We start from the raw sequence: 144,179 nt of genomic DNA, 5'->3' as shown, positions 1-144,179 counted from the left end.
GTCAGCGTAGTGAGGTCTGCCGTCTGGGTCCCTGCCCTCCCCTAAAGGAAAGTAACTTTTCAAATACCAACCAGCTCTTCTGCCTGGCATCACTTCCTTGTTCGTGCCCCCTCTGCCCCTCACAACTCTCACTGTGTACAGCCCCTCAGAGCTCCCTTCTCTCGGCTAGATTCAATGCTGCTCAATTAGAATCAAGTTTTGCCCAAATAAACTCTCGAAATGTTGTAATATGCCTCAGTTTACCTTTAACCATTGTGGGAGCAGGAGAGGGAACTGAAGGAGACCCGAGAGGCTCCCAGACCTGATGGAGGTAACCTCTCACTCAGCACCCCTTCTGCCTCTGGAGGGGGTGGGTAAGTCCGTGGGGGAGAGGAGACGAGTCCTGAGCTAGAAGTCTTTGTTCCAGCAGCTCTCCTCTATATCCCCCCCACCCAGTACCAGAGTCAAACTGGATCCTGCTTAGAAACTGGACTAGGCTCGACTTAGAAACCGGACTGGGTCTGGAACGGACTGGTCCGATTTGAACACTGGACTGGATCCAACTTAGAGATAGGACTGGGTCTCAGAATGGGCTGGATTGGACTTCGAAACCAGACTGGGTTTGGGGTCCAGCTGAGTCCAACTTAAGCTGGTTGGGGTCCAGTGCGAGGCCTCAGGAAAATACAGCAGGTAAACCTTACCAAAGATAATCTGGAATTTCAGTGCCCACCGTGGAGAACTTTTAAGCTAGATAAGCTTATTCATTTATGAGGCAGTCTAGAGATAAAGGGGTCTCAGCCAAGCACTCACCGTTAGGGGAAGGGGGGAAATTTCTTTTTCTCAACTACAGTTTCTGCGGACCAGGCTGAGACCTGCCGGGACACTGTGCTCATGGCAGAGTCTACAAGAGGGATCCTGGGAAACGCTCAGAGGGGGAGGACTCTTACCAAACTTGGCTCTCCCAGGTCTCTATCTGCAGTGCAGGTGAGAGGGGAAGGTAAAATTTCCGTGTCCTTTACTTTCCAAATTCAGATCAGCAGGCAGAAAGCATGTGTAAGAATTCAGTCTTTGGATTGTGACTTGTGAATTTACTTTCAGGTACCTCTGATCGTTGATCTTTCTCTTTTCAGGGGAAGCTCTTGCTTTCTTGAGGTCTCCTCTCGTGTTCTGAGAATTTGGCTTGGCAACTCTCAGGTCGGGAGCCCCAAGGATAGGACAGACAGAAATGTGGGTTGTATTTTGTGTGCAACCGTGTCCTACCCCCAGCTTCCAGCTCGGACAATTCCGAGTCTTCCTTGTGGTTATTTTTGGGAGAGGCTCTGCATCTTGGGAGGGTAGTATCTTTTGTCCTCTCTTCCCGTGCCCCACAGCATCTGCTCTGCAGAGCAAAATCCAAATTCCTTCGTTTAGAGCATAAGTCTTAGCTTACTGATTCCACTCCGTTTCTCCAATTTCTCTCCTGCCTCTCTTCCCCATACACGTACCTGTTCCCCATAATGAATATTGTATGAATCTACCTTTCCCTGCCATGACGACAGGCCTCTACACATGCTGTTCATGTTCTGGAATGTTCTTCCTCTTTTCCCACCTGAACAGCTTCTACTCATACCTCAGGTAGCCAACTGACATGTCACATTCTCATGAGAAAAATACACTTGAACTTAAACTAAGTTTCATGTCATTGGAATTTTATCAACTTTGTTGTCATTGTGATAATACCTGTCATCTCTGATGGTCCGTAAAACATCCCAGGGATGTGAAATCACACAGTGAAGTGCTCTGGGACATTCTCTTTACCCCAAATGTCTATGAACTGGCATTTCTCTACCCTGAGAGTATAATTACAATGGGTAGCAATGTTCTAAGACACAAAATTGATTCATCAATTAATTATAAATAGAGTCACGTTGTGTGAGAAAAAAAAGAGAAGGAGAGAGAGCTGCTTTTCTGACCAGATAGCTAGTTGTAACTAATTACTAACTGGGCACATGGCTGCCTAGCTAAGGACTAGAATTCCCAGCCTTCCTTGCACCTCAGGGAGGCCCCAGGACTGGGCGCATGCCCTAGAATGTAAATCGAAGGACAGGTGCGCCTTCTCTGTTTCTTGCTTGAAAGGAAATTGCTTGCTCTGCACTTTTTCTCTTCCTCTTTCCCAGGCTGAAGCATGGATGTGGTGGTGACCCAGCTTTGATGACCGAGCGACCAAGGACAATATCCTATGGATGATGATGTAACAGATGGGAGGAAGCCAGGTCCCCAGCTGACCCGAGAGAACTGAGCAGCCCCAGCCGTCTGGGCTAGTCACCTCTAACAATGGTCTTTTATGTGAAAAATAAAATGAATCTTCTTTAAGCTGCTGTGTGTCTGTGTGTGTGTGTGTGTGTGTGTGTGTGTGTGTGCGCGCGCGCGCGCGTAGATGTCCCTTTGCTTTCACACAGCAGCTTAGCCTTTTCCTAGGCAGACAAGGCTATGAGCTTCTCCAGAGCACCGTTCTTCCTCTAGCACCTCTAAAAATTTTTTAATCTTTTTTTTTAAGATTTTATTTATATATTTGACAGACAGAGATCACAAGTAGGCAGAGAGGCAGGCAGAGAGAGAGGGGGAAGCAGGCTCCCTGCTGAGCAGAGAGCCCGATGTGGGGCTTGATCCCAGGACCCCGGGACCATGACCCGAGCCGAAGGCAGAGGCTTTAACCCACTGAGCCACCCAGGCGCCCCTAAAATTTTTTTAATCTTAAAAAAAATTAACATTCAATAAACCTCAAGGATTAAGTGGGCGCTTGCACTGGTAAGAACTAAGGTCATAGAAAAGTGAGTTAGAGACGATTTGAAGGGCCTGGGATGTCCTGGCGAGGACCTTACGCTGTCCACATTTTGATTCTGTGGAGAGTTGCGGAGGAGGGAAGAAGAGCTCTGTGTGTCCGGCTTCTCTGCAGGGTGATGGGGACAGCGCCTGTGGGCAAATTGCAACACTGAGACTGAACGCGACCGAGAGCTCCTCGGACGTGCAAAGAGATCACAGAAGCAGAGACAAAATACTGCGAGTCACAAAGAGGAGGTGCTCGCCACACGGGGTACAGGACAACAGTCTGGGGCTGCTCTGGGCCAGTCACTGTGATGGGCGCTGTGCTGCGGGTCCCGCCCAGTTCAGACAAGGTTCCTGGTTCCCGGTGTTGGAGTTGTAGGGTTTGTGGTTTTTGAGGCTCTGTTTCTGTCCTTTGATCTTGATAAGCTGGAAATGGCGCCTCCCTCCCTTCCCCTCTTCCTGCAATTCTTTCTTGTTCATTTACATGACTTATGGTTCTCTCTTTGGACGGAGGAGAGTTAGTTACCATGGCAATGGGAAGTTATCTGAGCCAACTTGTGACTTTGAGTTAAACACACACACACACACACACACACACACACACAAACCCCATGGGTTTGGGAGGTAAACCACAACCATACAAAAACTAAACGAAACCAAACTAAACCAAACCCAGACTGTCAGAAGAAATCGGCAGGCTCCCCAGATGAGATGGTGAGTGGGATTCCCACTGGGGGGATTTTTCTCGGTTCTCGGTTTTGAGAGAAGACGTTCTATTCCTAAAACCCAGACTGATCACACCCAAGGGCTCTATATGGCCCCGGCAATGATTACTTGCCCTGGAGCTTTGGCTTGCAGGAGACAGAATTCTGGTCCCTTCAGCGACTGCATAAGACTGTCCTTCTCTCTGCGCCAGTACCATATCTGAGTTATTCATCTTTATTTCATGCATTCGTAAGCCACCTCAAATCTCTAATGCAACACACGAGCAACCATTAGGATGAATGACCCAAGTAAAATCACAGAAATCGGACCTCTAAGTGGGCGTGGGCCCTTAGAGAAGGATCTGTGCGTGCGGTCTGTCCCCCTTTCCTTAGAACTCTTGCCTGGGTCTGGAAATAAGGACACCTTATAAGGACACCAGGTGTCTCGAAGGAAACCTGGTGGCCTCTCCTGGTAGCTAGCCACCCCCCACCCTACCTCGGTCTAACAGGGCACCAGCTCTCCTCCTGAACACATCACACCAGCAGGAAACCCAGCCGTGTGAATGTCTAAAATAAAGACACCAGGCCCCCTGGAAACAAGACGGTGGCCTTCACCGAATGGACTGTGCAGAGATTTTGAGGAGGGGGAGGGGGAGCTCCCGCAGTGCACTGAGTTAGGAACAGGAGGCAGGTGTAGCAGGAAGGGCTGGAGTTTTCTGCCAAAATGTTGAGGTCTGTTTTGATAGTACACATCTCCGTGCACTGAAAAGCTACTTTCCCTATTTCCTGCTTCCAGCCGCTGGCCTGGGAGGCAGAAGGAGCTGCTGCCACTTGACCACGAGGCCGGACTAGGACACATGGCATAAGGCTAGAACGAAGTCTTCCGAGCGAGCGTCCCGTTCCTTCCGCAGAGCTGCAGACTGTTCTGGGCAGGCCAGCAGGTGCGCGGGGCTCACAGACGCCCTTCGGGAGGGAGGCAGCTCTAGGAGATGGACCAGGACTCCAGCCCACCGCTGGCTTTGGGGCCTCGGGATGGGGCAGGGGGTGCTCCAGGCGTGGGCCTGTCCCTCACCTCCCTCTCAGCTGCAGCAAGCAGCTCAGCAGCACGTGGGCAATGCCCTGGCGCAGGGGACCGCGGCAGACCCCGATGTAAACATTTGGAATGACCAACGATGAGAATCATCGATCACTGTCTGGAGCAAGGTGTCTATTTCTGCCGTGAGGCCAAGGGAGCAATGAGGTTGGGAGAGACAGCCAGGGCTTTGGGGCTGAGTAGGAGGCCCCGATAGTTTGCCAAGGCTCAGGGCCATGCTGCAGAGCTGGAGGACTGTGACTGTGCAGGTCAGTATGGCACTGACCTTGAGGGGGGCTCTGTAGCTCCTGCCTCACTCTGATGGAGACTCAGAAGGTTGTGCTGGTGGTGGGGAGAATCAGACCCAAGGGTGAGGCTGCGGGTGTAGTGTGTGTGTGGGTGTGGGTGTGGTGTTAGAAAGACCTGTTTACTCTTAGCCCAGGGAAACTTTCCCGTGCCTTGTTGTTGGGGTAGAGTACTGAGAAGAGGGAGATTTATTTAAGTAGTTAGACCGACCATAAAAAAAGGAGGAAGGGGGATTATTTCCCAGTGTCTTTGCTACCTTGAGGAATGGACAGGAACTCTTTCCTGTCCCTTACAGAGGCCGATCCCTGGGGAGGGGTGCATGTGAGCATGTGGGGCGCACTATGGAGGGGTTGACAACCACAGAGAGGGAAGAGAGGTTCCTATAAATAGGGCTGAAGTAAAGAGTCCAGGAAAGCCGGCTACTACCCAAGCCGGGGCCCAGTGCTCACTGGATGGCCATAGAGAAGTGAGTGGGAGAAAGAGGAAGGCTCAAGGTCAGGACAGCCGACCTCTATTCCCAGATCTCACCATGTGTCCTAAGACGTGGGTCTGCTCTCCTCTAAGCAGAATGAGAGAAACTGAATATGGACTGCATATTGGATAATATTACTTTATCAATGTCAAATGTCTTGACCATGACAATGGTATGGTAATTATGTAGGAGAAAGTCTTTGTTCTTAGGAGTACATGCTGAAGTATTTAGCAATGACATTTTCCAGTATCTGCAACTTTCAAGGGGGTTCAGTAAGAAGAAAGGAAGAGAAATGGGAAGTATTAAAGCAAATATGGCAAAACATTAACAATTAGTAGATCTAGGTCAAGGGTATATAGGGGTTCATTGTATTATCTTTCAGTTCTTCTGTGGACTTGAAATTTTAAAAAATAATGTCAGGGGAGATAAATTCCTGGTGCATGACAACATGAATGAATCAATAGGCAGACTAAAGACAAAGCTAGACACAAAAGAGTACATACTATATAATTCTATTTATTTGGAATTCTAGAACATGTAAAACTCTGCCGTGGAAAGATATCGGAACAGTGCTTGCCTGAGTATGTGTGTGTGTGTGTGTGTATGTCTGTGTCTGTGTGTGTGGTGGTGTGTGTGTGTGTGGTGGTGGGTGCATTGACCTGGAAGGATCATGAAGGATCCTTATATTTCTGTAAGGACTTGGGTTATGAATCACTCACGACTGGGCAAATGTACACCTAAGATCTGTGCATCTACTGGTATGTAAAATTCATATGAAAAAAGGAAAAGATGGTTAAAAATGGTTTAAATTATTTTAAAATGGAAAAATGGTTTAAAAGGAGTTGGGGAAATGTTGAGTAAGGGTAGAGTGAGGTTTGTCTTGGATTTCTGACCTTTTGGGGACAATCCTCGGCATCTTTCCCAGGTTCCCAATATGGCTGGGGATATTTTGAATACTTCACTTTGAGGATTCAGACAGAAGATATCATTGTTCAGGTTTTGGAAGTTCCCAGCCTCAGAGCTGGTCTCCAGACACTCAGTCAGCCGTGCCTCCAATGACGCAGCTACCCTGGTGACTTAGCTCTGTGTAGCGAGGCAGCCAGTCTCCAAGATGGCGCCCAGTGGTTCTCACCTGCCGATTTTGTAGTTCTCTCTCACATTGAATAGGGCCAACCATGTATTCAATAGGATATTATGATACAGTTTGTGATTTCCGAGACTAAGTCATAGAAGACACTGCAGCACCTACCATGCTCTCGGATCACTTGCTCTGGGAGTGGCGGGACACAACCCTATGTTGTCTGGCAAGGAACCGAGCCCTCTTGCTAACAGCTAGGACCAGGCCCCCAGCTGTATGAGTAAGCTTCCTGGGAAGCGGATCCTCCAGTCCCAGTCAGTCCTGTGACTGCAGCCCCAGCAGTCATCCGGACTGCAACCTCAGGAGAGATTCCCAAGCCAGAATTATCATGAAAATTCACTTCCAAATACCTCACTCACAGAAACTTTGAGGTAGTAAATGTTTATCATTGCGTTAAGCCACTAAGTTTTGAGGTTATGCACCAACAGATAACAGACAGTGACGCTGGGACCTTCAGAGGACACGAAGGGGCCTCTAAGCAGGTGTGGCCTGCCTTCCTGTGGTGAACCATGGGGGCTTTCCCTTCTGCCCACAAACCTCACCCTTCCTCCTGTTTTCACTCACAGCAGCCCAGGGGGAGACTGAGAAGTATTTTCTCTTGCCATTCTAACCCCACAGTGGCACTAAAAGTCATTAAACTTCTTCAAGACTCTGCTCTCTAGCACCATCTCCGCCCCCCCATCCCCACAAGAGGAATTCATCCCTCACCACACACTCCCCTCAGGACTTCATGGTACCTCACAGTACCACCGAGAAGATTACCCCCTTGCCCCGAGAGGTCCCCAGGTCTCATACATTGAAAAATCATTGCCAACATCCCACCACCTTTTCCTCACCAACCTTGAGCCTCTCATCTGAAGAGAATCTCTGCATCCACAGCCAAGTTTTTGTGGCAGATGCAACATCCCCTTTTAAAGGAAGCTTTTTATTAAAACGTTTTCTTCTCAGGGCGCCTGGTTGGTTCAGATGGTTGGGTGTCTGCCTTCAGCTCAGGTCATGATCTCCAGGTTCTGGGATCAAGCTCCGCATCTGGCTTTCTTTTTTTTTTCTTAAAGATTTTATTTATTTATTTGACAGACAGAGATCACAAGTAGGCAGAGAGGCAGGCAGAGAGAGAGAGGAGGAAGCAGGCTCCCTGCGGAGCAGAGAGCCCGATGCGGGGCTCGATCCCAGGACCCTGAGATCATGACCTGAGCCGAAGGCAGCGGCTTAATCCACTGAGCCACTCAGGCACCCCCGCATCTGGCTTTCTACTCAGTGCGGGGGTTGCTTCTCTCTCTCCCTCTACTGCTCCCTCTACTTTTGCTTTCTCTCTCTTTCTCAGATGAATAAAATCCTTTAAAAAACAAAATAAAATGTTTTCTTCATAAAAGTTATATATGATCATTTGAAAAGTATTGTAAAATACATACAGCAGGCGCCTGGGTGCTTCAGTGGGCTAAGCGTCTGCCTTCGGCTCAGGGCATGGTCCCAGGGTCCTAGGATTGAGTCCCGTGTCAGGATCCCTGCTCAGTGGGAGCCGCTTCTCCCTCTCCCTGCGCCCGCCACTCCCCATGCTTATGCTTTCTCTCTCTGTTAAATAAATAAATAAACTCTTTGAAAAAAATACATACAGCAATCACTGTTAAGAGGTGTGGGTGTGTGTTCTCAAAGAAAATTCACAATAAAAAATTTAAAAGAAATGAGGTGCTAAAGAAATCTATTTTGTCATAGCCAAAGCTTTGAAATTAACATTGCTGGACCCGGAGGCTTTGTGTATTAAAAGCATATTCTAGCAAACAACAACTTGAACCTTCCGGAAATACTAGGGACCCAGATAAAAAGGGAGAAAGTGATCCTTGTGGTCTTCTTTCTAACTTGTCTGTCTGATTGGGCTTTTGCTCTCTGCCTCATTCATGCGATCTTGGTGGACACCCCTGGATACCTCATTGTCCCTCACAGTGAGAACTCTCGCCCCTTTCCTCACAAGTGCCAGAACTCTGCTCAGACCCAAGTCCTCTGAGGCCACAGCCCACTGTATGGAATTTACAAGGGCTGCCATAACAAAATACCACAAACTGGGTCACTTACAACAACAGCAACTTATTCTCTCGTAGTTCTGGAGAGCAGAAGTCCCAAATCAAGGTGTTGACAGGACTGGTTCCTTCTTTGGGGGCTCTGATGGAGAGTCCGTTCCACGCCTCTCTCCTCGCGTCTGGTGGCTGCCGCTAAACCTTGATGTTCCTTGGTCTGTAGCTGCATTCCTCCGATTTCTGTGTGTGCCTTCTCATGGCATTCTCTCTGTGTCTCCGTGTCTTCTCATGGTCTTCTTGTAAGGAAACCAGTCAGTGGATTTGGGGGCTGCCCTCATCTGGTATGACCTCATTTTCCTCAATTACATCTGCAAAGAACCTGCTGGGAAATAAGGTCTCATTCTGAGGCTCTGGGCGGATATGAATTTGTGGGGACGTGATGCAACCCCGTGCATGAAGGTTCAAGCATCACACATTTTAGCCACCAGCAGCGACAGCACTCGGGTTGTCGTCACCAATGGATTATAAATCCCTACATCAGGAGACATAAAGGCAAAAAAAGATCACAAAAAGAAAGGCTTTACATTCAATGTCTGCTGAAACACTGAACAAGTTTTATGGAGGTCCCAGGATTGCATGGGTGGAGACGTTGCTGTCTTGCAGCCTGGAGAAATCAGAGGATCAGTTCTTTGCAGAAGGGAACATTCAAAGACATGTGGAATGAAAGCAAATCTCCTGGAAACATAAGGGCTAGATCACAGCTAATTTAGGCAAGAAAACAGTGCAATGAATATTACACAACCTATAAAATTGTCTTTAGGAAGAGATCTTCAGGACACGGGGAAAGGCTTCTGCTGTAAGGCTAACGAAAAAAGCCAGCATTCAAAATTGCATTGGCAGCATGAGCTCAGCTGTGCAATAAAGAGGAGACATTTCCAGAGAATAAGGCTGGTGCCAGTTGTGAGGTGGGGGTGGGGACATGGAGGGCAAATGTCTTTTATTTCACAAAATTCTGTACTGTCTGAATTCTTTTCCCCCACGATCATGGACTTTTTTTTTTTTTTTTTTTTTAAAGGAGACTTTAAATCCAAAAACAGAGTTCCATGTATCCTGTTTCGGCTTCCTCTGTTTGCTAATATCCTATCCTTGTCACAAATAAGGAACCAATACTGACACATGATTATTAACTTGTCCATTCTTTAATGGGATTTTAAAAGTTGTTTTGTAATGTCCCCTTTTCTGTTCCAGGATCCCATCTAGGAGACTGGATTACATTTAGTGATCGCGTCTTCTTAGGCTTCCCTAGACTGTAACATTCTGCCAGACTCGTTTTTTGATGACCTTGATCGTTTTGAGGAGTTCCATTCAGTTATTTTATCCAGCATCCCTCAGTTTGGGGTTGTCTGGTGTTTTTTTTTTGTTTTTTTTTTTCATAGACTGGGGTTTCAAGTCTTTAGGACCAAGACACACCGAAGTTAAGTGCCATCTTCATTGTATCGCATCAAAAGATGAATCGCTTTTTTAATGAAACATGCAATAAAATATATTTTCCATGAGGATGACGCTAGAAAAAGAACAGTGCTTGACTCTGAGTGTTTTCTTAATATTTTTCTTTGTAGCCTTCTATAAGAGGTACAAGATACATTTTAGAATTAGAAAAAGAATTAACAAAAAGTCGGACTGTCAATAGCCAGGAAGGTCCACCATGGTGGTGATGGGGACAGGGGAGGGAGGGGTCCGGGCTTCGTCTGGCACCGCAACAGAGAGTGTCAGCGTGATGGGGAACACACCAGGGCCTGGCTGCCTGCTGGGAGCAGTCAAGATTACTAATGGCAGGACAGAAAGTAACAGCAACAAAAGGAAAGCGAGGGCCAGGGCTGGGAAGACAGCGCTAATGAGAACACTGAGATGCATTCCAGGCGAAAGGGTAACCCAAAAATGTAAGCAAGCCTGGAGCTGAGATTAGTTCTATCCAAATAAGTCATGCAGGATTCAGAGGGTGCAGGCGGCCAGGGGTGGGGGGATGGGGGTGGGGAGCCCGAACACCTCTGCCGCTCCAAATCCGAATCCGGCAACGTCATGCTTTGTATAAATACTGACTTTTTAGGGAAGACAGAGAGGAGCCACTCTCTTTTTTCACTGCAAGGATTAAGAAAAGTTTATTGACTTTTAAACAGGCTGCTTCGAATCAGGGCTTATTTTAGATCTAATAAGGCTGTTATCATTATTTTGTTGGAATTGGGCGCAGAGAAGGAGAGTCAGTGTCAATCCGCGTCGAGTATTTTAAGTTGCTTTGGAAGATGTTACACTGAAAGGAAGATTGTAGATCACATGTAAGTCCCAGGGCACGGTCCCACAGGGATATTCTACCAGAACCCCTTCTTTGCCCCAGCGCTTGGCTCAGCGTTGAAGTGGCTGGGCTGGGCGTCTGGCTGGCTCAGTGGGTGGAGCACGTGACTTTTAATCTCGGGTTGTGAGTTCCAGCCTCATGCTAGGTGCAGAGATGGCTTAAAAATAAAATCTTTTTGGGATGCCAGGTGGCTCAGTCAGTGAAGCATCTGCCTTCCGCTCAGGTCCTGATCCCAGGGTCCTGGGATAGAGCCCCTTATCAGGCTCCCTGCACAGCAGGGACATATACTTGTACTCTCTCTCTCTCAAATAAATAAATAAAATCTTTTAAAAATATATAAAATAAAATCTTTTTGAAAAAATAGAAGAAAAATAAATACATGAATTGCCTGGGGAGATGGGTTGGTGTCCATATAATGGGATATATGACCATAGTAACTTCATATACCTGAAAGCAATATTTCAGTCTTGATTGGCAAACTTCTATTCATGCTTCAAGACCCAAAACGTATGGTTCTGTGAAGTCTTCTCAAATTCTCTCAGGCTAACAGTGACTTTGTCCTCTGTTTGCACGATGCACTGTTGTAATAATTTTCACCATTGCCTTTATTACATTGCACTACATCGTTGGTTTTGGCTCCTGGTCCCCCAGTAGACTGTGCAGCATAGAGAGCAGAGACGGTAATGTATTCTCCTTTTGTATTATTTTCCCTTCCAAAGTGGCTCAGTTACTAAACTCTAGCAGGCACTCACATCCATTTTCTTTTCCTGACTCACAGACTGGCTATGTATCTCTCTAGGTCTGGTTTGCTTAGATCTATCTTCATCTGTGCTTATGAATTTGTGAGGTTAGTTGTTGAGCACTTCCCACGGGCTGAAGTTCTGTCCTAGGACATCTAAGGGCTTTTAAGAACTATATGATGTAATCGTGCTGCTGTGTAGCCCTTAGCTTTTAAAGAGATTCAATAGATGAAAATATTGCACCATCAGGAACAAGAGAGGGGAGTGTAATTATAGGAAAGTCCATCCAAGTGGTCCAAGGCCTGGCGGAGGTAGCTCCTGGTATGGACGGGAGGACGAGCAGCTGTGGGGTTGGCATCATTAAGAGGGACTTCGGCCGAGGCACAGAAGATGGGGACAGTTGACCAGATGGAAGAAATGAGGGAACGGGTTTCAGACTTGCAGAACAGCTGCCCGGGTGGGGCTGAGCTCCAAGGAGAGCAGCCAGCCAGGAGACCAGCCTGGAACTTCCCATCAGGTTTTGGAGCCTCTGGGGGTGAGGGCATTCCTGACTCACTGAGAAGCTGAGAGCTGCAACCAGAAGCCAGGAATGAGCCAAGTCCAATGGAGGTGAGGGATGGAGCATCAGTGCACAGGCCGGGGGTGGCCGCAGAAGCAGGATTGGGATGAACAAAGGGGATGGACGCAGGCCCACGCACATGGAGGGGATCTGGCCGCACAGGTATCAGCGCCCTGGGGAAGCCAGGGAATGCTGTAGATGGATGTGTCTTCCTGCTCCTTTCTTCGGGAAAGGGTTCTGCTTTTTATTTTTATTTTTTTTAAAGATTTTATTTATTTGACAGAGAGAGATCACAAGTAGACAGAGAGGCAGGCAGAGAGGGGTGGGGGGAAGCAGGCTCCCTGCTGAGCAGAGAACCCGATGCGGGACTCGATCCCAGGACTCTGGGATCATGACCTGAGCCGAAGGCAGCGGCTTTAACCCACTGAGCCACCCAGGCGCCCCGGGTTCTGCTTTTTAAAATGCTCAAAGGCCCCGCGCCATTCCTGATGACTAAGAAAGGGCAGCAGGAGAGGAAGGGAGAAATAAATCTGAATGGAGGGAATTAAGGCAACCGTGTGGCACTTGAAGACTTGGATGAAAACGGCCGTTTGCTACCTGCTAGCACGGTGCCTTTGGGCCGCTTGCCTGACCTCCCTGGGATCACCTCAACTGTGGGGAGGGTGGTGGTCAAGTTCACTGCAGACGTTTGTGTGCCAACAGGAAGACGGGATATTAGGGTCGTCCTTCCCAGGGTCATGACAATCCGAGAGCAGACACCGCTAGAACTCACTCGGAGAACCTGGCAGTGAGCCCGGGACCAAGAGCAGCTCTGGAGGCGGGGGCACCTCTGCCCACTCAGGAAGGTTCAGTGGTGGCCTCTGTGCTGTTTGCTCACCGAGTCCGTCTTGGACACCGACCATATGACCATATGCCAGTGTGGGTGCTGGGGACGCAGCCTGCCCACACCTTGCTTGGTCTCTGCTCCTGAACTTACCCAGTTCTCTACGGATCAGTCACTATTCCTCACATGCGAGTGACTGAACCCCAGCTCCAAGTTGCTGAAGGAAAGGGAGACTTCAGTGGCTCAGAGTGTAAAGGAACTCCAGAGGGGTGGGGTGTGAGGGGAGGCGTGGGGAAAGCAGGGGGACAATGAGCTGGCCTCAGGGTCGACTGATCGAGTTCATCAGAGCGCAGGCTGGGATTTAAAAATAGTTGCAAATACCCTCCAAATAGATAGTGTTCAGGTTGGAGTAGTGGGAAGGATGCTGCTTGGGAATCAGGATTCCTTTTCTTCTTTTTATTTTTGAAAGATTTATTTATTGATTGAGGGTGGGTAGGGGCAGAGAATCTTTAAACAGACCACGCTGAGCACGGAACCTGACACAGGGCTCAATCTCATGACCCTGAGATCATGACCTGAGCTAAAACAAGAATCAGATGCTTAAACCAACTGAGCCACCCAGGCATCCCTCCTTTTCTTTCTTTCTTCTTCTTTTTTTTAATATTTTGTTTATTTATTTGTCAGAGAGATAGAGAGAGTACAGTCAGGCAGAGCCAGAGGGAGAAGTAGGCTCTCCGCGGACAAGGAGCCTGATGTGGCGCTCGATTCCAGGACCTCAATCATGACCTGAGCCAAAGGCAGCCGTTAATCAACTGAGCCACCCAGGTTCCCTCCTTTTTTCTTTAAATCTCTCTTTAATTTCCAGTTTTATCGGGGTATAATTGACAAGTAAAGAATGTATATATTTAGGTCATACAATGTGATTTTTCTTAAAGGTGTACCACGTGATGATTTAATATACTGTACAAATGCATTATGAAATGATTACTGCAATCAAGTTAACACATCCGTCATTCACATAGTTACCATTTTTGTGTGTGTGGTGAGAACACTGATTTACTTTCTTAGCAAATTTCAAGGATACAGTATGGTATTACTAACTATAACCAGTTATTATTAACTATATAACTATAAAATTATTATTAACTCGATGTCAGTTATAAACAGTAGATTCCTAGACGTATTCATCTTTTAAGTGAAAGTTCATAAACCTAACTATCATCTCTCTGTTCCCAAACCCCGAGCCCCTGGCAACCCCATTCTGCTCTCTGCTTCTATGAGTTTGACTTTGCCAGATTCCACATATAAGCCAAAGCATATAGGATTTGTCCTTCTGTGCATGGCTTATTTCGCTTAGCATAATGTCCTCCTGGTTCATCCCTATTGTTGCAAATGATAGGATTTCCTTCTTTTTATGGCTGAATAATATTCCATTGTATATACGCTACATTTTCTCTATCCCTGTATACTTTGAAGAGGATTTCTTTCTCTACTCCCAGATCTGCCACTTACTAACTACACAATAGCATTTATAATATTGCTGGGGCTTCATCTGTTAAATGGGCATAGCAATCACCCCCCTTTCCAGCATATAAGTGCTTTATGTGCTGGGTGATATTATTATAAAAATACCTGCAAATTAACAGTACGGGCCCATTTGCACAAAGATGCACATGGGAAGAAAAACAATGACCAATACTGACAAGCGATAATTCAACCTATTGAATTCAGGATGTGTGGCTTCCATCCCAAGTTCCTGACTTGTTCTCCATCAATTGCTCCGAGCTGGAACCACTGACTTCACAGACTCCCCCAGCCCTCAATGCATGTTCCTGAGTCAGTGTTCAGACAGCAAGTAAAGAGTTTTAGCCACCCCCCACCCTTCCGGTGGGGTTTAGGGATCCTGATCCTGGGTTCCCATCTTGGTCCCAGCTGTGCTGGGGAGGAGTGGGGTGTCTAGAGCCTCAGAAGAAGCCCACAGCTCCATGACTAAGGGACAGGGCTTCTACCTGGTTCCCCTGAGAGCTGAAGCTCTGGACAGGGCATCTAAGATCCAAACTCAGGATCACCGGACGCCTGGATTTCTGGGTTGCTTCCTCCTCTCCAGATGGGAACCCGCTGCCACCTAGAACCTAAGTGTAGTTTGGGAACTGACCCTCTCCTATTTCACACGGTGGGCTGAGCCTAGACCCTCTCTTCTACCCTGCCACCACCGCGGCCCCCATGCCCGAGAGAAAGGCTGCAGGGGATGCTGAAGGCGATCGGGCCAAGGTGAAGGAAGAGCCACAGACATCTGCCAGGTTATCTGCAAGGCCTGCTCCTCCGAAGCGAGAGCACAAGCCTAAAAAGGCGCCTGCCAAGAAGGGAGAGAAGGGACCCAAAGGGGAAAGGGGCAAGCTGACGCCAGCAGAGATGGGAAGAAGCCTGCCAGAGATGGAGACGCCCCCAACACACCGGGAGCAGAAAGCTGAAGGGGCTGGACATGTCAAGAAAAGTGTGCATTTCTGGTAACCGTGCACTTCCAGTGGCTGCACTGTTTGAAATGCTACTTTTTATCAAGTTTTGTTATATATATATAAAAAAGAACACACGAGTCTTGACCTCCAGGTTGTAAGTGCAAGCCCCACACTGGGTGTAGAGAGTACTTAAAAATAAATTTTTTAAAATAAAGAATTTGCCCAGCTCCGACCTAAGCATTTGACACCCTCCCTGTGAGGTCCGTGCTATTTCCCTCTTGACGGGTGAGGATGCTGAGGCTCAAGAGGTTCACCCAGGATGGACAGCTGGTGCGTGACAGAACTGGGATTCCGGCCAGAGTGGCCTCACCCAATGCCTGTCCTCACGACCCTGATGAGACAGGTGAGTGGCCCACACAGGTGTGCAGACCATGTGGACCGAGCAGAATCACAGCTGGGTTTCTGCAATGTATAGGGACATTTGCATGTACTTTTGAAGGTTTTACTAAATGTCCACTTTACACGTGGTTTCCTCTAGGAAACCCAAAGGACCCTTGTCCATTCTGTTCCATCTTCCCCAGGGCTTTGCCACCCATTCTGGAGAACGTTCTGCGAGGAACTATGGAAATACAAAGAGTAAGTGGACATAGCGTCTCTTCAAAGGGTTTTGATACAGGAGATGAATGGGGGGACGAAGTAGTGCAGTGGGAGGTTTTAAGTGCATTTTTGAGGGAGACCCAGGGATCAGGCAGTGGAGGGACGGACAGGACATGAGGCTGGGATGCAGAGGTGAGGAAGGAGAGGCTACCGGAGGAGGGGTGAGGGAGGGAGGAAGAGAGCAAGGACAGGGAGAAGAGCGGTTGGGAACCACGTGGAGAGCTCAGACGGAGCAGGTCAAGAGGCGGGACAATGGCAGCGAGAGGATAGAAGGGGCAGCGTCTGGAGAGGCGGCCATGAGAAAGGCTGGGGACAAAGAGGGTGGCAGCTCTGGTGCAGGGTCCAGAGCCAGGAGCCAGGTGGAGAGTGGCTGCTCTTGTCTGTTCCCACCCCTGCCTCCCAATGGCCGGGGTGGGGGGGTGGGGGGGGGTGGGGGGGGTGGGGGGGGGTGGGGGGGTGGGGGGGCGGGTTCGGCCCATCTTCTATCTTCTGCTGCTTGGGATCTGCTTCACCCTCCTCTTCAACAGCTCTCTTCAGCGCAGGCCCTTCATAGTCATCTTCTTCTTCCCCTTCCTCCTACTCTCCTCTCCTCTCTTCTCCTCTCCTCTCCGGAGCTGGGAAGTGGACAGCACAGCCATGCCAGATGGGCTCCGAGAACGGTGGCAGGTGTGGTGGCCATTTGCAATGCTTCTCTGTGATGTGTATGAAAAACTAGGAGGCCGAGAGAAGTGCTGGGAGGGATGAAGTGTTGGGTGTGAGGCTCCACAGCGCCGTGACAATCTGGCAAATGGCTAGTCTTATATCCAGGTCTAGAAAAGAGAGTTCCTAAATGAAAAAGAAAGAAAGAAGGGGGGCAGGGAAGCACTGATACTCTGAACATAGGCCAATTGTTTAAAAATAAGAATGGGGGGCGTTTGGGTGGCTCAGTGGGTTAAAGCCTCCGCCTTCGGCTCGGGTCATGATCTCAGAGTCCTGGGATCGAGCCCCACATCGGGCTCTCTGCTCAGCAGGGAGCCTGCTTCCCCCTCTCTCTCTGCCTTCCTCTCTGCCTACTTGAGATCTCTGTCTATCAAATGAATAAATAAAATCTTAAAAAAAAAAAAAGGAAAACAAGAATGGGATGCCTGTCTGGCTCAGTTCAGCAGACCATGTGGCTCTTGATCTCAGGGTCGTGAGTTCCAGCCCCATGTTGGGCATAGAGCATAGTTTTAAAAAATAAATTTAAAAAGAAAGAAAAAAAAAAGAATAGTGTTTGAGTGTATCTGTGCCTGTCTGAGTGTGTCTGTGTCTGTGTATCTTCCTTGAAGACAAGACACCTGACCTAAAGCTCAGGAGGAGTGTCCGAGCCAAGAGAAGGGCATGAACAAGGGCACGGAAGCAACAGGTGCCATACAAAGCCCCATAGCGGGCTGTGAGGTGGGGAGGTCAGGAGACAAGGCAGAAGCCAGCAGGGCTTAGGACTGGAGGCCCATGGATGTGGGCTGAAACCCTCAGGTTAATCCTGTAATGGAACGGGGCCCTGGGAAGCAGGGGAAAGACATGGTCCCATTAGCCCGCTGGTGACACTGCTCTGGTGGCAGCCTGGAGACCAGAATGATGGGGACTGGGGTGATGGTGGGGTACTGGGGTTGGTCTTCAGGCAGAACAACAGTCCAGGAGAGAGGCATCAGGGCTCGAATTCCAGCAGGGAGAGAGGAAGGAGAGAAGGCCCTACACCATCTTGTGATCCCAAACCCAGCAGACACTTCCATCCTCCTCACAGCCTCCTCTCCACTCCTGTCAGCCTTTCCCCAGCAGCTCCCGGCCTGGAGGCCCATCCAGGCTTCTGAAAGGCTCTCCTTAAGCACCTGGGAAGAGGAGATGGGGGGGAGGGGAAGAGGCCAAGTGAGGGAATTGGCAGAAGCCGCCCACGGCTGCCTCCCACCTCGAGGGTCTTTGTCTGACCGCTGCGCAGTTTCACTTGCTCTTTGCAGTTCACTCAGCCCAGTTACTGCGGTCAGCCCGACCCACACGCATAGACGCCTATGAGCGGTCCAGGGATGTTAGGGGAACAGGGGTCCTCACTAGGAGGTTTTACAACACATACTCTTTCCTCTTCTTTTTTTAAGATTTTATTTTTCAGGGGCACCTGGGTGGCTCAGTGGATTAAGCCGCTGCCTTCGGCTCAGGTCATGATCTTGGGGTCCTGGGATCGAGCCCCGCATCGGGCTCTCTGCTCCGCGGGGAGCCTGCTTCCTCCTCTCTACCTGCCTCTCTGCCTGCCTCTCTGCCTACTTGTGATCTCTCTCTCTGTCAAATAAATAAATAAAAAATCTTTAAAAAAACAAACAAACAAAACAAAAAAAGATTTTATTTTTCAGTAATCTCTACACCCAATGTAGGGCCTGAACTCATAGCCCCACGATCAAGAATCGCACCCTCTAAGGACAGAGCCAGCCAGGTGCCCCACAACAACACCTCTTTTTCCTTCTAATGGAAACATGTTTCCTCCTCACTCTCCCCACCCCCTGCCCTGCCGGGCTCCCGGTTGTCCAGGTGAAGACCACGCGCCCAGTCAGTGACGGATTACTGTTACTTCAGGAACAGGCTTCCACTGTGAGGGTTTCCTTGCGAGAGCTAATTCTTTGTTTCTAGAAGTCATTTCAGTAAATATCCACCAGATTAGACTCTCAGTTAAATAGTATCTGTGGTGGGGAGAGGAGTCATTAAAATGTACTGAGACGGTTAGCAAATGGATCTGGGACTTTTCAGCTTGCTTATTCTGGTGAAACCAAAACCAACGGGCATTTTTAAGCCCCTGATCTGCCAACGCATTGCACTAAGGAGTGGGGCTGGTATGTGGATGAGCAAGAGAACAGCCCAGTCCTGTCCTCCATGATGTAGGTCTACAGACCCAGGGGACCACAGGGAAGAGCAGCTGTGTCCAAGCCAGTCGGGGGGTGCTTGTGTCTGAACTGGGTTTTTAATGAAGGAGATATTTGACAGGCAAAGACAGGGGCATTTGGAGCTGAGGAGACTACGACCAGGGTGGGGTGGGAGGGAATGGTGCTGGGGCCGGGGAGAAGTTAGGGGTGACTGGAGGCCTGTGTCCTTGGGGAGTGGTAGGGAGATGCAGCTGGTAAGGTGGCTCAAGGGCTGACTGCAAAGGCCCTGGGGCACCAGGCACCAGAGCCGGGCTGTACTTACAATCAAAAGCAACCAGAAGTCATCGAATGTGTGCAGGTCTGATCTATTTCGTGTTTTAGGAAAGCAACCAGATGGACGAGAGAGAGAACATGGTAAGAATCAATCTGGAAGCATTAGAGGATCAAGACGAAGAAGGCTGCTTTAGGCAAAGGGACATGTCTAGAGGTACTAGAGGTACTGGGATGTAGCGCCGTGCCGAGCTGGGTACTGACAGTACAGGAAGGAGTAAAGTCTGATAGAAAGCTTGCTGGTTTGGGAAAAGAGGTGCCTACTACGCACTGTGCCAGGATACCTGAGGAGAACCAACGCTTTTATAAACTGCCTTCTGGTATCCTCTCAAGCGAATCTAAGAATGGAATTGCCTAAAGATGCAGCAGAAGGCAAAAGGAAGAGCTAAAGGAGGGCATATACGAAGGGAGCTTTGTTCTTTGTGCCCAGATGGTTTTTCTAAGGTCTGCCATTGTGCCGTTGGTGCCAACCACTGTCTGGGGTATAACGCGGGACTCACTCCAGACTCCCACATGAGACATTTCTGGGAGACCCGTTGGATGAGAGCACACGATGAACGCAATGCTGGAAGGACATGGAGGGGGAGCTCTCTAGGAAGCAGCTGGAGCTTGGATATCAGGAGACAGATGGGCTGGAAATCCAGGCTGCAAATAATTAGCATCCTGGAGCCACTTGAAGCTGGGGGCGCAGATGAAATCACCCAAGGTGGGCCCAGGACAGGAACTCAAGGAACATCAGCATTCAGGGGGCAGCTGGGGAGGGGTGGTGGTGGAAATGAGGCACGAAGAGGACAAGGAGAGAGCAGAGGACAGGAATCTGCCATATGATGGACCAGGCAAATAAAACCCGTGAGGGGAAACTTGCACAGTGGGAACAAGGGGAAGTGGGCAGGAGGTGGTGTGTGGGCCGAAGCAACGCTGGGCACATTGCGAGTCAGGCAGTTACATCTGGACTCCTGTGCCCCTGTGTGCTAACTGCTCTCAATCCAGACCCAGTGCTTGGCCCACGACTCAGGGTTCCAAGGGAGGCCGCCACCTTGACATTTTGGGGCTTGGGCTTTTGGGATCAGAGGAAAAGAAAGAAGGGTCTTATAACTCCCCTTCACTCATCTGTGGGCTAAGAGCTTTTGGACCACTGGCCCAACGCCACTCTTTGCTTTGCACTGAGAAAAACCATCAGCGTAGATACCATGCGGGGATATTTCTGAGCGTGGCTTTGATCTTGCGGTAGCAACATTCCAGGCGAAAAAGAAGAAAAAAAGCTGAGGAATCTGCTGCTTGTTGCTGAGAGAGTGGGTGTTATGCGGACTGATGAAAGTCCCAAGGCTCAGCAGGTCTGGGGAGAAAGCAGGGCCTTCCCTATCAGAAGAGCCGCATCACATGTTCTCATCCCGGCAAGCCAGCTGTCATCTTCATGGCAAAGCACCTCTAATGGCTACCATGTGTCAGCTGGAAATCTGACTTCACAGTGTCACTAAGAGTTTCTGCACTTCCGTGCACATCATGAGCGAATCACATCTGTTAGAATTCTATCCTGCATGCCAACAGATTTTTTAATGCATGTATGACGTTTTATAATCAGCTCTGAAGATTTTGATGTGGGAATATGATGGAATGCCATTGGAGAACTTAACCATGAGTTAACCATTCTTTCTACTTTTCATAATCACACTGCAACAATACATATACTAGTATTAATATGTATGTATCTTAGCATGCTTATTTCTCTGGTTAAATAAAAATCTCAATGGTCAGGAGGTTGATTTTAAAAGTTTATAAACCATGAATGAAGCAAGATAGGGTAGTTATTAGACTGAAATAAATCCAAGAAAATTATAGTCCTGTTGGTGGATTGGGACTAAATGCAGATTTTCCAAGAAATAAAGAGGCATTTAACCCAGAATTTTTCTTTTTAGGAAATAAGTATTTTTAATTTGATTAATGATAGAAATTGACCATGTCCACATTTTGCCCTTTCCTCTTATCAATTCAGAAAATAGAATATATTCTCTCTGCTGTGGCTCATTATTTCTTAATCATGAGATTAAGAAAATGTGGCACCCCACATTTTCTTAATCTCATTAAGGCAGAATTGCTAAATAATAATAGTTGATGAGAGTTTCTGATGAGAATTGGATCATTATAGAAATTGAGGAACATCCAACACTCATGATCAAAGAAGGAGGCTGCGTATATGAGGAAATCTGTTAAGTCTCATTTTGACAATTTTATTTTGACAACTTATTTCCCTTGTTAAAATTTTTTTTTCTTCTGGCCTGAACTTGAACCATTAAGGGCATTTTTGTTCTGGATGTTTTTGGTTCTCATTTATTTATTTACTAGTGCCTAAGACCTGCAATCATGCCATGGGGGCTTACCACTGTCTGCCATAGACCTGGGACTCTCACTCCAGAACCCCACACCTGTGCCCTTTCTGAGAGATTTTCAGGGACTGCACTGGGCCTTGGGCTATACAAGTGGGCTCTTGAGGGCAGGGATCTCAGATCCAGAAGAGGGATAATGGGAGAATCCTGTCTGGTTAGATTCTCCAGTCTCTCTGGCCTGTCCTAGAAATATGTTTTGAGAGTCTTCTACTTGAAACTATTATATGTGGTGAGAACAATGTCACCTATTCTTTTTCTTATTTGTCATGGTTCCCAAGAATCATGGAGATGTTTTTCAGACCAAAATATTGGGGAACTTATTGCCTTAAACTTTTCAGTCAGAGATGAAGGAGCAAAACATATGGCAAAAGCACATTGCTAGTTTAATCATTCTTTTCTATTTCCTAAGACTCAAGTGATTCTAAGTTAGAAGAGTAAGCGCACACACGGTCCAATAGAGCTTGGTGCTGGAATGTTCTAGAAGATTCTGATCCAGTGGTGTCTCATTACAATATGAAAACCTGAAAGATCGATGTAGCTGCAACTTCATGTGGTGAAATAATGTGCTTATTTGAGAAATGTAATACTATGAATTATAACATAACTTCCATGTATGGAAGTTATAACCTTCCATTATTCCAGGTTCTCTATTTCCTGCTTTGCATATGTGCTCTCAAAGTCAAATCCAGGGATCAATCACAGTAGTCGTCAACTACTTCTCAGAGTCTGCACATCTGCTTCTCCTCGCTTTCTTGCTTGCTACTTTCATTTCTATTTTGTTCATCTTGATGCATACACATTCTTTATCTTGACCCACTTCGAATTTCTTTTGGGAAGAGGCAGCATTCTGCAAACAGTTTTGGAACAATTTGTTTCTAAAGAGTAATTAATTGTGAAGGCTTTAATTTGTCTTCAGTTCTAAAAGAAATCAATGTCTTCCTGGAACGAAGACAACAGCCATTCTTGTTGAATTATTCTGCTAATGTTTGCTTTGTAAACACTGGTATTTTATGCAAACAAAATCGGAAAGTCTTGATTTGGGCCCTGTAGGAGCATAGGTCTTCCTTCTAAGTATCCCCTGGTAGGGCTTCCTGAGGGAGTCATTTCCACACCCCACTGATCACAAGGGACACCACGGGGTGGGTTGTCTCCTGGAATGAAGTCTAACTTACTCTCCTTTTCGATATAAATAGTGGGAGTTCATATACGCATAATCTTTACTCTTGTACTTTATGAACAGTTTATTTGTGGGGATATAGTATATGTGTGATCATTTCTTTAAGCTGTTTCATCTCTCCCTGAGGAGCCTTCCACAATTACTGCAAAATACTTTTGCACAATGACCCAACTGAAATATAAACTGTTCAAAAAGAATTTTAGGTTTTCTGAGAGGAACAGAGTTGCCCATTGACAAGGACGGTGGCCTTTGGGGAGCTGGTTGTGCGGGAGCTGTCAGAAACCAGAGGGATAATGAACACCTTCACTTAAGTTAGGGCAGCAAAAGCCACCTCCCGCTGGCTGCTCACTGGCTTCACCTGGGCTGTGTTAAGCCGGGGTGACTGCTGCCTCTGGAGCAGAGATTCCGTCATTAATCACCGGTACACTGCCTTTAGGAGAGGCTTATGGGAAAGCAGAGAGGAGACATCAGGTTGGGTCGCTGCTCAGAAATCAGTGTTGTGGACTCAAAGATCCTCTCACGAATTTCCAGATGGCTTCAATACACAACAGAAATACACAACAGAGCAAATGGTCCTGAGTCTGAAGGGGAAGGCAGTTCAGTTCCAAGTCGCTAAATGAGGGCTTTGTTATTAAGAGGGTCCCAATCTGGTAAGGCTCTAAGGTGAAGCCGGTAGTCCAGACTTGATGTTTTTGTGTTTTATCGTTTGTTCTGGTGAGGCACCATTTTCACCCAGCAGGGGTAAGAGTGGGTGGGAAGGATGGACCTTACGGCAATGGAAAGATTTTTATGTCTTATTTTTTCCTGTACTGCCTGGAAATGCTGCCCATTGGAATGTCAAGTAGTACAAAAAACCCGGAGTGGTCTTGTGTATTTACACTGGGACCTTAGTTTTGCAAAAAAAAAATGGGTAAAACATTAGTAGAAAATATAATAAAATGGTACCAGTGGTTGTCTCCTTATGTTTGGGTTGTAAATGTTTCCTTTTGCTTTTCTTTTTTCTAAATGTCATGTATAAAATGAGAAATATTTATAACGAAACTGAAAGCTGGAAAAAAAAAATTCTAGCCTTATTTTGCAATTTATGCCACACATTTTTGTCCAAAAAATTCTATCAAATGTAATTAATAGTCTTCAACCTTGGGGGTAGGTTTTTAGATTTTTCAGGGACTGTGAAGTCTGGCCTGCGGAGCTGATGCTCACCAAGATTGAGGACCACTGAGCTGACGGTTGCCACAGACTTCCTCATTAATCTGGATCTAACCCTCCTATGAAGTCCATGACAAACAACTCTAGACTAGAACCACTGAAGCTGAAGGGAGTGTCTGCAGCTGCCCATGGTCATGAGTGGTGGATAACAGAGTGTGGTCTCCTGGGGGCATCCATTTGAACAGGAGTTCCCCCTGAGCTTTCCATGTCACTTATTAGCTTAATGGGAACCGGAAAATAGTTAAAGGTAATTCTTAATCCAATATTCATTCAAATTCATTTTTCAAAAAAGTGCAGATCTCATAACACTCTCAGAAATGGGAGAGGATTTGTGAAATAAAATATGTATGGGACAATAGAGGTTGGAGTTCACTTCTTCCAGTGACTGATATTAACGAATAGATCAACCAGGACAACTTTTTTTCTTCTTAAAGATTTTACTGTTTGAGACAGTGAGAGAATACAAGCAGGGGGAGCAGTAGAGGGAGACAGAGAAGACTCCTTGCTGGACACAGACCTTGACTCTGGGCTCAATTCCAGGACCCCAGGATCATAACCTGAGCTGAAGACTTAACTAACCGAACCATCCAGGCAACCCAACATGACAACTTTTAAGCTAAATATTCAGGAAGGCATCCTTTTAGCTAAATGTGTGTGGGGGTGGGGGTGGGGGGGTGGAGTGGATGGTGGGTGGCAGTGGTAGTGATGGTGGCCAGGATCTGAAACTATAATATGGGAAGTGACACAAATTCCTTAAGGCTTGGACTGCAATAAAGATAAGAGATGTAAATCAACGTAATGGAGGTTTTGATCTAAAAGTAAGATCAGGGGCACCTGGGTGGCTCAGTCAGTTAAGCATCTGCCTTAAGCTCAGGTCATGATCCCGGGTCCCAGGATCGAGCCCTGCCCTGCATCGGGCTCCCTGCTCAACGGGGAGCCTGCTTCTCCCTCTTCTGCTTCTCCTGCTTGTGCTCTCTCTTTTTCTGTCAATTAAATAAATTAAATCTTTAAAAAAAAAAAGGTAAGATCATTGTCTATGTAAAGTCTTCTCTCTTAATTATCATCTCCATAGGAAAAGAGAATATTTTCAGATTCTAGAGGCTATCCATCATAAATGAAAATTTCCCGAAATCCAGGCATCCAGACAAGCAAATTCATTTTCAATTGAGTGAATAGGAGACACAGATAGGATGTCCCTCAGCTACTGCTCCCCTTTCCAGGAGTTGCCCGTGGTCAGGCCCAGCAGCTGCAGTAACACTTGCCTTCCTGGCTACGTTTGAGGAGACTACCAGAGGGTCGAGCAGAGTCTCGATCCTGAGAGTTTGGAATTCGGACTGTGAGCGGCTAGGAAGTCATTCCTGCAGGTCAGTGAACAGAGGACACCAGGGAGTGAGGGGAACCGTGTGGGTCACGTGCACACATAAGCAGTGATTTTCTTATGCTGGTTTTCTGAGATCAACGGAGTGGACAATGTAGGGGAACGCGGGCAAGAGAAGCTGACTGCCGGCTTCTTGGTCCAGTCCTCTGCGGGTCCCCGCTCTGCTTGATGTCCTTGGATTCCATTAGCCATCTCAAGAGCCTTCCATAAGGGCCTTTTTGCTTCAACTAGTTTGAAGTGATGTCTTTACCAAAGGGCCTTGACTAGAAAAAATGGTAACCAAAGCAAACTGGCCAGTAATTAACACTGAGAAAGAAATGTGAGAAAGAAATGTAAATGGAAGCAACATCAAGGATGTATTAGTCATTTCTCTCTGCTGAAAATTTTAGAGCAATCATTCTTAGCTTTTTGGGGTTGTATCAGTAGAATTCTTTAAGAAGTGGATGGAAGTTATAGACCTCTTTAAGGGAAAAAAACACATCTTGCATATAATCCACGTCCACAGGATAAATACTTAAGTAATCAGTGTTTTGATTTGAGCCTTAATAAATGTACACGTATACCTGTCATTCTCATTGTGTCAGCCACTTAGGTTATAAGCTTCTTTCTAAAGGAGGAAACCAGTTTTCTCTGTAAATTTTAGTTCCTTTAACTTCATGGCTCAATCAGAATTACTCGATGAAGTTATAATCTGTTAAATTATGGGTATGTATGGTATCATAATACTTTTTTATAATATTAAAATACTTTTTGAATGCAAATCATGATCTGTGCCCCAAACATAAATGTCTTATTGAGGAGGACTGAGAGTACTTCACATTGACATGGAATGCCCTCTTCTGAGGCCAATATTTTCTTCTCTCTTTTGAACTTATAATTTATCAAAGGGCCCAAGTAGCTACAAGTCAGCCTGTATTTGAATTTAGTCTCTACCACTTACCACATAACCCCAGTCAAGTTCTCTAGTCCTTTGATACTAAATTTCTTCATTGGCAAATGAGGTTGACAGTGGTATCGAATCGTAAGGTTTTTGTGAAGTTTTAGTAAGATATTCCATTTAAAGCACCTGGCAAAATGCCTAGCACAAGATAACAAATATTAATTTATTATCTAGATGAACTGACGTAGAAATTTAGTCACAATACACTGTGAACTTGCTTCTCTTGAAAGGCCTTGTCTCCTGACTTGTCCTGCATCTTACACTGATAGAGTAAGGGCCAAGAGGAGTCAGGGTCAAGGTCCACTCAAGGCTTTCCTCCTTTGTTTTTTTTTTAATTTTTTTTTTTTTTTAAGATTTTACTTATTTATTTGACAGAGAAAGATCACAAGCAGGCAGAGAGGCAGGCAGAGAGAGAGGAGGAAGCAGGCTCCCTGCCGAGCAGAGAGCCCAATGCGGGACTCGATCCCAGGACCCTGAGATCATGACCTGAGCCGAAGGCAGCGGCTTAACCCACTGAGCCACCCAGGCGCCCAGCTTTCCTCCTTTGTGAAATTCCCTCCCTCTCTTAGACAGAACGAGTGACCTCTTCAGGCTTCCCTGGGTATTCTTCTTCACTGAGCTGGAATCCACTGTGTAGTTGGGCTCCATCTCCGGACTCTGAGACAGGGACCGAATTATTCTCCTCCTCTGTATCCCATAAGATAATTTGTAGAATAAATACATGAGTAAAGATGCACAGAGCCAACAGTGAAGGAGATTCCTGCCCTTTCCCTCTCATTGATCAGATCCTGAGGGAGAGCAGAAGCGAAGAGGTTGGTATGAGAATAAGAAGGAGCCTACAAACAGGGAAAGACTGACAGTTCTGTAGCCATGGTAACAAGGAGCCACCAACAACTGGTTTTAAGTCTCTTCAATCTATCCGAGACAACTAGCCGAAGTGAACATGCTTTTGCAAACCAACCGGTGTTGGCTCTTGCTTATGAAAATCAGCCAATAAATTGGGACGGACCCACTCCAGCAAAAACACCCGAGTACCAGCCAATCCATAGGTCACACCCGAGAAACCACACTTCCACAGATGATGTCAACCTACTCACACTTCTGAAAGTCCATCAATCCCATGAATTCCATGGGAATTCCAAACCCTACATGAGATCAGCAGCCTGCTCTGTTCCTGGAGACCAGGCCTGGCAAGCACTGTTCTCCCTGACTCGAGCCAGCCACCGATTCAGTTTTGTCCTTTTATTTCAGATACTGCGAAATAGTCTCATCATCCTTTCCCAATTCTGATGTAGACAATTTTTGTATTTAGATAAGTTTCATGTAACATAATTCACAATCTTATACATTTTACCATATACCACTCAGTGATTTTAAGCATATTCACACTGCTGTGCAACCATCGTCCCTGTTCAATTCCAGAATATTTCCTTTATTCTAAAAGGAAACTTTGTGCTTCCCAATTGCCCATCTCTTCACCACCTGCCAACCATCAGTCTACTTTCCATTCCTGGATGGAGGTGTTCTTGACACATGAGATGAATGGAATCAGACGGCATGTGGCCTTTTGGGTCTGGCTTCCTTGTTGAAATGTTTCAACCCTTCATGTTGGAGGTGGATCCATACTTCACTCCTTTTCATGGCCAAATAATAGTCCACTGTATGGACAGAATACATAATTTTTAAATCCATTCTTCTGTAAATGGATACTTGGGTTGTTTCTACCTTTTGGTTATGTGAATAATGCTGCTACGAACATTGGTGTACAAATATCTGTTTGTGAGCACCTGTTTTCAACTGGTTGACAGTTTTTTTTTCAGGACTTTGACTGTATCACCTAGGGATGCCTCACTGGCTGGGTCAGAGGAACACGCGACTCTCACTCTTGGAATTGTGAGGTTGAGCCCCCACTGGGTGTGGGGATTACTTTAAGATAAAATCTGGAAAATAAACAAACAAATAAACAAACCACCGTACTGCCTTCTAGCCTCCATGATTTTTTTTTTATTACTCAAAATAAAATTAAAAAGTTAAAAATAACTTCAGTTTTAAAATTTAGTTTTCTCACTCCGTGCTGTGCCTTCAACATTTTCATGATTTTCTGGTCCTCAATGAGAAAGCACACTTGATCCTGTCATGAACAAACTTAGCACACATGGAACCACCACAGGTCCTGCTGACGTGTTTTTTCATTCTAGACAATTTCATAAGAACAGTAGGTCTCACGGCATGAACACTTCGAATTGGCCTGGGCACACGCCACATGCGGATTTTGGTGCTTTCCCAACCCTCTTGGTACAAAGTGAAATTATTCTACCACCAGTGGGTTTAGGACAGCCTCGTTTTGCTAGAGGCTGTATCACAGGACAGCCTACAGTAGTATGTTAGGTGCTGGACTGTTCTGGATGCCTATGGATTTCACCCCCAGAAGGGGAAAAAGCTCCATGATTTCCGATGAGAAATCAGCCAGTAAGTTTACTGAAGATCCATTTGCTGTGATGAGTTGCTTATCCAGAACAGGCAAATCCAGATTCTGAGAGCAGATTGGTGGTTGCCAGGGTTAGGAGGAAGAAGGAATGAGAAATCGTGCTCATGGGCGTGGGGTTTTCTTTTTGGAGTGATGAAAATGTTAAAAAGGAAATTAGTAATGATGATTGCATAGCTCTATGAATGTGTTAAGATCCCCCAAATTGTCCACTTTGAAAGGATAAATTATATCTTGAGCTGCTGTAGAAAAATCTAAATTTGATGTCTCAAAGGCATCTCAGAATCAGTGTGCCCAACATCAAATCCTTGTTCTTTCATACCAAACCCTGTCTTCTTCCTGTGCTCTCTAGAGCTCAGAGGGGACCACCACCCATCTACTTCCACAATAGAAATGCTGGGTCATGCTTGCCTTGTTACTTGTTACTCCCTTCCCCCAATATTTAGTCCATCCCTGAATCCTATCAATTTTACCTCCTAAACGGCTCTTTAATTTTCCCATCTGCCCCTATCTTTAATGGTCCATCCCCCAGCCACCCTCTCTCGTTAACAACCCCGCTCATCCGGCTTCCTCACTTACGCTCTCTTGCCCCTCTTCAAGTTGCCATCCCCGCAGCAGCTGGCAGCACTGGACCGCTCAGCAGATAGACTAGGCACTCACCAACTATGTCAGCAAAGCAGGCCGCTTACAAATTGAGGAAAACTTCTTGGAAATTTTTTATATTTTCTATCAGTTAGGATACAGCATTTCTCTAAGTAACAGAAAAACCAGCTCACACTTCCTGAGATAGTGGGAAAAAGTATTATCTCATCTATCAAGCCCTGAGTAAGGCAGGCTCCACGGTTAAGCTCAGTCATGTCTTGAAGCACCTACATTTTTCCCTACTGCCATTCTGCCGCCTCCCCTCATGGTGGTAGGGGGGTGCCAGCATCAAATAGGAAGCACGTTCCCCTATTCACATCCAGTGGTGGAAAGAAAAGCTCCCTCAAGGATAAGTTCTTCCCTTAGCTTGTATTAGGCAAATTTAACTTATAGGCATACCAGTGGGCCAGGGAAAGGTCACTCACTCACTCATTAAGGTCTGGACTGATTAAGGTATGGACTGATTAAGGTCTACCTGTGGACTGGATGGACAGCTGAATAAAATTTGAGAATCTGCTGAGGAGGAGGAAGACAGGAATGGGCTCTTAGCCTTTATCCAATAATATGGCTCTTCTTTTAGGCAAGACTTGAAACATAGGGAAGGGGCCCAAATATATTGCAGAAGGAGGAAGCTAACTTTAGGAAAATATCATTTACGGCATGAGGTTTTCCCCTCCATATTTCAATATTCAAAATGCAAAAGCATTTTCTGTCATCTGGTACAAACAAAATTTAACAATTTATCCGTAATTCAGTAAAGAGCTGCCCAATTTTTCTTACTGCATTACGTACAATAAAGTTAAATGTAAAGATTATCATACAGGATCAAGAATGGGTCCTTCTTTTTCAAACATTTCCTTATTGGGCCCTACACATTTATGCAATATATACCACACATCTACAATTGTGCCAGTGAGCCTTAAGTAAAAAGAAAACATATTTTAAGCCCAGTTACGGGATAAGCTGAAAGACCTGAAACCATTCTTTCAGTTAACAGACCTAGATATATTATAGGTAATTGAATTCTAAAAATCTGCTGTATTAAAAATCAAGTGCATTTAACCCAGAGATAAGGGTTTCTCTGTGTCATCTTTATAAAAATGAGGTTATTATTTGACAGTATACATAAGTCACTAGCAAGCATCGCAGTGCGTTATTCCCCTACCTATGTGTGGTTGGCCCCTCATGGAAGTCTATGGCAGAAGCTCTCTTCCGTCCGTAGCAGGATCTGTAGCTGGTCAGTTAAAGAGAAAAGTCAGTTAAAGTGGGGAATCACAAAATTGTAATAAATATCCTGAAATGTTATTTTTTTTAAAAGATTTTATTTATTTATTTGACAGAGAGAGATCACAAGTAGGCAGAGAGGCAGGCAGAGAGAGAGAGAAAGGGAAGCAGGCTCCCTGCTGAGCAGAGAGCCCGATGCAGGACTCGATCCCAGGACCCTGAGATCATGACCTGAGCCGAAGGCAGCAGTTTAACCCACTGAGCCACCCAGGTGCCCCTGAAATGTTATTTTTAATTAAAAACACAGAGGTCTATTCATCCATCATTCCTTTGTTATCGGGCTGAAAGGCCTTTTCTTGGAGTGGAGTCTATGGAGGGGGGCAGTACAGAAGACACACATTAACACGAGCAAGTGGTGCCGCCAGTTGTAGTTTCGGTGAAGACTTGAGGCACCTGTGGAGAAGAACGAGGGCAGAATTCTGTTGGATTTTGACAGTCCTTTCTTCCTTCCAAACCTATACATTTGTTTCGCCTAGACCTAATTCCACAGCATTTTTTCTTAAGACATGATAAAGACCGATCTTTAGAGATAGGTCCTGATATCAGATTGGTCTTTATCAGGTCTTCCCAAGCCGTCGACTTATTTTCATAGATATCACAAGTCTCTTCATGCCCCTACTTGTCTGCTTTGGGTGATATTGAATTAAATGATGTAATTACTGAGTACAACTTGCATAAACAAGTTTGGGAACAAATGACTGACTTTTGGAAGGCATACAACTCAGAAGAAGTGATCAGCCCATCAGGGACTAGCCTACTTACTAATTGTAAAAATTGTATAGGCCTTCAGCATTAGGGATGTTTTTCACACAGGACAGAGACTGGTTCAAAGGTCTGAGCCACAGGAAGGCAGAGCTGGTTTTAGAAACAGAAAATCTGAATTCAGAAATGGCACTTAAATTTATATGAAGTTATGAAACTCTTCTGAGAGGAATGCTAACAAATAGAATTTGAGCGACCTTTTGTTACGGAGTTTCCAGTAGGGCCAGCAATGCTTCCTTCTCTGGCGGAGGCCATAATGCCTGAGCCTCCTGTTGGATGTCGTTAGGGTCACTGGGTCTACTCTGGATGAATGCTCTAAAAATTAAAATATCTCTCTCTTTGAAGGAGGCAGAAAAGGAACTGCATCTAGTTTATGTTTAAGAAAATACTTTTGGCTTTCAGCTCAGAGGAGGCGAAGGTGCAATTCTCTTTGGTTGTCCCCAGTCCGGGTTCACCCAACATCAGCTGCCTCCACCATGCCACCTAAATGTGACCCCAACAATATCAAAGTTGCATATGTGAGGCACACCGGTGGGGACGTTGAGGCCCTATCTGCCCTGGCATAACCAGCCCCCCTGGGTCTTTCTCCAAAAAAGGTTAGTGACGACATCACCCATCATTACAGTGAAACTGACATGTAGAACAGACAAGCCTGGACTGAAGTGGTACCTTCTGCCAATGCCCTGATGATCAAAGCCCTCAAGGGACCACCAAGAGACAGAAAGAAGCAGAAAAAACATTGCGCGCAGTGGAAATAGCACTTGGGATGTGATTGTCAACACTGCCCAACAGATACAGCACCGATCTTGAGGCAGAGAACTCTCTGGAACCACCCAGTCTGTGGGCTGCAATGTTAATGGCGCCACCCTCATGATATCACAGATGACATCAACAGTGGTGTGGTGGAATGTCCAGCTCGTTAGAAACCAGAAAGGAAAATATTTCAATAAAGAATCATTTGACAACCAAAAAAGAAAAAAAATATACTGAAGTCTAAAGTAGCCTTAATGTGAGTCAGATTACTAAGGATAATAAAATTCTCCAAGAGAACCAATTTGCTAATCAAGAGGGGGAGAAACGATCTGTTTCTTGGTGCCCTCTTGTGATAAAACAGCATGTCTACAGTGGGGATTATAAAGCTTTAAGATTCAAGTATCTGAAAGAGATCATCTCCCTTCATTAATGGTTGGACTGCCCACTAAGAACTAGCCACCAAAAAGGATGTGCTTGAGGTGGGCCACAGGGTTAGTATTTCCTCTCCACCTCATAAATTATCTAAAGCGAATTACATTACTTTTAGAAGTAAAACCAAAAACACCACCATGATTTACCCCACAGTTAGTTAATAATAAGCAGAACCACTTTAAAGTTTTGAAGAGAACAACCTATAGCCCTAACATGAGGACCATCTTTTTTTTTTTTTTTTAAAGATTTATTTATTTGACAGACAGAGATCACAAGTAGGCAGAGAGGCAGGCAGAGAGAGAAGGGGGAAGCAGGCTCCCAGCTAAGCAGAGAGCCTGACGCGGGGCTCGATCCCAGGACCCTGGGATCATGACCTGAGCTGAAGGCAGAGGCTTTAACCCCCTGAGCCACCCAGCGCCCCCATGAGGACCATCATTTAGTAATTTTTTTTGAGATTTTATTTTTAAATAATCTCTGCACCCAATGTGGGGCTTGAACTCACAACCCAGAGATCAAGAGTCACACACTCTACCAAGTGAACCAGCTAGGCATCCCCCTCTTCTAGGAATTCTTATTTAATTCAGGGGGAAGACCAATAACTCTTTTTAAGTTTTCCTATTGTTTTGCCTCACGCCGTTTAAGACCTTTTTTTTAAAAGATTTTATTTATTTATTTGACAAAGAGAGAGAGAGAGACAGTGAGAGGGAATACAAGCAAGGGGAGAGGGAGAGGGAGAAGCAGGCTTCCCACGGAGCAGGGAGCCAGATTCAGGGCTCGATCCCAGGAACCTGAGCCGAAGGCAGACATTTAACGACTGAGCCACCCAGGCACACCAAGAACTTTAAAAATAACTAGTAAGCAAGGCAAATCCTCAGCTGTCTTCCTAACTAGCATTTAGGAAGCCCACTGTATTATAGAGTCTCTAAAAGTCAGTGCCGAATGGGGTTAAGAACATGAACTCTGGAGCCAAATGCCATTTACTTGCCAGTGACCTTAGGACAGTTACTTAGCCTGTCTGTGCCTCAATTTCGATATCTGTAAAAAATAATATTACTTACCTGAGTGTTCAGAGAATTAAGTGACTTCATGTGTAATCAACCAGTTATGTGTAAACTGCTTTTAACAGTGCCTGACACGTAGTAGGTTCTATACACATTTAATAAATAAATGCAAATTTTTAAAATGTCAGTGAGTTTACTAAGTATGTATTAAGAATGGTTTTTCTGGAGGCACCTGGCTAGCTCAGTTGGTAGAGTGTGTGACTCTTGATCTCTGCGTTAAGTTGGAGCCCCGTGTTGGGCGTGGGGATCAATTAAAAAATTTAAAAAATTAGGGGCGCCTGGGTGGCTCAGTGGTTTAAGCCTCTGCCACTAAACTGCTCACATGTCTTGGATTTAGTACCTCCCTTCCATGGATAACTCTGTATGTATACTGTCATATTTTGTTTTTCCAAACTCTTGACAAATTGACTATTTCTGTTCACATTTTCTTTCCTCAATGAGTTAGTATTATTTAAAAACCACAGTGTACCTAGGAAACTCTGGGCTCGCCTAACCACATGCTGACTTAATTAGTTTAAGTCTCTGGGGGTATCTTATTACCATGTCCTTGGAGGTGTCTCACTGTTGTCTTCACACATTACCTGTATAGTTTGGAACAAAGACATTTATTAGGATATCAGAGCTTGTACAGAGATAGTATTTTGGAACTGGCATAGCCTCTGAAAGGCAGTTTTGTAATTTCTGATCTTTTATCTAGAAAACTTCCATGATCAACAAAATCTGAAGTTGAGATCACCAGGGGCTGAAAAATGAATCAATAGCAGTTATCAAAAGCAGGGCATTTACGTGATGTTATCCTTTTTTCAATCCACTATATGTGGTCGTACAGTTTTCTAACCTGAGTCATGACTGTTCTTACCAAAACTGAATTGTTCAAATTTGGAACAAAGGCTAATTTGTACCTGTCAGTTTCAGAACTTCAAAAATTGTTTTTAGTATATAATTATTTAATTTTAAGAGAAAATATCTTAGTATTCAGAGTCTTAGTATTACTCAACAGCTATTGATTAAGTATGTTCCATCAAACGTACCATCAAATGTACGCACTTGAATTATTAAAACTTAGAAAATAATAAAATCCTTAATGTTGCCATTATGTAACTAGACAAATCATAACAACATCAACAGTCTTCAGTAGTATACCAAAATAATTTCATAAATTTATAAATATATCAAAATCTCTTTCAGTTTTATTGTCTTCAGAAACCCAGGACCACTCAATGGCCACTCATTTGTCATTTTCATCAGATATCATTCTTACTGATTTTGTATGCAACTAAATACATCTTTCCCTAATTATTTCTGTTTTACTAAAATGAAAATAAATTTTTTTTCTCTTGGGAACAAGAATAAGTCAAATTAATTCAACAGCTGTGAAAATTTCACCTGAAAATTTAAACAGCTCCAAAGCCACAAAAGGAGAAGATAAGCACATTAGCTTTAATGTAGCTGGTATGCAATAAAAATGAAAAGATCTATTTTGGGAAAGTTAACACAAGTAGAAAAATCGATTAAAGCATGTTCACTAAAAGTCCTGCCATTAGCATTTTTATTTAGTACAATATATGCTAGAATATAAATACACAGCAATATGTCCTTCCTTATCACGGGGAGTCTTTTATACAACTAAAATCCATAGGCGACATTTTATATGACAAAAGAAAAATAAACTAAACCTGTAAATTCTCAGGAGAAAGGATATAGGAAAATAATGCATTTTATATAAATTACAAAGGACAGTTACAGTGAAAATCCATTACCTTCCTCTCTGACTCAATTTTACAAAATAAAGTCAACATGGATTATTCTGGGAACTGCTAAGAGTGCATGAACACCGTGGCCCTTTCAAAAGACAGTGGTCAAAGACAAACTCTTATCTTGATGTCATGTATTGTTCTTAGTTCTTAACTGGAGTTGAGCTTCCTTTCATAGTCTTCTTTAGGTGGTGGTAGTTTGGCAAGATTTTCATCAGGAAATCCAGCTGTAGTGTCTGGGGCTAAAAAGATAAGAAAATTACGGACTGACAAGCAGAAGGCAAAGAATACCAGGCAGAAATAATTACCACCATGCCAGGGAAACATAAGTGATTTTCACTCGCTTATTTTTGCTTACCTGTTCTTGTTTCTTTTAATTTACAATGAATGTATGTTAAGTTTGGTAATAAGAAAAAGCCAAAAGATTTTACATATAAAATTATACAGGACTCGGTTTTCAATCCTGCTTTGGTAGACTTTACCCTGGCCTCCAAAAAGTTAAACAGTTCTAATCACAGACAGCAACGTAAGCAGAAACCTGGAGCACACGGCTTTGCACAGGACCCACACAGCACGCGGCGGCTGCGGGCCTCAGCGGCTCTTCCCCCTTCCTGCATCAGCCTTGCCCCAACTTCCCTCACTGTGAAACTCACGAGGGGCACTCGTGACAAATACGGAGTTTCAGGCCTCTCCCCTAGACATTGTGATTCAGTAAGTCTGGGCAGTCCTTCTTTTAATAAGGACCCCTACGTGATCACTGTGATCACTAAAATGTGGAAAACAGTATCCATTAAACTTCAGATATTCTTGCTTACTTAATTCTAATCTCCCTTAACCCAATTCGTTTCTCCCTCTTTGATCATTTTTGCTGTTATGAGAAAGACAGTGAAAAGAAAAATGGATTTGTTCTCATTGCCATTTTAGTTTATAGAAGTCATACTTGCTTATAATAGTAATAAAAGCCAAACGTCAGAAAAACAGAATAGCCCAAAGAGAACTGGAGTTTTAATTTCTGATAAAATATGGCTAAGATTCAGATGCAAAGTGATAAATGACTTAAAAAATATTTTCTTTATGGGGAGGGGAAAGAGGCTGGGTAACTAAAGCATTATATTGTGGGCCAACCGATGAGGCTCAAGACCTCAATCAGAATGTCTTCTGTCCAAAGAAAGCCCCAAACGCCCTATCTTATATACCTCCTAAATGAAACTCTAAATACATATTCTTCATTGTTCTCGGTTCTTAGGAGGAGAAGATAAATTCTCACCAGGCAGGAAAATATCCAAATACATTTGCATATTCACCAACTGTGTTTATTTTCAAGTAGTCTATGTTGGCAAACTAATAGATGGATCTAAGTTGGCTGCCCGATATATGGTAGGGTCATTCCTTGCCCTGGAGGATTAATATTTTAAGAGTGAATCAATAGTTCATAAAGTTTGGTGACGCATCTTCAGTGAAAACATGTAAGACCAGGAATAACATCTCTGGATTTCCTTTTTTCTATCAATTTGTCATTGTCATCTTTGTACATATTTTTGGTAATAACTTGAAGACTGAATAATTTCACTGCAAATAAATTCTAGCTTTAGGACTGTTTCTCTGATGTTTTATTTTAACCATCTGCTTTTTAAATAGCAGACTGCTGTCCCATTAAAACAATCATGTGACATTTTGGGGAAAATCAGCAGCCCTAGAAAGAACTTTCAAGTATAATTAACAGTGTTGTATGAGTTTCAAGTGTACAACATAGCGACTGAACAATTCCATACGTTTCACAGTGCTCACCACGATGAATGTAGCCGCCATCAGCAACCATGCGCTATTCTTACAATATTACTGACTACATGCCCCGTGCTGTCTCTTCATCTCTTTGACTTATTTATTTTATAACTGGAAGCTTGTACCTCTTTATTTTATCCACCCCTCCACCTACCTTCCCTGTGGAACCACCAGTTTGTTCTCTGTATATAAGTGTTACTTTTGGAAAGAACTCTTTAAAGACAGGTTCTAGTACCTGTGGCCGCTCAGTCTGCGCCCGACGAAGGCAGTCTGCACCATAGATCACCGTATTCTCAGGGATAACTTCAAACGTATTCAGGTTGCAGCAAGCCCCAATGATGCAACCACTTGTCAATATTACGTTTCTGCCCACATATGCTGCAGTAAAAACAAAGAAAGACCTGCAATTTAAGACAAATGAGTAGAATGCTAATTTTTTTCTAAAATGACTTAAATATTAAATTGCAAACTACCCTTAAGAAAAAAAAATTTAAGGAAATATTTCAGTTCAGGGTTTATAATGTATAGAGGCAGGCCCCTGACTAGTATTAAATGGATTAAAACAGACCTTTGCTGACTAGTTGTGTGACCTTGGGCAAGTCACTGTAAATTCTCTGAGCAAGTTTATTTATAAGATGGAAAGACTGACCTGCTTACAGTTTGTTGTAAGGAATAAGTGAGATATTAAATGTAAAATGCTGAGCAGAGGTTTGACACACAGTAAGTATATAATAAATAGAAAATAACAATGATAATAATTGGTAATCTAAGTCGAAATAAAAAACCATTAAGTAGATTAACAAAAAGTCTAATTTTATTAATTAAAAATAATTTTCTTTCACACCAATCAGGACCATCAAAGATAAATCATTATTCTATTTCTTTTTTAATCATTATTCTGAAGATGTCTCATTGTTCAGGTTCTCTCTGGATTGTAGTGGGACATGGTCTTGGAGCTGCTTTCCCAGTAGTGGTGGTAACTTCACATGACCTCCTGCCTATCTCCATTTATAAGTAGCTTCCCTTTGTTCCTGACTGGCTAGGGTAAAGAACTCCTGCAATTAAAGAAAGCAAACTGCTACAGAAAATGATTTTTTTCCTTTAATTTTGCAATTATATTAATCAACTAAGTTATCACTGACATTAGTATTTAGCAGAAATCTTTTTCAAATCTTTCATCTGAAAATTATGGTTTAATTCAATCCTAATTTAAGTGTACACAGCTGATTTTTTTTTTTAAGGGAGGAAGGGAGGAGCAGAGGGAAAGGGAGAAGGAATCTTAAGCAGGCTCTACGCCCAGCCAGGAGCCTGACATGGGGCTCAGTTTCACAACCCTGACATCATAATCTGAACCAAAATCAAGAGTCGGATGCTTAACCAACTGAGCCCCCCAGGCAGACCCATAGCTGAATTTTTAGTTCAATATATTAAACACATTATTAAGTTCCTTAAAGGCAAATAATTAGTCTCATAACATTTTAGTCCACTTTCAACCATACCCTCCTTCCACATTGCCATAGTTTCTACTTAGGTTGTTTTTTCAGGACACAATGAAGAGAAAAGAGATAATCACTTTTCACAAAAAAAATTCCAAATATAGCTTACCTTTTGATTCAATGACATTATTATCTCCCATTTTCATGGCTTGAGAATCTGTAAGCCAGAGTTAAGTAAACACTGTAAATGTGTTCATCTTTTTTTCCCTCCACTAATTCACTATATCCTTTTTTTTTTAAAAAAGACTTTATTTGTCACAGAGAGCGAGCACAAGCAGGGGGAGGAGCAGACAGGGGGAGAGGCAGGCTCCCGCTGAGCAAGGACTGATGCAGTACTCCGTCCTAGGACACGGGGATCATGACCTGAGCTGAAGGCAGACACTTTACCCCACTGAGCCACCCAAGTGTCCCTAATTCACTATATCCTTATCCTGCACCATGGCAGAGGACAAAGGCATGGGAAGGGCCATGCAGCCCCAGTCTGGCCAGAACTTCTTGCTCAGAGCAGTCTGAAAATAAAGTTTTAATCTTTAAATACAAGTATCTCTAAGCAGATGCAGTCGCCTTCTATATTTTTTAAAGAAATGAGCATCTTTTACCCCAATTCTATGAGTAACATATTTTCATGACTGTCTTAAGAAAATTAAAATTAGTTATCACCAAATCACTTAATGCTAACACTGCTAACAGTGTGATGTATCTTTATATAAATACATACAATTCCCTTTATATAACTGGGAATCAAACTGTATAAAATCAAACTATATAAAACTCTCACAGTTCACTTATTTGGTTCAATTAAATTTGTAAGCAAGCATTATTCCATACCATTAAAATCTTTAAAAACATAGTTTAAAATGACTGCTTAATGGTCCTGATCATCCATTTTGTGCATATAGCTTAATTTATTTAAATATTTTGCTACTGTTAAACATTTAGATTTTTTTCATCCAAGTTTTCCTATCATAATGTTTTGCTGATACCATAAAAACATTTTACTATCTTTTTAGAGGACAAAAATCAAGCACAAGAACTGACAGCACTCCGGGGAGGTGGGGGGGGGGGCAAAGAATGAAATATTTCCAACCCCATCCACCATTTCTTTGCATCAGACAGCATACTGTTAACCAAAACCATATAGGAACCAAAGGGACCAAGCTGTGGTTTTTAAATTAGGCTAGAAGCCAGGATTCCTATTTCTGTGTCTACTGCTACTCAGTCATTACTACCCATCAACAAGCTGTAGCAATAGGAGCAAGATGGTACCTAAAGGTATGTATGTACGTGTGTGAACTCACACTTATAATATACGTGATATATTTGATAGCTAAAACATGACAATTTCTATGGGACAGATCTGAATGCTAAAGACAGGTGGGAAGAAGAGTTTACTTAAATTATTGTAAAGGATACAACAGCCAACTTCAAACACATTATTGGTGCCAATGATCATAGGTTTTGGTTCTGGATCTTCCACATCAGGAGTTATATTATCAGGGTGACTATAAAAAGAAGAGAGAAATCATCAAAATCAATAATGCAATAGGCAATTCTCTTGTTTTAGAATTCAGGTTCACTCTTTCAATTTTACCTCCATCAAGCTTAAAATATATAACTACATAAGTAATTTCTTAATCCAAGTGAATTATTTATCCTCTGTGCTGAAGAACTGATTCTGAATTGAAAAAGAACTACTGAAATGTAAAGAAGCCAAAGGCAGATGCCTAAAGACATTGTAGGAAAGCTCAAAGCCCAGAGGGCCTTTTCCAGGACAAGGTAAAAATGCTGCTGGCTATCATTTTTAGCTTGTTAAATTAGAATCAAAATTGGGCATGAGTCGAAAAATTTCCATTCTTGATAATCATTCGAGATTGTGAAATGCAAACAGATAGTCACATCAAATAATTATTTTATGCTGTTAGGTAGTTTGAAATATTTGGAACATAAAATGTTTGTGGTCTAAGAGGAAGCCATTTTTTAAATCGAGCTTTATCTCTGACAGTTGAGTTACTACAGAATATAGCTGTTGTCAACTGACTTACAGTAAAGGTGCCAAAATAGATTTTAAAAAGAAACTGCTTAATATAGTAGAAACTCCCAAATTCTAAGTAAGTGTTAAGACAAATCAATCTCTTTATCACAGTTAAATATTTTCCCAAGGTCTTTCTTAAAAATTCCATACATTTGTTGCTATAAATTAGGTATAAGCTTGAATTTCCTGCCAAAATTTTATCTAGAAAGCTTTACAAATGCTTATGAAAACTTCATAGGTATTACAGTCTAGTTCAGTAAGATTATACACATGTTTAATATTTTATTATTTCTTTACTCTTCAAAGTTAAAAATTGCCTCTAGAACCCTCCAAATTTTCAAATATAATTCTCGGTGCTACCCCCACATAAGGTTTATGAAAATATACAACAGAATTAAATTCATGTGTCTGGCCATGAGTAATAACATTCCAGCCAGAACTGAGAAATCATCCAATCAAAAGACTCTCTTTGGGGTGGTCAGCACAGCACTTGCTCGCAACAGTCAGGAAATGTTTGCTTAACGCACAGAAGAGGTAGTGACATGTAAGGGAAGGCCATCAGACCCAGAGGAGGGGATTCTAGTCAGCTACGGAAGAGTTCTCTCACCTTGGACAAGTCTCTTCACCTATCTGGTCTCTGGTTTCCTCATTAACTAATTTTTCATGTTGAAAAGATCCTTAATGTTTCTCTAGTTCTAAAATAGAAGGCTTTTCAGATGTCTGTTGTAAAATTCCTACAGATAAGCTGAAATTAATAAAAACACAATCTGTGCCCCTTTGTTCAGAGTATCTGTAAGAGTCATACTCACGCATTTATGATAAGCGCCTGTTCCTCTATGAGGTTACCTTCACCAATCACGATGGGCCCGGCTTCGGCAATAATGCGTGCTTTAGGGTGGATCACCGTCCTAGGTCCTGTTAAAAATATTATGAAACGGAATTACTGGTGGAGGCTACGCTTCCAATAGGAGAGGAGAAGATGGGGGGGGGGGGGTGTCAAGGCTATTGGGAGGCACATTTTCTAAAGTATGCGCCAGGCACACTAGGCACATTACAGACGTTATCTCCTCGCTGTTATCAACAGTAGTTGCAGCCAGATCTCAAGCCAAGGTGAGTGGAGACAGCCCAGGCTCTGGAGCCAGACAGCCCTGGCTCAGCGGCTGTTTGGAAGCCTCTGTTATCTCAGCAGTGAAATGGGGGTGGCGAGAATACCAGTCTCGTAGAGTGGTTGTAAGGATTAGATGAGATAATGTTTAGACACGGTATTCTGGCACATTGTTGGCAATAAAAATTAATTCCCTTCCTTGTTTTGCTTTCCTTCCTAAAAGTGAGGCTCTCTGCTTACAACGCCACGCCACGGCTTTCTCATGCTAGTGAACCACAAAGCACTTTCTTTTTTTTTTTTTTTTTAAAGATTTTTTATTTATTTATTTGACAGAGAGAGATACAAGCAGGCAGAGAGGCAGGCAGAGAGAGTGAGAGGGAAGCAGGCTCCCCGCCGAGCAGAGAGCCCGATGCGGGACTCGATCCCAGGACCCTGAGACCATGACCCGAGCTGAAGGCAGCGGCCCAAACCACTGAGCCACCCAGGCGCCCCCACAAAGCACTTTCTTATTCAAGTGTACTGCAGTTCGTCTCTTTATTATGTGGCTAAAAGGCAATATAGGAGCAATGGGAGACAGGAAATATGTAAACTAATGTTGTCTTTGTTATTTTGTCTCTGTCCCTACAGCAAGCCTAACCCCTGGAAGGAGGCAGAGCTTTTGTTGAAAAAGGTTACAGGGAGACAGTGGAAGGAGACAAATGTGATTACTGGAGTCCTAAGACTCTGACATAGGCCAAATGAGGCAATGTCTCCCATCTCAAATTGAAGGGAGCAAGATGGGGTCTCACCACATCCATTTCACCATCACCGTGGAGGAGACGCTGCACTGCTCAAACAGGGACGGCATTCTGGAGTGCTAACACGTTCCTTCCCCTGGTTCCTAATTTCCTGAGGGCCTAGCGCTTGGTGATCCTGAAACCACTCAGGAGAAAATACCACCTCACTTTCGCCACTCCCTGCAGCACGGGCCCCGCCCACCCCGAGGCCAAAGGCTATTTCTACTGGTAAACAAGCAGCCAGATGCAACTCTGAAAGTAGGAGAGTGTGGGCAGAAGCGTTGACAGAAGGTGGGAGGCAGTCAGGAAGAGGACACTGTTCATGTAGTTAGGTACTGGACGGTGTAAATTAATTTATTCCGTAGTCATTACCTGCTGGTGATACAGTGCTACAGGTCACGGGGAAACAAAAAGGAATACATGCTACTTTTGCCCTTTGGAGCTTGCCTATCTTCTTTGTTTTGTTCATCTTGAAAACTGGAAATACTTAACACACTCACACACAAATGTATTAAAAATAACTGAAGTGTTCCTGGTGCGTAGAGAACTGGAAGGAACCTCCGTGCAGCTTTATTTTTCCCCTAACAACTACAAGCTGGGGACTGATAAGGAGGGTGGGGCCCGAGACAGGATGTGCAGGCAAAGGACCCATAGTCTGATAAGGAACAACAGGAGAGAGGCTTTGCTATTTCTGTCACCTCTCACTCCCCAAGTCCTCAGATGCCAAAGTAAAATTTCTCTGGCAACTTCTATTCAGGACAGAAGATGGGATTTCTCGGATCTCTGAGAAGGTTCTCAAGTGGACATGTGTGCCTTTTTTTCCTTTGTTAAAAAAATACACACATTTATAAAAGTAGTATGTGCCCATTATAAAAACTCAAAGCAAAAAGTGAAAGATCCTCTCTTTATCCAACCCTATTCCTTAGAAGTGACTATTCTTAAAAGTTTGGGGTATATTATTCCAGACTTAAGTTCTACTGTATACTTAAGACCTGTAAATGTTACTGTATATAAAATATATTTTATCATAAAGTTAAAGAATAAATAGAATTTGAAGGTAGAAAAATACAGATTATAGGCACATGGTTTGTTTGTTTTTAAATCAAGGAACAGTACTTATTATTCTGCAATTTGCTTTATTCACCTGAAAAGTCATGGTGATTTTCCCATATGAATACATTTAGCCAGCTATTCTTTTCAGTGTTTGAATAGTATTCCATATCATATTAACATACCATAATTTATTTAACCAAGCCCTTAATGATGGGCATTTAGATGTTACCACTTTTTGGGGAGAAGTGCTAAAAAAATACTAAAACAAACACCGGATTCCTTTGAAATGAGAAATTTCTTACAGGTCTTCCAGCTGTGTGAACCAATTTGAGTCTACAGTTTGCACAATACCAGATTTGCATTTTACTTTAAAATGCTCTGTGATGGGGGTGCCTGGGTGGCTCAGTCGGTTAAGCCTCTGCCTTTGTCTCAGGTCATGGAATCCAGGGTCCTGGGATGGAGGTCCACATCAGGCTCCCTGCTCCCAGGGAAGCCTGCTCTTCCCCCTCTCTCCTGCCCCTCTCCCAGGGGTGCTCTTTCTCCCTCTGCTTTCTCTCTCTCAAATAAATACATAAAATCTTAAAAATAAAATGAAGTGTTCTGTGATAAAAGGGACAAATCATTCAATTTTAGGCTCTTTGTCATTAGAGCCCTGCCAGCACCCCACCCCTCATCTGGAAGGTCCCCACCCTGGTCTCTACCATGGAAAGGCTGTGTGCTTCATCTCTCAAATGCCTGTTCTCTCCTCTATAAAAAGATGAGATATGGAGCAACCTACTTCATCGTGTTGAAGTGTGGGTTATACGAAATAATGTCTGAAAGGGAGATCACAGGGTCTGGTCCATAATTGTTAAAAATGGGAGGTTCATCACTATCTGACACCAAAGGCTATTTGCAGAACTATCATAATAAGCAAAACAACTCCTTCTGGTCTGAGAGACAAAAAAGGGGTCCACTTTACTCCTCTACTCAGGTTACTAGGGTAGTAACTCCTTTAAATCAGCATGGAGAAATTTATATATTACTGCATAATAGTAAAAGAAATTTAAAAAGTATTTTCCACACTAGCATTAGAATCTAAGGGAAGAGATCATCACGCTGTGATAGAAAGCAGATCGGCTGCCACTGCTGGACAAGAAGCCGGCCGCACTAGCTATTCTGCTGGTCCTCAAGCTGTAGCTTTTGACAGCAAGTCCACCTGCGAGGAGCTACCTGAGAATAGACTAGTATGACAAGGTTATCACTGAAACCTGCATTTCTTTAAAAGTTCCTCTAAAGTGTAGCTCTGAAAACAAGTGATATTTCCATTTTTCCCTTTCAAAAATGATATAATACATGGTAATTATACAAACAAAAATTTTAAAAAATGAAATTTGAAAAAACAAAGACACGATCTCCATGTCTCATACAATTTTTAAATATAACGCCTGAGCTATTTTAATCAGGCATTTTATTATTGGTATTACCATTTTTATCATTATTAATAAGTCATCATAATTAATAAGTTTTATCATTATTAATAAGAAAACTGGAAAACTCCTGGTTAGAAATCTGAAGGCCCTGAGATAGGAAGCAACATCACCAGCTTGGGTGAGATCTGCACTTAAGACAGCACCTCCCCCTGGTGGCAGCACCGCCAAACTACAAGTCCTCGCATTTGGGGCAGAAAGAACGTAAAAGGTCCAAACACCAACTTTGAATTGTGAAGTAACAGCAAAAGTCATGGGTGATAATAAACTGAACAGTTCCCCTAAACCTGTCCTAGGCCTTTTGGGGTAGAGACTAGAGAGGTTAGTACACATGTCCTTTGGCACGTGACTGCTAAGATTTTGGTTTGGAGGCTCGCTAAAGGGCCATTTGGGGGCAGGTGTGTGGTTCACAGTGTGGGCTCCATCTCTGCACAGTTTGGGGCTGGTGGCTGGCATCAGAGAGCCCAGGCATCCAAGTGCTATTCCAAGTCCCCGGCGGCCGCAGCCGACTCAAATGTGAACACAGACTGCTCCACACTCTTCCACATGCGAGAAGCCCTTTTACCTAGAATGGGTCTGATTGCAAACCAAGTGTAAGGGTCTTGAGGTTAAAATGCTTTAAAAATAAAATCTGTCACCATGGAAAGATTTTTTTTTTAAGGGTTGTTGTGAACTTCTTGGAGCTCTCGCTGGCAGGGTAGTTTGTATATTTTCTTACCAAATGCGCTGAAACCCTATTTGGCTTATCTCCTTGTTTGGATAAATGTGTCTAGAGTTGGAGTTGCCTTACCGGCTGATGAATTATTTTTCTAAATGGTTGGCTGGGCTTGATGCAACACAGCCAGAAAGGCATTCCTCGCATCAAATTTCCATTCCCCTCATTTGGTAAAGGACATTTTTCCTGTCTGTCTTTGCCACAGAACAATCTCTGTGCACATTTTCATATGTCAATAAACAGTTCAAAAAGCCACAAGCTTTTTCCTCTGAAAATTAAAACAATTCTTTTGACCCATAAGTTGAAGTACCTGTAAGCACTGCTTTATATCTGATGAAGTTTAAGTCAAAGCCACTGTTCTGCCTTATTGAAAAAGATTTCCAAGGCAAAAGGAAGCTTTTGATCTGTATTAAGAACTCTAATGGACAGAAAGACAGAGTAAGTGGGACATAGGGCTTCCATCTCAGCGTTTTATGCTGTGTGGAGTTCTGCCTTCCTACTTGCAATGTCCCAACCAAGCCCTGTCCTAAAACCAGGAGACTGACTTTCACCCTATGGTGCGACTACAGACTGTGCTTAGAAGTGACTTTCTGCAATATTTTTCAGCTTTCAAAGCAAAATTTAAGGAAATAATGCATGGCCCAAAATCCAAGGCAGCCTAATTACAAACAGGCTTGATACTACGAAACCTTGTTTACCCACACTGTAATTAACAAGAGAGCTGTTATTTTTCCCAAGGTCTGTTTCCCAGCAGCCTCTAATGAAAGGGGTCAGGTTCCAGCAGAACCTCAAGTCACAGAGTTTCTGCTTAAGGACAATACTCCAAAGCTTCAGACTAGTTTCTTTGATAAACCAAACACCTGATTTTTCTAGAACAGAAGATCAGGTTTAAAGTTCTACTACACCACTGAAACACAGAGAAGGAAAAAATTACTTCTGAAATATTTCAGAATGGAATAATCTGGTAGGAGTATAACCAAGTAGGGGATGGAAAGTTATGCATAACATCCTGTGAAAAATCCATTAATTCAACTACACTTAAGTTTATTGCTACTTAACCCAGAAAATAGAGCTTATTAAGTGTTCAAATCTTCCTCTCCACAGCATAAGAGAAAAAGACTTTATTCTGGCACATTAGGCAAAAACAATAAATAAATAAATAAATAAATAAATAAACAAAAGCCATAAATCAGAAAACCAACCAACCAACCAACCATGGTGGAGAGATAAGTTTTAATTAAATAACTTATCTCTACTCTCCCAGTTGATTTAACTTCGTATCTCCTAGGAACTTTTTAATCTGATGTATTACATCAGAAAAATGAATTAATAAGTCAAAAGGTTTTACATTTATATTTATCTGGGGAGGGAGCAGGAAGAGGGAAAGGGAGAGTGAGCATCTTAAGCAGTCTCCATGCCCAGGGCACCCAACATGGAGCCCAGTGCAGGACTGGGTCTCACAACCCTGAGGTCATAACCTGAGTCGCAATCGGGAGTCAGACATTTAACTATCTGAGCCACCCAGGCACCGTGATTAGAGATATCTTATACCAAATATAACAATGATGGAGGGGCACCTGGGTGGCTCAGCTGGTTAAACATCTGCCTTGGGCTCGGGTCATGATTCTAGGCTCCTGGGATAAAGCCCCACGTCCGGCTGCCTGCTCAGCAGAGTCTGCTTCTCACTCTCCCTCTACCCCTCCCCCCAACTCATTTTCTCTCTCTTAAATAAGTAAAAAAAAAAAAAATCCTTAAAAAAAAAAATGAGGTGCGCATGGGAGGCTCAGTGGGTTAAAGCCTCTGCCTTCAGCTCAGGTCATGATCCCAGGGTCCTGGGATCGAGCCCCACATCGGGCTCTCTGCTCAGCAGGGAGCCTGCTTCCTCCTCTCTCTCTGCCTGCTTCTCTGCCTATTTGTGATCTCTGTCTGTCAAATAAATAAATAAAATCTTAAAAAAAAAAAAAATGATAGGGATGCCTGGGTGGCTCAGTTGGTTAACCTGCTGCCTTCCGCTCAGGTCATGATCCCAGGGTCCTGGGATTGAGTCCCACATCGGGCTCCTTCCTCATCGGGGAGCCTGCTTCTCTCTCTGCCTCTGCCTGCCACTCTGCCTGCTTGTGCTCTCTCTCTCTAACAAACAAATAAATAAAATCTTTTTAAAAAATTATGGAAATGGCTCTCTAAATACCGATTCTAGGGGCGCCTGGGTGGCTCAGTGGTTTAAGCCGCTGCCTTCGGCTCAGGTCATGATCTCAGGGTCCTGGGATCGAGTCCCACATCGGGCTCTCTGCTCGGCAGGGAGCCTGCTTCCCTCTCACTCTCTCTGCCTGCCTCTCTGCCTACTTGTGATCTCTCTCTGTCAAATAAATAAATCTTTAAAAAAAAAAAAATAAATACCGATTCTAGAAAGTTTCCATACTTATATATACAATTAAAGATGAGAAACACAAAACAAAAAGATAAGAAACACATAATGAAAATGAAGAATTGTAAAAGACTAAACAATGGGTAACTATATCCCTTCTGAATATTTTCCTTAATTTAAAAAACTGAGATATTTCTGTAAAGTATTTTAGCAAATTTTCTTGTTTAAAAAAACTGGGTCAAAAATAAGCATAACAAATACTAATTTAGATTCATTCTATGACAAGCTTCAAATCACTAGTTAAAAAATTATGACCACTTCTTACATTATTAATCTATCAATGAAAATCTGTATTGAACTGTCATTTTATATCTTAACCACAGAGCTGTGTACTATTAGCTAAAGGAAAAACCTATATGGAAAGTAGCTTTAAACACTGTATTTCTTGGGTGGCTCAGTGGGTTGAAGCCTCTGCCTTTGGCTCATGTCATGATCCCAGGGTCCTGGGATAGAGCCCCGCATCAGGCTCTCTGCTCAACAGGGAGCCTGCTTCCCTTCCTCTCTCTCTGCCTGCCTCTGCCTAATCGTGATCTCTGTCTGTCAAATAAATAAATAAATAAATAATAAAATAAATAAATAAATAAAAAATAAACACTGTATTTCCTTACATAATTTCAACATTAGGGAGGGTTGGTTGACATAAGGATAAAGAAAAGGGAGGAGCATAAAGTAGTGAAAGACAACAGGAGAAACAAGAAAGCGAGCACTGACTCCTGGTAACCCTCATGCTCTAATCCCATGCAGTGGCCAGTGGCCCACCCTTCCTTTTCACAGGAGAAAGGTTTTCCTGCTATTCTACATAAGCTTCTACAAGTAACAGTTTTTTTTTCCAAGTCAGACACACACACACACACACACACACACACACACATATACACCTTGTACGTTTAGCCAGCAGAGGCGTCTATGCCATCTTTGCATCTGTTCCATAGTAGGTACAGTATACTTAGTTTACAATGGGGAAGAAGTAGAAATGAAAGGAAAAATGTGTGTAATTAGCTACAATATTTTAGTCTTACTTTCATTCTAATTATAGAATACCTTGTGAGCTAATGAGAGGGTTATTCCTCAAACGATGATGAAAACCATAAAAATATCAGATTAAATATAGTGCAGAAGAGCACCAAATAAACACGATAGCCATCATGATTTCTCCTCATAAAAAGTTTGCAAGCGGCTTGGGAATTCACAAAGAGTTAACATAGCACAGAACAGAAACTGGGTCATCTTCTAAAATCATCTGTCAACTTAAAAGAATTACATAAATCCAACCTGGCAAATTCCCAACGATGTTCCATAATACCAGCACAATCGTCACGTGCTCTCTAAGACATGATGCCTAAATTGGCCAGAGGTTTAGACTTAATAAAATTCATAGCTTTTTTTTCCTATTAAAGATCCTGTTGGTGTGAGGGAGCAGGGCATGTTTTTTCTCTGAAAGCTCTACTCTGGTAACGAGCAGCTGCTAGTAAGGACAGACTCACGTTTGTAAAGCTCCAAGGCATGACAGGCCGTGACAACATATGTAAAAGAGTAAGTGGCTAAAATATAAGTTTGGGAGAACTTAATCATGTCCACATAAGCAAGATGCCACCTGTTAAACTGTTCATTTGATTTCAGTGTTGGATCTCACCTCTACCAAGGCTACACAATGTTAAGATTAAATGGTGCGATTAGCTAGAGTTAGGATTTGGGCAATGACTTTCACAAACATTCTCTTATTGAATCCTTCAAAAACCTATGAGGTAGGCTCTCCTATTTTGCATGTCACAAAAACTGCTAATTGCCACTAGATATCCATGCTTTCCTCTTCCCTGGTAACAGAACCCTATTGGACGGGGAGAAGCAAAGCACAGCTCAGACTACGATCTCCCAGCCTTCCTGGCAGCTACACGTGTCCATGACACTAAATCCAAGGCAGAGACTGTATATACAAAGAGAGACTGTGTGGAACTTGCAGGAAGACTATTTAAAGGAAGCTGACTCAACTGGGAGTACACCTTTTTGTCTCCACTCCTCCCTTTTCTTATCCCAGATCACTCTTGGGGCTTTAGGATCACATCCTAGCCTACAAAGCCAGAGTCCCTGGACAATGAACTAAGTAGTCTTGAATTGCCCACCTCTACATTTCTTTATATAAAAGAATAAACCTCTGCATAGTTAAAGCCACCACTACATGCAGCTGAACCTAATTCTGAAATACACAATTACACGCGGATGGGGAAAATGAAGGTCAGTGAGGTTAAGCGGCCTACTAAAGTAAATCGGCAGGTAAAGAGCAAGGATGTTAACCCAGGTCTGTCAGACTCCATGGTCCACACTCGTTAACAGTAGCATGTAAGCTCCATGAAGCAGTACCTTGTCTGCTGTGTTCACTCCTGTGTCCCTAGTGCTAGCACACGCCTGGCACACAGCAGGTACACATTTGGATGTTTCTCAAATAAATCAATGACTTTATTATATTGCCTCATTAGTTTATCAGACAGAAGTTTAAACATAGAGTCCATCAGAGAGCCTGGCTGGCTCAGTGGGCAGAGCATGAGACTCGATCTCAGGGTTTTGACTTTGAGCCCCATGTTGGGTGTAGAAATTACCTAAAAATAAAATCTTAAAAAAGTTTCCATCAGACTTAATTCTATTAGAAATATTTAATATTTACAGGAAAAATACATATATTTTGTCAATGAAATTAGGACATCAGTGAAACAGACAAAATATAAAACCTAATTAACTGTAAAGCACTGAAATAAATTAAATTACATCCATTTTTGAGAAATAATTAATAAACTATTTAACTAACTAAATAACTAATAAACTATTTTCTTACCTATGGTTACATCACCCCGTATTTCACTTTCTACACACACAACTGCTCCAGGAGCAATCTTCACACTGTAGAAAGAAAAAGGTAATATTCACCATGGGCACGTTTTAAAAATATTGTTATAGACGTTATCTTAACACTGCAGTGAGAAAAAGGTTTAAAAAATCGATTTAAAAAACTGTAAGAGAATAGGGTATTTAATATATTATAAAATTCTCAGGAGGCATACTATTGATTGGCTAAAATCACTAATGATATCTTATTAAAATGGTTGAGGGAGTGCCTTGGTGGCTCAGTTAAGTGACTGACTCTTGATTTCTGCTCAGGCCATAATCTCAGGGTCAGGGATTGAGCCCCCTATCAGGCTTTGTGCTCACTGGGGAGTCTGCTTGAAATTCTCTCTCTCCCTCTGCCCCCACTCCCTGTGCTCACTCTCTTTCTCAAAAAATAAATAAATCTTTTTAAAAAATGATAAAAATAAAACGCTCAAGAAAAGAGGCTTTGGATTCTTTTAACACCAGCCTTGTTGCCAAATAGGATAAAGCTGAATACACCTAACTATCCATTAGTAGGGACTGATTAATACTAATAACTATGGTACACCACAGTTTATTACACAGTCATAAAAAAGAAAGAATAATATTTTATGTAAAGATTTGGAATGATTTCCAAGCTATATTAAGTCAAAAAAGATCAAAGCCAGAAAATGGATGGTACATAATGCACCATAAATTTTGTAAATTTTGTAAAAGACTGTACATTCAAAATATTTAACAACCAGCAAGGTAATATTAATATAGAAATCAATGTAGAGATTTAAAATTTACAAAGATTCCTGTTTATTCTCAACTATATATGTTATAAAACTGCTTATTGAGTGCCATAAGTTGGAATGCAAACTGTCCCCAAATTACTAACGTACAAATAATTTACTGATGCTTTTTGATATTCTGTGACATCCTGTTTGACACAGCTCAATCTAGCTAAATGCTGCCTTGGCTGGGCCATAAGCTGACATGCAGAACTGTACCAAATGACTCCCCCCACCTTAAACTGATAATCATTTGGTAACTTGTTCTTATTAAGTATTTTCCTTAGTAGTAATGAAATTATTCATAGTGTTAAATATGCACTCAGCTTCTCTAAAATAGCAGCAATACCATGTTAGCTAATTTTACTTTATAATCCTAATTGGATTTTTCAAAATTTTGATTTCTAGTTGTTCACTGCAAGTATATAGGAACGCAATAATTTTGGGGGCGCCTGAGTGGCTCAGTAGGTTAAGTGTTAGACTCTTGATCTTAGCTCAGGTCTTGATCTCAGGATTGTGAATTCAAACTCCCCATTAGACTCCATGCTAGGTGTGGAGCCTACTTTAAAAAAAAAAAAGAAGAAAATGAAAAAAAGAAATATAATTTTGTATATTGACTTTGTTTCCTAAAACCTTGCTAAACCCACTCAGTTCACATAGATTCTCTGGGATTTCTCACAAAAAGAATTTTGTTGTCTGTGAATGGGACAGTTTTACTTCTTTTCCAGTCTATATGCATATTATTTCTTTTTCTTGCCTTATTGCCCTGGTTAAGACTTTCAGTATGATGTTTAATATCCTTAACCTGTTCTGGCTCCGTAAGACCAACAAAACCTATCAAACTATCTTTCTAAGCCATGAATGACGTGTTTTATTTTTACTTTATTTTATTTATTTATTTAACAGAGTGAGCACAGCAGGCGGAGAAACAGGCAGAGGGAGAGGGAGAAGCAGGCTCCTACTGAGTAAGGAGCCCGACATGGGGCTTGATCCTAGGACCTTGGGATCATGACCTGAGCTGAAGGCAGTCGCTTAACTCACTGAGCCACCCAGGTGCCCCAAATGATGCATTTTAAATACATTAATAAAACCTGGTATGTAAAACAGTTGAAATTTTCTTGACCAAAATGTTAATGCTTTGGTTTATAAATTTTCTAAAAACTTGTTTTCTTATTTTAGCAAATACGTTTTTCAAGCAGTAAGAACCATAAATGTAGAGTATTATGATTCACTCATATCAGCATTTTTTAAGTTCTAGAAATATTCGTGTATGAAAATATTTGCTTATTTTTAACTTAAAGTAGATAGTATAAAAATGCTAACGGAAATTTCTATTTGTTTTTTCTTGTCTTTTTTTTGGACATTTATTTGGTTAAAAAAATTGTTATTGCCAGGTTTTCTTTTTTTCCAAATGTTTTACTGTGAGGCAGGTTCATGCTTTTGTATTTGTCCTCCTTGATTAACGTAAATTTTCATTATATGAAACATGAACTTAAATAGGACATGCTTGCCATTCTAACAAAGTATTTAAAGTAATTAGCACATTAAATTTCTCTAACTTTTGAGCATGATTTACAACTGATGCAACCAATACAGCTGCACCAATGTGTACCTGCTGAATATGTGTATTTGCTTGAATATTTCCAAACCAACTCCAGAGGAATAGACAAGGTACTAATAATATTTGTCACCTTCAGAGAGAGGAGCTGGATAGCAGGGACACAATGGTATACAGACACTTTTTCATTAGATGCCCATTTTTTAACTGCTTGCATTTTGAAACCCACAAATGCACTGCTTATTCAATATGTAAATAAAACAAAACAAAAAAGAGAGTGATAAAATTTTCTTAACACCAGGTGCTAAGTGGGTACTGGATTCATTTCCATAATCAGGGTGATTATTTATTTATCCTTATTTCCTTAAAAAAATCTCCCTCAAATTATGATCCCTATATGCCCTCCCCCACTTAAACTTTATTTTACCTAAAAATACTTTCTTGTAACTCTTAAGTATCATTTAATTAATTTTAGACTTCTTAGTTTCCCTTTAAGATTGTTTTTAAAGATTTATTTATTTATTTATTTGAGAGAGAGAGCACGCACATCAGGAGGAGGGACAGAGGGAGAGAAAATCTCAAGCAGATTCTGCCCTTAAGCCAGATAGATGCAGGGCTTGATCTCATAACCCTAGGATCATGACCTCAACCAAAACCAAGAGTCCAGTGCCTAACCCACTATGCCACCCAGGTGCCCAAGACCAGTTTTTTGGTTCTTTAAATCACAGTTTCTATTGCTTCAACAACAATCTTTTTAACCAAGGATAAAATTATTATTCATTAGTATCACTTCTCCTTACTTTCAACCTTCAAATAAATACCCAGCTATCACATATATAACCTTATTATGTCATATTCAATGACATTGGTTATAGTATTTCTAGATCATTGTCTATACCTGTTCTGTGTCATATTACATTCAGGATGCTTGATACATGACACAAGTCAATGTAAGAAAGAAACAAAAGGTTGTGTTATGAAATAAATGTGAATACTTAGAATGGTCAGTATAATCATATTCTGGTCCATTTCTTGTATTAGTTTGTTCAGGGTAATGAGGAGTTTTTGCTTTTATTTATGATGGTAATCAAATGATGATGCACCTATAATTTAACTAAGACATTTGAACACCTTTGTTGACAATTATTAGGACAATTCCTGGAAAATACTGTTATCAGTATGCATCAGGAATCATCAACCCAGTCTCAATGTTTGACCTCGGAAATCTATTTCTGGAGTTCTTTCATCAAGAATTCAACAGGAGGAATATATATATGCAAAAATTGGCAATGTTGTTCAGAATAATGAAATCGTAAAAGGGGAGGAGTAATGAAATAAAATATAATCATCAACTAACTGGAACACTATATACTCCCTAACAAAAAGAAAAAACAAGGGGCGCCTGCGTAGCTCAGTGGATTAAAGTCTCTGCCTTCAGCTCAGGTCATGATCCCAGGGTCCAGGGATAGAGCCTGGTACTCTCTGCCCAGCAGGGAGCCTGCTTCCCTTCCTCTCTCTCGTCTGCCTCTCTGCCTACTTGTGATCTCTGTCAAATAAATAAATAAATAAAACCTTAAAAAAAAAACAAAACAAGATAAAACTACTTTCTTTCCTGTCTCTCTTTTTTTTTAAAAAAAGATTTTATTTATTTATTTGACAGAGAGAGACACAGCGAGAGAGGGAACACAAGCAGGGGGAGTGCGAGAGGGAGAAGCAGGCTTCCCGCCAAGCCAAGCAGGGAGCCAATGAGGGGCTTCATCCCAGGACCCTGGGATCATGACCCCAGTTGAAGGCAGACACTTAATGACTGAGCCACCCAGGCTCCCCAAAACTATTGTTTTTTTTTAAAGATTTTATTTATTTATTTGACAGACAGAGATCACAAGTAGGCAGAGAGGGAGGCAGAGAGAGAGAAGGGAAGCAGGTTCCCTGTTGAACAGAGAGCTCGATGCGGGGCTCGATCCCAGGATCCTGGGATCATGACCTGAGCCAAAGGCAGAGGCTTCAACCCACTGAGCCACCCAGACGCCCCTCAAAACTACTTTTTTATCGACAAAGTTTGCTCCTCCATGTGGCCTTGCACTTGAGACATCAGGTCCAGAGGTAGGTAATGATGACAGAACAACAGTGAGCCAACCAGCTCCTCTTCCCCCGTGTTGTTTAGTTTAGCCCATCAGCTCCCCTTCCAGTTGTTTATTTTATTTTATTTTTTTAAAGATTTATTTATTTGACAGACAGAGATCACAAGTAGGCAGAGAGGAAGGCAGAAAGAGAGGAGGACCAGGCTCTCTGCTGAGCAGAAAGCCCGATGCAGGGCTCGATCACAGGACCCTGAGATCATGACCTGAGCTGAAGGCAGAGGCTTTAACCCACTGAGCCACCCAGGTGCACCCCCTCCTTCCAGCTGTTCTCATTCTTTATAATGGACGGAGAGCCAGAGAGTATTAGATAAATCAGGAAAGCCTCCAACTAAAAAGGAAAAAAAGCAAAACAAAGAGGAAAAAGAACAGTTTGAGGAAACACAGACAATTCAGGTACTAAAAGAAAACTTAAAAAAAAAAACAACAACCTTATATTCAGAGAAATAAGAGACATTACTGCATAAAACAAGACAGAAGTCTATGAAAAAGGAACAATGTCTAACAAAGAGCTCCAAGGGGCACCTGGGTGGCTCAGTGGGTTAAGCTTCTGCCTTTGGCTCAGGTCATGATCTCGGGGTCCTAGAATTGAGTCTTGCATTGGTCTCTCTGCTCAGCGGGGAGCCTGCTTCCCCCTCCCCCTCTGCTTGCCTCTCTGACTACTTGTGATCTCTCTCTCTGTCAAATAAATAAATAAAATCTTTTAAAAAAATAATAAAAGAAGAAAGAACTCCAAGAGATTAAAAACATGACCGAAATTTGAAATCACTAGGAGTGAGGTTAAAAAAAGAGCTCTTCCAGACAGTAGAACAAAATGGGGGGGAGGTGGGAAAGGAGAAAAAAATGAGAAAATCAGAGAATCCAAATAAAAGAAACCTCAAGGGGTGCCTGGGTGGCACAGTTGGTTCAGTGTCCAACTCCTGGGCCAGCTTAGGTCATGATCTCATGGGTCCTGGGATAGAGCCCCACATTGCACTGGGCTGCAGCTGAGCAGAGTCTGCTTCTCTCCCTCTTCCTCTGCTCCCCCACTGTGCTGTCTATCTCTCTTTCTCTAAGAAAAAGAAAAAAAAAAAAAAAGAAATCTCGAAAGGAGAAAAGAATTTGTAGAAAAAAACTATTAAGAATAATACAAGAAAATTTCCCATTACTAAAGGATATTAATCTCAACTCTAAAAGGATGCGAATGCAAAGGACCCATGCCAAGTAACATCCTCTTAAAATTCCTGAATGCCATGCTAAAGATCCTTATAGTTTGCAGAAAAAAAACAAAACCAAAACCAAAAACAAAAACAAAGTCACACCGAGGGATTAAAATCATCAGAATGGCTTCAGAGTCCTCAAAAGCAATACTGGAGGCTAGAAAACCAGAACACAATAGCTACAGAATGCTAAGCAAAAACTATGTTCAAACTAGAGCTACCTATCCAGCCAAACTAGCAATCAAGTATGGAAGGAGAATAAAGACATTTTCGTACTTACTTAAGTAAGTATTTATACTTGCTTTCATTCATATTTACTTTCATACATACTTACATTCATACTTACTTACTTAAAAAAAAAAAAAAAAGATCTCTTACGTACTCTTTATTAGGAAGCTCCCAAAGGATGTACTAAGCTAAATAAAAGCCAACAGACAAGATAGATTCTAGAAACAGAGGCCCCAGTGTGTGAGGGCAGAGGGAAATTCTCAGGACCAAAGCCATGCATCAGCCTCAGAGAACAAAGCTGATAGGTTTCAAGGGGGAGATCTTCAAGAAAAAAAAAGAAAAGAAAAGACGACGACAGATTAAGTGATGGTTTACTAGATATTTGGTAATCAGTACATAGAAAAGAAAAGATATGAAAATAATGAACTTATTTTGTTAAATTAGAAAAGAAAGGATATGAAAATAATGAATTTATTTTGTTAAATTTTAGATTAATTCAGGTTGAGGCTCCATAGAAAATTCAAGAGAAAGACCCAGTAAGAAAGTGAAAACATAGAGCTCATGAGAGTCGGAGACCAAAAATAAAGCTCTGAGAGTTAGTAGGGTACAAACGCCTTAACGTATCTCTCCATCATTCACCTTCCAAAATCCCCCTAAATAATCACTAATACAAGTGCAAAGTATCACCAAAAATATTTTTCTTAAATCACACCAACTTCCCTACTGATAGGGAAAAATTAAAAAAGGGAGACATACACAATTTTTTCTCCTACCGCCAAGTATTTTTAAAACTCTAAAAGAAGATATACCAAACCCAAACTGATAATCCCTGAGTCTATATCTTCAAGAAATATTTGTGAGATCAGACACAGCTACATCTGTTTCCATCGTTGTGACAGACATCGACTTTCTACAAGGCACAAGTTAATGAAACTCTAGAAATGATGTGTCTGGGTTATGTGTTTACTGAAGTCACAGAAAAAAAAATACAACCTTTCTACCCAGTGCATGCAGAACTTTAGTACCATGGAACAGAAAGAAGAAATGGCCCAACCCTCTCATCTTATAGATGAGGAGACTGAAGACGAGAGATTAGAAATTTCCTGAAGCAGTTGGTCCCTGAGGCATCATTATCCGAAAACCAATCATGTCTTTTCTGTTAGCTGAAAGTTTCCTGCAAACATCCTGGGTATTTTTCCTGTGAGAGCAGAATGATGCTGTCTTGAATACATCACCATTCGTAAATGGTATTCATCTAATGCTTTTCATTTAGAGTGAGGGTGCAATTTTATTAGGTCCTGGTCAAATAAACCAGGCTTTCTAAAATGCCTCCTGTTTTAGACCTTATTTCCAGGTTTCCATTTCCTCAGCCTCCCTCTCACTATGATTTTTTTAGGAAAAGGGCATTAGCTAACATTTAACTTGTCCTAGACAAGTGAGGAGAGGGGCGATTCCCAAGTGTCCCTCTGTCCAGTTTTACGCCTAAGGACCTAGGTCGAGTTTGTGTCCCGATCAGCATACTTCTGAGGCCTAAAATAATTAAACTCACGACTAGACCAACTCAAACACAGTCCAAACATCTCCGTGTAGACTCCACTGCACTTCGGAGTGATGTGGCTGGGGGGCTCACATGGCTGCTAAAAGGCTAAGCCTTTTCCTTAGCCTCCTAACCTACTAAAATAACTGCCTCAAGAGAAGAAACCCCTAAATTTTAATTTATTACGACAGAATCAGGTTTGTCGGTTTTCCCGTTCAAGGAAGAGTCAGTAGAGGGTGCTGAACGCGGCTGCTTTCGGAGTAAGCCCTTCTCCCATCCAGCCCTTCTCTGCCACCACCCGTTTCCAGCAGTGAGGACTGCTGGAGAAGCAGCCCCGTCGCTGTCCTCACGCATTTGCGAAGGAGCTTATCCACGCAGCTCCGGGCCGGATGCGGCCCCCTTTTGGACGAGCGACGGTGACGCGCTGACCCAACACACACCGCCCCCGACTGGACAGGAGGGGACTGGGGTGTGGCCGGCACTTCCGCGGCGGTCTCGGAACGCCCGGAGCAGGATGCTGTTACAGGCCGCCGACCGTGGGCAGCCGCACCAAACCGGGCAGGATTTGGGAGGGCGGTGGCGTCCCTCTGTGTGCCGGGGCAGGGGGCGACGACAAGCTCCCCTCACAGCGCCTCCGGAGACCCTCTCTGCGCCGGCGCGTTGCGGAGGAGGGCGACGGGACCGAAGAACAAAAACCTTCCTAGCACCGATTCCACGTCCTTTCCCCATCCTCCCTGACACCTCCTTCGTCGCCTCCTCCCTCAGCGGCCGCCAGCTCTGGGCTTTAACAACCAGCCCGGCCGAGCGCCCGGGAGAAGACACCACCTCAGTCCCTGCCACTGGCGACCAGAAGCAGATTTGCCGCGCCTGCGGAGTGTAGAAATAGGCTTTTTCAAACAGCGAACCCACCTCTTTTGAGCCTTCTCCGCCATGGTTTGGACCCGGTCTCCAGTTGGAGCGGAGATCGACACAACCGCCTGGGTCCAGCGATGATCTCTGCAAGCGATTGGAGCGCCTGGCAGGATCGGGCGGGGCGGGGCCTGCTGGGGCGGGTGGCTTCTCCCACCCCGGGCTGAGGCGGCTGGTACCCGGCAGCCCTGCGTGGGCTCTGGCTGATTGTCAGCGCTGTCTGGGGATGGATGGACTTGGATTTAAAACAGCCGCTTGGTCCAACCCGGCACACATCCTGTCGACGTCATCATAGGCCACCGTTCTTTTTCGGTCTGCTATCCGGTCTCTGCTGCTTAAGATTCCGGCCAGGCTCCTGCGCCCTTTTCTCTTGTATGAGCTCACCTCTTCCTGGGCGGTCTCAGCATTCCCATAGGTTACTGCCTTCCTACCTGCCGGCTTTCTCGGGTCGATACCTCTAGTTCTGTCCTCTTTGCCGAGCTTCACATCTGGTTACTTCATTGTACTTGGCATCTCCACTTGGATGCCTCAAAGTTCTATCAAACCTAAAACATATAGAACGGAGCTCTTGAATTACGCCCTCGGTTGGCGCTCTGATCTCCATCTCAGTGAAGGGATCCACCATTCACCTAGATGCTCAAGCTAGAAACTCAGTAGGCAGCCTAGGCTTTCCTCACCTCCCTGCACAGAATGCACGGGCAAGACCCTGCCACCTCTCTAAACAGCCAGCCTTCCCGGGCAGTCCGCTCCCTCCAACCTCCCCCTCTAAAGTCACATCCCCATCCCCACCCTTCATCCCCCATCCAAGACATTCTCCGGTCGCCAAAAGTCACTGTAAAAACCAATCCAGTTATTTCACTTCCCATTCTTTATAAAATTCAAATTCTTTTCCATCGCCTACCTCTGGGTTAGATCCAGCGCCGGCCTACTTTTCTCTTCCTTATTGTCATGTTCCTCTTCCTCTTTCTCTGATCACACTTTCATCCTCCATGAAGCCAAGCTGACTCTCTGCCCCAAATGGCTTCCACCTGCCCCGCTCCCCACCCTGCCCCTCTATGAGGGTTTAAGTCTCAGATGTGGGTTAAACCTCTGCCTTCGGTTCAGATCATATCTCAGGGTCCTGGGATTGAGTCCCCCATCTGGGCTCTCTGCTCAGCAGGGAGCCTGCTTTCTCCTCTATCTGCCTGCCTCTCTGCCTACTTGTGATCTCTCTATCTCTCTCTCTGTCAAATAAATAAATAAAATCTTTTTTAAAAAGTACTGATTCCAAAACACAAATATAAAAGTATAAGTAGGAATTAGTAAATATTTAATTCAAAGACAAAAAGCGTAACTTTTTCCCTAACAAATTAACTGCAACTCCATTCCTCTATACCTAACAGTTAAACTTAATGAGGGATCTGATTACATTGTAATATGTTCCCTATTGTGTAAGCTTAGTCATTGTTTTACTGTTCATCTAGATCTTTGTGCCACCTGTGGCCTGGAATAAGCTGTCCATCTGTTTGGAAACCTCTTTCCAGAACCGATTCAAGCATTTCCATTTCTTTTGCTTTTTAAAAATTCCCTATCTCTGCAGATAATTGCTTTTTTTTTTTTTTAAGATTTTGTTTATTGGGGCGCCTGGGTGGCTCAGTGGGTTAAGCCTCTGCCTTCGGCTCAGGTCATGATCTCGGGGTCCTGGGATCAAGTCCCGCATCGGGCTCTCTGCTTGGCAGGGAGCCTGCTTCCTCCTCTCTCTCTCTCTGCCTGCCTCTCTGCCTACTTGTGATCTCTGTCAAATAAATAAATAAAATCTTTAAAAAAAAAAAGATTTTGTTTATTTACTTGACAGAGAGAGACACAGCAAGAGAGGAAACACAAGCAGGGGGAATGGGAGAGGGAGAAGCAGGCTTCCCACCAAGCAGGGAGCCTGATGCGGGACTTGATCCCAGGACTTTGGGATCAGAGCCTGAGCCAAAGGTAGATGTTTGATGACTCAGCCACCCACGCGCCCCTAATTGCTTCTTTACTTACCCACTACAGGATACCCACAGTACACTGCACCTGTCATTCTTTGATGAAAGTATTCGTTGCCATTTCTGTCACCCTCCTAAATTGAGAGCTGCTTAAAGGCAGAGGCCATGTCTTACTCATCTTTATATTCCTGGTGCTTGGCACCAGTCTATCATGAAGTGGTAGCCCAATAATGCTATTAAAAACAATTATTTTTACTGCTTTAAAATAATTATTTTACTGTTTTACTTTCAACTACATTCATCAAGCAGCTTTAGACTCCATGATTTTACATACATTATCTAATCATAACGATTCTGTTGAGACAGGCATTATTGTATCTAATTTTTTCAATATTTTATTTATTTATTTGAGAGAGAGAGAGAGAGAGCACAAGCAAGGGGAGGGGCATAGGGAGAGGGAGAAGCAGGCTTCCCACTAAGCAGGGATCCCAATGTAGAGCTGGATCCCAGGACTCTGGGATCATGACCTGAGCCGAAGGCAGATGCCCAACCAATTGAGCCACCTAGGCGCCCCTTCTATCTAATTTTTTAATCAAGGAGCTCAAGCTCAGTCTCAGAGAGATGGGACTTAGCTCAGAGTCCCCCAGTTAATAAGAGATTCTCTGTCTTTTCTTCTTTGCAGAACTATCTCTAAGAGATGGTCCTTGCCCTTAAGGTGCTTTCGTGTCAGGCTGTACTCTCCTGTCCTTTATTTAAGGCTGCTCACTCTTGCATATGTCTTTGGGGATGGGAAATGGCCACATCGTTGTAATACTCTGAGCTCAGGATAGGGACTCACCAAAGAGATGGCCTGTTCTTTTCTTGCTTCTAGGCAGTGTCTCTTATAGTTCTTGTCCACACTCCAAAGAAAAGCTTCTCCTTACATGTTCCTCTCTACACTTCACTTCCTTAAGACCTTTTAATGTTTAACCGGTATTTACTGAGTACATAGCATATGTCCAGCACTGTTCTATGTGCGGGGGATACAGCAATAAACAAAACAAATTTCCTCCCTTTAGAGATCACATTCTGGCAGGGGGCAGACCATAAACTAATTGAGGAATAGGTATAGAAGAGGTGGTGATAGGTACTATAAAAAAAATAGCATTAGGAGGACAACGGTGGTTGGGAAGAGGAATCTTCCTGCTCTTTGAGAACCTGTCTCCCTTCCTCATTCTCATGTCCTTCCTTGCTTGCCCTCCCCAGCTGGCCAGGTATCTATCCACAACTAGAAAATGAGATTTTTCATTAACTTAGTGAAGAAAATATGACAGTCAGATGACTGGAAAGGCAAATAGTGCAGTATGTAAACCAAACAAAAGGGGAACTTCTGAAAGCAATGTTTTCCGTACATTCTTAATAGAACACCAAAACGAGTTTTGGTTTCTATAACGCAGTCCCTTTTATCAGAAAGCCAACTTTTATGCTGCTTCTCGCTGGCGATCTGTTTGCTCTTTACTCACCCCGTCCTTTCTGAGCCGTATAAAAAGATCCAAGAGAGCCTGGTTGAGGTTTTGCTCACAGGGAGGCACCAGTTAAGACTCTGGAAAGGACAGAGTCTTTGTTCCAGTTTACAATGGATTGGCTTCCGCTGTTCTTCCTCCATCCTGTATCACTTTATCAAGGGGCGGCTTTCCCTTTTGCACTTCTGTTTAATTATCTCTGCATTATGGATTCTTTCCCCACCCACGCCAGGTAGGTTTAAGGGATCTTTTTACTCTTGACATCTATGAATACCGTAGAAGGTCAAAGAGCACAGATTGGCTTGTAGATGTGAAAATTAAATAATTAATTATTCAGTTGTTTTTAAGTGATCACTACCATATCACTACCATTATTATTTTTTTTAAAGATTTTACCTATTCATTTGACAGAGAGAGATCACAAGCAGGCAGAGAGGCAGGCAGAGGGGGAGGGGGAAGCAGGCTCCCTCCTGAGCAGAGAGCCCTACGATGCAGGGCTCATCCCAGGACCCTGAGATCATGACCCGATGCAGGGCTCATCCCAGGACCCTGAGATCATGACCCGAGTCAAAGGCAGAGGCTTAACCCACTGAGCCACCCAGGCACCCCGCTACCACTGATTATTGATTGCTTGGTCATAAGTGTCTCTAATAGAGTGAAATGGGGCTGGAAATTGACACCATGACTCCATTGACTCAAAGTTTCCCATTAAATGGGAAAAGGATAAAAGTAAACTCTGGGAAGAGACAGCTGCTGAGATGGTACAGTAATTCCCCACCCCCATATATCTCCACCCCCACAGTATGTCCTACATGTTCTTGAACGGTCCTCATTTCATGGAGTTTTATCATTTTCAATAAAATTAAATTTCATTAAATATTTAACTGATTCTTTAAATGCCTTTGTATGATTTCTCAGAAAAATGGAATAAGTCAAAACAAATTATGTCAGATTAGCTATATCTCAATCTAGGTTTCAAAAATTATCGTCACTAGAGATTTGACAACTTGATTGAAATGATTTTAGATCTAGCTAGTACATTCTATATATACATGAGAAACAGTCCCTGTTTTTTTGTTTGTTTTAAAGATTTATTTATTAGAGAGGGAAATATAGAGTGAGGAGAGGGGCAGAGGGAGAAGGAGAGAGAAAAACAAGCAGACTCCATGCTGAGCTCAGAGCCTGACATAGGGTGGGGGCGGGTGTAGATCTCAAAACCCTGAGATCAGACCTGAGCCCACACCAAGAGTCCAGCGCTTAACCAAGTGAGCCACTCAGTCTCCCTGATACAGTCCTTGTTTTTAAAGATGTTTGTGGAATATCCTTTTGTAAAATGAAAATCCATTGCCAGAGGGCTACCTCCTAAGAATTTACTTATTTTAGAAATGAAGATTTTTATATGTTAAGGATTTTTAAGTAAAATCCAGCTGTATCTAGTAATCAGTTAGACTTTCTGAGTTTGACTAAACTGTGGTATGTTACCACCCGTTCACAACTGGTGGATGGCCCTTACCTTCATTTAGGAGATGGGGGTCAGGGAAGGGGGCATTGTAAAAAAAAAAGTTTCCTCTTGATAAAGAATCACAAATAATAAGGCAAAGCAAGTGCAAAAACAAAGGTTCATTCCCATAGGGTTAAGGTTGCTGGCTTCGGAGACAGCCTAGTGGGTCCTGGGTCCCTCCCTTCCTGAGTGTCCTTATGTATGTGAATAAATTCTCTCCAAGTTGATCCATGAAATGGAAATAATAATGCCTATCCCATGGGGTTATTTTAAGGATTAAATAAAGATACTTTTTAATGCAGGGATTATTAGCTCAATGCCTAGAACAAAATAAGCCCTCAGTATATCATGTAGCCTGCATTGTATGTGTATAGACATTTCAATGACACCTTAGGTTTCACTGTGTTAAGGAATATGTGTTCCCCTCGTTTTTCCATGGCAGGGAGGTAAAGACGTGACCCACAGTGTTAACTGGGGTGGGCGAGCTCAAAGAGAAGCCCAGGAATGGGCCAGGCCTTGTGTGATAGAGCGTCTCCCACCGGGGCGTCCACCAGTCTCTCCCAAGAAAGACATTCTCACCTATGTGTGTGTCCCTATGCCGCAGAGTCGTGATATGTACCCTGTGGTGGTCCAGAAGACACAGACGGCTTTGACTCAATTTTCCTATCCCTGACTAGTCAGTACAGATTTTCACAGCTCTCCATTCAGATTTATTAATTTGGCACCAATTAAAACAAACAGGGGCACCTGGCTGACTCCTTCAGGAGAGCATGGGACTCTTGAGGGTGGGGTCATGAGTTCAAGTGGAAAGAACTGAGACTTTATCATGTGAAATTTCTCAGGTCTCTGCACATCCTCAGGGCACCTGCCAGCTTCCAAGGGAAGTAGTTTCCACAAACCACTCATATGGGTCCTTTAACAACATGAAAAAAACCCCACCAACTTGTAAGATCTGAAAGAAAGGTCGAGAGGATTAAGAGCACATATAAAGATTTTCTAACCGAGTTTTCAAACACTTAGCAGAGAGAGGCACAGAATCCCCTTTCCCACTGTGTCCGGAATGGTTCAGGACAGTGCAACCCAGCAACAAGGAAAGAGACTCATCTCCACGGGGCGATGTAGAGAGTTCTCCTAGATCCTCGACACTGGCTTTACAACTCTTCATTCAGGCAGCAAGCTACTAGATTTGTAAAGCTGTCCCCACCAGGAAACCTTCTGGACTGTCACCCACAGGATTGCAGGGTGTCATTCCCACTTGAGTGTAGACATCAAAGAGAGGTTCGCAGGATCACTGAGGTAGGAATCAAAATTCATCTGAGGGTCGCCTGGGTGTCTCAGTCATTTAAGCATCTGCCTTCGGCTCAAGTCATGATCCCATTGTCCTGGGTTCGAACCCTGCATTGGGCTCTCTGCTCAGCGGGGAGCCTGCTTCTCCCTCTCCCCCTGCGCCTCCCCTCTGCTCATGCTCTGTGTCAAATAAATAAATCAAATCTTTTTAAAAAGTTGTCTCCTGAGATAGTCGTTTGCAAATGGACTGGTTTTTTCCTCACGCGGTTCATTCCTTCAGAAAAACAAAAGGAAGACTTTGGGTGATAACAGTATGGCTTCTTCCGGTGACACGTGGGGCTTACCATTGGATTATGGAGAATGACATCTGTGTGACTCCTTCGTCACATCACAGGGTTCCAAGTCAGTCTCACACTTGCCCTTTCTCTTTCAGGTACCTCTTTCTCCTGGCTGGAGGGGGCGCCCTGGCCCTGGCGGCCATGGGTTCCTTCGCTGTGCTTGTCCTCATCCCCGCTCTGTGGGCCGCGGTGCTGTTTTCCTGGCTCGACCCACGGGATGTGCACAGGTGGGCTTTCATCTCCCAGATGAGCTGGCAGACGCTCTGTCACCTGGGGCTGCACTACACCGAATACTATCTTCGAGAACGTCCTTCCACGAGGTAAAGCTCGCTTGGTTATACTATCCCAGCCAAGGCTGTGCTTGCACCACGGTGAAAGTGGGAGAGAACCTGGGGGATGAGTTTGAATGAGAATTCTTGCACATTGGGGCAGTGTGACCTTAAGCAAGTCATTTAACCTCTCAGTCTCAATTTCTTTTCCTAAAAAAACAATGGTTGTGTGTGTGTGTGTGTGTGTAACAATACCTGTATTGTAAGACTCTTAAGTTCAAGATAATTAATATAAATGTAATTAAATGACTATAAGTAACTGCCACATGTTGCCCATGTCACACAGCGCCTGGCACTTCGCTGTACTTATCATTGTGCCTGAAAAGGGCATCGAACCAGGAGTCCCAGGACCCACAGATAAGATCTGCCTAGAAGTGACTAAGCTCAACTCAGACTGGCTGGTTTAGACACACAGTCGTCAGCCTCTCCTCCCCTTCAGCAGGACCGGGAAGGTATAAACCCACTGTAAACCTCCGTTGCCTTCTGGTGGAAGCTGCTATGCAAGGGTTTTGCTTTCATTGAGACTCAGCTGTCCCGTCCTCCCAGAAGCAGCGTAGTTACCAGTCTAGGAAACGAAGCAGGCACTGATTACCATTTAGAGAAGTGTTTTTCATGAGTCAGTGAGATCACCCAGATTAGGGGAGAACAGGTATCTCTGTGATCTCGAGCCCTGTGGTCCCTGGCTTCCTCTCTTACCACAATTGGTGTGGGTCTGTGGTCACTCAGAGAACAGGGGCTGTGACCTATCGAGGCGGGTCACCTGTCTGACTCCAGTTTGCCGTTGGTGCTCTCATTCTACCATCCCTGCCACACTAGAATCCTCTTCCTCACCCTCACTGTTTTCACCAAAGGCTTAAGGGTTTGCTTCTTGGGAGAAGAGGCAAGATGGCAGGCAGGTAGGGGGTGGGGAGTACTGACTGGGGTGTGGTGAATTAGGATTTCAGTGAGAAGCGGGCACCTGATAGGGGCTGGAGGAGCGAGTTGAACAGGATCTGGTCGATGGGAAGAAGGCTGAGCTGGAGCTGAGCTGGGAAGATGTATTAGTTTGCTCTGACTGTCCAAACAAGGTACTGAAGAGGAAGTGACTCACACAACAGAAATGTACTTCCTCTGGAGGCTGGAAGTTCAAGGTCAAGGTGTTGGCAGGTTCAGCTTCTCCCGAGGCCTCTCTCCTTGGCTTGTAGATGGCTGTCTTTCCATGTGTCCTCACCTGGTGTTCCCTGTGTGTGTGTGTGTGTCTGTGTCCTAATCTCTTCTTATAAGGATTCCTGTCATACTGGATTAGGGTTCACCCCAATGACCTCATTTTAACTTACTCACTCTGTCTCCAAACACAGTCACACTCTGAGGCACTGGGGGTTAGGGCTTCAACACACAAATCTGGGGGAAACACATTCAGCCCACAATAGCAGGTGCACAAACAGGGGTTGGTGGTGTTTGGAGGCTACTTTGCCTACTGTTTGGATCAATCAGGGGAGGTCAGTTGTCCTTAAATCCTCAGACGCACAGATAGAAACTGTGGGCATGTGGGAAATAGTGCCATTTTCTCTCCACAGGACAGCATTCCTGATTGTAGAGGGCATCATGTAATTTTCATTACTCTTCTCCATAATAACCTTGCCGGCAGGATCTTCTCTACCTTATGATGCTGAAGCAGGAGCAGTTCAGGTGATTGGTTAAGAACACACCTCAAATTGCTAATGACTCAGTGCACACCCTGAACCCCGAGCTTGACTCACCATTCCTGAGCACAGAGGCCAAAGCCTGCAGAATCTTACTGACAGGAACCGGTTCATATTTAAAATCTTCGCCTTCTTATAATCTCTTCAGTCCCAAATTTTTGTCCCTTCCGTGGCAAATTCCTCCCAGGTCCCAGATCCTAGTCTATAGAAGCCATTCCCAGAAATATCCTAACACTATTTCCCCTACAGTATCCCTTGTCATTCTTCTAGTTGCCTCTCTAATGATTCATTTCCCCATTTACCTTTTTATCCTAACCAGAGCAGCCTGTGGTGAGAAGTAACTTAAGAATCTTTGTGGGGGCACCGCAGGGCTGTTGTTGTTCCCGGCTGCTGTTCGCTGTGGGGTCATGTGTGAGGGACTGGAATGGGATGAAATAAATGTGGGGCGTCTTTACATTTGAAATAAATCTCTTTCAGGTTCTGCATCACTCTATCTTCCCTCATGCTATTGACCCAGAGGGTCACATCCCTCTCGCTGGATATTCGTGAGGGAAAAGTGAAGGCAGCATCAAGAGGCATCGGGGAAAGAAGCTCGTTGTCTGAGCATCTGTGCGAGGCTCTGCCCTACATCAGCTACTTGCTCTTTTTCCCTGCTCTCCTAGGAGGCCCCCTGTGTTCCTTCCAGAAATTCCAGGCTCGAGTTCAAGGGTCTGGCACTTTGAGTCCCAGGCGCTCCGTCTGGGCTCTGAGCCAGAGGGGTCTGCAGATCCTGGGCCTCGAGTGCCTAAAGATGGTCTTGGGGAAGGTGGTGAGAGCAGGAGCAGGTCTGGCTGACTGCCAGCAGCTTGAGTGTATTCGAGTCGTGTGGTCCACAGCCGGGTTCTTTAAACTCACCTACTACTCTTGCTGGATCCTGGATGACGCCCTCCTCTGTGCTGCGGGCTTTGGACCTGGGTTTGGTCACGGCCCCGGTGAGGAGGGCTACTTCCCCGATGCGGACATCTGGACACTGGAAACGACCCACAGGATCTCCCTGTTCACGAGGAAGTGGAACCAAAGCACAGCGCGGTGGCTCCGACGCCTCGTGTTTCAGCAGGGCAGGACCTGGCCGCTGCTGCAGACCTTTGCCTTCTCGGCCTGGTGGCATGGGCTCCATCCAGGACAGGTGTTCGGGTTCCTGTGCTGGGCTCTGATGGTGGAGGCCGACTACCTGATTCACGCTTCTGCCGGCTTGTTTATCAGATCCCAGCCCATGCACCTGCTCTATCGAGCGCTCACTTGGGCGCACACTCAGCTCATCATTGCTTACATAATGCTGGCCGTGGAGGCCCGGAGCCTCTCCTCCCTCTGGCTGCTGTGTCATTCCTACAACAGTGTCTTCCCCCTGGTGTACTGCATTTTGCTTTTTCTATTGGGAAAGAGAAAGCAGACACTTAACTCATAGCTTCTCTCCCGCCTTCAGCTTATATATCCACGAAACAGAGTTGAGAAAGTGCCAGATGGTGTGTTGATGAGGCCTAGGCTTGATCTCTTCCATACTAGGTTGTTTTTTTTTTTTTCTTCAAGTACTGGGTGTATATTCCTGGTGTTTGCCCGTAGAAATTTGTGTATCTACTTTCACAAGCTATAGTACTGGTACTGAAGATTAAAAAAAAAAAAGGAAACGACATGGTTTTTTCCCTTAGGACTTACAGTTTGGACATGGAAGCAAGGAAAGGTGATAGGTAAAAACAGAAGGTACTGCCAACCAAAAGGCAAGTGGTAAACGCTGGACACCCAAACACTGAGTCTCCAACAGTTCCACTTGATCCTGGACGGCGAGTTTAGCAAGACAAAAACAACAGACATCTCAGTCAGGGGCATCCGTCTGGCTGGCTCACTCAGTAGACTGTGTGACTCTTGATCTTGGGGTTGTGAGTTCTAGCCCCATGTGGGGTGTAGAGATGACTTAAAAAAGCCCTCTAAACCAGATTCTCGTATTGGGTTGTTCCATGAACTAGACACTCATTCTCATCTAGAGGTAATTCGAAAATTTCGGTCTCAAAACGGAAAGGCTGCTATTATCTCCGAATATGTTAATACACTGAAAATCTGGCTGAGCCATGATAACCACTTACATAACAGGCACAAAACCGACCCATGAGATATGTCACACAAAGAGGCCAAAAACAAGAAGTAAGCCCAATTTTAGTACGATGTTGAGGGTCTGGTTCCCTTTTCTTGGTATAGCCTACATAACTCTCTCTGTTTCTCGCTCTGGGAGGGCCCCGAGAGAAAGCTGTGAAGACTGCTGAGGGGTAGCGAAGCTGTGTGATCCCATGGTCGCTGTCACAGCGCCTCTGCCTGCTGGCTGTCTAGTCGGTCACATCATTACAGTTTCTCTCTCTTTTATTTATTTATTTTTTTAAAGATTTATTTATTTGTTTGACAGAGAGAGTGCACAAGCAGGAGAGAGGGAGAAGCAGGTTTCTCACTGAGCCAGGAGCCCAACTCCAGACTCAATCCCAGGACCCTGGGATCATGACCTAAACGGAAGGCAGATACTCAACTGACTGAGCCACCCAGGCGCCCCATAATTAGTTTTTCTTTAACTTTAGCTCAGCTTACTTTTAAAACTTGTCCTCTTTTTAAGCCATGGCATCGCCGAACACTGAGTTTAGTGGATTCACTATATTTCACTTTCACACTCACTAAAGAAACATGTACAAAATGTTTCTTTGTGTCCCACTTAAAATCATTCACTTACGCCACCTACCCCACCGCAGGAAGCATGGTATGAGCATCGAAGCTTCCAAAACCAACCATCTGCATTCTTTTCAAAACATAAAATTGCAAGTGAGCTTCTACTCTTTAAAACTTGGCAAAGATAATACTAAGTTAGAAGTGATAGATCACTTAGAAAGGTATGTCAGTATCACTCGCAAGCATGAAGGCAGACAAACAGCCCAGCCTTCACACACAGAGCACACGGCAGCAGGCAGTGAGGGCCAAGAACAGGCAGCAAGAATTTGTAGTGGCCTTAACCCGCATGGTTCCAGACTTTCTCTCACCACACTCAATAGCCAGAGGAGACAGTATGGACAAACACGGGTTTCCAGGATTGGGGATAAGCAAGGGGAAACAGTTGATAGCCAAGGGGGGTGGTAAAGTACTCTAAGACTATTACAAGCAAGTCACTGAAAGGACTATCCTTAGAATCCAACCCAGAGGGGCAAGTGGGATGGCGGGGGTGGCGTTATGGGTTGGGAGGAAAGAGAACAATCATCACAGCATTACTTGTCATAAAAAAAAAAAAAAAAAAAGGTCAGCATTAGAATTACAATAGACTATGATAGAGCTTTTTAAAAATCAATGCTTGGGGGCACCTGGGTAGTTCAGTCAGTTAAATGTCCAACTTCAGCTCGGGTCATGATCTCAGGGTCCTGTGTCAGAGTCTTTGCTCAGCAGGGAGCCTGCTTCTCAGTCTGCCCCTCCTTCCACTCATGTTCTCTCTCTCTCTCAAATAAATAAATACAATCTTTCTTAAAAAAAAAAAAAATCAGGGGCACCTGGGTGGCTCAGTCGGTTGAGCCTCTGCCTTCGGCTCAGGTCAAGTTCTCAGGGTCCTGGGATCAAGCCCTGCATCGGGCTCTCTGCTAGGCGGGGAGCCTGCTTCCCCCTCTCTCTCTGCCTGCCTCTCTGCCTACTTGTGATCTCTGTCTGTCAAATAAATAAATAAAATCTTAAAAAAAAAATCAGTGCTTGTATAGAGGCACTTCTGAGAAGCTAACCACGTGGAGGTATGTATTCAGTTTATGAAAATCCTTCAAACCATATACTTAGGTGTTAATTCTCCTAATGCTATGTTTTATGATAGGTAATGCTGTGATGCTGTGATGATTATGTGATTATATGATTAACTTAAGCATCTCCTGGTTTGGGCTCAGGTCATGCTCTCAGGGTTGGGAGATCGAGCCCGGTGTTGGGCTCCACACTGGTCATGGAGCCTGCTCAAGATTCTATCTCTCCCTTTGCCTCTGCTCCTAGTTCCCTCCCTCTCTAAAAAAAAAAAAATAATAATAAAAAATTAAGAAGTAAAAAGTAGTTGGTTAATAAAGTATTTTAAAGTGCAATTCGGTCTCCAAATCTATCTCCCTGTTGATGGCCAGGGATAATTTCTGCTCCTTTCACTGGTTAAAGCCAGGACACGTACTTCCTTCCCTTTGTATTTGCATCCTATAAAAGTATTCCATTTATACTGGACAGTATAAAGAACAATGTGATTTGAAAGAATTAATCTAAGGAAAAAAGTCACAGCTGGGAACAGACACCTCACAAAAAAAGACACTTCACTCTTTGGCTATTATGAATAATGCTACTATGAACATTTGTGTTCAATTTTTTGTGTAGATCTAAGTTTTCAATTCTCTTGGGTATATATGGATGAGCAGAATTGCTGCTATGTTTAACTTTTTGAGTAACTGTCAAACTGTTGTCCACATCAGCTGTATTTTTTTTTAAGATTTTATTTATTTATTTGACACACAGAGAGAGATCACAAGTAGGCAGAGAGGCAGGCAGAGAGAGAGAGAGCAGAGGAAGCAGGCTTCCTGCTGAGCAGAGAGCCCGATGCGGGGCTCGATCCCAGGACCCTGAGATCATGACCTGAGCCGAAGGCAGTGGCTTAACCCACTGAGCCACCCAGGCGCCCCCTCAGCTGTATGTTTTACTTCCTACTCCAATGTATAAGGATTTCCAATAACATCCACAAGTCAGGAAACCACTGCCAAAGACACAAATTCCTTGCATCTGCTTAAAAGCAGTGGAATACAGAGTCCTGTCAACCCTTGAGAAAATTCACATCTGTTTAAGCCTCATACCGCTGTTGGCAGAGGAAGAACCTCTTTCATCTCACCAAAGCATGGTGAGTATATTTTATTAGCAAAATATAGATTAAACACAGGACCCCGGAGGCAAGGGAATCTGGAAAATATAGTTTCAAGACCCCTGTAATAGAAGGTGATGTGCTCTGAGAGCAGATGTAACCTGGATGGGCTCCTGGGCTCACGTAAGGCATGCAGGGCCTTGCTTGTTTATAGGGCTGAAACCTAATCAGTTGACCCTGCATCCAGGCTTCTGCAGAGACAGAATATATATTAGTGGATCTGAAAATAAACAATAGTTGATCAGGGAGAAATTGTTCTCTGAAAAATAAGCTTTCCATTTCCTGCTAGTTTTAAACTCGTTAACCCTATGCAACACAGTTTCAATCCTGCAAAAACAGCTCAAGAATATGTGTTAGGCCCATCTCTACTCTTCAAACAGCATGGGGAATTTTACCATTGATTTATTGCCTCTGATATGGTTAGGGTATTTCCTGGCCTGGTAGAGACTGTTCGTTCTTTGCAATTTCCTTTGTTCCCTTAAAATCCTTAACTTTTAAAAGATCTTATTTAAGACACACACACACACACACACACACACACACAGACACACACACACACACACACACACACACGAGTGGGGGGTTGGAAGGGGCAAAGGGAGAGGGAGAAGCAGACTTCTCACAGAGGAGGGAGCCTGACACAGGGCTCCACCTGGTCCCAGGACCCTGAGTCTTAACCTAAGCAGAAGACAGATGCTTATAAAGTGTCTCTTTATAAGGTGCTCCTTATAAAGTGTTCTTGTGTCTACATTTTTTACAATGTGATTTCTTTTACTATGTGATTTTTAATAACTGCCTAATACATTCATGATTTATTTAATCAAACTTCTGCTATGTGACTTTAATATTGTTTTAGTTTTTCACTGCTGTAATTAATAAGGTGATGACTATCTCTGATTAATTCCCTAGGATTACTATTCAGGTAGTTAATAGGCGATATAATATGCATCCTTGGAGGCTTTTAATATTTATCACCAAATTATATTAAAGACTTTTTTTCCTTCTTTTTTTTTTTAATGTAAGTCCTACACTAAACATGGGGCTTGAACTCAAGACACTGAGATCAAAGGCCCATGCTCCACCGACTGAGCCAGTCAGGTCCCCCACATTTGAGGATGTTTGTACCAATTTACACTTCTACCTATAATCTGTTGAGAGTGATCACCATTTCAAATGCCCTACCTGGGTATTATAATTTTATAAAGGTCTTTGCCATATTTGTAAGTGGTATAAAGCGTCATATTGTTTACATTTCATTGACTTACTAACAAGAATAACACACCTCCATATATTCCTTATTGACCATCTACTTAGAGATTTTTATTCAGAAATTGTGTGCTCATATATTTTGCTACTTCTTTTTTTTTTTTTTAAAGATTTTATTTATTTATTTGACAGAGAGAGAGATCACAAGTAGGCAGAGAGGCAGGCAGAGAGAGAGGAGGAAGCAGGCTACTTCTTTTAATTTTTTTCCCTAATCTGTTTGTAAGATTTCCCTGTAAGATGTTCTTCTATCTTTAAAAGTAATTATCAAAACATGTAAAGTATAATTTAATAAAATGTCTGTGTATGTACCACGAAAAGTTAAAAAAATAAAGCACTGAGAATACAATTGAAGTCCTTTTTGAATCCCTTCTTGACTACTTATTCCCACTTTCTCACCTCAGAAGAGATTGTATTTTATATTTTAATGACATAGTTTATTTATCCCAAAACAATATGTAATATTTGGGGGCATGTATTTTTTTTTAAATAGGTTTGATTTTCTATTTTATTTATTTGACAGAGAGAGAAGAGAGAGGGCACGAGCAGGGGGAGCAGCAGGCAGAGAGAGAGGAAGAAGCAGTCTCTCCACTGAGCAGGGAGTCTGACGTGGGGGCTCAATCCCAGGACCCTGGGATCATGACCCGAGCCACAGGCGGATGCCTAATGAACTGAGCCACCCAGGCACCCCTGGGGAATGCTTTAAACTTTATATAAATGGTATTATTGTCCAGTATCCTTTTGTGACTTGACTTTTCACCCACTTCCTTGTTAGGGTCATCCATGCTGGTCTATACAGGCTGTGGTCCCTGCATTTTCACTGCTGTATACAGTGTTCACTATACAGTGTGAATGTATCACTATTTATTTACCCAGTCTCCTTTCCCCCCAAGTACTTGTTATTAAAATAATTAGTGATGGGATGTCTGGGTGGCTCAGTCAGTTAAGCATCTGCCTTCGGCTCAGGTCATGATCCTGGGGTCCTCGGATCAAGTCCCACATCGGGCTCCCTGCTCAGTGGGGAGCCTGCTTCCCTCTCTGCCTGCCGCTCCTCCTGCTTGTACTGTCACATAAAGAAATAAAATCTTTAAAAAAAAATTAGTGATGGACATTCTTATACATGGTTCCTTGAATGCATGTATCAGGGATTCCACAGGATATGTTCCTACTCATGGAGTCACTTGCTTTTAACGCTTACAGATCTCCAATATCGCTAGATGTTGTCAAATATTCCTATATACTCTCCAAAGTGATTGTACCAATGGACACTTACACTAGCAGTATTTGTGTTTAATTTGCTACATGTCCTTTCCAGTTACTGATAGTCAAGACTTACAATTTTGCTGATCTTTTTTTTTTTTTTAAGATTTTATTTGACAGAGAGAGATCACAAGTAGGCAGAGAGGCAGGCAGAAAGAGAAGGGGAAGCAGGCTCCCCACTGAACAGAGAGCCTGACGCAGGGCTCGATCCCAGGACCCTGAGACCATGACCCAAGCCGAAGGCAGAGGCTTAACCCACTAAGCTACCCAGGCGCCCCCAATTTTGCTGATCTGATGGGTGCTAATGGTACTTTAAAAAACTTTTTATTTTGAAATAGTTTTAGACTTACAGAAAGTTGCACAAAAATAGTACAGAGAATTCATGTCTCTTTTACTCTTAAAGTTATCAACTTATATAACCACAGCACAATTACAAAGCAATTAGTATCAGCACAATATTACTAACTACTAAACTACTGACCTTATTCAAATTTTACCAATTCTCCCCCAATGTCATTGTGCCGCGCCAGATCTACAGCAGGATCGCATTTTCATTTAATTGCTGGGTCTCCATAGTTTCTTCCCATCTGTGACAGTTCCTCAGTTTTTCCTTGTCTCTCATGGCCTCGATGACTCTTGTCTTTCATGACTTGTGATGAGTACCAGTTGCTTCATAGAACGTCTCTCTAAGCGGGTTTATCTGATGTTTTCTGATTCAATGAAGACTAAAATAATCTGATTCAATGAAGACTAAAATAAAACAAAATCTTCCTTCTAGATTAAAATTGTTGAAAGGACAACATCCTTCATTACGAAGAACCCTGTCTTCTGTGGGCTGAGATGCGTTACTGCAGATCAAGCTGTTTTGGAGCAGGGGGCCTGGAGTCATGTAAGGAGACCTCATAAGTCCCCTTGCAGGGGATTCGAGAATCTCTCCCTTTTAGGGGAGGTAAAATGCTACCTGCAACTTGGCATAAGTCAGAGCTGTAGAGAGAGTCGGGGCAGCCTTACAAGCAAGTACACAGCCAATGACTGTAGAAGACAGTGAGTATGATGATGAATTTTGGGTTTTCTTTGGAGGGGGGTGAGGGTTGTGTAGTAATTCCTATCTCTTTTCCTCAGGCCTTTGGTAAAAGACTTGTTTCAAGATATAGCCCAATTTTAGGTGTGCTTCACAGGGTCAAGGGAGAGGGTCCTATCCACGGCTGGGGTGCAGGATATAGGGATAAAGGGAAAAGCAATTAGAAAGTGGCAGAAAGGAGGATGCAGACAATGAAAGCCAATCCAGTTCCAGAGTCCCGCTGAGGGACAAGCAACAACCATGACCAGTTTGTGTAACACACGCAATCCTGGGATTCCCAGAAATACTTTGGAAGAGAAACGTGAACATACGAACATTAACTGTCACACAGGTTGGGGGCTTGAATGGTTATGACCACCCTAGACCAAGATCAACCACCATTTTCTCTTTTTTAAAAAATAATCTCTAGGGGCGCCTGGGTGGCTCAGTGGGTTAAAGCCTCTGCCTTTGGCTCAGGTCATGATCTCAGGGTCCTGGGATTGAGCCCCACATTGGGCTCTCTGCTCCGCGGGGAGCCTGCTTCCTCTTCTCTCTCTGCCTGCCTCTCTGCCTACTTGTGATTTCTGTCAAATAAATAAAAATATTAAAAAAAAAAGTAATCTCTACACCCAATATATAGGGTTCAAATGCACAATCCTGAGATCAAGAGTCACATGCTCAACTGAGCCAGCCAGGTGTCCCAACAACCATTTTCTTTGTGAAGCCTTCTCTATCCTCCCTCCGCTCCTGTTGCTACTTCCTCTAGAGTCACACAGCTACTTGGTAGATAGAATGTAGTGGGATGTCCACGATACTTCTGTTTGTTCTCATCTCACTTCCCGTTTTGTCTGATTCCAAAAGTGTCTGTGCAATGAGTAAACGCCTATGGTGGGCTATGGGATGTCTCATGTAAGATGAGTAATAGCACATACAGCTCTTCCCTTCCTTCCCATCCAAGCAGATAGTTGGTTCCATGTTCATGGTCACAGGAGAGGATGTTACAGGGAGAATATGGTGCGGGAAAAGGTTTATCCGTAGTAAGACTATACTGTGTGTCTTTGAATTAAATCCACTGTGATATGACAAAGAAGCTCTGAGGAAAAAAGCAAAACAGTGGTCCTGGGCAATCTAATTGGATTTGGGTGCAAAATACATAAAATATTCTGTAACTTCATCAGCCTGATGTTGTACACCACTTGGTATGGTCTTTTGGATGGCTTCAATTTTCAAAACTGTCAACATGGAGCTTCTTTTCGTTAACTGATTCCTCAGTGCTAAATTCTGTGAGTTTGTCTTACTCCGATGGGCATTCCTGAACTGTCTGGTTATCCCTGCCTGGGAACTCCCCTCTGCTACCTAGAACCCCTGGCTAGACCAACTGTTGCTCCTGCTTGCGCAGCCTGAGGAAAGGGAGGGGGGTGTTTTCAGTGAGTTAGGGAGAAGAAAGAGGTGCCACTGAGCGAGGGTACCCTGGCGGCTGGCCTTCTGGACTCGGCTATTCCCACTTTTGCTACTTCAGGAAACGTGTCCTCCAACCCAGCCTGGAAGGTGTGAGATGGGGACGGGTGTGTGTGTAGAGAGGCATAAAGATCTGTTGGTTTGGCTGCCCCCCCCCCACAGCACCCCAAAGAATCCCTCAGTAAACTGCCTCAGGATGTTGCCTCTCTGAGCCCCTCCCCACCCTGGACGCCACCACTTGTGCTGATAAAGGGCCTCCTTGGCATGGCCCCCATGTTTTATGGTAGCATCCTCCCATGTGCTTGCCATCAGCATTCTAGGCTACAGTTTTGTTCTTCAATTCGATCATGTAGGTTCTCATTTTCTCAGAGAATTCTTAGTTTCAGATCTACCAAGACTTTCCCTTCTTGTTCTAAGTTTGGCAATATATTTCCATATTCTTAAAAAAAAAAAAGTGTATCATTTCTCAGTTTGGTGCGGGAGTGGGGGTAGGGAGGATCACATATACTTAAGCCATTGGAAGCGTGTCATGGCACCTTGGCGGTGTTAATTAGATAATCAATAGGTCTTCCTGAAATACTGCAATCAATGAGAAGACCAGGGAGGTAGAGCACTTCCAACAGATACTCTGAGGCTAACGGGGTGACTCCCCATCAGCAATATACTAGACTGGATTGTTAAAATGTTGTTTTTTCAGTTTGTCTACTGCCACGAGAAGAGGGAACTGCTTACCAGTACAGAGAACTGGTAAGAAACAGTAATGATAGCTAACATTTAACCATCTCAATCACTGTGAGTCCTCTGCACGTCACGTTGAAACGTTGCAGCCTCCTCACAAAGCAGGTACTATTACTATCCTCATTGTACAGATGGGGACCTGAGACACGGAGAGGTCCAATAACTCACTTAAGGTTACACATGTCGTAGGAGGAAGAGCTGTGGTACAGGGAGGCAGGGTCCACAGCTCACGCTGTAACCACTATGTCAGGATGTGTGCTAGGGTCAACCCCCGGGAGCTTACAAAGTAGTTACACGGCTGAAGGGCCCACAGTATAGTTTCGTAGGGTAAAGGTTTGAAACAAGGCAAATGATGTCACATCCAGGTCCCAAGCAGATATGATGAACCAGTAGTTTGGACAGAGGGTCTAGACCTTATTGTTTTCAAACTCTCCCTCACTACTACTTCTTCATCCCCCACTGACAGGACAATCAAACACTTGGTAGTTACCCTTGACTCTTCTCTTCCCCCCCCCCCCCACACAGTTCATCTACAAGTCTGCTTGGTCATTCCTTTACAACACAACATAAATCTCACCACCTCTCACGTCTCCACTGTATCTGGGATCCAGGGTGAGGGTGTCAAAATCAAGAGGCGCCCACCTCCATTTCTGTTGCCCCAACTCCCCCGAGTCCCAGGAAGCCTAAGAGCCAACACCACACCTAATGCTGCTCCAGAGAAAGGCTCCTGCTGCCAAGACCTGCCTGCCGGTGAGAGACAGGCCAAAGCAGAACAGGAAGTTACCATCCACCTCCCTTTTCCTTCCCAAATCTTTTCCTCCTGTGGTTCCCCACACTTTTCTTTTGGCATGTATAGGAATCAGCTTCCTTTGATACCTTCTGAGTCTCTAGTTTAGAGAGGGACCTTGTTCCAAGTTTTGTGTTTTTTTTCCTGTTCCCCAATAGTACCTAGAATGTTGCCATGTAGAATTACCACTGGGAACAAAGAACTTATCTAGATAAAGAGCTTGAACCAAATGCAGTGTTTCAGTATACATATCTCAGTGACATAGTCAAGGTGAACTATAAATAATTTCTACCTAATTAGTTGTTCAACTAATAAGATACTTCTCAGTGTCTGGAAGGTGTTTTTTTAAGTATACATATGTGTGTGTGTGTATACACGTATGTACATTATTTTGTTTAAAGCAGGATGTAGACCCAACATGGGGCTCAAACTTGTGACCTTGAAATCAACAGTCACATGCTCTACCACAGAGCCAGCCAGGCACCCCTGTAATAATATATTTTTTGAGGACACTTTTAAGCACTAGATTAGGCCATTTATGCTTATAAATGACAAATGTCCTTTCTAGTATGAAGTATGGCTCAAAACCATTTTTTTTAAATCCTTGGGAGACTAATACCCTCTTCTTCATTGCTGCACTCATTAACTAGGTATTAGAGCTGATTCTGTATTTTGGAAGCTGATGATTTAGATCATGACAAAAATGAATTAAAATCCATCCATTTTAATTTAATCCTAGAAAACTGTTCGATAGTGAACACTTTTAGAGACAATCACCACATGTTCTATGAAGTACACCTAGCTTTCAGGAAAACATCTGTTCTATTTTGGAGGTTTGCATATCTACACAAGTTTACTGACTTTTATGTCATAACTACATTTACATATTACATAATACATTGACCAGCCAAAAGAGAAAAAGATATTTCTTTTTTTTTTTTTTAAAGATTATTTATTTGACACACAGAGAGAGAGATCACAAGTAGGCAGAGAGGCAGGCAGAGAGATGGGGTAGCAGGCTTCCTGCTGAGCAGAGAGCCCGAAGTGGAACTCCATCCCAGGACCCTGAGATCATGACCTGAGCTGAAGGCAGAGGCTTAACCCACTGAGCCACTCAGGCGCCCCAAGAAAAAGATATTTCTGATATTAAATGCCACACACAGTACAAATCAAGGTAACTAAATTATTAAATAGTAATTCTCTTACAAAGAGATAGGGAAATACTCAGTCTCATTCTATATTGTTCTGTTTGATGGTTTCTATGGCTGTAAGCTGCCACAAAGTTTCTCTCTCACAGTATTAGCCATTCCATTGGCTTCTGAAACAAAAGTTCCTGATCTCCCTGTGAGTACTAGCTCTAAACACAAATAAGAAAACAACTATAATTGGAAAAGGATGTTTCATGGTTTTAATTTCTCACTTGTGGAAACATGTTTGAGTTTAACTGTTTTATTCCCTCTGATGGAATTTATAAGCTTAATAAATAATATCTGAATTACAAGCTTAATAATTAATATCTGAATTGTATGGTCCTAAACCCAAGGATGGATTCAAAGAATCTTCAAGAGACTGGCAGCAAAATATTCAGTACAAAGTGTCCAGTAAAATGAACTGTCAAACCGTCTTCATATCTAGACTTTCTGCAACTGAAAACAAACGGTGAAGAGAGAGATAAGCTCTCAGAAATCAGTTAGAGGCCTATGGGTATCCAAGCTACATCCTTGAGTTCAGCCATGGGACCTCGGAGGCTCTTCCTGCCGCATAGTCACACCTCCCCGTCTGTGCTCCCTCTCACAAGGGCCCACTGGCTGGAGTTAACAGCTACAGTTTTGTGAAAAGGCCTTTTCAAAGCATTTCATTTGTATAAGGGGTGGGAGCACCTGGTGAGGCCCACTGAGGGACTATGTACAGAAATGTTACATAATGGATTCAGTCCGCTTGGTTACCTCATTTTTCCCCAATAACCTGCCATTCTTCCTGATGTATTAGTTTATTTATTTAAAGATTTATCCACTCATTTGGAGAGAAAGAGAGAGTGCACACACCCATGCACATGAGTCCGGGGAAGGGCAGAAGGCGATGGAAAGGGAGAGACCCTCTACCAGACTTTTTGCTGAATACAGAACTGAAAACCAAGAGCTGGACACCTAACCAACTGAGCCACCCAGACGTCCCCTAATGTAGTACAGTTCAGAAAATCAGAAATAAAAGAAGTTAAGGCATGCTAGGAACAAACTCAGTTGTAAGTAAAGCTGGCAAAAACACAATTCCAGAAAAATACAGGTCTGGGGCTATTTAAAAGAGGGGAAATAATTTATGACAACCTTAAATTACCAAGGAAAATCCAAAAGCATATGGCTTATTTAATAGTTTCACCAAAATAAATAAAACAAATGTCAGTTATTTCTGAGATAATCTTCAGTTATCTGGAATATTTATTTTACAAGGTATGTTCTCTTCTCTGGGAGTGCCAGAAAATTAGGAGGCCTATAATAAAATAAGAGCTCCCTAATCTTCACCCAGAGTAATGATAACATAGGCTTATATGGAAGAAACATGATTTTGAATTTCCCACCAATTTTATAAACCATAAAGCCTCCCGAGAAGTAAAAGTTACATATCATTTGACAATACTGTTGCACGGCTGTTTGTGAAATCTGACGTGCTGAGCTAAAGTTACATGAAACTTAGGAACGGATCTTGTCACATTCAGTATACATATTCTAGGGTTTACTCTAGGAATCTGGATGATTTGTATAAGGGGTGGGAGCAAACACTGTTAGAGCAAAATCCTGTTAGAGCAAACACTAAGAAACTATGACCTACACTTTCTAAAGTATATAATGAAATTATATAATTAGGACAATTTGGGACAAGATTCATGTTTGATAAAAGAGAACAATACTTTTCTCTGTTCACGTTGTACCACACAGATTTTTTTACCTTTAACTATTTGAGATGATTGTAAAAAGCAAAATGCTCTCATAATGAATGGTGATAAATATACAATAAAAGATACAGTCATAAAAAAGATCTGAAGCTTTAAAAATGGGTAAAACCTTGACTTTAGATTATCAGCAGTCTTTTTTTAATCAACAAAATCATCTATGGCTTTTTTGGAAAGGGTTAGGTAAGAAATCTACTTCCCCAGGTTACCAATCCTTTCATCATGGCACAAAATCATAGGGCTTCACTAACATTTATTACTACGGTTTCAATTCTATTTTGGGAGTAAAACTCTTGCAAGTCTGACATTAATGACTAATGCCATCCTTGTTTTAGATCACGTTATTAAAACGAGTAATGCACTTCAGTTCCTAAGGTGCGTTGTATATTTTCATTTCAAAAACACCCACAAACTAAAATAGATATTTAAAATCTTTATTGTTTCATCATCAAAAGTTTTCTTTCCATAGAAGAATGGCAATGCAGGATCAGTGCATGTTCTATGGAAAAGTCATACCTCAAACAACTAACTAGAAGTCAGAGACAGCACTATGTCGAGCTAGTGTGCAAGTGGAAGACAAAATGCTGCCAATGCAATCAGTACACAGAAAGAATATGCAGCTATTAGAAAAAGAGTCTATGGCCAAGTGAATAAAACAGTAGCAGTGCACTGCACTGATATTCTAGAACAGAAAATGGGGGAGGGGCAGAGGATGTATTCTCCGCAAAACAAAACAAAACAAAACAAAAACAAACAAAAAAGCAATCAAGTAGATCCCAGGCACTGAGTTCCCAACTGCATGACCAGCTACGTCATGCGTACTTGTACCTTTCTCTTTAGGTCTCTGTCACTGTAACACTGCAAGTCGTGTCCAGCCTACTGTCTAAGTGGGATGGCCACACGCAGATCCTTCGTTCTGCTTCCCATCTCACAGCTAAAGTCACAACTTGGGTCTGGCAATAAAACCTGTGGCCTTCATGCATCTTTCCTAAGAAGCTAAACAAACCCAAAATCTGTTCCCGTTTTCTTGAGAAATAAACTTTGTAAAACACAAAAGGTAGCCGTCATGATCACTCAGCTTTGTCTGAAGGCAAAATCATCTTCCTGTCATTAAACTGAACAAACATACAAATACCCTCAACAACATACTGTCAGACCAACTTGACCATTTTCATAACTAGATCTCGAAAAAGGTACTGATAATTGTTGAGATGTAAATGACCACTACGATTTGATCATGCCTGGTTACCAGGGATTTTTTTGGTCAGGTTTGTGTTTGAAGCTGCTATACAGCTGAATTTGGCTACTTTGCATTAATTCATACAATAAATGCCATTTAAAAGGAAACAGCGTATCTATCATGATGAAATAAAAATCCAAAAAAGTTGAGAGGTATACAGGAAACTTGTCTTAAATATTTTTAAAGTACATATGATATAACCTTAGAGAATAAGAACTACAATTACCATGGTCTAAATCTTAAATTGTTAATGCATCACTTCTCTGCAAGAGTAACAAGTCACTTGTTAATCACGTCAAGGCCTTGCGGGACAGGGGGCGCTTGGCATGTATGGCGTAACGATTACTTTCCAAGTGAGATAAATACCTCTAATTTAAAGTGTTATTAAACTATATTTGAAAAGTTATTTTACTTAATATATACAATGTATAAAATTAAGTTAAAAGGAGGAAGCAGGGAAAGGTTTTTCTGGTCTAGATGACGCAAACATACAACTTTCCCTTATCAGTAGTATAGTTCCATATGTCCATTTCGCCCATGGTAAAATAGGAAAGGCTGATAGAAGATCAAACGTTTCACTTATAGATAGAAAGAGGATTCAAAAAGTGGAATTTCAACGTCATTTCTTCCCACAATGCAACTCACTCTACTTTATAATAAACATAAATAAAAACCATCTCTAAAACCTTGTTTTACACGCTTACCTTTAACAATAAATTCTTCCAACAACTGAGAAGAAAAGCACTCCTTTGCAGCAATTCCATAAAATAATTTTCAATTCACAAAACACCTGCTTCCTGGCAAAACCAGCAACCCTTACGGAGGGCACAGGCATTAACACTTGGGCCCTCTGAGGTAAAAATGCAGCTATATTTGCACTGAGTATACAGTCTATAAGGTATGCCAACAGTCTGCATGTTTGCATAATATTGGGAGTGATATCATCCTGACTGATTGAAAACTTTTTTGAACTTCTTGCAATGGAGGTTAAATAATTTTAAGATAAAAGATGTCCTTTAGCCCAGTAATAGCCAGCAGAAATCTAATTTCTAACCAAAGCAAATGGTTGTTACATTTTAAAAATGCTTCACATTGCATACTGATTAAAAAAAAAAATAACTAAACAGGGACACATAAGTATTTAAATTCAGCAGGACACCACAAAAAGCATACTAGAGATAAGTGTGAAATCAGTCAAGCTTTTCCAAAAAGAGAAAATCCTTTTAATCCTTCAGCAAGTCTCTGTGAAAATAGTATGCTTACAATGAAAGTGAGAAGGGAGCACCTAGGATACCCCCAAGAGGCTTGCTGTACCACTCAGCATTCCTGCCCCAGCTTGTGTGCGCGCAGATGGCCAACAAACGACAAGAAGTCCACTTGACAATAGTTCAGTAATTCCTTTCACCACTGCTGCCAGCTGAAGTCATCATTGCTTCCAAAGACCAAGAAAAAGCCCAGTATAGTTGCAAAGATGACTGTGTTTCCTGTGAGAACAAGTGCACAAGCTCCCCACTCAATCTAGGGAAATAAGATAGATAAACACTCGTTAACAGACGCATGAAAAACAAAAGGAGAATGAAAAGCAAATGAAGACTCTAGCTGTAAGCCAGTCACGCTCTAAAACAAATACAATTTGTAATAATAACTTTCACTCTACTGCACACGTAATGGTCTTTCAATACTGTTTTTAATTTGCTTCCTTTAAAAAGACAGAAAGTCACGAAGATGATAATTATTCAACAGTCAGACTTCTGGACTCTGAGGAGGCAGCAGACTTCTACAACTTTCTGTTTATAAAGCAATTCGCTCCAACTCTTCTTCAGTGAATCTAAAATTGTATCTAGAGAGCAGATTTAAGTACTGAGGAAGAAACCACACTCATGTACATTCTTTTACAGGGGTAAGGGGGACAACCGCCCTCTGCATATGGAAGGGTGGCCAGCCCCTGGCTTCTCCACCTCCTCAGTGTCGGAGGAGTGACTCTGACCGGCGAGTCTGGGAAGACAAGTATATGGAGCCCAGCTCCCCTTCTCCTCTTCTACACTTTCCCGCCTGCAAAGAACACAAGGTCTCCTCAGGCCTGTGGCCTGTGGTTGGTAAGCACTGGGTGAGCTGACCGGCCCGGTTCTGAGCGTGAGGTACTGGGGAGCCAGCTGCTGTCACAGACCCCAGCCACGCTCTCCAGTATCATTTTTATCAGTTAACAGCAAAAGTAAGATTATCTCTATCCTCTAGGATCTTAAGTCCCTCATCCCGTTTTCCTATCATTTCACAAAATCTTTTCCTGAGACATTTTTAACACAGTCTAATGTAAAATCGTTGACAGAAGAATATATCCACTTACCAGATGTGCTCTGGCAAATACGATAGGGAGCCCAAAAGCTGAGACAACAATGCCTGTTGTAAGAAATATGGCAAGTTCCTTACAAGCGTTACTCATAGCATCTGTATCATCCACTAATCTTCTCGCTATGCAGTATGGAATAGGTGAAAGGATGTAAAAAAACAGAACAAAGAGAGGCCAGTATTGGCTAGAAAAAAAAAATAAGTTAATGTAGTTTTCGCTACCTATGGCATTTTCCTAGACAATAATACATGCCTTTTTAAAAATCAGGCCAGAGAAATATTGCAAGGTACAAAACACGATACAGTTTAAAAGTAAACAATAACCTGAACACTGAAAACAGAAACATTTAAAGTCACAGTATTTCTAAAGTCAATTATGACACAATGATTAAATATTTCTTATATTAAAAGAAAATGCTTTATAAATCAAAGCATTTGGAATCAAGGACCAAAATTAAAAATATTTCTTATTTTAGGTTATAAAAAAAGGGGCATATGGAAAATAGAAATATTAACACAGTCATTTTTAAAATTCAAGATTCATTGCTCTTGACTCCTAATGAATGACAGCCTTCTTAGGGTAAAGCTGGAACATCCCCAAACTCTCGTTAGGTCACTGTGAACTCCCCAAATACTGAAGTCAAAATGTAGAAAATGAACTGAACGTAATACTGAAGACTTTCAGTCAGAGTATAGGAAATAAATGGCTTTTAATGTACAGTCTAGCTATTGTACTGTGCCAGTGTCATTTCCTGGCTGGATACTACAACCATGGTTACGCAAGACAGCGCAACTGGGGGAAGCGTGTTTGAAGGGTTCAGGGGACCTCTCTGTACTATTTTTGCAGCTTCTTGTTAGCACACAATCATTTCAACATAAAAAGTTAAAAAAAAACGCAAAAGCACAAAAAGTGAAAACTCCAAGCTAACATATCTCCCCTGCTTTCTCTTTCCATTCTCCTAATAACCTTCTTGTCGATCCTTCTGTATTTCCAGACAGATAAATTTTAACAACATGAACCATTGCACTTTTCCACTTAACAATGTACTGTCAACACCTTGAGATATGAGCACTTACAGCTCCTCATTTTTCTTAACACTGCCTGCTACTTCCACTGAAGGACATTCCAGAGTTTAACCGTTTCTCCTTTGACAAGCTTCTAGGATGCCTCCAGGTCTTTTGTTTGTTTGCTATTATAAACAAGGCTGCCGAGAATATCTATACTCTTCCCTCACTACATATATCTTGGCCAACACCTGCCAGTAGATTTATATGAGAAATTCTAAGTGGAAGGACTAGTTCAAGGAATATATACATTTCGAGAGCTATAAGCAAACTGGCATCCAAGACGAATGCCCATAGCTAGTCCTCACTCCACTGCAGAGGACAGTGCCTGTCTGCCCATAGCTTTTATCTCTGCCAAAGGACTTCATTTAATTTTGAGAGAGGCTGAGTATAATTTCATGTGATTAGTAATTTGCAGTTCTTTTTTGGTATCTGTTCTGCATTTTTCTATTTAGTTGCCTGTATTTTTCTTACTAACCTATCCTTTTGATTTTTAATATTTCTTTCTATCCTATGGAAAGTAACTTACATGACTTTTTTTTCATAGTCGACTGTCTCTTGATTCTGCTTCTGGCGTTTTTTTGCTTAAAGGACATTTTACATTTCCTTGTGTTTAATTTTATCAACAGGGACTCAAAACTGAGCAGTAATGCAATAAACAAAAGTGTTTATTTTACTTTTAAAAAGGTTTGTCCTTGGTAAATGAACATTCAAGCTTCCATTCAAAAAATTTTTAAAGCTTTAAAAGTAGAAAAATTTTACCCTTAAACACTCAAAAAGACAAAAATTTTACATACTTGTATATTGGAAGGGCACATCCAAGCATCAAAAACATCAGCCCAATTGCTCCTCCAAAGGACAAACTAATCAAAGCTGCAAAGTAAATAGAGTCAAATACAAGTATTAATTAAACTAAATATTATTTTTATTAATATTAGTATTCGCAATTTGAACATTACCTGTGACCCCAGAAGCAAAAAGCAAAACACAACACAAAAAAACAAATGCATTAAAAGGGAGTTATCTTCAAGAGTGTAAGTCATCTATAGTCTCAGAACAAGTTTTCTGTGTCATCTTCAAGGCAAAAAAAAGGCAACACTGATTTTCGAAACCCTGACCCATAGTGAGCACACCACCACATTCCCTCTTTACTGGCTCTGTTTCTAGTGAGTAGCCTAGTCTGACAGATCAATAATGCTCTTCCAGTCATTAGTGTTACACTTACTGCACGGATCATTACAGTCTGAAAAGGAGGATGTGGAGAAACTGTGCATTCTTAGCTTTAGTGGATTTCAGAACTTTATCCTGTGGGAAAGTCTCTCATGATCAGCTCCTGCTTCTTGCACATACACCCCCAATGTGCTCAAAACTGGTAAGAAAAGAGTGTCCAAGGACATCTGGTTTAATAATTTTAATCAACTCATTTTGATATAGTCTTTGAATAGTTTACAAAACTATAGTTGGGTTTCCTCCCCTAATTGTTTCTACATTGGAAAATGTGCAGGGTAATGGTACAAATCCTTCTTTGGTATCACTATTTTATATTATCACAAGCAACAAATGCATTCTACAGGTAAAACATAGTTTTTAGAATTATACACACACATATACAAAGCATTATATTTTGTAAAGTGTTTTCACATATATTAGTAGAAACAACTTTCTTCAATAGGCATAGTTAATCAATGGCCTAGAATTAAGCAAAGATATAAATGATCAATTTATCTGAATTCTATATAAGCTGTATTTCTACAACTGCACTGGCTAAGAGAATTACTTAGGTGTTTTTTGTTTTAAATGATGCAGTCCATTAACCTTCAGAGAAATATTAAAATTCACAAGGGTTGTAGAAGGTCTAAAAGTTATCAAGAGAAAAGTTAACACACACAAACCAGAATTAACAGGAAAGGGGTTAAATCCCGCCTAATACTGCTCATAGACTTCTCTGGATTAAAATGGTCATAATCAAGGACTCACATCGTAGTTTGGTTTTCACTTAGATAACTGATGTAGGTCATGTCGACTCTGAACACATTTGTTTAGTTCTCAATGCCATTACATTTTCAGTTACAGAAAAAAGAAAGAAAAGGAATTGCACTTTTCATTTCATAGCAGATAACTTCAAGTTTACAATGGAATGCAACTGGGACGAAAATACTGAGTTTACCATTTGTTTTGTTCACAGGTCCTCAAAACCTGGCCCTGCTTACTCTCCTGACACACTCACACCAGCCTATTAAAAATACCCCATCCTCTCTGCACTCAGTTACACTGCCCTTTCTTTTCCTGGAAATCGGCAGGTTCCCTCACCCACATGGCCCTTGTACATGTTGTCCCTTCTACCTCAGACACTTTTTCATTCATTCGTTTCATTCAAGAAATATTTATTCAAGAAATGTTTACTGAGAACTGAACTAGAGATACGTTAATAAACCAGACAAGGCCCTTCCACACACATGGAGCTTGCATTCTCGTTCCATTCCCTTCCTCCTTCTGCCAAGCGAACTCCTCCAAGTCCTTTAGATCTCAGCTCAATCATTTCTTCCTCCCTGAAGTTTTTTCAAACCTCCTGCTAGACCAATTCCCCCTATTACATTCATTCATTCAACAAATAACTATTGAGCACCTAATACGTGTCACACATTGTTCTTGATACCAGAGATAAAGCAATGAAAAAAAATCAAAGCTCTTGCTCTCATGAGTCTTATAGTCTAGCAGGAGAAGAAAATGATAAAAAACAAGCTAACAAAGTTAGCAAATGAATGTTAAGTGTTCTGAAAAACATCAGGTAGCGTAAGAGGATGGGAGCGCTATCCTAGGCAGAGGGGCCTGGGAAGGCATCTCTGATGAGGTGACATCTGAGCGGAGATTTGTATGAAATGAGGGAGTGAATCATGTGGGTATGAGAGGGGAGCATTCCAGGCAGAAGGCCAGGCATGTGCAGAGCCCCCCCCCCCCCCATATACATCCCCTTTGCTCAGTTATCACAGCTGTAATTTTATAAGATTTAAAATTGGTTTTCCTTTTTTTTTTTTTAAAAGATTTATTTATTTGACAGAGAGAGAGAGACAGTGAGGGAACACAAGCAGGGGGAGTGTGGAGGTGGGGAGAAGCAGGCTTCCCGCTGAGCAGGGAGCCGGATGAGGGGCTCTATCCCAGGGCCCTGGCATCATGACCTGAGCCAAAGGCAGACACTTAACAACTGAGCCACCCAGGCGCCCCTTTTTTAAATAAAGATTTTATTTATTTTAGAGAGAGAGGGAGAAAGTACGCAGGAAGAGGAGTAAGGAGCAGAGGGAGGGGGGCTGCAGACTGCGTGCTGACCACAGAACCCACAGTGGGGCTCAATTCCATGACCCTGACATCATGACCTGAAGCCAAATCAAGAGTCAGATGCTTAGCCAACTGAGCCAGCCAGGCGCCTCTGTATCTATTTCCCTAATGAGCGGTCTGGTCCACCACAGCAGGGAAAAAGTTTTTCTGTTGTTGATGCTCACACCCCAGCTCTTAACACTAATAAATATCTGTAGAATGAGTAAAAAAACAAAACAAAACAAAAAAAACCCCCCAAACCCAAGGGGAGGAAAAAAAAGGGGGACAGAGGGGAAGAGGAGAGGAAGATCATGCCAAAGTAGCATAGTAAAAACAGCACATTAATGAAAGTCAGGAGACAATGGGTCCTTAGCCCCTACTAGCTACTTAACTAGCTGTCTACATAATCATGTCTGAGTGTCAGTTCTTTCTTCTATAAAATGAGACTAATGCAAATAATTCTCAGAATACTAAAGATACTTCTTACAAGACACGCTGAAGAAGTGAACAGCCAGCTCTACTTAAAAAGTTTTTTATGTAACTGTATAATTAACATACAGTGTTACATTAGTTTCAGGGAACCATCTCCACTTTTTGAATGTAAATACTATATAGTAACAACTTATTTATTCAGAAGCCATTTATCCAGAATATAGTTTAGAATCCCGGAGGAAACAAGGGTCACTAGAGCAAAACACATGTCACAAAGCCCAGACGTTAAAGTTATCGTTCTTCATAAACAGACCCTGAGGCTCTTACTCAGTCGATATTTATTCATTTTGTGATACAATTGTTGTATGTGAATTTCAGCAGAATAAAAAAAAAATTAGAGCCACCTATGTTCATTTATACATATTTTTGTCCATAGCAATTCACTTAGCCAGAACAAAATTAAGTGAGAAATAACTTCCTTACCCAGAAATGATCACCGTTACCTGTAACTTGTAACATGAAATTTTTACATTTGAAGATCTTGCTTCACACATTGAAACAAATGAGAAATAGGATGCAGAACTGCACATAAGCAAGATCTGCCCTCTGACAAGAGAAAGGAGACGGAAGAAAACAAAACAAAACAAAACACCCAACCATAAAAAAAAAAAAAACAGACAGAAAAATCTCAAAAAGCATACCCATTTGAGGTAATCTTGGCCAAAAGAAAAGTAGTTTAGGGCCTGATGGTCTCTGTGGGTAATAACTCTTTTATGATATAGAACAATTATTTATGTTCCTATCAAAAAAGAAAATCTAAATTCTCTAAGTACATTCTTAGAGAGTTAATAAAAAAAGATCTCTTTTTTAAAAAATTAAAAATGAAAACAACGTAAGATTTAAGTAACAAAAATAACTTTAAGTGATAGCTTAGCTCTAATTGCACTGGATGAACCCGAATGGGGTTAAACACATTGCTCAGAAGTGTTCTCAAAACTTGTAAAGTTTCTCCAATCTTATGAAATCAGCAACCAGGCTGATTTATATACAAATTTCATCATTTGTGTATAAATGGTTGTCCCAGATGACACATCAACAAGACAAAAATTTATACTGTAATTGTGTGATGAAACATTTGGAGGGCAAAACTTAGATGAGTCTGGTTTCTACTCCCAAAGCCTCTAGGCGAGGGATGGAACAGCCCAATTACCTAAACTCTCCAGAGACAGGGTGCTGATTCTGTGGTTACAAAGAGATTAGTGTAGCAGGGACCAGTTCCCTAACTTGGGAGTTATCAGAAAAATCCAATATATAACCAAATAATAGGAAAATGGCTTAAGAATTAAGTAATGGTCTCCAATTACAGCAACACTGCTGCCTGATTCAGAGATAGGCCAATGAAAGAAAATGTCCTGATAAACAGTCTTAACAATCAGAAAATCTCACTGAAACCAAAAGTGTAAGTACAATTCCATCTGAGATACATTCAACTGGTTAATATTTTCCTAAATTGGAGAAGGAAATTACAAAGTTATTTTTTTAAAAGGGAGGAGATTTCTGTTGATGACACTGAAGAAAGGGGGAAGGACTGCGAAACTGGCAGCATCCTTAAAAACCACAGCATTCTACCCTAACTGCCTTTCCACACAAAGATTTAAGAAGGTCTATCACAGTTCAAAAAGAGATTGAAAATGATCTTTGTTGCTTATCTAATGACTAAGTTTTACATCAGAGGTGAAATGTTTTCAGACATTAAACCAGAAAACAGTAAAAATGTGACTCTGGGAAAGCAGCTCAATAAAAGTTGTCCTAAAGGAAAGAAATTAAACAGGAAAAAAACCCCAAACAACACACTGCTATTAAAGTTCTTCACCTCCTGCTTGCCTGTCCCTTCTACAAAGCCGCAGGTCAGGAAATCAATGCAATTCGTGGCCAAAAAGTTGAAAACGCTGTCAACGGTGTTTCCTTCTAATCACAGTAACAAAAACTACCAAACAATGTGAAAGAACACAACCTTCCTTCTTTCTAAAGGAAAAAGACTTATAAACGAGCAATTTTTCATTAAGTTTTAACACTATTTTATTTAACAAACCCAACTACAAGCCTCAATGTGCAACTGTGGCGAACAGGGGCACATCAGGGTCGCTTGTAGGGTCTAACCCTACCTGACAAACACCACAAATCAAAACGCATCAGTTCTCGAAGCCTGTAAAGCTTGGAGGACTGGTCCTGAGAGGGATGGCCACTCTCGGGATGTGATGACCAAGGTTTCTGAAAGAACCGTCCCTAAGTCCCTCCAGGGCGTTCCGGAGGGACTCGGTTTGGCTCAGCCCCCGAAGATCGCACTAGTGCGATTAAGAGGGAAATGACACTGATTTCCGTAACGGGCATCTCTAGGGCCCTTAAGCCCCTCAAGATCACTCTCTGCTCGCCTGTCTCTCGGATGCAAACTCCTGCAGAACATGTGTGCTGGCCCCAGGCGCTGCGGGACTCTCGCAGACCATGGACCACTTCATTCTTTCTACCGGGGCCGTTGGGTGGGAGAGAGGCTGCCGAGATCAGCAGAAAGCAGGGGCTGACGGAGAAGCCGCCCGCCCCGCGGGCCCACCCCGGAGCGCCGCGCCCAGCTGGGCTCTCAGGTTGCGAGGGCGGAGGCTGGGGTCGAGGGGCGGGAGGCAGCCGCCCGCGCAGGGACCTCCGTGGCGGGCGCCCGAGCCGGGGAGGCGGCGTGCGGGGGCCGCCAGGGACCCCTCCCCCTCTCTCGGGCGGCCACCCAGTCCTCCAGCGTCCGGAGCCCCAGGCCCACCTTTGATGCCGGCCATGGCGGTGACGTCGCTCCTGGCTCCGGGACCCTGGGCGGCAGCGGGGGCGGCGGCGGCGGCGGCGGCGGCCGGGAGACCGGAGACGCGCGGCGGCGGCGGCGGCGGCGGCCAGACAACACCCGGAAGTGCGCTACGCAGCACTTCCGCCGGCGACTCGCGCTCGCGCGGGGGCGCGGGGGGCGCGCCGGCTTGGGGGCGGTGGGGCCGACCCCTTTTTTCCTTGCCATGCGGCTGTGCAGATCGCCGCCCTCGCAGGCTTGGCGTTCTCGCCTCAGTTCGGTTCCCATTTTCCCCTCAGGCTCGGGGAAGCTCCACTCCCGCTCCCCCATCGCGGATCCTGCAACCTCCCACATTCTTGGAGGATAAGGGAGCGGAGTACCGCCGTCCTTTGGGAGGCACGGTGTGATGTCTTTGGAGGATGGTATTTTGGTCTCTAAAGCGCACCCTTTGCTCGCTCCTCCCCAGCCTTCTAATAGAAGTCAGGCCAGTTAGGTCGTTGGCACTTGGCTCCTTGGTTTCCGACCCAACTAGGGTTCTGGTCGGTCCCACCTCCAGAGATGGGGAGCTGCGGGACCCAGTAAATACAAAATAAACATTTTAACACAAATCCGATCTCCTGGGAGTCTGAGAATCGCAGGGGTTTTTTTGGTTTGTTTGTTTTTTGTTTTGTTTTGTTTTGTAGTCCAGGGCTAGGGGAATAAAAAGGAGAAAGCAGAGGGACAAATAAATTTACTTAAGTCATCCTTCAAATGTATTCAAGATTTACTATGTTTGGGGAATAGGGCTAGGTACTGGGGTGAGCAAAATGAGTTGCGCTTTTGGGTCGCCTGGGTGGTTCAGTGGGTTAAAGCTTCTGCCTTCAGCTCAGGTCATGGTCTCAGGGTTCTGGAACCCAACCTCTAATCAGGCTCTCTGCTCAGCAGGGAGCCTGCTTCCCCCCTCCCTCTGCCTGCCTCTCTGCCTACTTGTGATCTCTGTCTGTCAAATAAATAAAATCTTTAAAAAAAGAAAAACTAGGTGCGGTTTCTGCCCTGGAGGAGCTTGCAGTTTGGTGAGACACAGGCACACACACACAAAAATATAAAATTGTAGCAACGATAATTGCTAGGAAGATGGGTAGATAGTCCTTGACAGCCTTTGATTTATAACAGAGAGATTTCCCCAAGGGAGGGACAACGGGGAAGGATGAAGGGGTGTGTAAGTAGAAGACAAAAGAGAAAAACCGTTATGAGGAAGAAAGATTGTGTTGGGGGTGGAGGTAGGGGAAGTGGTTGGATGGTGAGCTTGGGAGGCAAACTGGGCCCCGGGAGCTTGGTCTGTTGGGAGAGAGGAGAGAAGGCAAGTGGGATTGCTCCGGGCTAGGGTAAGATAGCAGAGTCCTATATTATATTTTTTTAACCTCCTCCCGAGGAATGAGAATCTTTCAAAGGGTTTTAAAAAGATACAAGTGGAGGTGCTTGACATAAGATTTGAATTTTTCCATCTTTTCAGTCACCAGATTAAAATAAACTGGCATGTTAAACTTTGTTGAATGAATGGTTAGATGTTTCCAAAATACTTTAAAATGAGAGGTACTGAGAGCTAAAGGTATTGTCCTATCCTGCTTCTCTCCATTACTTTCAGGGTTGAATTATAATAATAATAAAAAAAAAAAACAAGTCACTTGAGGCTTAATGTCTCCAATAAATCTATAGATATTTTGTGGAGGAGTAGAATTTTTTTCTGTTCAAGTTAGTGCAAAAAATTCTGATGTCTTCTGAATCATGAAGAGTTTCCATTTAAGGACTGTAGTAGTGAAAACACAAGGCGAACTTGAACATATGCTATAGAAATGTTGCTGTTTTAAGATGGTCTATGAACCACTGGCTCCTTTATTTAAAATGAAGCAGATGTATTCATCCTCCTCCCCAACCAACTTGAAAGGAGTAGGTGAAATTCTTGGAAAAGTAGATGATTCTGTGGCTCCACAAATAGTCACCACTAACACCTTTCTTGTTTTGTTCCACAGTATTTATCCTTGAAACCAGGATGGTTGAGGGAACCTAACAGAACTAACTGATCATTGGTGGTGGTACTGGTGGTGGTGAAAGTGATAGGTTCTTATCTCATAGACTCATAGCTTGGCTCCTGGGGGTGAGGAGGGGAAATCACATTTTAGGAAGCCTTTTGGGGCTTCCACAAGTCCCTATAGCTGAGTTAAGTGCTAGTCCTCCAATTTCCTCTTGTGAATACAGATGGGCTGGACATTGCGGAACTTTCGTGTGCAGAGCCCAGGAATCAGAAATTTTATCAAGCACCCTGAAGACTTCCTATTCAAACAAAAGCTTGAAAATAATTGTCTGAAAAAGGTAGGATGTCAGGAATTACCTTCATTAGTTTGCCAAGTGATTCCTAAGCATTAGTTACTGTTATATTCTTTAAATGTTCTCCAAGTATTCTTACAAAATAGTTAATTAGTGTTACCTTACGTAGTTTTGAAACTTATTCAGGTAGCTTCTTATCTTCCAAAGTTAACTCACAAAGATGGGGATGAGGTGAGAGGAAGAGAGCTGTTGTTTATTGAGCAGCTGGTATGTGTCCAGTGCTTTAAACACCTCATTTCATCCTCTCCACTGTTTTGTCAATTTGGAATTACTAACTCTTATGGATCAAGTCAGAGAAACTTTAGGGAGGCTTTTAGCTTTAGTTATCTTTTCCAAAAAGTTATTATGGAAAAATTAAATACGTAAAAAGGAGTCAGGATAGTATCATGAATTCCCATGTACCATCAACTACCTTCAAAACTTAACATACATTCAATGGTGTTTTGTCTATACTTCTCGTCCTCTTTCCCCTACCTCCCATATTATTTTCCCCCAAATTATTTTGAAGGAAATTCCAGACATAATTTCTTCTCTAATATTTTAGTATGTTTCTAAAAGAACCATTAAAAATAACATAGCCATAGTACATTTATGAAACCTAAAAAACAGTTCTTTAACATAATATATTTAGTCAGTGTTCAAATTTCCACTTGTCTCATAAATGTCATTTATTTTCTAGTTTGTTTGAATCTAGGGTCCATGCATTCCTATTAATGTGCCTCAGAGATGATTTAAGAAGCTGCCTCTTGTTATTTAGAGCTCAGCTCAAATGGTTGCTTCCGGAACCCGTCATGGAAATCCCATTTATCATAGCACTTCACTTTATATTATGCTGTTTTCTTCTTCTTTTTTAAAAATTGAAGTATAGGGGCAGCAGGGTGGCTCAGTCAGTTAGGCAACCAACTCTTGGTTTCAGCTCAGGTCATGATCTCAGGGTCGTGGGCTCTCCCTCTGCTTCTCCCCCTACCCCATCACCATAGTGCTCCCTCACTCTCATAAAAAATAAATATGATGTCGAGAAATTGAAATATAATTAACATACAGTGTTATGTTAGTTTCAAGCATACAACATATTGATTTAACGATTCTATACGTTAGTCAGTGCTCACCATAAGTGAGGTGACTCTGCCACCAAACAACATTATTACAATATTATTGATTACATTCCCTAAGCTGTATTTTTCATCTCTGTGACTTTTTTTATTACTGGAAACCTCTTAATCCCCTTTATTTCTCCCATCCCTCCAGTCACTGCCCCTCTGGCAACCATCAGTTTATTCTTTGTATTTAAGAACCTGGTTGTGTATGTGTGTGTATTACTCTGTTTTGTTCAAAACCTTTAATGTTTTGTTTACCACTGTCTAAAACTGGCAAATGATGTGATCTTAAATTACAGCAATTCTCTTGTTATGGTAATTAATGACCTCTACATTGCCATTTCCAAAGGTGGCTTTTGGATTCAACGTTTCAACAACAGTGGACACTGTAGAACATTCTCTTTCTCTCAAGCACTATATTGCTTCCTTCCTGGCTTTTCTCATACCCTGCCAGAGGTTACTTTTCAAACTCCTTCTTTTTTTTTTTTTAATATTTTATTTATTTGACAGAGAGAAATCACAACTAGGCAGAGAGGCAGGCAGAGAGAGGAGGGAGCAGGCTCCCTGCGGAGCAGAGAGCCCGATGCGGGGCTCGATCCTAGGACCCTGGGATCATGACCTGAGCCGAAGGCAGAGGCTTTACCCACTGAGCCACCCAGGCGCCCCTGCAGACTCCTTCTAAGAGCTTCTTCTGCCCAGAATTCAAATAATCGTGTTCCCCTAGTTTAGTTCTGGGCCTCCTTCGTTGCTGTATCTAAATTCTCTCTCTATGCATTGTACCTTTTTCTGTGGCATTAAATAGCATTTTCATTTTGATAACAGAACCACCAAGTTTAACTTAGCTTTGAAATGCAGACTTGTATATCCAAGTGTCTGTTTGACATGTGTATCTGGACTATTAGTCTCTGCAAACTTAACATGTGGAGAACAGAATTTTCTATTATCTTTCTTCCCATTTCGCTTTGTCCCTTTCCAAGCCCCCACTGCTCAGTTTCCTCTTATTCTGCTTTTCTCCTAATTTACCTTGCTTCAGTTATATTGGACTTGATTGCCTCTCCTGCCCCCCGAATTTTGTCTTATTCACTACTGTATCCCCAGTGCCTACAACAGTGCCTAGCAGGTACTGTTAGCTGCTGGTGGATGCTCGATATATATAGTTGTTGGCTGAATTGATGAATGACTGTTCCTCAAAACACATGGCCAGCAGGACTTGTGCCCAGACTGTTCCCCAAGCTGTGGAGGATCTTCCCCTGACTTTCATATGGCTGTTCCTTTCTTATTCAGGTGTCAAACTTCAAAATCACTTCCTTAGCAAGGAAATGCCTCCCTAAAGTTGCCTCCCAGTCTCTACTGTAACACTGTTTTATTTTCATCAGTGCATTGATCACTGCCTATTATATTTGTTTACTAATTAATGTTGTTCCTATCCCACTTCAGTGTAAGGTCCACGAGTAACTGGGGATTTGTCTGTATCTTCCATGCCTAAAACAGTGCCTGGCACGTCTTAGGCATTCAACCTGCATTTGTTAAATGAATGAATGAATGAGAAACCCAGGACCGTCAGACCTCAAAGATAATGCTCCTGCGGCTTAGAACTGTTTCCTCTGACTGGTTCTTTAGGCAGTAGCTTCTTCTGGTATTTTGTGAGTTTTTACTGCCTCCACGAACAAGGAAGTATGTAAAGATTCTGAACTTCTGAAACCAGACCACATATTCCCTTGCTACCTTTCACCCGAATCTTAGCAGACAATAGTGGAATGAATCCTGTGTCAGGCTCTATGTTAGAAGCTGAAGACAGAAAATTTTATAATGCACAGTAACTTCCCTCGGGAAGGGAGGTTTCGGAAACACATAACCCGACCACGTGTTTAGATTTTATGTTGGTTTCAACCTGTCTAACCCTTGCCCCTCTTTCGGAACCTCTCTGAGGCGCTGACCAAACACAACAGGGTTGCGTCATCTCAGTCCCACCCACGGCACCCTGCGCCGGGCTCCTGGATCCGCCCCCAGCGGAAGCGTCCTGCCCTTGGCCCCGCCCCCAGCCGCTCTAAGCCCCAGGGGCGGGGCCTGCAGCGTCCACTCGTCCACTCGTGTTCTTCCGCGCGACGCAGTGGCAGTGACGCAACAGTCGCGCACGGACCTTCGCTGCGGCTCTGCGGACAGACTTCCCTTCGCCGCTGCACGAGCTCTTGAAGTTGCGGTACAGCGGCGCGCGGGCAGCCTTCCGCAGTAGGGTTTCGGCCCTCTGGCGCCTGGCAGCCGCCCGCTCCGTTCACCCAGAGCCATGGCCGCAGCGGGTGGGCGGGAAGCTGCTGGACGCTGCCCCCTTCTCAGCCTCCTTTTGCTTCTGCTAATCGCCGGCCCTGCTCTTGGCTGGAAAGACCCTGGTGAGTGCTGTCGTCACCTGCCCCTTTCTGTCGCGTACAGCCAGCGCCCGGAGGCCCAGTGGGCGACATTTCCGTTCGCCTCTGCTTGGGCCTTTCAGCCCTGATTCTCATTATCTTCTTCCCTATTCACCCGCGTCCTGCCTGTCCCTTTTGCTCTTCCCAGAGGTCCCGCGGGAGAAGTGGGGACTGTTGGGGAGTCGACGGGGCGGGACGACTCTGTATTCTCCCTTCCCTGGACTCCCGAATTTGTCTACCTTCTCCTTTCTCGGACTAGAGTCCTCATCCCTAACATCACCTGCTTCTCTTGCTTTGTTGTCATGACTGTCTGATGTCATCTTCGCTGCCTGTTGTCATGGCTGCCTGTTGCTATGGCGGACAGTTGCCACAGCACCGGCAGTCTGTGAGTCACACTTCGTGGACAGGGATGTAAACCTTGCAGGTAGGTTAGCAGAGTCGTAGAGTGCACTACTTATGTGAGCAGAATCCATGCTTCTTATTCTGACCACTACAGTGAATTTCATCACGTTATGTCAGCTTTTCTTGTTGTTTCTCACCGCACACTAGAATTTTAAAAACATTTTATTATTTTTTTTTTGTATGCGATGGTACATGATAAATGATTTCTGGAGAAAAGATTTTTTTATTACTATGTTATTGGGATTTTCTAAAGAATTTTTATGGGATAAATAATATCTCTAATATATGTATGTATACACAAACATACAGATTTCCATTTAATGATGCATGTTGTTAAATTGGAATGATGTAAGAAATGACTTTTAAATAGTTAAAACATTTTTTATTGGGAGGATGAAGATGTTAAGGCATGAAAAGTATCAACATTGCATTTATGACTTGGGTGATAGGAAATGCCCATGTTTCTTAAGCAACAGATTTACTTCTGTAATATCCTATTTTATTCCTAAATGCTGAAATGAGAGAGAAGGTGCTGTTTGCAAATACTTGACTTTGAGTAACTGATTTGATGTGGATGTTTTATTAGTAATAAAAGCCAAGTTGGATTTAAATGTCCATTTATTTATGTATTCCTAGAAAGTTGTATCTAAAGAGGACACTTTGATCAGAATTATGATTTAAAAACTGGATTGAAACATTAGTTGAACCATCAATTCTTTTTCTTTTTTTTTTTTTTTTGGAAAACTTATTTGAGAGGGAGTGTGTGTGCTCTGGTGATCGCATGTGCAGGGGGAGGAGCAGAGGGAGAGAGAGAGGGAGAGAATCTTAAGCTGACTGCTGCTGAGCAGGGAGCCCAGCCTAAGGCTCTGTCCCACCACAATGAGATCATGACCTGAGCTGAAATCAAGAGTCCTACACTTAACCAGCTGAGCGACCCAGGTGCCCAGAACCCTCAATTCTTTAAAAAAAAAAAAAAAAGTTTACAGATGAAGAGTCAGGGGAATTTAAAAAAAAAAAGGAACCAAATTTAAATGAATGGTGAACCACTTCTTGCTATTCTTAGTCTATCTACTCTATAAACTATTGTTCTGGAACAAAAAGCACCAAAATATTTTGCAGAGCAAACACAATTGACTTTTATAAATTCTACTTTACCTTAAATTTACTTTGAGGAACTGTTCTATGAAAGTATTTTATTGGGTTAAGTTTTACCAAGCCTTATAATAAAACAATAATCACTCCCTATTTTTTTTTTAAACTTTGGATGCACTTACTTTGATTTTAATATAGAGTAATAATTTGTCTGGAAAAAATTTGGTACCAGTTCTAAAGAGATTACCTGACTTTTTAAAACTCTTTATGGAATTATTTTATATTTAAGTCACTTTTCTGGAATATAGCAGTGAACAAAAGTGAGCATCTTGCCTCCAGTGTTTACATATACTAAAGAGAAATAGACAAGACACAAATTGGTAAGTAGCACATCATTGGGAAAAGTGGTATGGGCAGTGATAACATAGGGGAAGGAAGACAGGGTGTGCAGGCAGAAGTGGGACTTTCAAAATATACATTGGAAAGGGAAGAAGTCGCATTTGATCAGAAACCTGAGGGGAGACAAGGGGTAAATGACCTGCTGTGATTTGTATTTTAATTTTTTTTTTTTTTTAGATTTTATTTGTTTATTCGACAGACAGAGATCACAAGCAGGCGGAGAGGCAGGCAGAGAGAGAGATGGGAAGCAGGCTCCCCGCTGAGCAGAGAGCCCGATGTGGGGCTCCATCCCAGGACCCCGGGACCATGACCCGAGCCGAAGGCAGAGGACCTAACCCACTGAGCCAACTAGGCGCCCCTGTGACTTGTATTTTAAAGGCTCCTTCTGTCCTGTCTGTGGAGAACAGACTGTAGGAGGTCCAGGGAAGCCGGGAGGCCAGTGAAGAGCTGCTGGTGCAGTGAGTTCCAAGAGTAGAGATGGTGTGGCCAGTGGAGAAACGGTGGAGTTGGTGAGAGTGACTGGATTTTCAGCTGTTGTAGAAGGTGGAGCTGACATGATATTCTGATGGATTAGACAGATGTAGGGGTGAGAGGCGAGGACAAAGGTGATCCAGGGTTTTTGACCTGAGCGACTAGAAGTGTGGTGTTATTATTATTGTTATTTAGTTTAATAATACCTTATGATTTTAAACCTTTGAATATTTTCATTGTTACAGTTATTTATGTATGAGGTGGTAGTTTGGGGTTAATATACTCTATTTTATTTTAATATAGTTCTCAGAAATTTTAGGCCCACATAGAATTAAGTTTTTATATTGGTGTAGATGGATTTTCTTCTAGCCACATAGTTTATTATGTTGGTGTCATTTATTAAAGAAGTCACTTTTTTTTTCTAAATTAAAAAGTCTTTGTCTTTTTAAAGTTTTTTTTTTTTTTTTTTTTACTTATTTGAGAGGGAGTGCATGTACACACACACATGTGTGCGCATACACACACGAGCACTGGGAAGGGCAGAGGGAGAGGGAGAGGGAGAGAGAGAATCTCAAGCTGACTCCAGCTGAGCCTGGAGTCCCAGTTGGAGCCCAGTGTGAGGCTTGATCCCATCACCTAGAGATCATGACCCAAGCTGAAATTAAGAGTCGGACGCCCATCTGATTGACCCACTCAGGTACCCCAGAAAGTCCACTTTATCTTCTGTTGGATTCCCACATATAGCTGGATTTATTTCTGGCTTTCTTTTGTTTCATAACTCCTTGCCTATTTTTTTTAATTAAAAAAAATTAAATTCAAGTTAGTTAACATATAGTATATTATTAGTTTCAGGAGTAGAATTTAGTGGTTCATCAGTTGCATATAACATCCAGTGCTCATTACATCAACTGACCTTCTTAATGCCTATCCCCTAGGTACCCCATCCCCCCCTTTTGCCTATTTCTGTTCTAATTCCATACTTATCTTGACTATAGTTATTTTATGGTAAGTTTTATGGTCCGGTAAAGCAATTCTTTTTCAAAAAATTTTTGGCTTTTTATAGACATTAGTTTTTCCACAGGACCTTTAACATAATTTCTTCCTGGTTCTAAAAATCCTAGTTTGGTTCCTGGTGGGAAATGCGTGATATTTATTTCGGTTTTATTATATATGTATTTTTAAAATATAGATCACATATGATCCCAAGTTTAATTCCAGGTGTTTTATGTAAGTTTTCATGTTTTATGTTGTTTGGCACTAATTTGAGATAGGCTATTTTCATTTTTTTTTTAAAGATTTTATTTATTTATTTGACAGACAGAGATCACAAGTAGGCAGAGAGGCAGGCAGAGAGAGAGAGAGGAAGCAGGCTCCCTGCTGAGCAGAGAGCCCGATGTGGGGTTTGATCCAAGGACCCTGAGATCATGACCTGAGCTGAAGGCAGAGGCTTTAACCCACTGAGCCACCCAGGTGCCCCGCTATTTTCATTTTTAATTGGTTATTACGGGTATAGAAAAAATCTGTTGACCTTTGGTAATTTATAAAATATCTAGCTGTTTTATCACATTCTCTTATTATACCATGGTTGTCTTTTGGGAAGTTCTCTTGGATTTTGAAGGTCCAGAAACTCTAAATGAAATGTTATTTCTTCTGTTTGTACCAAGTGTGACAGATACTAGTGGAGGATTACTCAGAAGCCGTTGTCTAACTTCTCCTTGTCTGCCTCTGTGTAGATACTGAGAAAGCCAAATACTCATTTTACTAGAATTACTGGATCACAAGTCATTCCAGTCAATCTACCAGAGGAATTCTGGGAAAGATATTTTAAATTTTTATATATCTTTACATATTCCTGTTTTCTTTCAACTCTGTGTTTAAGGTTGAAATATGTCAATGTAATTTTAGGTATCATGACAGACCATCATTAAATCCTTCAATATGCCCCCCCCCCTTTAAAAAGGAACTTTCCCCACAAGGTAAAAATAATATTACCCCGATAAAATTTATCTAAATTTCTTAATATCAACTAATTATCCATTCCATATTCAGATATCACAATTTTCCCTGAAATGTCTACACTAGTTAGTTTAAAACCAGACCCAGTCCAGGTCTGTGCATCCCATCTGATTGTATTCTCCCTTAAGTCTTCTTTTTTTTTTTTTTTAAAGATTTTATTTATTTATTTGACAGAGATCACAAGTAGGCAGAGAGGCAGGCAGAGAGAGAGGAGGAAGCAGGCTCCCCACGGAGCAGAGAGCCTGATGCGGGGCTCGATCCCAGGACCCTGAGATCATGACCTGAGCCGAAGGCAGCGGCTTAATCCACTGAGCCACCCAGGCGCCCCATCTCCCTTAAGTCTTCTTAAATGTAGAACAAAGAGGGATACATGGGTGGCTTGGTTGGGCATCTGCCTTCAGCTTGGGTCGTGATCCTGGGGTCCTGGAATCGAGTCCCGATTGGGCTCCCTGGTCACTGGGGAGTCTGCTTCTCCCAACGCCTGTGCCACTGTTTGTGCACTCTCTCTCTCTGACAAATAAATGAATAAATATTTAGAAAATATATAGAACAAACAGTCCCTTTTTATGCTGCTGCTTTGCTGAAAGGATTGGGTCAGTTGTCCTTAAGAGTATCCTACCTTCTGGATTCTGTTTTCTCATGGTGTTTTAGCTTGCTTTTTTTCTTCCGTGTTTTTCTTGTAGACTGGATGTTAAATCCAAAGGATTGATAAAATTCATGTTAAATACTTTTGAGGCTTACATCATAGTAGATGGTGTAATACCAATTTGTTCTACCATTATTAATGCTAAGATTAATTAGTAGATTAAAAGTGGCTTTATAACCCTTATAAAGTCATATTTTTCCAGAAAGCACTCTGTGTAATGTTACTTGGCACCATGCCAATATCCAGTCTCTTAATGATTTTAAAACTAATAAATCCTTGTCTGATTCAGTGTCTTTGGCCATTGTAAAATGATATTTTTTTCTAATTCTATCATTTCTTCTGCATTTATTAGCTGTCATTCTTCAATAAAGTTGAGATTTCCATCCTGAGGCTATTTCAGATTACAGTTCCTGGTAGAAAATCAGAATAAAAATTTACTTTTTAATCTTTAATTACCAAGTTTCAGAGTAAGGAGGTAGGTAGCAGCTTTTAGTGACCAATGAGTTTTTGGCATTCTCTTGGAGTATCATTATGGACTCTAGATTTTCATAGGTTAACATAATTTGATCAATTACAGTCTTTATCTTGCTGGTCACTCTTTTTCTTTTGGTGTCTTAGGAAGAATTCTCCATACCAGGTTCATAAATATTCTGTTGTGCTTTCTTCTGGTATTTTTTATTGGTTGTACATTTTATGGTAAGTTTTTAGCTGTCATGGATTAATTTTTGTACATGGTGTATGATGATCAATTTTTCTAATCTTCTGCCAATATTATACTGTTTATGCTACTATAGGTTTAGTAATATATTTTGATATATGTAGTCCAAATTTAATTTCTTTGTTGTTAACTGGTTTTTGGCTGCCTTTTCATTATTGATTTTATATATTAGTATATTTTTTATGTTCTGTTTCTAGTTTTATTGCATTTTGGGGAAAATGTACTGATAAATTTAAGCTTAGCTTCATTTATTAAGTTCTTTTTTTGGTAAATAAGTATAAATATCTGTATCTGCCGATATGAGGGAATGTCCATGATGTATAATTAAGTGGAGAAACCATATGAAGAATAATGTAGACTGTATATTTCAGTTTTTTATAACAATAAACTAAAAAAATCTAAAACAAGTCCTGAATCTGTGTCTGGATAAGCAAGAAAAAGGTACTTACCAGGTTGTTAATTTCGGTTATCACAGAAATGTGAAATTGGAGGAAGAGTGGGTTTCAGATTTAACAAAATCATGAAATATATATAGATGAATAAATAAAACATACATGAATAGTTTAAAGAAGAATAAAACAAGTATCAGTGTAGCCCCACTCATTTAAGAGAAGGAACTTTAGAAGAATTCTGCCTTTTCCTTTCTAAGCACATTTCCTTTCCCAGAGGTAGCTACTTAACTGATTTTTGAATGAATAATTTTTTTAGTCCAGCTTTTTGACCCATGTATGTGGTAAAACACTAAAAGTTTTTGGAAAGTTGACTAGCTGTTTTCTTAGTAGTGTAAAAAAAGTCTCTGGCTTCAAGTTTCCTGAGATTTTAAGTGCCCCTTCTGGGGAAATGACTGGGGAAAGACTGGAAAATAGGACTCGCTGTAATTAGGGCATCTGTTGAAAACTCTAGGGGTCCAGTATTGAACATCTGGCAGAAACATGGTCAGAAAGAGTAGGTTGCTCTTTATCTTTTGCTTCTAAGGTGGGCAGGGTCTCTCTGTTGCACTCAGGAATAGGTTAAAGCCAGAATGCTTCTGTGGGGGGACATGAGTGTCCTCAGCTGACCCAGGTAGCAAGACATGGGGGAAAGAGGAGGAAAGTCCATGAGCTCAAGGTCAAGACAGACCGAATACAGATAAAAACCAAAGCCAGGACATTCTTTCCTTAAGTCTAAAAAAGATGGTATGGTAGCAGCAGGGAATTTCGCTGGTAGCCCATTTATTTATGTATGTATGTATGTATGTATTTATTTATTTATTTGACAGACAAGTAGGCAGAGACAGAGAAAGGAGGAAGCAGGCTCCCTGCTGAGCAGAGAGCCTGATGTGGTGCTCGATCCCAGGACCCTGGGATCATGACCTGAGCCGAAGGCAGAGGCTTTAACCCACTGAGCCACCCAGGCGCCCCGCTGGTAGCCCTTTTGAGCAGTACTCTTGCAGTCTGGACTTGTTACCCTCTGTCTGACGCATGGCTGCATCTTAAGTGAAGACTTTCCGTTTTCCTTGGGATTCCCTTTGTCCCTCTGTATGCCACTACTCTTTCTTTAGACCTCTGGTTTTTATGTCTTTCTCTTTGCTTTGTTTTTTTCTCTTGGTGGCAAATATCCTTCATTATCTTACTGAGAATGGATACCTGGGACGTAAGTATTTTGAAACCTTTCAGATGTCTGAAAAATCTACTGTCTTGGCTTGAGTGACAATCTAGAATTCTATACCCACTTACTTTGAAAGTATTTCCTATGACAAGAGTTTTATTAGGATGACTTTCTATGTTTGACCATATATTTACTACCTGTTCATCTGTGTTTCTCTTGTTTTAGACAGAATATTGTTGCGGGACGTAAAAGCTCTTACCCTCCACCATGACCGCTATACCACCTCTCGTAGGCTGGATCCAATCCCGCAATTGAAATGCGTGGGAGGCACAGCTGGATGTGATTCTTATACCCCAAAAGTCATACAGTGTCAGAACAAAGGTTGGGATGGGTATGATGTACAGGTAATACTTGTTATGTTGATGACAGTTTAACTGGGATTTTTATTCAATAAAGTGTTTATTGGGATATTATTCAGTATTTTGAGGTAAGACATATAGAAAAATCTCAAGTTAAATATATAAATATAAATCGGTTTTTCATTTTCTGAAAGAACATCCTCCAAAAGAAATGAACTAATTTTAAAGCCTGGAAACATTCATTGTAATTTTCTAATAAGACATGAGTAAATTTTCAAAACTTTGCAAACTTTGTAGGGATAGAGGCTCTCTGCTGATTATCATTTTACTGTCATTCCTCAAAGAATACCAACCTACCCTAACATGTTAAATAATGTTAACATGATCAGGAATCGTAGGCTGTTAGGAATGTAAAATGGTGCAGCTGCTTTGGAAAACTGCCTGGCAGTTCCTCAGAAGGTTAAACATAGAGTTACTATATGCCCCAGTCATTCCATTAGTAGGTATATACCCAAGAGAATTAAAAGTTTATGTCCACACAAAAATTTGTACATAAATGGTTGTAGCTGCATTATTCATAATAGCCAAAATGTTCATTATTGATGCATGAATAAACAAAATGTGGTATATCCATACAGTGGAATATTCTGCCATATAGAAGAATGAAGAACAGATACATCCTCAACATGTGTGAAAACATTATTCTAAGTCAGAGAAGCCAGTCACATATTGTATGATTGCATTTATATGAAATGTCCGGGATAGGGAAATCCATAAAGACAGATTGGTAGTTGCCCAGGGTTGGGAGATTTGGGAGGAAGTGGGTGACTGCTAATGGATGTGAGATTTCTTTTTGGGGTGATGGAAATAAGCTAAAATTGATGATGGTGATGGTTGCACAACTGTGAATATACTAAAACCATCGAAATGGGTGGAATGTATGATAGGTGAATCATATTTCAATAAGGCTGTCATAAAAAATAAAACAGCATATCTGAAATTTGGGAGAGGAAGATAATTGGCCAAAAACTTCACAGAAATACAGAAAAGCAAATCAGATCTATTTTAGCTTGTGTCTCTCTAAATGCTGTTAAAGAAGCATATTACCTATTTTGCTCAAAATATAGTTATGGAATTTAAACTAAACTGGGACTTTTTTTTTTTAAGCAAGTATAACTGTCTGCATTTATGGAGAGAAATGGACACAGGAATATTCAGAAACTTGCTCACCTTTCATTGATAAGAGATAGCAAATTTGGATCTGTGTTCCTTTTTTTTTAAATTTTTTATTTTTTTAATTTCAGTGTACCAGAATTCATTGTTTATGCACTACATCCATTGCTCCATGCAATATGTGCCCTCCATAATACCCACCACCAGGCTCACCCAACTTCCCACCCCTCACCCCTTCAAAACCCTCAGATTGTTTGGGGAGATGAACCATGAGAGATTATGGACTCTGATAAACTGGGACTTTTTAAAAAAAAAATATTTTATTTGAGAGAGCGAGAGAGAGCATGAGCAGGTGGGGGGAGTAGACTTTTTATTTAAGGTGGAAATTTTTGACGTAGCATGAACTTTTTGCATTTTCCTAAATAGCTCAAAAAATTTTTAAGAGATGGGGTGCTGGGCGGGCTCAGTTGGTGGAACATGTGATTATTGACCTTTGGTTTGTGAGTTCAGGCCCCGTGCTGGGTGTAGAGATTACTTAAAAAAAATTATTTTAAGAGAATTACTTATAGGATTGGGCCTTGGAAAGTTGGTCCATAGTATTTTAAAATTTGTGCAGAAAGTTTTTCTCAGAAAGTTGTGTACTATCTCTGATGCTCTATGTAGTTGCCAGATACTCCTATATGATACTGACTTTTGAGCCTTAACTTAAAAAAAAAAGCACTCTATTTTTATTATTTATTTATTTAAAATATTTTGTTTATTTGTCAGAGGGAGAGCACAAGCACAGGGAGGGCAGAGGCAGAAGGAGAAGCAGGCTCCCCACTGAGCAGGGAGCCCACTGCGGGACTCAATCCCAGGGCCCTGGGATTATGACCTGAGCCGAAGGCAGATGCTTAACCAACTGAGCCACCCAGGTGTCCCTATTATTTATTTATTTTTGAAAGATATATTTTAGAGAGAGAAAGAGTGAGCACACGGGTTCACGGGGGTGGGCGGTAGGGCAGAGAGAGAGTCTTAAGCGGACTCTGTGCTGAGTGCAGAGCCTGTGGTGGGGCTCCATCTCACCAGCCGGAGATCACAACCTGAGGTGAAAGTAAGAGTTAGTCGCTTAACTGACTGCGCCACCTCAGTGTCCCCAAAACCTCTATTTTTTTTTTTAAGATTTTATTTATTTGACAGAGAGAGATCACAAGTAGGCAGAGAGGCAGGCAGAGACAGAGGGGGAAACAGGCTCCCTGCTGAGCAGAGAGCCCGATGCGGGGCTCGATCCCAGGACCCTAGGATCATGACCTGAGCTGAAGGCAGAGGCTTAACCCACTGAGCCACCTAGGTGCCCCCCAAAACCTCTATTTTTAAATCACCTTGAACAACAGTGGGAAAAAGTTGACATTTAAAAATTTTGTTTAACATTTACGATTGAGGGATATTTAATATGTGCAAAAGAATTACTTACATGTATATGTAAGGAATAAGGAATAGTAATAAAACAAACACTCAGGTACCTAGTACCTAGCTTTGAGGTCCCTAGGTTACCTTCCCCCCAACACAGAAATGCTCATTGTTTTGAAGTTTGTTTATTACTCCCTGATTTCATTTTGCAGTTTTATGACAGCTTTATAGCCCAAATAGTACATATTAAATGAAAAAAAATTTTTGATTCTAATAACCCATTTCTGTTTTTCTTCACAGTGGGAATGTAAGACTGATTTAGATATCGCATATAAATTTGGAAAAACTGTGGTGAGCTGTGAAGGCTATGAATCCTCTGAAGACCAGTATGTACTAAGAGGTTCCTGTGGCTTGGAATATAACTTAGATTACACAGAACTTGGCCTGAAGAAATTGAGAGAGTCTGGAAAAAACCATGGCTTTAGCTCTTTCTCTGATTATTACAACAAACTGTACTCCCCGGATTCTAGTGGCATCAGTGGATTGATTACCATCGTAGTACTACTTGCTATTGCTTTCGGAGTTTATAAAGTGTTCCTTAGTGATGGTCAGGATTCTCCTCCGCCATATTCTGAGTATCCTCCAAATTCCCATCGTTACCAGAGATTCACCAACTCAGCAGGACCCCCTCCTGCAGGCTTTAAGTCTGAATTCACAGGTATGTTTCCCTAATGGCAATAAGTAGGGTATGTGCCAGGTAGTGAATCTTGGGCTGGTTTCTGAAATAGAAAGTGGTCAGATTGGGAAACCAAAGCAGATTTGTCTTCTCATCTTATATTTTACTTTTTCAGCTTCTTTACCTCTTATTCTGGGTAAGGGTAATTGTGATGATTATTTTAAGGTGGCATGATTAAATTATAAATCATCTTAATCAGAAAAACCTGATCAGGTTTGGTACTAAGCATTTACCTTGAACTCTGTCTCATACCATATACAAAATTTATTCATTAAATATTATAGATCTCAGCATAAAAGGTAAAATAGGTTTCCAGAAAACATAGGAAAATGTGTCATGATCTTGCAATAGGTAAAAATTTTTTAGAATATATAAAGTTCCAGCCATAAAGAAAGGATGGATAAATTTGACTTTATTTAAATTAAGAATGTTTAGCCATCAAAAGACCACATTAACAGAGTGGAAAGGCAAGCCACAGACTGGGAGAAAATCCCAGGGTCCTGGGATTGAGCCCTGGATCGGGCTCTCTACTCAGCGGGAAACCTGCTTCTCCTGCTCCCACTTCCCCTGCTTGTGTTCCCTCTCTTGCTGTGTCTCTCTCTGTCAAATAAATAAATAAAATATTTAAAGAAAAAAAAAAGGGAGAGTACCAAGTAAAGGTAAGGATGTAGTCAACTGCAACTTGATGGTAGGAATAAAAAAGAAACATTCTGAAAACTGTCACTGCCTCCCCATGACCCAGCAGTTCCATTCCTCGATACATACCTAAGAGAAATGCATGCATTTATACACAAAAAGAAATGCACAGAATATTTTTAGTTTTATTTGTAACAGTAAAAACTGGAAACAGAATATACATAAACACAAGAATGGGACAAATTGTGATTTTTTTTCACACAATGTAATACTTAGATCAGTTAAAAAAAACGAAATCAAAACCTGATATAATGCAGTAATGGGGATTGACTCTCATTGACACATGATGTGCCAGACGCGGAAGAGTACCTAGTGTATGATTATGTTTATACAAAGTGCAGGAATGCGTAGAACTAAAGTATAGTGAGAGAAGTCAGGTAATGCTTATCTCTGATGAGGGTGGGTATCTATTGGGAATCTTCATGAGGGAGCCTTCTGGGGGCTAGAAGTGTTTTATTGATGTGCAAATGGGTACCTGTGTACAGATTTATTATGTTGTGCATGTGAGAATAGCACGCTTTCCTTTATGTGTGCTGTACATCAGCTAAAAACAATTTCCTCTGAGGGTGCCTGGGTGGTCAGTTATTTAAGCGACTGCCTTCAGCTCAGGTCACGATCCTGGAGTCCCGGGATTGAGTCCTGCATTGGTCTCCCGGCTCCACGAGGAGTCTGCTTCTCCCTTTGACCTTCTCCTCTCTCATGCTCTCTCTCACTGTCTCTCTCTCAAATAAATAAACAAAATATTAAAAAAAAATTTTCCTCTGAACAGAAGATACTTTTTTGGTCTCTTTAAGATCTGACTTCCCAATTGATACATATATCTGGCTGCTGCTTCCACTTGGATTCCTCCATTACACACAATTACAGCTGTTACCAGAAGCCCTTACAGATGTTCATAGTCCAAAGGAAGGAGCTCCCAATGGGGTCATCTGCTGGTAGCTGATCCTCCTCAGAGCAAATGTGACTTTATAGGAGGGAACAGCCCTCCTTTAAAAATAATTCCCTTTTTTTTCATGTCTGTGGGAAAGGTGCCCCTTAGTTATATGTCAGTATTTTATGAATACACTTTAAAAAAAAAGATTTATTTCAGAGAGAGAGAAAGCATGCTCATGTGTGCATGGGGCAGAGGGGGAGAGAGGGAACTTCAAGTAAACTCCCTGCTGAGCGGGGAGCCTGATGTGGGGTTTAATCCTGCAACACTGAGATTATGACCTGAGCCAAAATCAAGAGTCGGACACTCATCCAACTGAGCCACCCAGGTGTCCCCCCACTCCACTTTTTTTTAGTATAAACGCTGACGTATTAGTACTAAATAGAACAAATGAAATAATTGAAATGCCATGTTAATTTTGGTTTTGTGGGCTATGTTTTAAGTGAGGACACATAATAAATCATTTTTATTTCTAGGACCACATGGTGCAGCTTCTGGTTTTGGCAGTGCTTTCACAGGACAACAAGGATATGACAATTCAGGACCAGGCTTCTGGACTGGCTTGGGAACTGGAGGAATATTAGGATATTTGTTTGGCAGCAATAGGTAGGCTTTGATCTCACTTGCCTTTTAATTCCACTTTTCTGTAGAGCCTCTTTGTTTGGTTTGCAATTTGACTGGATTTGGTTTTGTTAAGGAAAATAAATTATGGTGACATTACCCTATGAAATCAGATTCTCTGCTATATGGGCTTTCAGTGATATTGTCCATGTTGTTTTCTTTCATTGTGTTTCTTCTTCCAAGGCCATCCTTACAGAGATCATGAGATAGGAAAAAGACTTTATTTAACACCTGAGAAAATGAGAAGACAGGAAAGAACATGGCATTTGAGGAATAGTTAGCAGTCTGGTTTGGTGGGAGAATGATAGAGAAGCAAGGCTGAAAAGGGCTTGGTACCAGATTTTGGGATGTCTTCATGTTATTGGTAGTTTAAGTTTAGATTTTATCTGAGTGTGAATTCTGGAAGAAAGAGTCTCTTCTTCCTGTCACTCTGTCCCCCCATGGCCGTGACTATACAATAGCAGAAATACAAAATAGTATTTATTTCATGTCATACCAGAGCATTGAGGAAAAATGCTTGATAAAGGTATTGTTTTCTGAGAGTATGGGAATTGGAGGATATTTAAAAGTCACAAGAAAAGTGCCCGATATGCTTTTGTATCTTAATAGAGCAGCAACACCCTTCTCAGACTCGTGGTACTACCCGTCTCCTTCGTACTCCAGCACATGGAATAGCCGAGCTTACTCACCCCTTCGTGGAGCCTCAGGTAGCTATTCGGCATATTCAAGCTCAGAGACAAGAACCAGAACAGCATCAGGTAAGACTGAAAACAGAGAAGTTCCTATTATGTAGCAGTGAAGAACAGAAATAGTTTTAGAACGTAAAAAGATAGTTATTTACTATATATTAGTCATAATTTTATTTGTCATACTCATCAGAAATATTAATAGCATAATTAACATTAAAATATAGTTCAGAATCATTCTTTCCTCTTACTTCTAAACATTCTTTAAATATCAAACAGGGATTTGGGTTAGCCTCACCTCTACCACTAACCAGGGTTTTACCTTAAACCTTCCTGAACATTGGTTTCCACATTGTGTTTAATTCTGTGACCTCTAGGCTGCTTTTAAGCTTATCTAAAATGGAATTTTCTAGGTGGAAGTTTGAATTTTTAAAATTCAGCAAAACTCACTAAATAACTCAGTAACTACCTGTACTTTAAATAATTGTCAAAAATATGGTGGTCATGTTTATTGCTATTGTTAAGAGGAAATTTTGTAAAAAGCAAAGATATAATATATAAGAAATTAGAAAATAACTATTTGTTTTTAAATATCCAGCTAATTAGCAGAGGATGGGGAAACATGGGTGAAAGAGTAATAGATGCTGTGGGTTGGATTCGTCTTTCACTGGGGGGAGTTACGGAACAGAGATTAATTCTTGATATTGATAGAAGACTTGTATAAGTATGTTTTGAAGTGTAAGAGTGAATTTCTCACAGTACTGGTGTGAATATAAATTGACACAATCACTTTGAAAGACTGTTTGGTATTATTAAGTAAAATAAAGCATAAACTCAAGACCCAGCAGTTTCCCTCTCAGATATATAGCACAGAAATGCATACACTTGTGCACTGAAAGATAAGTCTGAGAACGTTCATGGCATCTTTATTCCTAATAGCCTCCAACTGGAAAAATGCCTGTATCCAGCAGCAGTAAGTGAGATGAATAAATTGAGTTATGGCCATACAGTGGAAAGCTGTGCAACACGGAGGGAGAATAAACAGCTGTATGCAATAACATGGGTAGATCGACCAAATATAAAAAGAAAAGAAGCCAGACACAAAGAAATAGATATAAATATGATTACAATATTCTTATTTTATAAATATATATGTTTAAAAACTAGCAAAGTTAACCTATGGTGTTAGATGTAAGGTAGTGGTTACTTTTTGGGAGGAAAAGGAGTGGTAGTGATTGGGACGATATGTAGGACATATCACATGTAGGACATAACACAAGAAGAAAACTCAGTGGAGACAAAAATCGTAAAAAAAAACAACAATCCATAAATAATAACAGAAATCTTTGGGACTTACATGAAAAAAATTATAAACATTACCAAATAACCTAAAGGAAAACCTGAAAAAAACTGAGTTTTCAAATGGGAACACTTGTCATCTTGTAAACTGTTAGTGCATTTGCAAGTGTGTGTGTGTGTGTGTGGTGTGGGGATGGGGAGAAGTTGACTTGACTACATAACATTTACTGTTGAAAGCCTGAAACTTGCCCCTGCAGGATTTCTGTCGCCGCTGGGATTGTGACAGGTAGCAGGGCATGGCTGGCTCCATTGGCCTCTGCTTTTTGGCTTAGACTTTGACTTTTGCCCCTATCACGTTGGCCCCACCATAGAACCATGTTCTTTGGCTTCCTGACTACGAGTGATTCGCAAGCAGCATGTCTGAGTTTAGTCAGCTCGATGGCTGGGTGACCGGGAGGGCTGTTGTGGGTGCTGAAGCACTGTCTTCCTCCCTCCTTCCCTTGTGTCTCTTTATTCATCTGTTACAATAAATGTGTTCCTGTTATAGTTTTATAAGCAATGCCGGTGCATTTTTAAAAACCAATATAAATTGTACTCTTCTCATTTTAGGATATGGTGGTACCAGAAGACGATAAGAGAGTAGAAAGTTGAAGTCAAACACTGGATGCAAAATCTCTGATTTTTCATCACTTTCTTAGGAAAAAAAAAAAAGTGCTACCTGCTAACGACTGGGGAAGGGGAAAATGTAAAAGTTGTGTGGTTTTTAGTCCTGTTTTGCTTTTTTGTGCTCTATTACTTGAGACTAACAGTTGATATACGAGAAAATGCTTCTGTAGATAATTGTATGTTAGTGTAACATGCAGTTTTACAGTTTCTGAAAGTGATGATGACTGTGGGAAGCTGAAAATGTATTGATTTTTTAAACCTGTGACGTCATTAAGATTGAAGGCTAAATTTATGACCATTAGACACTGAGTACAGAAAATGTCAGTCTTATGTGGTTTTAGTCAATGAGTCATTACCTTATAAAAATGATAATAACCTATTTGATATTTGCTGTGTGGTGTTTACTGTTCTTCAGACATTTAAACCAAGCTTCCGACTACCAGTTATACTTACCTGTATGTTCTGATCACTTTTGAGCTCAGGAGCTTTGAATCCTTCAGTGGTAGTGGGCTTCAATTAAGTAAGAATGACCTTTTTTTGGAAAAGGTAGAGAACAAGCATCTAGAAGGTTGTTGCGAATGATTGTGCTGACAAAGATGGCTTGAAACCTCCATATTCATTTCTTAAGAAGTAAAGTTTAAATGCTTCGGCAGGTTTTTCCTAGCAAAAGCATGCAGTTCTCTGTGGGCTCTGCAGTGTTGTAGCAGCCTGTTTCTGTCTTACATTAAAATGACGGGAAAAATAAAAACAAACAAGAGGTTTCATTGTTATTCTTTCTGCCACCCTTGACGCAAATTGGTGTTACTTTTTTTGTTTTTTGACCTTTTTTCTCAAAGGAAAGGGGTTCATGCGGAAGCTCTGTGTCCCTAATTTCCCATGGTAGTCTTGCCTTAGCTACCAGTCCCTTGGTAAATGTTTTCAAAAAAGTAATTCAGAAATGGTTTGGAAGGAAGCCTCTGCTGAAAAATGGCTTTAAAAAAAAAAAAAAAAAAGAAATCTCCCAAGTCTCTGAACTGTCAAAAGATTGCATCATCTGCCTTAGTTAAGCTCTACAACCCGAGAGTCTCGTTTTTACCTTTTAGGAATTATTTAAAAACAAACCTTTGTTTATTCTTTAAAATGTGATTTGGGGACTAGTTGACGGAATATTGTGAACACAACTGCCCTTTCCTCCCATCAGTATAACTTGGTAGAAATCTTAATTTATGTCACAGAGGAAACAGTTTTTCTTTAAGTACGTTGCACTAAATTCTTACTCATTTCTCCTTAGTAAAAGGAGATGGAATAAAAGAAAATGCTGTTTATTTCCTTTTTCCCTATTTGCTTAGTGTTTTGGGTTTTAATTTGCTTTTTGCTACAGGAGTTGATAATCTTGCACTGAGTATGTTTTACTTGGAGAGCAAATAAAAAAAAAAGGAAGTTAATTTAAAACTGCTATAGATTGTGCCACTGATAGTGATCTGCATATAAAATTTGCTGTTCTTTTTTTAAGGAAGTTATTTTTTTTTAATTGAAGTATAGTTGCCATACAATGTTAACATTTTTCCAAGTCTGATTTCTGCTTTTGGATTCATTATTTCAGGTCATTGGAATTTTAAGAAAATAAGGAGTGAATATAGAGTTGACTAAACTGGTGGCTTTAGATTACTCTCAGGAGCACTAGGGGTGTTTCTCTGAGGCTCTTTCAAAGACTGCCTGGAGGGAAGGAAGGGAAAGGAACTGGGGGTGTAGGGCTCAAGACCCCCCTCCTTTATTTTGTATGTTTACATTTCCTTACTATTTGTGGAAGAGATCTGAGGTATCACCTTCAAAATCTAAGACTCAGAATGAAAGACAGTACAACTGGGTCTCATCAGTGGGGTAAGGGCCCCCAGTAGGAGATGGCATCAAGGGAAAGTCGGTCCTGAAGTTGGGAGCTTGGTGGACCTGATTGCAGGCGTGAAAAGGTGGAAGTAGAGGTGAGGGGGGCTTTAGAGTTTCACTCAGATCGAGGGTTCGGCAGAACTTCACAAGTTAGAATCGGATTGCTGGTAATTTAACCAGTTAGGTGTGTTTCTGTAGTTTGGTGACTGCTTCTGTCCGAAGCTCCTTGATCTCTTGGATTCTGACCCCCAGCTCAAGTTTATCCGTGTTATCTATGTTTTTCCGTAACACATTGTACGCACTTTTACTATTGCACTTAGTACATTTCACTGTAACTATTTAAGTGTAGATCTTTCTTACAACTCTGAGCTCTTTAGGAAAGGAGGCCAAGTATTACTTCTTCCTGCCCCTTGCCGTTAGGGCATGGTCATGTTGACTAGATTCTGTCAATATTTCTGTCAGATGTTCTCTCCAGGTCTATGGAGACAATGGCACAAAGACCTCAGGACAGTTAAGAGATTATTCCCAGCAGTGCTAGAGTAGTCAAGAGATTTAGGGGAGGTATTGGTGAGCGTCTGGTGGTACTTCCTAGGGAGACATATTAACTGGATGATTGCTGTGGTGTGTGTTGGCTGGGTGTGTGCTGTCTGGATGCCCATGCCTGAAAACCTGCCACTTCCTAAGCCTGGTTTTCCAGCCTTCCCATCGGTTCTTTGAGTTGTTTAATACAAATTAATAAATTCCTTTTCTGCCCAATTTAGTAGAGTCATTTTCTGTTGTTTGCTAATAAGATACCTTTTATGTATGAGGAATCTCCAAAGATTCTTTAATTGTAAGCAACAGATACTAATTGTAATAAAACCTTGTGGTTGACTCCCAACACCTTTCCTCCCTGTTGATTTGTTCTCTAAACCAGTGGTTTTCAACGTTGAAGGAGCATCAGAATCACTAGAGGGCTTTAAATACAGATTGCTTGGCCATACCCCCAGAGTTTCTGATTTAGCAGCTCTAATGGTCAGTTTTATGTGTCACCTTGGTCAGTTAATAATTATTAAACGTTCTTCAAGGTGTTGCTGTGAAGATACTTCCAGTCGTGCTTAATACGTATAATCACTTGATTTTACCTAAAGGAGATTATCCTTGGTGTTCTGGGTGGGCCTGATCCATGGGAACAGAACTAAGATTTCCTGGAAGAAGGATTTTGCCTGTGGATGGCAGCTTCAGCTTTAGAGATGGCATCTGCCCTTCCTGATGGTAATTACCCTCTGGACCTCGGACATGCTTAACTAGCCCTAACAATAGTGTAAGCCAGTTCCTTCAAATAAATCTCTCCATATACATCTGCTACTGGTCCTGTTTCTTTGATTGAACCCTGACTGACACACATTTTTTTTTTTTAAAGATTTTATTTATGTGTTTGACAGAGACACAGTGAGAGGGGGGACACAAGGAGGGAGAGTGGGAGAGGGAGAATGCCGGGCTCGATCCCAGGACCCTGGGATCATGACCTGAGCTGAAAGCAGAGGCTTAGCCCACTGAGCCACCCAGGCGCCCCCTGACACAGATTTTTGTAGCAGAAGTGATTCTGAAGAAACAGAATCTTAAGGATGAGTTATTAATACTGGTTCTGGGTTTTCTGGATTATTTCTTCTGATCTGATTAAATTGAAAGACAGTAATGACTATTTTTCCAGTGGTAAAGAGGACCCTGGTGGTTCATGGTGTATTGCAGCAATGGAGATACACAGAGTACCACATTTTGATAACATGAAAAGCAAGATTCTGGATGACCGTGCAATGATGACTTAGAACTTTTTATGTTTTTATTTAAATTTTATTTAACATAGAGTGTAATATTGGTTTCTGGAGTAGAATTCAGTGATTCGTCGCAACACCCAGAGCTCATCACAAGTGCCCTCTTTAATAGCCATTACCCATCTAGCCCATCCCACCACCCACCTCCCTTCATCAGCCCTCCATGGTTCCCTGTCTTTAAGAGGTTTGTTTCCCTCTTTCCTTCTCCCTCTCTTCCTGTGTGTTCATCTGTTTTCTTTCTTTTTTTTTTTTTTTAAGATTTTATTTATTTATTTGACGGAGAGAGAGATCACAAGCAGGCAGAGAGGCAGGCAGAGAGAGAGGAGGAAGCAGGCTCCCTGTGGAGCAGAGAGCCCGATGCGGGGCTCGATCCCAGGACCCTGAGATCATGACCTGAGCCAAAGGCAGCGGCTTAATCCACTGAGCCACCCAGGCGCCCCTGTTTTCTTTCTTAAATTCCATAATAACTGAGATCATATGGTATTTGTCTTTTTCTGACTGACTGACTTCAGTCTAGTACACTTCAGTTCCATGTAGTACTTTTTAGTTCCATCCACATTGTTGTCAATGGCAAGACTTCATTTTTTGATTGCTGAGTAATATTCCATTGTATGTATGTGTGTGTATATATACATATGTATAACATTTTAAAAATTACTTATTTTCGAAAGCATGAGTTGGGGGAGAAACTGAGGGAGAGGGACAAGCAGACTACCCGCTGAGCCCAAAATGGGACTGATCCCATGACCCTGAAGTCATGACTTGAGCCAAAATCAAGAGTCAGATGATAAACTGACTGAGCCACCCAGGTGTCCCCGATATACTACATCTTTATCCATTCTTCGGTCAATGAATGTTTGCACTCTTTCCATAGTTTGGCTATTCTTTTTTTTTTTTTTTTTAAGATTTTATTTATTTATTTGACAGAGATCACAAGTAGGCAGCGAGGCAGGCAGAGAGAGAGGAAGGGAAGCAGGCTCCCCACTGAACAGAGAGCCCGATGCGTGACTCGATCCCAGGATCCTGGGATCATGACCTGAGCCGAAGGCACAGGCTTTAACCCACTGAGCTAAACCAGGCGCCCCTTGGCTATTGTTCTTAATGCTACTATAAACATTGGGTTGCATGTACCCCTTCAAATCTGACCTTAGTACATTTTAGTCAAACAAGGAGTGTAATGGGACTGGCTGGTTGCTCCTAACTAGCTGCACAAAGTTGAAAAAGAAAAGGATGAGTTCAGTGCTTCAAATTCCCAGCTAAAGCTTCATAGTAATGACCTGAAAGCGTTTTATACTTTCTCTGAAAGAAGCCGTTACCTCCTTAGCCATAGGACTGAGACTTCTGAAAACCAACCCAGAGTCTCATCCCACAAGTGGCTGAATTACAACACAAATGAATTCCCAATCTCAAGCAGTGTCTACTGTTAAAAGTAAGGGCACTAAGTGGGAAAGAATGGGAACTTAAAACGTGGAGTAGGGGCATATAGGAAGATCCCAGTAAAGTTCAGGCCATTGAACCCTGCAGTTCTGCTGAGTCTTTCTTGCTAGTAGAAGTAGCCCTTCCACCCGAGAATGTTAATCTGACTTTGCCTGAAACACGTGTTATGATCTCTCTCTTTTTTTTTTTAAAGATTTTATTTATTTATTTGACAGAGAGAGATCACAAGTAGACAGAGAGGTAGGCAGAGAGAGAGAGAGAGGGAAGCAGGCTCCTTGCTGAGCAGAGAGCCCGATGCGGGACCCGATCCCAGGACCCTGAGATCATGACCTGAGCCGAAGGCAGCGGCTTAACCCACTGAGCCACCCAGGCGCCCTTATGATCTCTTTTGAAGTGTTCCTTACAAGGCATTGCTGATTCTCCTCACCACCCTACTTTGCTTCTTCAACTGTATGTAGAATCCTGTCTCAGCAGGTACCAAAGGGTGAAGTAGAAAGTATAAACCATGAGGTGCATTGCATACCAAAAGAACTGTATAATTTTTCAAATCTATACAGATAGAAATCTGGGGACTATGTGGGAATGGACCTTAAGGGTGTAGGACAATTGCAAAAAATATGAAGTTGAATCAGGCCACATTTATTGATATGGGCCCACATATCAACCCAACGGATTCTGGATTCAGTATCTTAGATCAAGGGATTTGAAAGGGCCTAACAGTTTGGTGAGTTGGCTGAACCTGGACTCAAAGGTGGTCCATACTAAAGTCAAAATGCCACAACCGCCTTGGTAGATATATTGTATAGAAAGGGATTCAAAGGCTTACCGGGATTGGAATGTTAGGGTGGATTTTTCATGTAAGACCTATTCACCCACTCTGGGAGAGTCCAGAGGGAGACACCTTTCAGAATTTTACTTTCAGAAATAAATTTGGGTCTGGGGCCTCAGCATCCTTGACCCCTGTGGTTGCTCTTTGTAGGTCAGAAAATACAGTGGGGACTGCTTGCTTCAAACTGGGATTCCCTAAATGAAGTGAGGTTAATGTGATCCCGGGGTAGCAGGGGCCAAGTGGTGACACTTGGTTGCCAAAGACAACATGGTCTGGTTACAGTACTAAACAGCAGAGGTGGAGTAACAGAGTCATCTAACTCACAGAGACTTAGGGCATTGGCGTTGATTAGGTACCTAAAAAAAAAAAAGGTGGGCAGTCTGCTAAATTCTTGCTTGATCTGCACAAGTGGAAGAGTTGTAGGCTGAGTGAACAGAAGCCCAACTCTACCACACTGCCAAAATTTATATTGTTGATCTTTTCCCCAACCTTCCCCAAAAGGACCTATGGCTATTTGCTAGGGAGACAGTACACTGCGGAAAGGGAGATAATCAGATATTTTGGGGATTACTGGACACTGTCTGAGTTGACACTAATTCTAGGAGGTCCAAAATGCTACTGTGGTCCACCAGCCAGAGCAGGCGATTAATGAGTTTTAGCTTAGATCTCTCAGTGAATCCAGTGGGTTCCCAAGTGTATCTTGTGACCATTTCCCCAACTCTGGAATGCATAGTTGGAACAGACATACTCAGTAGCTGGCAGAGTCTCCTCAGCGATTCCCTGACCTGTGGAGTGAGGAATGTTATGATAAGAAAGACCTAAATGGAAGTTACAGAACTGCCTCTACCTAAAAATGGAAAACCAATGGTGGCTGCAATATGGACACTGGATTAAAGGTCCCAAGAGGGTGTTGTGGGGACCCTAGTGGGAAGGAAAAACATCTACGTGAGAAATGATAGTGGCTAGGAATAGAGTGGAAATGGGAAAATGAAATGGAGGGACACAGAAAGCTCCTAGAAAAAATGTGTTTAACATGTGTTATGGGCTGAATTGTGTTTCCCCAAATTTCATATGTTGAAACCCTAACCCCCAGTACCTCAGAACGTGATAGTGTTGTCGCAGTTGTAATTAGTTAAATTAAGATGAGGTTATACTACTGGATTAGGTGAGCCCCTAATCTGACTCGTGTCATCAAAAAGAGGAGAAATGTGGACAGAGTCGGCCACCCAGGGAGATGCCAGTGAAGACTGGAGTCGTGCTGCCATAAGCCGAGGACACCAGAGATGGCCAGCAAAGCACCAGAAGCGAGGAGGGAGGCCTGAGAATGATGCTTCCCTAGCGCCTTTGGAGGCAGCTCGGCCCTGCCAACACCTTGATCTCAGGCTTGTAGGCTTTAGAATTGTGAGACAAATTCCTATTGATCAAGAAAAGAATAAGTAAAAATAAACCAAAGAAATACTGCATTTCTGGAGGGACTTCTGGGGTGAGTGCTACCATCAAAGACTTGAAGGATGCTGGTCTGGTGATTCCTACCACATTCCCATTCAACGTGTATCTTTGGCCTGTGCAGAAAACAGATGGCTCTTGGAGAATGAGTGAGTTATCATACTTACCGTTAGGGGGTGACTCCAATTGCAAGTGCTGTTCCGGATGTGGTTTCATTACTTGAAGACAATACATTTCCTGGTATCTGATATGCAGCACTTGGTCTGGCAAATACTTGCCCTTGATACCTTGCTAGTGGCCACCAGAACCAGTTTGCAAGGCCAGCGGTACACCTCAACTGTCCTACTTCAGAGGCATATCAACGCCCCAGCCCCATATCATAATTTAGTCTGCAGGATCCCTGATCACTTTTCCCTTCCATAAGATACCACATTAGTCCATGACAATGACGATATTATGCTGATTGGACCTGGTAAGTAAGAAGTAGCAACTATTTTAGATGTTTTAGTAAGAGATGTGTGTCAGGCGGCGGGAAATCTGACAGTGGAATTTCTAGGGGTCCACTGGTGTGGAAAGCTGCTGGTTGGTCTCCTTCATTCGATTGTTGGCTCTAGGAGGGCAGGAATTTTTTTTGGAGGGTATTTTTCCCCCTATTTTGTTAAAGCTCTGTCTCCAATGCCTAGAATAGTAGATAGAGTCCCAGCAGGAAATCGATGGGTTAGATGGATTATTTACAAAGGTGCGGACAGGTGGAGGGGAACCACAAGAGTGGCATCACACAACAAGGCAAGTAACGATTGGGCTGTTGTACACATCGGCCTGAAGAACGATTGAGTGAGGAGTGCAAAGGCGTAGTGCCCCTTGTCATCAGTGAGTAGAAGCAACCCATTTTTTTCCTTGGTAGTTTGGATGAATTACCCAAGTCAGTATAGTGATCCTTTGCCTGTTTGTTCAGGCAAAGAACAAACTGTTCTTTGGACAAACAGTTCACTGGACAGTGTTTTCTGGTAGAAGCATTCCTTCCTTGGACACCAGAACGTCCATACCACTGGATTGGTACCATCTTGCGCACCTTCTCAGATTTGCTCTCTTGTCCTCCTCTTTTACTCGATTGGTGTCTCACCCAAGGTCATTTCACTTTAAGATGAATGAAACACAATACTGCTAGGCAGGAATGTAGCTTCCTTACAATTGTAAGGGGCCAGTTCATGGAGCTCAGAAGTTCAGAGAACTAGCTCAGTGGTGGAGGTCCTTTCTGAACAGACAACAACAGCAACAAATGCAATCTTTTGGTCCCATATAAATGCTCACAAGAGAGCAACCTGAGCGGTGGATTCTTAGATGACATTTTCTTTTTTTTATTTTTTATTTTTATGTTCTGTTGATTTACTATGGTTGGTTCTCATGCTGGTTTTTCCTTAGTTGTTTTTTTTTTTTATTTGTTTATTTACAGCATAACAGTGTTCATTGTTTTGGCACCACACCCAGTGCTCCATGCAGTACGTGCCCTCCCTATTACCCACCACCTGGTTCTTCAACCTCCCACTCCCCCGCCCCTTCAAAACCCTCTGGTTGTTTTTCAGAGTCCATAGTCTCTCATGGTTCATCTCCCCTTCCAGTTTCCCTCAACTCCCTCTCCTCTCTATCTCCCCTAGATGAATTTTCTATGGCTATTACTCAGCCTCTTTCTTCAGCAAGCCCTACTCTTGCTCAAACGGTTGATGAACACAGTGTGGGGAGGGGGATGAAGGTTATGTATAGACTTAGCAAAAGAGGCTTTCACTCACCAAAATTCATCTGGCTACAGTCACTGCTGAGTGCCCAGTCTCCGAAAGCAGAGATCAACCCAGAGCTCTAGTACCATTTCCTGGGGAGACCAGCCAGCCACCGGGCAGCATCTTGGTTACATCCGACCACCTCTGTCATGGTTTGTCATTGGAATAGACATTTACTTTAGGTTTGGGGTTGCCTTTGCCACTCACAATGCATCTTGGAAAAACCACAATATGTGGGCTTACAAAATGCTGTGTTAAGCATCACAGCAGTCCACATTGCACTGTTTCTATGGAATGCATGTTATAGTGAATGAAGTACAACAATAGAACTATAGCCACATGATTTATAGAGGCCTGTGTCCTCTCCTGGATCCAGAAGCCATAAATCCTCATGATTTTGTTAGCTCTAAGATGTCTTCAGGAAAATGTCTTTTCATATTTTGTTCAGTATTGCTAGTTTCCCTGTGTGATAACATTGGTCCAAATCATCTATTGTTTAATTACTTGAAAGTAGAATTCCCTTACTTCACATATTTGAAGGTAGCTCTATCTTTGACCAAGGTAAACGTCCCAAACACATTCAATTATTTCTTACTTTACCTAGTTTTTAGATTCCCTGGTCATGTGGTCACCATTCTAAGTTTGATAATATTTATGTTTATTCCTCAGCACAATCTTTTCTAGTTTCCTTATGATACCAGAGGAGAAAAGACAGTTCTCCTTATCTTAAAACATTCACTATTACAAATATTTATTAAGCTAAATTATTTAAATGAAGTTACATTTATTTAGGTTAAATTACATAGTTAAATTAATTTGCAATGAATACTTCTAGGTTATCATGATAACATAAATAGGTTATAATCATAACATACTTTAGGTTATAATCATGATATTCCATAATTAAGAAATAAAAGTAATACAAAATCTTTGTAAAATATTTAGTTTAGAAGGATATAAAGAAAAAAAGTAAAAGAAGTCTGCATCTGCCCTATTCCATACAGCCCTTTCTCTGCTCTCCTCAGTGTAGCCTCTTTCCCAGAGCTATCTCTGTTAACAGCATTTGGTTATTGTTCTAGAAATAATACATGCTATCAAGAATTTTTTTCCCCCAAAGAATAGATCTATTTTCTTTTAATTGCTGCATGTGGATATAGCATAATTTAATTTGTCCATTGCTTTATTTTTAAATGTTTACCACATTTTAAAATTTTTTCCTATTTTCCACAATGCAGTAATGAACATACAGAGATATCTTTAGCATATATATTTGTGTTGTGATCACTGTGCAAAGAGAGGATGGACCCGCATTCAATCAATAGACTCACTCCTTACTGTAGTTTAGATCTTTAATATATGTGTGTGTGTTTAGATTTGTAAGACACATTTCTAGAGTGATACTATCCATGCTTAAATGTGGCACACAGACTGAACTCAGGAATGGGATTTATGAGGAGTGCTATTTAAACACGGCCTTCCATCTTTCTGCATGGGTGGGTAAAGTGAGTCACTCTGAAGCAGATCTTTGTTCTAAGATTCTCTTTGTGGCTTTTCTTAAGTAAATAAATATAGGGCAAGTAGGCGAGCCATTGCTCTTGAGTATGTAATAGGACTTTAAATAGTTTATACTTTTAAATGGTATATAATAGGACTTTAAAAAATGGCTTGATGATGGCTACTTCTTTTAATATATTTTCATATGCAGAGATGAAAGGTTGTTTAAGAGAAAGTCATTTTCAGGGCACCTGGGTGGCTCAGTAGGTTAAGCCTCTGCTTTTGGCTCAGGTCATGATCTCAGAGTCCTGGGATGGAGCCCCGCTTTGGGCTTTCTGCTCAGCGGGAAGCTTGCTTCCTCCTCTCTCTGCCTGCCTCTCTGCCTACGTGTGATCTCTCTCTCTCTCTGTCAAATAAATAAATAAAATCTTAAAAAAAAAAAGAGGAAGTAATTTTCTTGGAGACCAAGGTGACTATTGGAAAAGAATGTAGCCATATTTTTCACCCTTCTCTTTCAGAGTTCCTCATGAATCATTTCTCCTGGATGATTAGAGATAGCTCTTACTGAGGTACAGAAGAATGAGTTTAGACTGGGGATTCTGGCTTATTATGAAATTCTAGATGGTCTTGGAGGAAATCGGGTTCTGAATTAACTTGTGGCTATGTCTGGAACTGGAATTGCCCCAGCTCTTAACTTACACCAAGGCACAAGGAATGTGCTTTGGAAAAAATGGCTGAAGGTGCAGGCCTAAACCAGAGAGCTGTAAACTGGGAAATCGAGGAGTAGGGTGTCACTGTGGCCGCCACAGGAATAAGGACTGAGAAGAGCAGCAGAAAAGAATACATCAGCCTGGGCGGTTTTCAGAATGTACCTGACAATCTGGTTGGCTGGTGGATGGATCAGATTCTCCAGATGGCTCTCCAGAAGGCATTTGAGAAGTATGTTCAGCCACTCTGGGCAAAGTCCTTGGGATTCTTGGATAAGTGGGGGGTTGGTGGTGGGGGAGGAATTGAGGTCCTTTGAAAGGTATTATGCCTCCAGCTAATCTAAAATACTGGAGGGGCTCTTGGCTGGCTCGGTAGAGCATATGACACCTGATCTTAGAGTCGTGAGTTTGAGCCCCACGCTGGGTATAGAGATTACTTAAAAAATAATCTAAAATATTGGGGTTCCGTCCAGTTTAATTAGGAAAAACAAGAGATGCAACCATATTTGTTCCTCAAGTGGATTACATAAATCATGCTGGTTTCGTGAGTATAGAGTTTAGTGGATGTGCCACGTCCTTAATGAGAATGAACATTTTATTATTGCGGACTTTTTGTCAGCCAGCTCTCTCCGCTACTTCATATTCAGCTTAGGAGGAGGATAAAAAAATGCCACCCTGTTCCACCATTTTGCACTTTTGCAATTAACTAAAAAACCAAAAACCAAAAGACTAAATCTTTCTTTATGGAAGACAAGAAAAGATTTGTATGGTTGTTATCACTAGAAATATTTCTACTTTGTGTACCCACAAGAGTCCTGTACTTTAACTAATGGGTTTCAGAATTCTTGCTTTCTTGAATATTATGATATAATGATATTGATGTTATATATAATATAATATATATATTGATGTTATATCAATATCATAATTGATAATATCATAATTGATATTATGAATATTATGGAAAACTTTGCAAAACAATGCCAGATTTTATCTTCCCTGAAATAAATTGCTCATGGTATTTCCTCATTAAAAGTTGTCATAAAGTAGCCTCTCATGGCACAAAGAGAGCCCATAATTTCAAAATGTGTATTTCTCACCAGCTTTGGGTGCCACTGTCTGGCTTTTTCGAAGTTCATTTTTTTCATTTGTCACTAGAGGGCGATCATGCTCCACTAATCAAAGTAGAATATTACTTTTTCTTAACTTCTAATACTTAGCGAGTTGTTCGTGTTGTTGCAGACCTGCTAGATAATTTATTTCCTCCCAGACTGTTACCAGAATATAAGGGTTGCTTGTATTGGAGTGGTTTTTCACACACGATGTCTCTGATATTCTATTATAATGATAGACCAATGTGGTCTGCTGTCCCTGGTCTCCCATTTCCAGTCAAGAGGACTTAACTCTTTTCCCCGTGTAAAAATATATCTGATTCTGATGACTTCTCATCTTCTCCATGGTCTCCACTCAGGTTCAAGCTACCATCATCTGTCACCTCAGTGCGGTCTATGCTAATTACTTGTGTCAGTTAGGTTAGCATGTTGTGCAGTAATAAACAACCGCACAGCTTCTTTACTTAATCAAGGCATAGCTCACACTGAGTGTCTTACACAGGTTGTCAGGGCTTGTGCTCATCACAGTTCCTTGGGGACCCTGGCTGATGGGAGCTTCCATTTGGCATGTTTTTCTGCAGTTGCTGCAGCAGAGGGAAAGGCACTTGGGGAATCGTGCACTATTCTTACAGTTTCTGTCTAGGAATGACACATGCCATTCTGCTCTTCATTGGCCAAAACTAGCCACATGCCTATAGCTAATGTGTATATGGTAAGGAAGTACAATCCTAGTAGGGGATTGTACTCTAGTACTAGTGATTACTCTACTTAAAATTTCTAAGTCCCTATTTTTGCCCTAGGACTTTGCATCTTCCTTACTTTTGCATTTTCCCCCCAGAGCATGTATAATTTTCTAACTTATTAATTAATTTACCTTATTATTTTTTCCATTATATATTTATTTATGTCTATATTGTTCTATACTATACCCACATTGCTTAGAACAGTGATGGTCTTATAGTAGGTGTTCATATTTTCTTAGCCAACTAGAATTTATCCATTCAGTTTCTTTTACGTTTAGCTTGCTTCTTGATCTCAGAAAGTCTGAAATTGGGGCCCCTGGCTGGCTCAGTCAGAAGAGCATATGACTCTTGATCTCAGGGTTGTGAGTTCTACACTGGGTATAGTGCTTACTTAAATAAATAAAACTTAAAAAAAAAAAGAAAGCTGGAAATTGATAAAATCAACCTCCTTCAGGACTATGTATGTAAAAAAAACCCCTTTAATCTTAAATTACTCCCAGTAATATGTTATACTTAGTATTCTAGCTCTGCAATATTTTATTCCCCTGCAAATTTATCACTTTTTATTATTGGTTTATATGATTAGTCAAGTTTCTCCAGAGAAACAGAAACAGGATATGCATGTGGGGGATATATATATATATATATATATATATATATATATATATATATACACACACACACACACACACAAATATATGTATATATGTGTGCCTATATCTGTCTGTATCTATGTATCTTTCACTATTGCATATGTGTTGAGGACACAGAATTCTCATAGTTTCCAGTTTGGGGGGCTTATGCATTTTTTTTCCTGCTTAGAAAATTGAGGAATTGAGGAATTGGCTCCTTATGAGGAATTGGCCCACACAATTATGGACGCCGAGAAGTCCCAAGATCTGTCTGCAAGCTGGATACCCAGAGAGCCATTTGTGTAATTCAGTCTGAATCTGAAGGCCTGAGAGCCAAGGGAGCAGATGGTTTAAATCTCAGTCTTAGGGCTGAAAAAGATGAGATGATAAATCCCAACTCACCCAAGCAGGCAGGAAGCAAAAAAGAGGCGAATTCCTCTTCCCTTTGCCTCTGTTTTATTCAAGCCTTCAATGGATTGGGTGGTCCCGGCTGGGACTGGGGAAGGCAGTCTACATTCAAATGATAATCTCATCCAGAAACAGCCTCACGGACACACCCAGAAACAGTGATTAACCTGAGCACCCCTTGGCCAGTCAAGATGACACATAAAATTAAGCATTCTATATGGTTAGAGCGGATTAGATTTATTCGCATTTGACCACATTTTACATTTTACTTCTTTCCTCTAGTTCCTTTTCCTTTTTTTTTTTTTTTCCTAAATTCTATCCCTTGGCATTCGTTTCAATCAGAGTTTGGCAGAGGTCAAGTCTCTCATTCTTTCTTTGCCTTACAATGTCTTTCATTTGCTCTCATTTTTTTACTGACAGTTTAGCTTCTCTCTCTGAATTCTAGGTGACAATGATTTTCTTTTTCACTTTGGAGATATTCTCTGCTTTTGTTTCTATTGTTGTTGAGAAGTCTGCTCTTCCTCATTCTGTTGTAGGTAATCTATTCTTTTTCTTGGTGTTTGAAATATTTTGTCTTGGTGTCTTGCAGTTTACTATAACGTGAGGAGGTATTAAGATTTCTTTCTTTTTTTTTTAAGATTTTATTTATTCATTTGACAGAAAAAGATCACAAGTAGGCAGAGAGGCAGAGAGAGAGAGAGAGAGAGAGAGAGAGAGAGAGAGAGAAGCAGGCTCCCCGCTGAGCAAAGAGCCGGATGCGGGGCTTGATCCCAGAACTCTGAGACCTGAGCCAAAGGCAGCTGCTTAGCCCACTGAGCCACCCAGGCACCCCGGTATTAAGATTTCTGTATTAATTACTTGGTATTTTTTTGTGGTTCCTAAGTCTGAGGATGCAAGTGTTTCACTAATTCTAGAAAATTCTCAGCCATCGCTCTCTGAATATTATCTCTCACATCTATTTTTTCTGGAATTCCTGTTAGACATATGTTTATCTTCTCATTTTATCTCTGTGTCTCTTAAACTCTAATATTTTCCGTCTTCTATCTCTGTTACATTTTGTGTAATTTCCTTAGTTCTGTTTCCTTCTTCATCTGTGTCTAATCTGCTGCCTAATTTGACTAACGGGTTTTTTGTTTCTGAGATTACATTTTCATTTCTAGAAGTTTTTTCCATCGTCTTATCGTCTCATGTTTTAATTCCTTTCTGAAATGTCATTAATCATTTTATAATCTTCATTTGATCAAATATTAAAGTATCTGACGTTCTGAGGGCCTGATTTCCCTACACCTGAACTTTATTACATACTTGTTACATACATACATTCATATTTACATACACACTGTCCATCCTGGAAGTCATTTATGTGTTAATTTTGGCTTGAGAGTTCCTGGACTCTCATGTAGCTTTGATCCATAATTGGACAAAAGGAAACTCCTTTTGTTCCCCTACTTAGAATCTAGGCCAAAAGAAACAAGCTTCTACACCATCTCCTCATGCTGGTAAAATTTAAGTTTCAACTCCCTATGTGAGAGTCTTAAGACCTTTTGCTTCGTCATCAAGTGCACATTAAAACCGAATTCCCTAGATTAGTCAAAGTGGAAATAAAGCCTCCCAGTCTAGATCAGCTGCCCCATCCGCTCAATCATATACTGCTCTGGTTTTTAGTAACCTCTTCCTTTCTGACCTTTGGGAATTTCTATTACTTTCCCATGAGCTTAGCTAAGCATTGAAAAGGATGTTTCACCTGGCATTCCCCTGCGTTAGTGGTGGGAGGTGTTTTCAGAATATTAAGTTGGTCCTACTAATAAAACTAGAAATTCTCTGTTCTATGGAATCTGTCAAACGACTTTATACCATTCATCGCAGACTAATTGACATCAACAGCACACACTACAGAGATGCATGGTGCATGGCACACGTAGTTATGCATGGGCTCTCGCTTTCTCTCTTTTATTTTCCGGTCCCTTAGCCCTATGGAGAGCTCTTAATTATAATTATATGTAGATTATTAATTATGAGCAATACTGCATAACTGAGCTAATCACATCTACAAACCCAGAACTTAAGAAGTCTGTTGCAAGTGATAAACCCACCATTAGCATCTATGTGTCACTTTATCCCTTCAGAGGGTCTAAGTGAAAAGGGGAAGTTTGAATAGCTAGAAAATTACATGGAACTAGTGGGAGCTTTTTACTTTACTTCCCCGTTTATCAAGAGAAACTTTGCAGGAAGACCATGGGGTGGTTAATACCTGCACAGTTAGAAAGTCTGTGTTTGAATCTAGACTTTGCCAGTCTCTGACACTGAACAACTTACTCGATCTCTTTATGCTTCAGTCTTTACATCTGTGAAATGGGAGAGTTCAAATGTCGTGAGCACTGAATGAGTATAGTGCTTGGCATATAGAAAGATCTCAAGAATATGTTAGTTATTACAATTATTATTATCATAATCTATCTTTATGCTTGAAAAAACTCAACTGCCTCCAAACAGCCTCTGAGGGCCTGTGCATGAGGCTGAACTATATGAAACTGCCATGATTTTAGGTCAAAAATCACCAAAGGTCGGTAATTTCATATGCTTTGTTTCGGAGTAGGAATACTAATTAGAAGTTGTTAGAGGAGGAAACATTAGAAGGAAGGCATTTTAATAACAGAAATACAGATGAGGGCTCACTCTCTGGGACATTCCCAAAAGTCCCCAGGTGTTGAATTGTGCCCCTCTGAATGCCCCCATTGGCTGGGCATTTCTTCAATATTTAAAAAAAAAATTAGTTACCCAATTTTAACTTTGCCTAATTTAGATAAAGTTTTACCAGAAAGTTGCAGGAAAGTTACACATTTCAGTGTATTGAACTGGCCCTATGTATCTGGAAAAACAAAAAAAAATCCCATTTTGGAAGGGATCATTGAGAATAGCAGCCAGCCAGCTTGTTAGTTACTTGGCCGGGCACCTCGTTAGCTAGCTCCTAAGGTGTCCCGCTGCGTGATGAGGAGAAAGAATTGAGAGTGAATTTACATGCTTCTAGATCTGATCTTCTTGTTAACTGGGGATAGCTGATTAGTAACTAGGGAGAAAATAAAGGTTCTACGGGGTGGCCCACAGGGAGTAATGCGTAATTAGAAGCTGCATCCCTTGCCAAACAGAGAGCTGATGCCCTAGGGTTGATGAATAACCTCCCGACACTCGGAGTTGGAATTTAGCCTAATTTCTGTCACTTTCTCCTGTAATTTGACTGTGTGATTCACTGACAAGAAAAGCGGCTCTGCGGAGGTAAGCCCTCCCACACCACAGCCTCTCAAATGCTGTCTGCCTCCTTTTAAATTCACTCCTCTTTCAGAGATCAGTGATTAGGTAACCTCTTTGACTCAGTTTTTATGATTAAGGTAAATTAGAAAATTAGTGACAATTAAATCGGCTATGGGAGAGGCTTGAAATATATGGCCTGTCAAGACGTGGTTATTACATTCAGTAGCACTTAATGTGATCTCAAGACTGGCTCATCTAGCTTCTTGGCTGGCGGGATTTAGTTTCTGTTCCTACCCTAGCACTGAATGGTGGCTGATTGCTGACTCCAAGGGCAAAGCGGCATTACCACATCTCCAAGCCTGTCAGAACTTGTAGATGACAATTTCTCTGAGATTCTTCTTAAAACAATTATATAAGTCATCTGTGATAATGGATGTAATAAAGATAAACAAAAGGGGTAAAAAAAAAAAAAGAAAAATGAAACCAGATCACCCATGATCACTCAGAACTAGCTGTATTAACATCCAGGTATAGAATAAGGCTCTGGGTGGAGAGAAGATTCAGTCCAGAGCAGATATGGAGAAACAGGCATTTCATCAGGGGAAAGGCACCTCCTCTGTATCGTAGAAGGAAAAAGAAGATAATAGTTGCAAATACAGGATTGGTGGTTGAAACATGAGACTTGGCATGGTGGGTTCTGTATTCATCATGACGTATGAGGAATGATCACCAGCTGAGGGCAGAAGGCAAGGAGGAAGTCAGAGTTTTAGTGGAGTAGAAAGGTATGAAATAGTAATGGAAAATGGGAGAGAGCTTTAGTAGAGAAAATTAGGAGGATTTTTGGCATGGTGGAGCAAATCTGAAGCTGGTCACTACGAATTTGACTAGTGACCATTCTGCCTAGTTGGGTGTTTTCTCCAGCAGTATGGATGGTCCAGGTGGAGGCACAGAGAAGGTAAGTGATACCAGATCATGCACAGTTAGGGTTTTAATTTGGAAGGAGAAGGTCAAGGAATTGAAGGTATTTGCAGGAGAGCAAATGCAGTGTTAGACATTGAACCTGAAGTTGGATGAGGAAGGATGTGCTGGATACCAATAACAGAGGTGTCCATGTTATGGGGGGCAGTGAAGACAACTGGGACGGGAGGAACTTGAGAAAGTGATGTGAAAGGAAAGTTAGGAAAGGAGATTGGGACTTTTGAATTTGTGCTTTTCCTTCCTCCCTCACTTATTTTCCCGAGAAGCTCAGTGGAAGAGGTTGTATCTTAAGCTGGGGAGACTGGAAAGGCTCAACTGAGTCGGAACTTGAGCTGGCCATTGGAAAGATCTGTATGGGCCATGATTTGAAAGTTACATGGAGCTATAATTTTGGTGAATTGCACAAAATGGAAATTCACCACACTTCTCTTGCCTTGCAGTGAATAGCATTCCTCAGTCATTACTGATGCTGTTTAATTAAAGATGAACTACTATGTTATGTCAGGCTCTTGTGTGTGTGTGTGTGTGTGTGTGTGTGTGTGTGTAGGCTCTCAACATTTTAATTCCATGACTTAATTTTGTCATTTTTATCAGGTGTCATGCCTTTATGGGACTGAGTCCTTCTAGGCAAATCTAAAAAAAATGATTGAAAAATTACAGATTCCTCCTAGTTAAGTTTCAAGACAAGAAAGTTCCTTCGGGTGGAGAGCGCATTCTTCCTACTAGGAGTCTGCTTACCTGCCTTCTCTCTCACTGCCTCTACCTACACCGGTATCTGATATCTGAGCACTTATTTGTGTTTTGCACTATTTCTTGAGAGCTTACTATGTTCTAGGGCCCCTGACATGTTCTTTACTTTCATTAACTCATTGGATGTCTGTCTGTGAGGCAGACATTATTATTATTATTATTATCCCATTTTTTACATAAGGAATTGAGACTTAAGAGAGGTTAAGTTTTTTGCCCTCATTCATCTAGCTGGTGGATGAATCTGGTCTATGGACTGACCATAGCTTCGATAGCTTAATATTATGGTACACAAACATACACACTCTCTCTCTCTTTAAAAATTGAGGTAAAATTCATAAAGCACAAATTCACCATTTTAACCATTTTGAAGTATACAGTTCAGTGACTTTGAGCACATCTACAAGGTGGTGCAACCATCACCGCGATCTGATTCTGAACATTTTCATCACTCCAGAAACAGCCTCCATACTCATTAAGGAGTCACTTCCTACTTTCCCTTCCCACCAATCTCTGGTAACCACTAATTGGCTTTCTGTCTCTGTGGATTTCCCTATTCTGGATATTTCTTATAAATGGAATCATGTAATATGTGGTCTTGTATGTCTGGCTCTTTAATTAGTTTTCAAGGTTTATCATGTTGTAGGATACATCCATGTTCCATACCTTCGTATGGCTAAATAACACTCTGTTGTATGGATATACCACTTTTCGTTTATCCACTCATTAATTAATGCCATTTGAATTGTTTCCACCTTTTGGGCATGATGAATATTGCTGCTATGAACACCAGTGTATGATTTTTATTTCAGCATCATTTTTAATTCTCTTAGGTATATATCTAAGGGAGGAACTGGTGGCTTGTACGGTAATTTTGAAGAACTGCCAAACTTATACACAGTGGCTGCACCATTTTACATTTCTTTTAAAAAAATATTTATTTATTTTAGAAAGAGAGAGAGCAGGGTGAAGGACAGAGAGAGAAGGAGAAAGAGAATCTCAAGCAGACTCCATGCTGAGTGTGGAACCCAACATGGGACTTGATCTCACGACTTGGGATCATGACCATGAAATGAAGCCAAGAGTTAGCTGCACTTAACCGACTAAGCCACCCAGGTGCCGCCCTCTCCCCACCCCCTGCCCATTTTACATTTCTACCATCAATGTATGTGGGTTCCATTTTTCTCTACATTCTTGCCCAAACTTGTCATTTTCCATTAAAACAAAAAACAAAAAACAAAAAACACAACAGAGGGGCGCCTGGGTGGCTCAGTGGGTTAAGCCTCTGCCTTCAGCTTGGGTCATGGTCTCGGGATCCTGGGATCGAGCCCCACATCAGAATCTCTGCTTGGCGGGGAGCCTGCTTCCCCCTCTCTCTCTGCCTGCCTCTCTGCCTGCTTGTGATCTCTCTCTCTGTCAAATAAACAAATAAAATCTAAAAAAAACCAAAACCCAAAAACCAAAACACAACAGAGCTATCCTAGTGGGGATAAATAGTATCTCATTGTGGTTTTGATTTGCATTTCTTTAGTAAAGATACTGGATTTCTCATCTCATTATTATATTTTATTTTTTTTAACTCCAGAATTTCCATTCATCTCCTTTTTATAATTTCTGGCTGTTTACTGCAACACTGGGTGGCTGGGTGGCTGGCTCAGTTGGTTAAGCGTCCAGCTCGTGGTTTCAGCTCAGGTCATGATCTCAGTCAGGGTCCTGGGATTGAGCCCCCCACATGTTGGGGCTCCATGCTCAGTGGGGAGTCACCTTGAGGATTCTCTCTCTCCCTCTCCTTTTGTCCCTCCCCCAACTCATGCATTCTCTCTCTCAACTAAATGAATAAATATTTAAAAAAAATTTTCTGGCTCTTTATTGATATTTTCTATTTGGTAAGCTATTCTCATGTTTTCCTTCACTTTTCTGTACATTATTTCCTTTGCCTGTTTAAATATATTTAAAATAGCTAATCTAAAATTTCCGTCTAGTAAGTTCAGTGCTTGCGCTTCCTCAGGGACAGTTTCTATTAATTTCCTTATATCTTTTTTTATTATTAATTAAAAAAATTTTTTTATAAACACATAATGTATTTTTATCCCCAGGAGTACAGGTCTGTGAATCGCCAGGTTTACACATTTCACAGCACTCACCATAGCACATACCCTCCCCAATTTCCTTATATCTTATTTTCTGACTTTTTAGTTCTTTCCTTGCCTTGTAATTTTTTATTGAACCCTGAGCATGCTGAATATCCGAACAGGGCAACTCCACTCAGTAGATGCTTCCCACTCTTCTGCCTGTTCTCCCCTAGGGTGTTTTGTTGCTGCTTGTTGTAGTGGTGGTTGTTTGCTTAGTGACTTTCCTGAACTAATTTTGTAGAGTCAGTGTTCTTTGTCATGCATGGCTGCTGAAATCTCTACTCTGTTAGTGTAGTGGTCCATCTGCGATATTATAGCGAAGTCTTCAAAGGGCTAGAACCTGAACAAAAAAATCTCCCATTCTTTGGAGATGGGCTTTTCATGTGTTGGGCATGCCTTCAACACTCAGCCAGACAGTTTACAGCTCTGCTTTAGCCTTCGTTTCCTGCTTGTGGAGAGCCTGAACATCAGCCAGAGGTGAGAGCTTGGAGCTTTTTGAGGTCTTCTGTGAGCATGTGTTCAGCCCTGAGCATGTGGGTGGCCTTCTAGATTCCCAGGAATGTGGGAGATCTTTCCTCCCTCCCTTCCTCCCTCCCTCCTTTTTCTTTCTTTCCTTCCTTCCTTTCTCTTTAAGATTTATTTATTTATTTGAGAGAGAGACTGGTAGCAGGGGCTGGGGCAGAGCAAGAGGAAGAACGAGAGAGAGAATCTCAAGCAGACTCCCTGCTGAGTGTGGAGCCCAGTGGGGGGCTCAGTCTCACAGCCCTGAGATCATGACCTGAGCCAAAATCAAGAGCCGGACACTTAACTGACTGAGCCACCCAAGCACCTCTGTGGGACCTTTTCAAAGCCCTTATTCTCCAAAGCATTTTATATGCCAGGTTTTGCTCCCAAGTTTTTCAGTATGTCTATTTTCATTCCACATTTTATCCTTTACTCGGGGGCGCCTGGGTGGCTCAGTGGGTTAAAGCCTCTGCCTTTCGCTCAGGTCATGATCCCAGGGTCCTGGGATCGAGCCCCGCGTCGGGCTCTCTGCTTGGCAGGGAGTCTGCTTCCTCCTCTCTCTCTCTCTCTCTGCCTGCCTCTCTCCCTAGTTGTGATCTCTATCTGTCAAATAAATAAAATAAAATCTTGAAAAAAAAAAAACAACACATTTTATCCTTTACTCTAGGTGGCATCAGCTAATATATTTTCCTTTAAATATTTTTAACAACCCCTCCCCTCCCCCCCCAACCCCAGCTTCCTACCTCTAGGTAGCTATCTCAGTTCTGGGAAGGTTCTGACTCCTGTGAAATAGTGGCAAGCCCTTTAAGCGAGTCCACAGAGCACCACCAGACTGGTCAAAATAAACCACAACCATCCTTAAGAAAAAGATCTGCCTGGCTCCCTCCAGTAGTAGGTGACTGCACTGGGAATGTGGGCTGTTGTCTTCAACACCACTGCGAAGCTGGGGTAGAGGATGGGGCCAGGGAAGTTACAAATGCCACAATGTACTCTTCCTAGGATTCAGCTGGTTTTTTCCTCGATTAAACGCCCCCTATTTGCCGTGTGCTGATTAAATCCCAGCATTCTGAAAAAGTGGATTCTGACGAATTTTACCAGTTTATTCATTTGCTTTTACAGAGAGGACTTACAGATTTCTCTTTGCCATTTTCACTGATGTCACCCAGTAATTGGATCTTACGGTATGTTGCCTCTTTCATGAAGCTAAATTAATACCAGATGGTTACTTCATCTGTAAAGTCAGATCAGGATTCGGATGACTTGGGGGATTCTGTCACTGAACTGTGAGAACTTGGTCATTCCTTTGTTATTCAGACCCCTGTTCAGGAAGGAACCTCTACTCCTTGAAGATAAGACAGACATGTTCGTAATGTTTCAACCCCTTTTCTGAACGTTCTGCCGACCACAACTCAACCAGTGATAAATGCGCATCATTTGTAGGCGATGAACACTTGTTATCTTTGTATAATGCCCTTCTGTGGGCCAGGGGGAAAATGTTTTTGCAATCTATAAGCTTGGGGTATTTCCATTGATAACTATTATCATCCATGTTTTGGTGAATGTTTGGTAGCTCAATTTTTGGAGCACAATGTTCCCTGATTCTGTTTTAAATTTTGTGTTCTGGTAGTTTCAACTCAACTTCATTCTTTCTTCTTTCTCTCTTGCAGCATTTTATTTTGGCAGAATGCCAGTATATTATAAAGCAGTATGTTTTAAAATCCTCTAACTCCCCAACTTCAGGAGTTGTATCTACTTTGGCCAATGGTTCTTCATCAGTCATCCTCAAGATTATGCAGGCATCATATTTTTTTCATCTGGAAATATTTTAGTGGCCTAATATTTAGTGACCTAAAAGATAACGGCTCGTTTTAGAAAACAAAATCTCCAACCTGGGGTGGTGGTCTTTCAAAGGGCAAATGCACTTGGGAAGGATAATAGTCAATTCCTGAGATGAGGGATGAGAATGAAGAGAGCACCTGATATGACCTTTAAAAGAGAACAGCTGAGATGTAGCTATATACCTCCCTACATCTGTGAGATCGAATCCTCGAGTTCTTCAGTGAACACCTTTAAGCCTCAGCTCCCTTATTTGTTAAGAGGGAATAATGATGCTTCTCTTGGAATGCGGGGGTGTGAAGAGAGAGATGTAATGTGGAGTACTAGCACAGTGCCTGGCACATGGTAAGTCCTTTGTAGGTGATGACTATAATAATATGAATTGTTTTTAGCGGACTTCACGTGGGGGAAACTCTAATAGCATAGCATCTAGAGCCAGGAGAAGGGGAATCAAGGTAGCAACCTAGACTGAGAGAGGGGGAAAGGTGAGAAGAAGGCATCTGAGAAGATTTTTGTGTTACTCAGACACTGTGAAGGTGCCATCGGAATTGAGTGAGGATGTTTCCAGGATCCTCCCTTTGCTGTTTATCATAGCAACAGCATCTCACTTCTTGCTCGCAACTTCCTAGAGCAGTGACTCATTAGTATCTAGGTAGTTCTGCTCGCCTGTGATCCTCTACAGTCTTGTGAAAACTTTGTTCAGAGACCACTGCCTCCAAAGATCAAGGTGGATTTGGACTTAAATCACTGACACCTGGAGGGGGTGGGGTATGTTTTACACAGGGAAATTTATAATTTCTCATTTGCATGAACTTTTTTTCTCAATTTCTAAGTCAAGCAGGAAAATTGGGCTTATAAAGCTGGGATCCGAGTATTCCGCCAGATAAGCTCTTCCTTCCTGCGTGCCTGGGAAGCTGATGAGAACTTTAGTGCCCTCTGTTTCACACTGCTTGTTAAAGATGGCAAAACAGGAACGTAGAACAAATGATTCACCTCAGTCATTCAGGAGGAGCGCTGGGATGAAGTCTCTCAGCCTCTGAATTCAACAAATTGGCACAAAGATTCATTTCTGTCTCTGCTTCCTTTGGCAGTGGGACATGTTGAGCTGTGCCAGCTGGGATATTTCCCATCTTCCTCCTCCATCTCCCCTTGGCATTTGGACAAAAATCCTTGTACATATACAACCATTTAGCTCTGGTAGTGAATTTACTGGCTGTTCGTTTATCCTGGAATTTAGTTTGTAGAGCAGACACTGATGGCATGTCTATGATTATCCAGGTTGATTGATGGATTGATCCATTCATTTAACAAAATATCTGTGCCAGGTGGGTATTAAGCTAGGTGCTGATGTGAGAACAAGGTATGAAAACATCACCTTAATTTGAATTGTAATTGAGGTGGAAGGCAGTTGATTTTGCTGGTTTGTTTGCTAAAATTGTCTAGGAGATTGTGTGGATTCAGTATTACAGACCTGTCTGAACTTGGACTATCTAGATGATTTTATCTGTACACTTCATAGGCCTAATCGCTGCTACCTGTTGGCTGCTTTTCAATATACGGATATCAAGATACCTTCCTGGGATGGACCACAGTAAAAAAACAAGACACTGTTACTATTGGTCAAGAGTTCTTGAGAATTGGTTCTACATGTAGGTTACTGGGACACTCAGATGCAACAGATGGCAGGATGTCATCGTAGACTGGATTTAAAGGATGGGCAAGGGATGAATCACTCTGATCTCATCACTGGAATTTACTTTCTACCTTCCTTAAATTTAGTTCTACAAAAATTTCCTTTTCATCAACTATAGGTTCTGTTTCAATAAAAAGATCTTGCAACCTTTCAATAATAAGTCTCAGCATCGTGAGAAGGTCTTGTTGTTAGGCTTTCTTTGCTGATGCATGCAAGAAAGGTTTCAACATTGATGGTTCTTTGAAAAGTGTGGTAGAGGGGCACCTGGGTGGCTCAGTGGGTTAAAGCCTCTGCCTTCAGCTCAGGTCATTATCCCAGAGTCCTGGGATCAAGCCCCGGGGGGGGGGGGGTGGTCTCTGCTCAGCAGGGAGCCTGCTTTCTCCTCTCTCTCTGCCTGCCTCTCTGCCTACTCGTGATCTCTGTCAAATAAATAAATAAAATATTAAAAAAAAAAAAGAAAAGTGTGGTAGAACTTTCTAGTATTAAGTGATCTCCAGTTTTCTACCTCCTCTGCACATGTGGGAGGAATACTTTTCCTTGCCCCCTGCATGTGATCAGTTCTGGCCAATGGGATATGAGTAAAAGCATTACGTGTCATTTCTGAGCTGAAGCACTTATCTGTTGATGTGAGACACTCTATTGCTAAAGTATATGTCTAGAAGCAGACTTGCTGGGTTGTGTTGTTATGTACATCTTCAACTGTATTATATAATATCTGCTTTGCTTGTCATAATTTACACTTTGACCACAGTGATAAGAACCCATTCCTCCACATCATTAGCCAATTTGTAAATAATTTTAAAAATCTGCAATCTAACAGCTATACCATGGTCTATTTTTAGTATGAAATTGGATTCCATAATGACTAGTGAAATTCACAATGCCCTTATACATTTAGTGGCCATTTGGGCTTCATTTTCTGTGGATTGCTTGTTCTTTTCTGTAGGGTTCATGCTTCATTTATAATTTCCCTAAGTCATCTCTCTACCTCTTGGTAACTGCACATTCAGAATCCTGCTTTCACAAGAATGACTTCAGAAAACTTGCAACCCCAGGCTCTTTTGCAGCTAGGATATAGCACATAACCTAGATTCTTCCAATCAGAGGGGCGGATATAAGACTTACGTTAGAGGTGAGCTATTCGAGTGGTATCTTTAGGGTAGCAGTGGCTGCTGCATCAGATGAATCTCATCCTCAGCACCCAAACAACATCCATTTACTTCTCACTCATATCAACGCCTGATGTCAGAGCTCTTGGTGGAACAGCCTTCCATGTGGTCTCTCAGGGATTTGGGCAATGGAAGAGGCCAGAGAGGGCCATTTCTAGGAGGTTTTACAGGCTTTTTCTGGAAGGGGTGCACTTCTTATCTACCCACATTCTATGGGCCAGAACTCAGGCACACACCACACCCAACGGTATCAGAAATATAATGTAGTCATGAGCTTTGGTAAATGCTCTGCTACATGGTGTAACGATTTTTTGGCTAGTGTAGTGACAGTTGGCCGGTTCCTTAGGGAAAGTGATAGGGGAGTTTTTAAATCTCAGAGCGGTGTGGCAGTGGTACTTCTTGAAGCCTCCACAACATAGACGTGTGTTGCTCCTGCTCATGCGGCTTCAGTGCTTGGCCTTCCAACCCTCCCTATGGTTCTGCTGGCTTCCGCTGGCTGTCTAATATCCTTCAGCAAGTTCCTTTACTGCTGAGACGGGCCTAAGTGGAATTCATGGGTCACAGCTAAGAATCCCGAGTGTTTTAGTTTCCTATTGTATTTTTATTTTGGTTATTTGTATTTGTCTTTGAGGCTGGGCCTCAGAGAGTATCTCTACTGAAATAAATAATAGTGTTTACCCCTTTCTGCCCAGTAATCTGTATGCCCTACTTGTGTTAACAATGAACCTATGACTCCATGTGTACAAAAGCATGTTCACAATGGACTCATTTTGCAAGTGTCAGGCCCAAAGACATCTAAACTAAACTCAATAAGAATCTTCCTGAACTAAACAAGAACAAGGTAAATATTCTATGGTAAATATGCTAAATATGGTAAATTCTTCTGAAGTTGCTGTAGGACTGCCTCATATGGAATCTCGTCATTGCCACTAATGACAAGAGGGGGTATGGACAGTGCAAACCTAACCTAGGTAGGGTGCTGCCCCTTCTACTTCCCTCCCTGTTGGGAGTCCTTCAGGCTGGGCAGCAAGGCTGTGACACAAAGCTGGGAATCTGGCTGTGCGATCTTAGAGGTCAACCAAGTTGAGAATCAAGAGCAACTGAGAGATCATGATTGATCTTTTATGGATTCCTGGCTGAAGGGAGAGGCAAGAGTTGAAAAGTTTTAAGGTCGTGTATAAATTCCTTGATAATTAAGACTCTTCAAAACCAGTTTCTCCATTTTTTAAGTTCATACTGGACTTAAATCATATCCAAAGAAGACCAGTTTAATAATGCTATTATCTACTTCTTTCAGCTTAGGCAAGGCACTTATATTTTCTGGGTCTCAATTTCATCATATGTGAAAATTAAGGATCTCTTCCAGTCCCCATTTCTGGGATTTGATTTCATTAACAGATTTTCACTGATTATTCTTGGTTGCTTTCAATATTCTCCACCAGATGGCTCTAGTCTCTCAGTGTGAACTCCTATCCACGGTCTCCTTTAAAAAAATTTAATTTAATTTTTTCAGTGTTCCAAGATTCATTGTTTATGCACCACACCCAGTGCTCCATGCAATATGTGCCCTCCTTAATACCCACCACCAGGCTTACCCATCCCCCTGCACCCCTCCCTTCCAAAACCCTCAGTTTGTTTCTCAGAGTCCATAGTCTCTCATGCTTCGTCTCCCCATCCGATTTCCCCCAATTCACTCTTCATTTCCTTCTCCTAATGTCTGCCATGTTATTCCTTACGCTCCACAATTAAGTGAAACCATATGATAATTGACTTTCTCTACTTGACTTAGTTCACTCAGCATAATCTCCTCCAGTCCCGTCCATGTTGATACAAAAGTTGGACATTCATCCTTTCTGATGGAGGCATAATACTCGATTGTATGTATGGACCATATCTTCTTTATCCATTCATCTGTTGAAGGGCATCTTGGTTCTTTCCACAGTTTGGCAACTGTGGCCATTGCTGCTATGAACATTGGGGTACAGATGGCCCTTCTTGTCACTACATCTGTATCTTTGGGGTAAAT

General features: G+C 42.1%; 4 protein-coding genes across 7 annotated transcripts; 2 read left to right on the top strand and 2 right to left on the bottom strand.

Moving 5' to 3' along the window:
* Nucleotides 1-30,904: 30,904 nt before the first annotated feature.
* On the bottom strand, nt 30,905-62,452 carry DCTN6 (dynactin subunit 6). 4 transcript variants are annotated; one of them, XR_006817422.1, is made up of 10 exons: nt 59,586-60,118; nt 51,209-51,273; nt 41,648-41,753; nt 40,220-40,308; nt 38,916-38,963; nt 37,546-37,688; nt 35,535-35,770; nt 34,315-34,355; nt 31,529-31,621; nt 30,911-31,159 (listed from the first exon to the last, which is right to left on the bottom strand). XR_006817422.1 is itself a non-coding variant. In XM_045997745.1 (8 exons), exons 2-8 carry the CDS (start codon nt 59,606-59,608, stop codon nt 35,672-35,674), a joined length of 573 nt encoding a protein of 190 aa, XP_045853701.1. In that variant the 5' UTR covers nt 59,609-60,130; nt 62,382-62,452; the 3' UTR covers nt 35,194-35,671. The 4 variants fall into 4 exon arrangements, 1 of the variants encoding a protein (XP_045853701.1); XR_006817421.1 differs by having other exon boundaries at nt 30,905-31,621; XR_006817420.1 differs by lacking the exon at nt 31,529-31,621 and having other exon boundaries at nt 30,913-31,159.
* A 640-nt stretch (nt 62,453-63,092) lies between these two features.
* On the top strand, nt 63,093-70,403 carry MBOAT4 (membrane bound O-acyltransferase domain containing 4). The gene is made up of 3 exons (XM_045997744.1): nt 63,093-63,277; nt 66,267-66,491; nt 68,660-70,403. Exons 1-3 carry the CDS (start codon nt 63,159-63,161, stop codon nt 69,624-69,626), a joined length of 1,311 nt encoding a protein of 436 aa, XP_045853700.1. The 5' UTR covers nt 63,093-63,158; the 3' UTR covers nt 69,627-70,403.
* A 12,634-nt stretch (nt 70,404-83,037) lies between these two features.
* LEPROTL1 (leptin receptor overlapping transcript like 1) lies at nt 83,038-93,980 on the bottom strand. Its single transcript, XM_045997871.1, has 4 exons — nt 93,821-93,980; nt 88,068-88,143; nt 86,204-86,390; nt 83,038-85,377 (listed from the first exon to the last, which is right to left on the bottom strand). Exons 1-4 carry the CDS (start codon nt 93,834-93,836, stop codon nt 85,261-85,263), a joined length of 396 nt encoding a protein of 131 aa, XP_045853827.1. The 5' UTR covers nt 93,837-93,980; the 3' UTR covers nt 83,038-85,260.
* A 5,394-nt stretch (nt 93,981-99,374) lies between these two features.
* Nucleotides 99,375-116,558, top strand: SARAF (store-operated calcium entry associated regulatory factor). The gene is made up of 6 exons (XM_045997685.1): nt 99,375-99,683; nt 107,255-107,433; nt 110,251-110,668; nt 112,790-112,919; nt 113,544-113,692; nt 115,529-116,558. Exons 1-6 carry the CDS (start codon nt 99,581-99,583, stop codon nt 115,552-115,554), a joined length of 1,005 nt encoding a protein of 334 aa, XP_045853641.1. The 5' UTR covers nt 99,375-99,580; the 3' UTR covers nt 115,555-116,558.
* The last annotated feature ends 27,621 nt before the right edge of the window (nt 116,559-144,179 follow it).

Source organism: Meles meles, chromosome 2 (assembly GCF_922984935.1).
Source record: "Meles meles chromosome 2, mMelMel3.1 paternal haplotype, whole genome shotgun sequence".
Lineage (NCBI taxonomy): Eukaryota > Metazoa > Chordata > Mammalia > Carnivora > Mustelidae > Meles > Meles meles.
The sequence above is the reverse complement of the archived record's forward strand: the minus strand, read 5'-3'. Positions and strand labels throughout refer to the sequence as shown.

Excerpts from the sequence above, each read along its gene's own strand:
- DCTN6 (XM_045997745.1), bottom strand. The coding sequence starts at position 59,608 with ATGGCGGAGAAGGCTCAAAAGAG. Across the intron at positions 51,274-59,585 it reads GCGGAGAAGGCTCAAAAGAG|TGTGAAGATTGCTCCTGGAG; the intron begins GTGGGTTCGCTG and ends TTCTTTCTACAG. Across the intron at positions 37,689-38,915 it reads TAATGTCATTGAATCAAAAG|CATATGTGGGCAGAAACGTA; the intron begins GTAAGCTATATT and ends TTTTTACTGCAG.
- MBOAT4 (XM_045997744.1), top strand. The coding sequence starts at position 63,159 with ATGGATTGGCTTCCGCTGTTCTTCCTCCATCCTGTATCACTTTATCAA. Across the intron at positions 63,278-66,266 it reads TCTTTCCCCACCCACGCCAG|GTACCTCTTTCTCCTGGCTG; the intron begins GTAGGTTTAAGG and ends TTTCTCTTTCAG. Across the intron at positions 66,492-68,659 it reads CGAGAACGTCCTTCCACGAG|GTTCTGCATCACTCTATCTT; the intron begins GTAAAGCTCGCT and ends AATCTCTTTCAG.
- LEPROTL1 (XM_045997871.1), bottom strand. Across the intron at positions 86,391-88,067 it reads TGTGCCCTTCCAATATACAA|CCAATACTGGCCTCTCTTTG; the intron begins GTATGTAAAATT and ends TTTTTTTTCTAG. Across the intron at positions 85,378-86,203 it reads TATTTGCCAGAGCACATCTG|ATTGAGTGGGGAGCTTGTGC; the intron begins GTAAGTGGATAT and ends TTATTTCCCTAG.
- SARAF (XM_045997685.1), top strand. The coding sequence starts at position 99,581 with ATGGCCGCAGCGGGTGGGCGGGAAGCTGCTGGACGCTGCCCCCTTCTC. Across the intron at positions 99,684-107,254 it reads TCTTGGCTGGAAAGACCCTG|ACAGAATATTGTTGCGGGAC; the intron begins GTGAGTGCTGTC and ends CTCTTGTTTTAG. Across the intron at positions 112,920-113,543 it reads TATTTGTTTGGCAGCAATAG|AGCAGCAACACCCTTCTCAG; the intron begins GTAGGCTTTGAT and ends GTATCTTAATAG.